The 141640-nt window shown below is 46.5% G+C and overlaps 4 protein-coding genes and 2 pseudogenes across 12 annotated transcripts; 2 read left to right on the forward strand and 4 right to left on the reverse strand.

Moving 5' to 3' along the window:
• Positions 1 to 11111: 11111 nt before the first annotated feature.
• DYNLL1 (dynein light chain LC8-type 1) lies at positions 11112 to 13577 on the forward strand. Of its 2 annotated transcripts, none has more exons than XM_003778140.4 (3): positions 11112 to 11306; positions 11509 to 11646; positions 13157 to 13577. In XM_003778140.4, exons 2-3 carry the CDS (start codon positions 11515 to 11517, stop codon positions 13292 to 13294), a joined length of 270 nt encoding a protein of 89 aa, XP_003778188.1. In that variant the 5' UTR covers positions 11112 to 11306; positions 11509 to 11514; the 3' UTR covers positions 13295 to 13577. The 2 variants fall into 2 exon arrangements, with proteins under 2 accessions (XP_003778188.1, XP_009246592.1); XM_009248317.2 differs by having other exon boundaries at positions 11126 to 11306; positions 11495 to 11646.
• Positions 13578 to 18362: 4785 nt separating this feature from the next.
• Positions 18363 to 45682, reverse strand: COQ5 (coenzyme Q5, methyltransferase). The gene is given in 7 exon segments (NM_001132016.1): positions 18363 to 18976; positions 19061 to 19172; positions 19973 to 20061; positions 25128 to 25234; positions 31671 to 31892; positions 37335 to 37484; positions 45472 to 45682. Coding segments are annotated over 7 exon segments (984 nt in total). The 5' UTR covers positions 45674 to 45682; the 3' UTR covers positions 18363 to 18874.
• On the reverse strand, positions 37491 to 39027 carry LOC100448712 (large ribosomal subunit protein eL29-like; annotated as a pseudogene).
• A 5117-nt stretch (positions 45683 to 50799) lies between the features above and the next one.
• On the forward strand, positions 50800 to 93868 carry RNF10 (ring finger protein 10). Of its 7 annotated transcripts, none has more exons than XM_024256994.3 (17): positions 50800 to 51448; positions 62888 to 63084; positions 69028 to 69227; positions 71220 to 71310; positions 73847 to 74031; positions 74111 to 74247; positions 77670 to 77830; positions 79871 to 79996; positions 80273 to 80549; positions 80736 to 80869; positions 81998 to 82115; positions 82354 to 82455; positions 83765 to 83920; positions 88198 to 88298; positions 92610 to 92667; positions 92771 to 92929; positions 93574 to 93868. In XM_024256994.3, the coding sequence occupies exons 1-17, from the start codon at positions 51292 to 51294 to the stop codon at positions 93648 to 93650; spliced, it is 2436 nt and encodes an 811-aa protein (XP_024112762.1). In that variant the 5' UTR covers positions 50800 to 51291; the 3' UTR covers positions 93651 to 93868. The 7 variants fall into 7 exon arrangements, with proteins under 7 accessions (XP_024112762.1, XP_054384297.1, XP_054384299.1 ...); XM_024256995.3 differs by lacking the exon at positions 50800 to 51448 and adding an exon at positions 55739 to 55836; XM_054528322.2 differs by lacking the exon at positions 92771 to 92929 and having other exon boundaries at positions 50807 to 51448.
• A 2156-nt stretch (positions 93869 to 96024) lies between these two features.
• On the reverse strand, positions 96025 to 98462 carry POP5 (POP5 homolog, ribonuclease P/MRP subunit). 2 transcript variants are annotated; one of them, XM_002823856.6, is made up of 5 exons: positions 98330 to 98462; positions 98102 to 98244; positions 96750 to 96899; positions 96490 to 96573; positions 96025 to 96388 (listed from the first exon to the last, which is right to left on the reverse strand). In XM_002823856.6, the coding sequence occupies exons 1-5, from the start codon at positions 98440 to 98442 to the stop codon at positions 96297 to 96299; spliced, it is 582 nt and encodes a 193-aa protein (XP_002823902.2). In that variant the 5' UTR covers positions 98443 to 98462; the 3' UTR covers positions 96025 to 96296. The 2 variants fall into 2 exon arrangements, with proteins under 2 accessions (XP_002823902.2, XP_009246593.2); XM_009248318.4 differs by lacking the exon at positions 96750 to 96899 and having other exon boundaries at positions 98330 to 98455.
• Positions 98463 to 111089: 12627 nt separating this feature from the next.
• On the reverse strand, positions 111090 to 111659 carry LOC100449907 (large ribosomal subunit protein uL5-like; annotated as a pseudogene).
• Positions 111660 to 141640: the final 29981 nt, after the last annotated feature.

Consider the following 141640-nt stretch of genomic DNA (forward strand, 5'->3'; position numbering starts at 1 on the left):
AGACTATTAAGAAGCTATTAAAATTGGGCTGGGTGCAGTAGCTCACGCTTGTAATCCCAGCACTTTGGGAGGTGAAGGCAGGATGCCTGCTTGAGCCCAGGAGTTTGAGGCTGCAGTGAGCTAGGATTGCACCACTGTACTCCAGCCTGGGTGAGAGTGGGACCCCATCTTTAAAAATACATAAGTAAATAGTTATGTTGTAGAAGGATTTTTTTTGTTTGTTTGTTTGAGATGGGGGTCTTGCTCTGTTGCCCAGGCTGGAGTGCAGTGGCACGATCTCGGCTCACTGCAACCTCCGCCTCCTGGGTTCAAGCAATTCTCTGCCTCACCCTCCCAAGTAGCTGAGATTACAGGCGCCCATCACCACACCCAGCCAATTTTTGTATTTTTAGTAGAGACGGGGTTTTAACATCTTGGCCAGGCTGGTCTTGAAATCCCGACCTCGTGATCCACCTGCCTCGGCCTCCCAAAGTGCTGGGATTAAGAAAAGCAGGTAACAAAAATGATACATTGGCCAGGTTCAGTGGCTCATGCCTATAATACCAGCACTTTTGGAGGCCAAGGTGGGAGGACTGCTTGAGCCCAGGAGTTCGAGACCAGTCTGGGCAACATAGTGATACCTCATTTTTATTAAAAATCAAAAAAATTAGCCAGGTGTGGTGGTGCGCACCTGTGATCCCAGCTACTTGGGAGGGAGGGGCAGTCGGATCCCTTGAGCCTGGGAGTTTGAGGCTGTAGTGAGGTATGATCGCACCACTACACCCTAGCCTATTTGACAGAGTAAGACCTTGTCTCAAAATTAAAAAAAAAAGATACATACAGTGTGATAGGTACTGTATGATATGAATATGTATTTATGCGTAGACTGGATGTATTTAAGACAAAATATTGACAATGGTTATCTCTGTACAGTTAACATTTATAATTTATTCCTGTGTTCTTCCGTATCTTCTACCATGTGCATTTATTATTTTTGTAATTTTTAATAAAAAATGGGTGTCAGGAAAGAAAACTGATTAAAACCCCTGTAAATATTTCACATGTGTAATGGCCGTGACATTGAGTTTGAGAACAGCTGCAGCTGGCTGCACTAATTACATTATTTTACTTTATAGCTTTGCAGTAAAGGACCCATAAATTCAGGTAGGTTGATTTATATGAGCCGAAATGGAAAATGGTCACAGAGAAAAGAGTTGCAGAGGCCCTGGCCAAAACCACCTGGCACCCTGCTAATGAAATAATACCTTTGGAGTTTCTTGGGGGAAGTGGCTCCTGGAAGAAACAGATTTTTATGTACAGCCTTAAGCTCTGGCTTTGTGATCCTCAGATGATAAGTTTGGGGGTACCAAGGGCTCTGCTCTTACAGAGAGAGAAAAACAACTTCTTTGCATTCCCCTCTTTGTCTCGAGAGAACCAGGGCTTTGCAAACAGATGTTTCCGTTTTTGTTTTTGAGTCAGGGTCTCGCTCTGTTGCCCAGGCTGGAGTGCAGTGGTGCAATCATAGCTCACTGCAGCCTTGAACTCTTGGGCTCAAGCAATCCTCCCGCTGTAGCCTCCTGAATAGCTGGAACTACCGGCACACCCCACTATACTAGCTAATTTTTTATTTTATTTTTTTGTAGAGATAGGGTCTTGCTATATTGCCCAGGCTGGTCTCCATCTCCTGGGTAAGCCATCCTCCTGCCTTAGCCTCCCAAAGCGCTAGGATTATAGGCATGAGCCACTGCACATGGAGTGCAAACAGATGTTTAAAATGGAGAAACCAAGAGCCTGAAGCAAAGAGGCAACAATCAATAACTTCCTCACTGGCGTCCTGGCTGCCCCACTAACCTGCCCACCTCAGCGGCCCTCTGATCATATGAACCCACTACCTTTCAGTGTTGTGGGATTCAGGAGGATGAGAGACCTCGGGTTAAAACAGGAGAATCTTTTTTTTTTTGTTTTTGAGACGCAGTCTCGCTCTGTCACCCAGGCAGCAGTGCAGTGGTGCCATCTCGGCTCACTGCAAGCTCCGCCTCCTGGGTTCACACCATTGTCCTGCTTCAGCCTCCCTAGTAGCTGGGACTACAGGCGCCCGCCACCACACCCGGCTAATTTTTTGTATTTTTAGTAGAGACAGGGTTTCACTGTGTTAGCCAGGATGGTCTCGATCTCCTGACCTCGTGATCCACCCACCTCAGCCTCCCAAAGTGCTGAGATTACAGGCGTAAGCCACCGGCCCGGCCTTTTTTTTTTTTTTTTCAAACGGAGTCTTGCTCTGTCACCCAGGCTGGAGTGCAGTGGCATGATCTCGGCTCACTACACATGTGCAGTATTTACTGGGTTCATGCCATTCTCCTGCCTCAGCCTCCCGAGTAGCTGGGACTACAGGTGCCCACCACCACGCCCGGCTAATTTTGTTTTTGTATTTTTAGTAGAGACGGGGTTTCACCATGTTAGCCAGGATGGTCTCGATCTCCTAACCTCATGATCCGCCCACCTTGGCCTCCCAAAGTGCTGAGATTACAGTTGCCCGCCACCACGCCTGGCTAATTTTGTTTTTGTATTTTTAGAAGAGACGGGGTTTCACTGTGTTAGTCAGGATGGTCTCAATCTAAAACAGGAGAATCATTTATTGAGTGCACTCAGGCCCAGCTGACTCAACGTCCAAAAGACTGGGCCCAGAAGAAAGACAGCACTTGACTTTTATACACACTTCACAAAAGGGGGTGGGCTAGCTTGAAGCAAGCTTACAGTGGCATGAAAGCAGGGATATAGAGGCAGGACAAACTCAGGATTGCACATGACCGTTGCCAAGCAACCCAGATGTCCGTTATCTAGGTTTGCCCAGGCACAGGCTTATCCCATAACCTTCACTATGGCGGCCAGGTGGCCGTAACTCAGGCCAGCTTAGAGGCTCATGACCTTCACTCTACTGCTTAGATAAAACAATACTTGAAGTTACTAGTTACAGAGAATAGGAACCTATAAACTCATTCCATAAAACAAAGGAAATTTTGTTTTTCTTCTCCCTATGTTGAGGGAGTACTGGGAGAATCTCCGGAGCACATTAGATAATATTATCAAGAATTTTCCTGGGTCTGGCCTGTGCCTATTGCTGCTTCTTGGACAAGTCAGCCTAATACAGAAAAACTTATTTCTCTTTCTTTTTAATTTTATTTTTCTTTAATTTCCCACCTCAACAGAGCCACTGGTGGCCGCAGAATACAGTCCACGTGTCTTAACCAGGCTTACAAGACTCCAAAGGTCTGGCTGCTCCCCACCCCTACTCCCTGTCTTGTCTCTCCCACACTCCCCCAACTGCTTCTCTGGAGCCAAGTCAGCCAGCCTCCTTCCAGCTTCAGGCCTTTGAACATGCTGTTCTTTCCACCTAAAAAGCTCCCTGCACTTCCCCCAGCCTAGTTCCCTGCTTGTATAGATTGTTCGTCTAATGTGACTCCTGGAAAAGCCTTCCTTGCCTCCCAGGCTAGAGCAGAGCCCCCATTAACAGCTCTCACACCAGCCTATCTTTCTCCTCCACTGCATCTGTCACATCCTGTGATCCTGTGTGCATCCTGTTCAATGTCTTCTCCATACATAAAATGTAAACTCCAAGAGGATAGGAACTGTGTCTAACTTGCTTCCTTTCATGTCCCTTGTGCCTAGATGGGGGCCTTGTATCAAGCAGGTGCTCAACAAATGTCTGCTGAAAAAATGATGCAGGGTGCGGTGGCTCACGCCTGTAATCCCAGCACTTTGGGAGGCCGAGGCGGGTGGATCACCTGAGGTTGGGAGTTCAAGACCAGCCTGACCAACATGGAGAAACCCCATGTCTACTAAAAACAGAAAAAATTAGCCCAGTGTGGTGGTGCATGCCGGTAATCCCACCTACTCAGGAGGCTGAGACAGGAGAATTGCTTGAACCCAGGAGGCGGAGGCTGTGGTGAGCCAAGATCATGCCATTGCACTCCAGCCTGGGCAACAAGAACGAAACTCTGTCTCAAAAAAAGAAAAAAGAGAAAAAAAAGGACTAAGTGACTAAGAGGCAGGGTAGGAACTCAAGGCTCATCCTCTACATGGCCAAAGCACTTAGGCAGGAAAATTAAGTAAGTAATAGAGCTTCTCTGGGGCAGGTGCCAAAGGAAGTCCATCTCTGTACCTAGCACCTAGCTCCGGGCCTGGCCCATAGTAAATGCTCAGAGAATATTGCTAGCTGAATAAGCATTACTTCCATCTACACGTACTCCGCCCTCAGTGGTGATCTCATCCAGTCCCATTGCTTTAAATGTCACCTATAAGCTGATGACTCTCCAAATTATAGCTCAAGGCTGGCCCTCTTCCCAGAACTCATATATCCAACTGCATATTTGACATCTCCACTTGGAATATCTAATAGGCATCTCAAACTTAACATGGCCAAAGCAGAAATTCTTGTTTCCTCTGCCAGACTTCCCCATCTCAATCTATTCTTCTCATTGTTCAGCTCACGAGTCTGGAGTCATCCTTGACTGCCTCTGGTTCCCTCCTATTCTGCATCCAGTTCCTCAGCAAATCTGTCAGCTCTACCTTCAGAATACACCTGGAATCTGGCCATCTCTGCCCCATCTCTGCTACCACCTCCTTGTCCAAGCCACCATTCCTTCTTACCTGGACTGCTGCAATAGCCTCTAACTGCTCCCACCTCTCTCACTGCTCCCATCAGCTTCCCCACATTCCATCCTCATGCAGGAGCCGGGTCATCAAGTCTTGGCTCAAATGGTACCTTCTCAGAGAGGTCTTCCTAGAAAACTCTTTAAAACAAGACCCCTCACCCAGTGATGCTTGGTTCTCTTAGTCTACTTTTTTAAATTTTTTTGAGGTGGAGTCTCACTCTGTCACCCAGACTGGAGTGCAGTGGCGCGATCTCAGCTCACTGCAACCTCTGCCTCCCACGTTCAAGCAATTCTCCTGCCTCAGTCGCCCAAGTAGCTGGGACTACAGGTGCACGCTGCCATGCCCAGCTAATTTTTTGTATTTTAGTAGAGACGGGGTTTCACTGTGTTGCCCAGGCTGGTCCCAAACTCCTGAGCTCAGGCAATGTGCCCGCCTTGGCCTCCCAAAGTGCTAGGATTACAGGCATAAGCCACCGTGCCTGGCCTATTCTACTTTATTTTTATCCATTGCCCTTATCAGGGATAAATATTTTTGCTTCTTTTTATCTTTATTCTCCTGCTATAAGTTCCATAAAGAGGGAACTTTGCCTATTTTCTTCTCTTGTGCATCTCCAGCACCTGGAACAGGGCCTGACACCTAGCTCTCGCTCAGAAATCTCCCCAGAGTCATAAATGAAGGGCTAAATGAACTCTGAAAGAGTTTTGGAGAGTCAGATTTTCTCCCAGTCAATGAATCAGGATCTTGATGCCAGAAATCAGATACCAACTACCTATTTTCTTGTTTGGAGCCCTAGAATAATTAAGAGTTAACGCAAGACCACTTTGCGTATAATTAAAGAGTGACACTGAGGTCACCTACTGAGTCACAGAGGCCTTGTTAGCTCCTAGAGCAGACTACAGATCCCGCCTCTTAGTCTACACTGGAGCTAGCTGCTTGATCTGTAATTGTTGCTCTTTCCGTTCCTTCATCTGCAAGTAGGCCTGCCTGCCTTGTGGCCTTTACATGGAGCTGTGAGCTTGGGATCTGTGACATTCAAATTCAGTCCAGATTGTTTAGGGTGGTGCTTTTCAACTGCTGGGGAGTGATTTCACCCTCCAGAAGACATTCGGCACCATCTGCAGACATTTTTGGTTGTTGAAACTGGGGGTGTGGTATGATTGGCATCTAGTGGGTAGAGGCCAGGGGTGCTGTTAAACATCCTCAAATGCATAGGACAGCTCCCCACAACAACAACAACAAAAACTTTCTGGCCCAAAAGGTGACTAGTGCCAAGGTTGAGAAGTCCTGGTCTACAGGAACACTAATGATAAGCGGTAGCTAGCATCAATGATCTTTGCCATGTGCCCAGTACTGCACTACATTCTCTATATGTATCATCTCACTTAATCCTCACATTGTCCCTGAGAAACAAGAACTCTTATAATCCTCACTTTACAGATGAGGAACCTGAGGCTCAGAGAGGTGGACTCACTTGCTTAATGTCACATGGCTTAGTAGGGACAGATGCACACCCAAGGCTGCCTGGCCTCAAAGTCTGTTCCTTTAATGTCTGTTCTGTGTTGCTCTGCCCTCTGACTGGGAGCTGAGGGGGCCTGTTAGTCCTCTCTGGATGTGTCTTCATCTGCTGCCCCTGTGGACAGGAGAGTGTTGGTCCACTCAGGCGATGCTTGACTATTAGCCAGAAGGGAGGTTTTCTTTCCCTGCGTTGTCTCAGCCTTTCTGGCCTCACTCTCCCTGCACTGCAGTACAGTCCTTGGCTCCAAAGCTCAGCTCCACTGCCAGCCCCAGGCTGGTGCCAGCCCTTCTCCATGGGGTGGAAGCTTCCGGATTCAGACCTAGGCCTTGCATTCTCTCCCACAGGGTGCCTTCTTTCTGGATGGGGTCTTCAATCAACTCTGGGACCTGCAAGGTCACCTCACACTTCCTTTCAGATAAGGGAGAGTTAGAGCTGCTAGGGTGGTCACAGGACTGATGGTTCAAGAAAGTACTCAAGGTCCCAGAAAGCTAGACAAGTGATTGCTGGACTGGGCTGGGAACAGAGTGATCCTGGGGCAGTAGTGAGGCACAGGCCACAGTCCTACTTGTGGTTGAGGTGAGGAGAGCTGCAGACCCCGCAAGGAATCCCTCAGCCTGCCTGTGAGTAAAACTCTGAAGGGCTTTCTGAGGGTCCTGGGAAAGTCTGATGACCGGAGTTGAAAGGTGATTCTGTCCAAGGAAGATCATGATGGCCAAGGACCAATGTAGGGTCAAGTTTGAGGTGTCTGTTGCGGAGGAATCAAGGCTAAAGTACTCTGAACTATCCATCCTTTCTTCCATCCATCCATCCATCCATCCATCTATCCATCCATCTATCCAACACATATTTAGGGAGCTCCCGCCAGGGGCCGAGGATGCTTAGTGTTTCCAGGGACATCACTCTGTTCGGAGGCATCAGCTTCCTTTGTTTAGGTGTTGCTCAGAGGTTCCATCTACCATGTGGGACTGTGGAGTGAGACCAGGATTCACATCCCAGCTCTGTCACTTTCTGTCACTGACTTTAGGCAAGGGACTTCATCTCTATGAACCTCATTTTCTTCATCTGTATAATAAAGAGACGAACGGTTCTTACCTTATAGAATTGTTATGAGAAGCCAATGAGATAATGTGTCTAAATGTCTGGCACATGGTAAGGTCTCAATATACAGTGGCAATAGCTACTATTTATTATACCGTGGCTAGGTCTCTAGATGCATTATTTAATATAATCCCTGCCACCAACCTATAACGAAGATGTGATCTCCATTTAAAAATCAGGAACCTACGAGGTGGGTGGATCACCTGAAGTCTGGAGTTCGAGACCAGCCTGGCCAACATGGTGAAACCCTGTCTCTACTAAAAATACAAAAATTAGCCAGGTGTAGTGGCAAATGCCTGTAATCCCAGCTACTCGGGAGGCTGAGGCAGGAGAATCGCTTGAACCTGGGAGGGGGAGGTTGCAGTGAGCTGAGATCGCACTACTGCACTCCAGCCTGGGTGACACAGCAAGAGTCCGTCTCAAAAAAATAAATAAATAAAAATAAAAAATAACAATCAGGAACCTGTACCTTGGAGAGGTTAACTAACTTGAAGGAGCTCATAGCTTAGGTTGAGTCCAAAGCCCGTGCTCTCAGAAACGTTAACCCCTAGTTATAATTTCCTGTGGCAAGAATGAAAAATGCAGGTTTTCAGGCTTAGAAGGATTTTTAAGCAAGTTTATCAGGCAGGAGTAGATATAGTAAGTTGCCAAAATGTGTGATGCTACAGAACCCCATATGGGTCACTTCAGGGGGACCTGGCGAAGGAATCTCACATTTATTCTAGGAGTTTGGGTTATTGTAGAACATTTTTTTTTTTTTTTTAATCCTCCTTAGGTTCTGAATCCCTTTGTGAATCTGATGGAAGCTAAGGATCCTCTCTTTGGAAAAATGCCTGTAAGCACTACATACGTTTTTGTGCACAATTCCAGAGGGCTTGGAAAACCTTTGCAATCCGGCCATGGACCCCATTTAAGAACCCTCCTCGAGGGTAGCATTTTCCAAGTGCAGGACACATATCACTCATAGTGTCCAAGATCAGTTTAACAATGCAAAAACAAATGTTTTATATTCTAATATTTATATTTTATAGTTACCTTCTATTTATGGCCAATGAGACTGGCTTTCCATTTATGGTACTGATATAAATTTGTCTTTTAAAAGCATACTTATTAGGCCAGGTGCGATGGCTCACGCCTGTAATCCCAAAACTTAGGGAGGCCAAGGCAGGCGGATCACTTGAGCTCAGGAGTTCAAGACCAGCCTGGCCAACATGGCAAGACCCTGTCTCTACAAAAATAGAAAAATTAGCCGGGCATGGTGGTGTGCACCTGTATCCCAGCTACTCAGGAAGCCAAGGCAGAAGAATCGCTTGAACCCAGATCGCGCCACTGCACTCCAGTCTGGGCGACAGAGTGAGACTCCATCTCAAAAAAATAAAATAAAATAAAAACTATACTTATTTAAAAAATAAAGGGAGTTCAAAGAAAATTATTAAAGAATATATTATATACAGTATTATTTTTTATTTATTTTTTTTTTTGAGAGAGTCTCGCTCTGTCTCCCAGGCTGGAGTGTAGTGGTGCGATCTTGGCTCACTGCAAGCTCAGCCTCTGGGGTTCACGCCATTCTCCTGCCTCAGCCTCCCGACTAGCTGGGACTACAGGCGCCCACCACCACGCCCAGCTAATTTTTTTTTTTTTTTTTTTTTGTATTTTTAGTAGAGACGGGGTTTCACCATGTTAGCCAGGATGGTCTTGATCTCCTGACCTCGTGATCCGCCTGCCTCGGCCTCCCAAAGTGCTGGGATTACAGGCGTGAGCCACCACGCCTGGCTATGTATGGTATTATTAATGAACAATTACATTATTATATTATAATGATAGTATTATTATAGTAAAAATTAAATAAATAATAATAGAAGTAGTGTAGTGTAGATATGGAAAAAAATCATGAGGATGATTTAGGAAATTTCCCTGGGGTCTCTACTTAGTGGAGTCACCGTGGCTTTACTTTAGTGTCATCTGCATTTCCAGGGTCCTCACTTGTTGTCAACCTATTTCTTCCTCAAGAGAGGTACTATAGTAATATTATAACTCCTCAAACCCTGAATCTCATCATTAGAAACATGGAACTGGAAAAAGCTGTTGATTTAATTGATATGCATATGTTGAACCTGAAGAGGTTCTAATTATTGACATTTTTTTCCTTTTTTTTTTTGAGACGGAGTTGCCCAGGCTGGAGTGCAATGGCGCGATCTCGGCTCACTACAGACTCTGCCTCCCGGGTTCAAGTGATTCTCCTGCCTCAGCCTCCTGAGTAGGTGGGATTATAGGCACGGGCCACCATGCCCAGCTAATTTTGTATTTTTAGTAGAGATGGGGTTTCTCCATGTTGGTCAGGCTGGTCTCAAACTCCTTACCTCAGGTCATCCACCCGCCTCAGCCTCCCAAAGTGCTGGGATTATAGGCGTGAGCCACCGCACCCGGCCTATTCCCATCTTTTTCTTTCTGGAGTTGTGTGCCTCTGCTCAAATTGTTTTATTTTTATTTTTTGAGATGGGGTTTGGCCATATTGCCCAGGCTGGTCTCCAACTACTGAGCTCAAGCGATTCCCTCGACTCGGCTTCTCAAAGTGCTGGGATTACAGGTGTGAGCCACCATGCCCAGCCACAAATTGTTTTAAGGAGTAATGAGAGTAGGTGGTCAGAGGAAAATGTAGAAATGTAAATAGGCGGCTTCCAGATACATGATTAACCTGATAACTTATTTATGGAGGTTCAAAAAATACATTATAGGCATTTCAGAGCTGGTTGTTCAAAACCTTGCTGTGGCCTTTGGGATAGTTGTATAAACTGACAATTATTGATAAGATTCATTGATCATTTACTATGTGCCTCACATTGTGCTGAGAGAACTTCAAATGTTTAATACTGCTAACAAGCATATGAACTGGTTTCCTTCTACACTTAGTACTCCTTTACTTAAAGAAGACATTCAAATAGCTAGTAAATGACAGTGCTGGGATTTAAATCCAGATCTGACTTGTCCCTCAACTCCCCAAAGATCTTGCTTTTTTAACCACTTCGTGTCTCCTCCCTAAGCCAGAGGGGACGTCATCTCTCTAACGGCCGCTTGTTCGTCCATTAGGATACCTCCTCCTCAGAGATAAATCCCAACCAAGAATCTCTCCCACACAGAAAAGACTTCTTGCTCAGCAAGAAGCCTCACCCTGGACAAAAACCCCGGGGCTCAACACTCCCAAATCCACCCGGATCCCCATCCCCACCCCCTTAAAGGATGTCCGCATTGCTTGGCAGAGACCCCACTCTTGGGGATAATCCCTTAATTCATAAGGAAACACCCTCCCTCCTTGAAGCCTTCCCTCAATCCTGAGGATGCCCTCTCCTAAATATTTCAGAGCAGAACCGACTACAAATGGGGCCCAGTGCAAAATGAAAACGTAAGGGTCCCTCCTGTGAGACTGCACTGCTGGTTTACCCACAAAGCCGGCCCTGCTTCAGAGATACCCTTTCGGTAAAGGGAGAGGCCACCTCTGTCGTAATCCTGCTAACCTGGGGTGCGAGATCATGCGACCTGTCGTGGTGGGGGGGTGGGGGCAGGGATGGCCACCAACTTCTAGAGACTGTTGTTCGAGAACACACCCTGGGACAACCTCCGTGAATTTAGAATCACTTCCCTTGGCCCCGGCAGAAGCTCCCTTCCTACCTCTCCAGACAGCTGGGTGGTCCTCGTAACCGGGCCGGGGCTCCACCTTCTGGGTGTGTGGGCCTCGCCGCGTGGGGCCCATTGCCCGGGCAACCGACGCCGTGAGCGGTGCATTGTGGTCTGCAACAAAATGCAGGAGAAAGATCCTGAGGGAACCATGGAGTCCATGGACCAATGGAAGAATGCCGTGGGCTGCGTCAAGCCAATAGGGTTGCGCAGCGAGGGGCGGGGCCGGCGGGAGCAGGGCGGGGCCTGAGCACTAGGCGGCGGCGGCTGGCGTGGGGCTGCTTAGATGCGCCACGGCTTCGGTAGCGACGGTAGCTGTAGCCGGGTTTGAGCTGTGCTAGCACCTCCCCCAGGAGACCGTTGCAGTCGGCCAGCCCCCTTCTCCACGGTGAGAAACTTGGGGGACCAGGGGGTGTCCTCGCTGCCTTATTTCGCCCCACTCCGGACTTAGCCCGCCGCGTAGCCCGCGCTTCCTGAGAAGTGGGGTGGGGGGCGTCGTCCCGTGGTGGCGCCGGCCGGGGTGGGAGCAGTTAGTGCCTGGGGGGCGCGGCCCAACTCCTCAACCCCTTACCCCAGGCCTTGCCCACTAGGTAACCATGTGCGACCGAAAGGCCGTGATCAAAAATGCGGACATGTCGGAAGAGATGCAACAGGACTCGGTGGAGTGCGCTACTCAGGCGCTGGAGAAATACAACATAGAGAAGGACATTGCGGCTCATATCAAGAAGGTGAGGATGGGCGCGGGGGCTGATACGCAGCCGGGAGCAGGGGGTTCCTTCCCCCCGATCCTGCTTTCCCAAGGGCGCCTGACAGGTCCCGGGAACACCGCTGGCGGCTTGGGGCGTAGAAGCTTCCAGAAAGGACGCAGATGCATTTTGCACTCCTGTGGAGAAGACCAGACCCCCGGCGTCCGAAGTTTTTTTTTTTTTTTAATTACCCAGCTCCGCGGGGGGAAAGCGCCACCTAGCAACGGTATCTAAGATCAGGGAGCAGCGGTTCCCCCTTCTGTGTGGTTCCTGCGCCGAGGATCCATCTGGGTGTTCCGGAGGGGGGAGCTGCGTGGGTGTTTCCAAGCCGGGCCGGGAGGAGATCTTGCCAGCCTTCCAGTGGGGAGTTGAGGGAAGGTGGGTGGTGGCGGGGCTGGGGGCTGGGGTGGGGGCTTGGTAAATGGCAGTCTAGAAAGCCGGCAGGACTGCCAACTTCTCGAGCAGTGTTTGCTGGAAGGGAAGAAAGCTGGCAGCCTAAGCCGTGGGAGGGTTCCAGTCGAGAATGGGAAGATGAAAGACTTCAGATGGAACAGAAATAAATGCCTTTTTTGACAAACGCAGCAGTCGTGCGTCTAGCTTGCAAGAGCGTTACTCCCCTTCATAGCTTTAGAAGAGGTTTTCGCACTGCGTGCAATTAGAGTAGCTAAATCTTGTGTGACGCTCCACAAATACTAGTAAGAATTTTGCAGAGAAAGATTACCGTTGCCACCCAATGCCCCCCACAGGCATTCTACTCTCCAGTACCTCTTAGGGTGGGAGAAATGGCGAAGAGTTGTTCCTACAACTTGTTAACCTAGTGGACAGGGTAGTAGATTAGCATCATCCGGATAGATGTGAAGAGGACGGCTGTTTGGATAATAATAAAGGATAAAATTTGGCCAGTTGACAGATTCTGTTTCCAGCATTTTTTACAGCAACAGTGGAGTGCTTCAGTATTGTGTCCCTGTAAATTTAATTTTGATCCGCAATCATTTGGTATACAATGCTGTTTGAAGTTTTGTCCTATTGGAAAAGTCTTGTGTTGCAGGGGTGCAGTTAAGATCTTTGTGATGAGGAATGGGATGGGCTAATTTTTTGCTGTTTTCTTGGAATTGGGGGCATGGCAAATACAGTAGGGTAGTTTAGTTCTCTACACAGAACATGATAAACTACACCTGTTGATGTCACCGTCTGTCAATATTATAGAAAGTATGAAGGTGTAATTACCATAATAACAAAGCACCCTGTCTTTAAGGCTGACCTTTCATCCTTTGACCTCCTCAGCCTCCATTCCCATCTTCGCTCAGACTGCAAGTATGTTTGTATTAATGTACTATGTAGGCGGCTTGGAGCTGGGGAACATTCTTTCATTCTAAGAATTTGCAGATGCTGACGTTCTTCCTTTCTGCCCCTACAGGCTCTGGCTTATCCAAGAGGCAAACACTGACCTCTGGTAATTAAAATTCTAGTTCTGTTCTTTTGTCTTTCCCAGGAATTTGACAAGAAGTACAATCCCACCTGGCATTGCATCGTGGGGAGGAACTTCGGTAGTTACGTGACACATGAAACCAAACACTTCATCTACTTCTACCTGGGCCAAGTGGCCATTCTTCTGTTCAAATCTGGTTAAAAGCATGGACTGTGCCACACACCCAGTGATCCATCCAAAAACAAGGACTGCAGCCTAAATTCCAAATACCAGAGACTGAAATTTTCAGCCTTGCTAAGGGAACACCTCGATGTTTGAACCTTTGTTGTGTTTTGTACAGGGCATTCTCTGTACTAGTTTGTTGTGGTTATAAAACAATTAGCAGAATAGCCTACATTTGTATTTATTTTCTATTCCATACTTCCGCCCACGTTGTTTTCTCTCAAAATCCATTCCTTTAAAAAATAAATCTGTTGCAGATGTGTATGTGTGTGAATTACAATTTGTTCAAATAACAGCGTTGAAGGCGGTCACTTGATCAGATGTCCAGGTTGGTGGGGATGAGTCCATCCTTACAGAAGTTAAGTTTCTGTGGGGTATTTCAGTACTCTTTAGTCATGTTCTCACCCATCCTGCAACTGTTGTGCATGTTGAGAAATGCAGTGCATGGTAAAGAAACATTCAAATTAAATCTTTAGTCCTAATCTGAAAAAAATCAGTGTTTAAGGATATTTGTTAAGACAGTGCTATAGAATGTTCTGGGCCTTTGGCCTCAGGTGGTGGTGATGGATGTGTAGTAGTACTTGAAGCTTTCTATGGCTATAAAATGGAAATAAGCTCAAAACAAAGTTGGGATAATGAAATGGATTCCAGGACCCTTGTCTAGCCCCCTCCCCTGCCTAGAAAGAAGGTGGCCTTAGGGGAAAGTAAATGTTTCTGAGCAGCAGTTTTCATGCTCTTCTAATAATGTGAATTCCTGCAAAGACTTCATCAGCCTGCTGTGCTGTGCTTCGCTGTGGTCAGAAACAAGTGTGAATTGATGCCTTTTCCTGAAAAGACCCAATTAAAGCTGGGGACAAGTAGCTATCAAAGGTTTCCTGCTATCAATTTTAAGAGGACTGCAGTCGTAGAAAAGCAAATATGGCAGACTTGTAGGTGGAAAGGAAATAAGATAGGCTGGAACAACCCACACCCATTTTGGGAAACTGCAAGAAGGGTCCTGACTTCTAGTTTGCCTATGTTTTCCCATGGATCTCTAAGATGCCATTGGGATTTCTAAGCAGCTAGGCGACTGCTACACAGAAGGGGGCGATAGATTGGAATTGATGGGTGATAATTCCCATTGTAAGAGTAGAATTAGGTCAGTAACATTTGGAAGTTTATTTTTCTTCAGAATGTGTGGTTTTAAGAATCCTAGCAAAGTTGTGCTACTTTAGGATTGGAAGTGTTTCAGGGTAGAGGTGCAAGATTTTGACTTTTTTGAGACAGAGTTTCGCTCTTGTTGCCCAAGCTGGAGTGCAATGGCGCGATCTCAGCTCACTGCAACCTCTGCCTCCCGGGTTCAAGCAAGTCTCCTGCCTCAGCTTCCCAAGTAGCTGGGATTACAGGCATGTGCCACCATGCCTAGCTAATTTTGTAGTCTTAGTAGAGATGGGGTTTCACCATATTGATCAGGCTAGTCTCGAACTCCTGACCTCAGGTAATCTGCCCACCTCTGCCTCCCAAAGTGCTGGGATTACAGGCGTGAGCCACCAAGCCTGGCAATTTTGACTATTGTGCCAGTTTTTTCCCTGCTGTCTGCAAAAAAGGATGAGGTACTGTGGAATAAACAGGAGACTGCAATTGGGGTAATTTTATGTTTGTATTTACATAAACAGACTGAAAATGTTCCTTTTTTCTAACTTTCTTTTTTTTTGAGACAAGGTCTCCTGTTGCCCAGGCTGGAGTGCAGTTGTGTGATCATAGCCCACTGCAGCTTCGACCTCCTGGGCCCAAGTGATCCTGCCACCTCAGCCTCCAAAGTAACTGGGACCACAAGTACATGCCACCATGCCCAGCTAACTTTTGAATTTTTTGTAGAGCTGGAGTCTTCCTGTGTTGCCCAGGCTGGTCTTGAATTCCTGGGCTCAAGCAATCCTCCCAAGGTGTTGGGATTACAGGTACGAGCCGCCACACCCGGTTTAATTCATATTTTTTCTTTTTTTTTTTTTTTTTTTTTTTGAGACAGAGTCTCGCTGTTGCCCAGGCTGGAGTGCAGTGGCGCGATCTCGGCTCACTGAAAGCTCCGCCTCCCAGGTTCACGCCATTCTTCTTCCTCAGCCTCCCGAGTAGCTGGGACTACAGGTGCCCACCACCACGCAAGGCTAATTTTTTTTGTACTTTTAGTATAGATAGGGTTTCACCGTGTTAGGATGGTCTCGATCTCCTGACCTCGTGATCTGCCCACCTCAGCCTCCCAAAGTGCTGGGATTACAGGCGTGAGCCACTGCACCTGGCCTTATTCATATTTTTTCTATCCCTTTTCCCTCTTTAGTGACCTGGCTATATTTCTATTGGAAGCCCACAAGGAATTTGGCCTCCAAAGCTTTAGCTTGTCCAGTAAGCCCTACTCCAAACGGATGATCTGTCTCTAGCTACAGACCCAAAAGCTGATTCAAGACTGATAGCTAGACATTGGGAGTTGTAGTTGAATTTGATCTGTCCCATATTTACTGTCAAGTTGGCAGCTTTTTTGTTTTTTTATTCAGATGTGAGAAAACCATGTTGCTATGGAGATAAGACTGGGTTGATGGTTTATGAAGCTCCTTCTAGTGCCTGTTCCTTCCTGTTAATTTCAAAAGCCAATAGGCTCCAGCTGGCTGAAAAGAAAATGTAAGCTAAGTTTTTCTAAGCATTTATCAAATGTTCTTAGCTGCTGTTCTTTGAGAGAGTTGTATATAGCTAGCTCTATCTGGAAGCTTTTCAGTGACAGGGCAAGATCTTGTAAGTGAAGGCACGTAAATGATCCTTACTGTGCTGGGTCAGGAAGCAGCGTATCTGAAACCTTTTCACATACCTTTGAACTATGTTATCCACAAACTGTTAGCCAAGTCACAGACTGATTTCTGCAATTTATTTTTGAGACAGGGTCTAACTCTGTCACCAAAGCTAGAGTGCAGTGGCGTGATCTCAACTCACTGCAACCTCCGCCTCCCGGGCTCAGATGATCCTCCCACCTCAGCCTTCCAAATAGCTGGGACCACAGGTATGTACCACCCCACCTGACTAATTTTTTATTTTTTGTAGAGATGGGATTTTGCCATGTTGCCCAGGCTGGTCTCGAACTCCTGGATTCAAGCAATCTGCCCTCCTTGGCCTCCCAAAGTGCTGGGATTACAGGCATAGGCCACTGTGCCGGGCCAATTTCTGCAATTCCTTAGCAAGGCCTCTTTAAAACCTTAAGATTCATCCACACTCAAAATATTTATGGCTGGGTGCAGTGCCTCATGTCCCAGCACCTTGGGAGGCCAAGGTGGGAGCCCAGGAGTACGAGAGCAGCCTGGGCAACACAGGGAGACCCTGCCTCTATTAAGAAAAAAAAATTATGGCAGCCAGGTATGGTGGCTCACACCTGTAATCCCAACACATTGGGAGGCTTGAGGTGGGCGGATCGCCTGATGTCAGGATATCGAGACCAGCCTGGCCAACATGGTGAAACCTTGTTTCTACTAAAAATACAAAAATTAGCCGGGCATGATGGTAGATACCTGTAATCCCAGCTACTTGGAAGGCTGAGGCAGGAGAATTGCTTGAACCTGGGAGGCGGAGGTTGCAGTGAGCCGAGATCACGCCACTGCACTCCAGCCTAGGTGACAGAGGGAGACTCGGTCTCCAAAAAAAAAAAAAAAAATTACAAATTAAAAAATTAACCAGGCACTATGGCGTATGCCTGTAGACCCAGCTATTTAAGAGGCTGAGGTGGGAGGACTGCTTGAGCCCAGGAGTTTAGGCTGTAGTGGGCTATGATCAGGTCACTGCACTCCAGCTCGAGTGACAGAGCGAGACCCTGTCTCTTAAAAAAATTTATGGCCTCATTTTAAGATCAAACAGTGGACTGTATTCAGGGAGAAGTTTAGAAAATGACAAGGCTGGGCGCGGTGGCTCACGCCTGTAATCCCAGCACTTTGGGAGGCCGAGGCGGGCAGGTCACGGGGTCAGGAGATCGAGACCACGGTGAAACCCCGTCTCTACTAAAAATACAAAAAAATTAGCTGGGCGCAGTGGTGGGCGCCTGTAGTCCCAGCTACTCGGGAGGCTGAGGCAGGAGAGTGGCATGAACCCGGGAGGCGGAGCTTGCAGTGAGCCGAGATCGCGCCACTGCACTCCAGCCTGGGCGACAGAGTGAGACTCTGTCTCAAAAAAAAAAAAAAAGAAAATGACAAAAAATAAAAAAGAAAGACAACAGTAGACTATAACAAGGAGACAAGAAGTCTGCTCAGCTCCATCTCTGAGTACTGAAGGTTAGCTTACATCGTTTTCAAACTTTTTTTTTTTTTGCTATAAAACAAGTGTAATCTTACAAAAAAGCTCCCTATATAAGACATGAAAGCAGGATTTTGCTGGTACATTTATTTTCCAACAAGGACTTAATGAAAAGTTTTCTTTTTTTTTTTTTTTTTTTGAGACAGAGTCTCCCTCTATAACCCAGGATGGAGTGCAGTGGCACGATCTTGGCTCACTGCAATCTCCGCCTCCTGGGTTCAAGTGATTCACCTGCCTCAGCCTCCCGAGTAGCTGGGATTACAGGTGCACACCATCATGCCCAGCTAATTTTTTGTATTTTTAGTGGAGACAGGATTTCACCATGCTGGCCAGGCTGGTCTCAAACTCCTGACCTCGTGATACGCCTGCCTCGGCCTGCGCAAGTGCTGGGATTACAGGCGTGAGCCACTGCACCCAACCTACATAGTAGCTTTTTATGGAAGAGGACTGAAAGAATGATGAAAAATATATTTTCTGGCCAGGCGCGGCCAACATGGTGAAATCTCTTACCTACTAAAAATACAAAAAAATTAGCCGGGCGTGGTGGCACACACCTGTAATCCCAGCTACTTGGGAGGCTGAGGCAGGAGAACTGCTTGAACCCAGGTGGAGTTCAAGGTGGAGGTTACAGTGAGCAGAGATTGCGCCACTGCACTCCAGCCTGGGTGACAGAGGAAAACTCCGTCTCGAAAAAAAAAAAGTAAAAGAAAAATGTATTTTCCTTACCCCTTCAAGAAAAAATGACAAGTACCATCAAAAGGTAAACTCGTTTACTGGTTCAGCACACAATTCTCATGATCATTAGTACTCTGACTTGGGCCTAGACTTCGTCCTAGGCTGAAAGGTTGATTCAGGTACAATTAAATTTTCTGGTTAAAAATCATCATTGGGTTCAAATGATCTATTATCCCTCTAGAAGGCAGCGCCAGCAGAGAAGCTATAAATACACTCACTTCAAAACTGAGCTTTAGGGGTGGTTGTACCTTAACCACACACCCTACAGCCAAGAGAAATTAGCAGTTGAGCAAAGATAACAGACCAAATGCCTCTCTGGGAGACGGACTGAAGCAGCTCCAAGGAAAGCTGTAAAAAAGTGACAAGAATTGTTCTTCCACTTTGAGACTGTTCGATTCAAACATGAGTCCAAGGCACGTATCCTTAAGAGGAGATGCTCTGCTGCTGTCTCATTTGCCAGATTCTCCTTCAGTTCCAGGCTTTCAACAGGATGTGACTGGTTCATGCTCCATGATAGGAAAGGAATTAAAGTTTGAAGCCAGAATGAATGGCCACAATGCCTGATGTTAGACTTTCGTAAGTCACCTTGTGGAAGCCTGCATCTTCTATCATCTCCTTGAACTCTTCCTAAAACACAAGGAAAGATGATACAGCCTGGGTAGCCTGGATATCACTGTAGGGCCTTTGTTTAAAGCTATAGAAATTTCATACCTGAGACGGAAACCTTCGGATACTCTCTACAAGGTACTGATAGGACTTCCAGTCTCCAGCGATGACCTCTCCCAGGACAGGGATGACCTGGAAGCTATATAGATCATAAAGCCTAAGCAAACAAAAAGGTAAAAGACGAAGATTAGAACATGCCCCTCACTTCTTCCCTAGATAAGAAGAAAGAAGGACTAAACCTGGGGTCACAAACTCAAATGCCTATAGGGATCAAGCAAGAACCTGAATTAAGTGGGTCAGGTACAAGACCAGTAGAAGTGCTGACAGGTACAGTTAGGAAATATTATGAAGTGGAGAAGGGACAGTTACTACTCAGCCCTCCCTGTGGCATGTGGGGAGATGGGCCTACCCAGGGCTTCCATGTATCTGATTTCTCAAGTGAAGCTGGAAATTCAGATTTTTATGTAAAATTTCCTGATTTAAATTTTTTTTTTTTTAGAGATAGGGTCTCACTGTGTTGCCCAGGCTGGTCTTGAACTCCTGGCCTCAAGTGATCCTCCCGCCTCAGCCTCCCAAAGTGCTGGGATTACAAGCATGAGCCACTGCACTTGGCCCAAATTTCCTGATTTTTTTTTTAAGCCAGTCAAATTTATCAATGGAGAGTTGAGTAGCAACGTTAGTGCCACTAATAAGTTCTGATAACCCACTACCATTGGACCAGGCATTTCCTGATTTTTAAATAGGGGCTTCTAAGTCAATTTCTTAATATACATATGTAAGCCAACTTGGGTCTGGTTTGAGACTCTTGTGGCCTAGGTATTGTCATTCAGAACTGGCTGACCTCTGGTACTCTGAACTACAAAGTTCATGCTTATAGCTTACGGCTATTTTCAATCCATTTCGGGGTGGGAAACCTTGGCTATACAATGAAGATAAAGCCCTACTAACAATGCCAACCTGGATATGAGGGGATTGTTCACTTGGCTAAATTCCAGACAGAGAAACCGTCCTCCTGGTTTCAGCACCCGATGAGCTTCCTGGAGTGCCTGAGCAAGACAATGAACAACAGGACACACTCCTCAGTAGACCTCACTCAATTCCATGAGGCCAAGACAGCTTTAGCTTCTGTAGGCATTAAAAAAGTTGTCATGGCCCACAAACCTCTTGTTTGTTCTCACTTGGGAAGCTGTAACAGCAGCAGTAACCCTATGTATCCCAAATGCTATAGGCATTCTGCTGCCGGTGACTAGACAAAGTTAGTTGGGGTAATCTAAACTGACTACAGATTGGTACAATTGCATGAAGGGTAAGTTTAGAGTTACCTATCAAAATCACAATGGATATCCTCTCTGTTCAATTTTACTTCAAGGAATCTATCTTACAGAAATGATTCTACTGTGGGAATGACATGTACGTGGGTTATTCACTTTTATTTATTTTATTTTTTATTTTTATTTTTATTTTTTGCAATGAAGTCTTGCTCTGTCGCCCAGACTGGAGTGCAGTGGTGTGATCTCAGCTCACTGCAACCTCTGCCTCCCAGGTTCAAGTGATTCTCCTGCCTCAGCTTCCCGAGTAGCTGAACTATAGGTGCCTGCCACCACGCCCTGCTAATTTTTTGTTTGTTTGTTTTTGAGGTGGAATTTCGCTCTTGTTGCCCAGGCTGGAGTGCAATGGCACGATCTCGGTTCACCACAACCTCCACCTCTCAGGTTGAAGCGATTTTCCTGCCTCAGCCTCCCGAGTAGCTAGGATTACAGGCATGTACCACCACGCCCGGCTAATTTTGTATTTTTAGTAGAGACAGTGTTTCTCCATGTTGGTCAGGCTGGTCTCGAACTCCCAGCATCAGGTGGTCTGCCAGCCTCGGCCTCCCAATGTGCTGGGATTACAGGCGTGAGCCACCGCACCCAGCCTATTTGTTTGTTTTTTTGAGACAGAGTTTCGCTCTTGTTGCCCAGGCTAGAGTGCAATGGCATGATCTTGGCTCACTGCAACCTCCGCCTCCTGGCTTCAAACGATTCTCTTGCCTCAGACTCCCAAGGCAGACTCTCAAGCTGGGATTACAGGCATGCACCACCACGCCCAACTAATTCTGTATTTTTAGTAGAGACAGGGTTTCACCATGTTGGCCAGGCCAGTCTCGAACTCCTGGCCTGAAGTGATCCACTCGCCTCGGCCTCACAAGGTGCTAGGATTACAGGTGTGAGCCACCATGCCTGGCCGGTTATTCACTTTTAAATAAAAAGTATAGGAAGCCATTGTTTTGGATTGTTTCTGCACTAGGTTCCAACAGACCAGACTAAGCATCAAAATGGAGTCACCCAACTTGTGACTCCATAGTTCCACGTCACCAAACCGAAACTAAGTTGCCAGCTGACCTTCTGAGAGATCAGAAGAAAGAGATACAGTCAATTTCTCCAACACTCCTGTTTAAATTTTTTTTTTTTTTTGAGACGGAGTCTCGCTCTGTCACCCAGTCTGGAGTGCACTGGCACGATCTCAGCTCACTGCAACCTCTGCCTCCTCGGTTCAAGTGATTCTCCTGCCTCAGCCTCCCATGTTGCTGGGATTACAGGCACATGCCACCACACCCGGCTAATTTTTGCATTTTTAGTAGAGATGGAGTTTCGCCATGTTGGCCAGGCTGGTCTTGAACTAGAGACTTCAGGTGATCATTCCACCTCGGCCTCCCAAAGTGCTAGGATTACAGACTTGGGCCACCACGCCCAGCCTATTTTTTTTATTATTCTGCCTCCCTATCACAGCCTTTCAAGAAAAGTAGTTTTGAAAGGATAAATAATACACTCTTTGTTCTTTGCTTCTCTGCTTTCTTCAGTCTTTCTGTGTCTATAAAGCCAATGTCTTCTGCTCAACTCATTGGGATGCATTCTATTTTTATTTATGTATTTATTTTTTTGAGACAGAGTCTTGCTCTGTCGCCCAGGCTGGAGTGCAGTGGCACAATCTCGGCTCACTGCAACCTCCACCTCCCGGGTTCGAGCAATTCTCCTGTCTCAGCCTCCCAAGTAGCTGGGATTACAGATGCCCACCACCATGCCTGGCTAATTTTTGTATTTTTAGTATAGACAGGGTTTCACCATGTTGGCCAGGCTGGTCTCAAACTCCTGACCTCAACTGATCCGCCCGCCTCGGCCTCCCAAAGTGCTGGGATTAAAGGCGTGAGCTACCATGCCCAACATGTTCTATTTTATGAAATGAAGTCATTTTAAAATTTGCTGTTCAAACACTTGTCAAAAGACAAGTGTTTGAATAGCACAAGATTAGAAGCATCTTTAACGATTAATAAGAGACTAAATTATGAAATATAAATATAAATGGAATCTATTCAACTTCTTTTTTTTTTTTTTGAGACGGAGTCTCATTCTGTTGCCCAGGCTGAAGTGCAGTGGTGCGATCTCAACTCACCGCAACCTCTGTCTCCCGGGTTCAAGTGATTCTCCTCTCTCAGCCTCCCAAGTATCTGGGACTATAGGCACACGCCACCACGCCCAGCTAATTTTTGTATTTTTAGTAGAGACGGGGTTTTCACCATGTTGGTCAGACTGGTCTCGAACTCCTGACCTCATGATCCACCCGCCTCGGCCTCCCAAAGTGCTGGGATTACAGGTGTGAGCCACCACGCCCGGCCTCTATTCAACTATTTTAAAAAGTGCCAGGTGCGGTGGCTCACACCTGTAAACCCAGCACTTTGGTAGGCTGAGGCGGGTGGATCACCTGAGGTCGGGAGTTCGAGACCAGCCTGACCAACATGGAGAAACTCTGTCTCTACTAAAAACACAAAATTAGTTGGGCATGGTGGCACATGCCTGTAACCCCAGCTACTTGGGAGGCTGAGGCAGGAGAATCACTTGAACCCAGGAGGCGGAGGTTTCAGTGAGCCCAGATCTCTCCACTGCACTCCAGCCTGGGTGACAGAGTGAGACTCTGTCTCAAAAAATAATAATAATAATAAAATAAAAAAATAAAAAGAGCCAGTGCTGTTTATGTACTTACAAGGAAAAATCTCCAAGAAATACTTGTTTACTTTTATTCTATCCATCTATCTATTTATTTATTTTTGAGGTGGAGTCTCACTCTGTCGCCCAGGCTGGAGTGCAGTGGTGCGATCTTGGCTCACTGCAGCCTCTGCCTCCTGGGTTCAAGGGATTTTCCCAACTCAGCCTCCCGAGTAGCTGGGACTACAGGTTCATGCCGCCACGCCCAGCTAATTTTTGTATTTTTAGTAGAGATGGGGTCTCACCATGTTGGCCAGGATGGTCTTGATCTCCTTACCTCGTGATCTGCCCACCTCGGCCTCCCAAAGAGTTGGGAGGCCAGCCTGGAGGCCTCCAAAGAGTTCAAGACCAGCTGAGGTTGAACTCTCAACTGGTTGCAGTGAGCCAAGATCACGTTACTGTACTCCAGCCTGGGTGACACAGTAAGAGTCCATCTCCAAACAAAAAAAAGAAAAAAGAAAGAAAATAGTATATACACCTTGGCACAAAACATCACAAACACTTGTCTAAGGTTAGTCAGTAAATAAATGATCGAATCCATGCAAAAATTACAAATAAGGATGTCACAAAGTTGTGCTACATGCAAAACATGGGAAAAAAAGAAATATCAATTGGTTATTAGTTATGTGAATCATAACCAATTCAGAAAACATCTTGACAAAGATACACAAGAAGCTGGTGACTGTCTGAAGGGAGAAGCACTGAATGGGAGAGGAGGCAAGGATGGGAGGGAGACTGTCACATATAACCTTTTGTATGTTTTGAACTTTGAACCTATTAAAAAAATTTTTTTCCCCAGGCGTGGTGGCTTACGCCTGTAATCCCAGCACTTTGGGAGGCTGAGGCGGGAGGATCATGAGGTCAAGAGATAGAGACCATCCTGGCCAACATGGTGAAACACTGTCTCTACTGATAAATACAAAAATTAGCTGGGCGTGGTGGCACACACATGTAGTCCCAGCTACTTGGGAGGCTGACGCAGGAGAATTGCTTGAACCCAGGAGACGGAGGTTGTAGTGAGCCAAGATCGTGCCATTGCACTCCAGCCTGGCAACAGAGCGAGACTCTGTCTCAAAAAAAAAAAAAAGTTTTCATTCAACGAAATAATAAACTGGCTACTGACATAGGAAAGGTGATGCAAACCAAGCTGATGAACAGCATAAAGAACTTACCACTTAACCAAAGGACCCAGGCAACCAGAAACCATGTTACTGAAATGAAACTCTTTGCTTTGCACATGGTCTTCAAGTGTTTTGAACAGAATATTAAAGTAGGAATATTGGTCAGGCATGGTGGCTCAAGCCTGTAATCCCAGCATTTTGGGAGGCTGAGGTGGGAGGATCACTTGAGCTCAGGAGTTCGAGACCAACCTGGGCAACATGGCGAAACTCCATCTCTACAAAAAATAAAGTAGGAACAAAGAAGAGCTCCATCAGATTAAGAGCTGAATGTTCCCCTTTTCCTGTAGAAAAGCCATGAATCCAGCTATCTTTTGTCAAAACAGTGTTTGAGGGCCCTTGTCTTTGTCAGCCTCTGACATGTCTCTGATTTTCTGCAAATTCACAGGGTCAGGCAGCTTCACAAGTATGAGGAAATACACAAAAGGCCAGAGCAAGACTAAATCCCAAATATGTGAATACCAATCCAAGTAAGACAGACTTCTATGGAGATCAGCTCTGTGGTTTCAGTCTTTCCCAATTTTGTGACTAGAAAATTTGTCAACTTAAAGGATCGAGGACCCTAAACTTCAAACAGGCATTCCACACAAGCGCCAGGCCCTTAAACATAATTTTTAAAATTTTTTTTAAGATTAATACATCTCTTTCTCTCTCTCTCTCTCTCTCTCTCTCTCCCCCCCCCCTCCCTCCCCCCCTCCCCCTCCCTGGGTGTGGTGGTGGGTTCCCGTAATCCCAGCTACTTGGGAGGCACATGTGGAAGGACTGCTTGAGCCCAGGAGTTTGAGACTAGCCTGGGCAACATAGCAAGTTCCCATCTCAAAAAATAAAACTCTCCTTCTTTCCTCACTCACTGTAGCTCTACAACAGAGGTAATTTCCTGAGAGTCATACAAGCTGAGGATGCAGCCATTCATACCTGATCAATGTGTGTGACATTCCGGATCCCAAAGGCAATGGTGTAAATATCAAACTTGTCATCATCAAAGGGCAGTTCTTCAGCATCTCCTAATACCCATGCAAGTCCTGAAAGAGAAAGTGAGTTCCAGGTCTCAGTCTGGGTAGCTGTTTTTCCTGCCCCCAGTGAATTCATTTCATGTAGAGCATTGAGCTGGAGAGCCCAAGTCCTGGGTGGTTAGGCTGCCTGGATTCTAATCCCAGCTTCACCATATTCCTTATATATACATATTTTTCCTTTTATATTTTTAATCAATCATTATTATTTTTTTTAGACATGGGGAGGTCTTGCTTTCTCACCCAGGCTGGAGTACAGTGGCACACAGCTCACTGCATCCTCAAACTCCTGGACTCAAAGGATCCTCCTGCCTTAGCATCCCCAGTAGTTGGGACTATAGGCACACACCACCCTGCCCAGCTAATTTTTTAAAATTTCTTCTGTAGAGACGAGGTCTCATCATCTTGCCCAGGCTGGTCTCAAACTCCTGGGCTCAAGCAATCCTCCCGCCTCGGCCTCCCAAAGTGCTGGAATTACAGATGTGAGCCACTGTGCCTGGCCTGTGTATTCTTGAATAAACTACTTTGTCTGTTTCGTCATCTGTAAAATGGAGTTAAAAACTAGTGCCTACTTTATAGGGTTACTACAAGTATTCACTGAGTTACTCTCAGTACAGAATTTAGCAGAGTTTTACTGGTTTTATTGGAATCATAGAGCATCAGCGTGTCCAGGTCTGAGATTCAGAGATCACCAGAGGCCCCTATCAGGGTGGCTGTGTCCTCCAAGAATCTTGATTGGACTTTAACATTATACAACCTACAGTGAATAAGATGTAAAATACAAAAAGAAGACTGTATAGAGGAAGGTAAATGAAAATAACCTTTCTGGAAAGCAAATTAGCAGTATCTAACAAAGGCCTTAAAAATAAGGATACCTGGCCAGGTGCGGTGGCTCACACCTGTAATCCCAGCATTTTGGGAAGCTGAGGGAGGCAGATCACGAGGTCAGGAGATCGAAACATGGTGAAATCCTGTCTCTACTAAAAATACAAAAAATTAGCCAGGCGTGGTGGCATGCACCTGTAGTCCCAGCTACTGGGGAGGCTGAGGCAGGAGAATTGCTTGAATTCGGGAGGTGGAGGTTGCAGTGAGCTGAGATTGCGCCACTGCACTCCAGCCTGGGTGACAGAGCGAGACTCCGTCTCAAAAAAAAAAAAAAAAAAAAAAAAAAAAGTATACCTTTTGACCCAGTGATTTGATTTTTAGGGAAAGGACATTGACATCATCATTACAGCTACTGCTTAGAGGGCCCTTATCAAGTGGCAGGGTCTGTGTTATTTTATGTACATCTTTAGATAGATTATCTTAATATATCCTCATACCAACTGTGAGAGAGTTACTACCATTATCCTCATGTTTCAGGTCAGCAAAGTGAACATCAGAAAGGTTTAAAGTCTGAGCTGAGCAGGTTGGCATGCACCTGTAATCCCAGAGACTCAGGAGGCTGAGGCGGGAGGAGAGCTTGAGCCCAGGAGTTCAAGACCAGCCTGGGTAACACAGCAAGACCATATCTCGAAAAAATAAAAAGCAAAAAGAGAAAGGTTGCTTGCCCAAGGTCACACAGATGGACTGGAACTCAGAGCCTATGTTTTCAATAGCTATGGCATATCACCTCCTAGTTTGAAGTAGTTATTAGAGTTTAAACACTTGACTAAGGTTATACAGTCAGTAAACGAATGAATCCATGCAAAAATTACAAATAAGAATGTCACAAAGTTGTGCTATATGCAAAACACTGGGGAAAAAAAGAATTATCAATTGTTTATTGGTTATATGAATCATGAAACATCCATATGGAAGAATAGCATAAAAAATAATGATTTCGGCCAGGTGTGGTGGCTCACGCCTGTAATCCCAGCACTTTGGGAGACCGAGGTGGGCGGACCACGAGGTCAGGAGATCAAGACCATCTGGGCTAACACGGTGAAACCCTGTCTCTACTAAAAATACAAAAAATTAGCCAGGCGTGGTGGTGGGCGCCTGTAGTCCCAGATAATCGGGAGGCTGAGGCAGGAGAATGGTGTGAACCTGGGAGGTGGAGCCTGCAGAGAGTCGAGATTGCGCCACTGCACTCCAGCCTGGGCGACAGAGCAAGACTCTGTCTCAAAAAAATAAAATAAAATAAAATAAAAATAATGATTTCAAGGAATTTCTAATGACATGGAAAAATCTTTTGATACAACAGTAAATTAAAGCAGATTACTAAATTGTAGGCTGGGCGCGGTAGCTCATGCCTGTAATCCCAGCACTTTGCGAGGCCAAGGCAGGTGGATCACGAGGTCAGGAGTTCGAGACCAGCCTGACCAAGATGGTGAAACCCCCTCTCTACTAAAAATACAAAAATTAGCTGGGCTTGGTGCAGGGTGCCTGCAATCTCAGCTACTTGGGAGGCTGAGGCAGGGGAATCGCTTGAACTGGGAGGCGGAGGTTGCAGGGAGCCGAGATCGCGCCACTGCACTCTAGCCTGGGCGACAAAGCAGGACTCCGTCTCAAAAATAAATAAATAAATAAATAAACAAATAAATAAATAAATTGTATATATAGGATGTTCTCAACTTTCTAAAAAGGGAATAATTAGGAAAAAGGAAGGAAACATTACCCTATTGACGGGCAACTCTGAATGTTGGAATTATGGTTAACATTTACTTTCTTCTTAATACTTTTCCAGGCCAGGCGCGATAGCCCACACCTGCAATCCCAGCACTTTGGGAGGCCGAAGAGGGCAGACCACTTGAGGCCAAGAGTTTGAGAGTAGCCTGGCCAGCATGGCAAAACCCTATCTCTACTAAAAATACAAAAATTAGCCAGACATGGTGGCATACACCTATAATCCTAGCTACTTACCTGGCTAATTTTTTTTGTATTTTTAGTAGAGATAGGGTTTCACCATGTTGACCAGGCTGTTCTCGAACTCCTGACCTCAGGTGATCCACCTGCCTCGGCCTCCCAAAGTGCTGGGATTACAGGTGTGAGCCATGGCACCCAGCCAAATATATATACATTTTAAAGCTCCTGCCCCTAAGATCTTCCATTTGGGAAGGAAAGTGCTACTTAAAAAATATAAATAAAACACATAACCATGCTATACATTAAAAAAAAGTAGTTAAGGGCTTGGTGCGGTGACTCACACCTGTAATCCCAGCACTTTGGGAGGCTGAGGCGGGCAGATCACAAGGTCAGGAGATCGAGACCATCCTGGCTAACACAGAGAAACCCCGTCTCTACTAAAAATACAAAAATTAGCCGGGCGTGGTGGCATGTGCCTGTAGTCCCAGCTGCTGGGGAGGCTGAGGCAAGAGAATGGCATGAACCCGGGAGGCGGAGCTTGCAGTGAGCCGAGATTGCACCACTGCACTCCAGCCTGGGCGACAGAGCGAGACTCCATCTCAAAAAAAAAAAAAAAAAAGTAGTTAAGTTACACATTAACTTTTTTTTTTTTGAGACAGAGCCTCGCTCTGTCACCCAATCTGGAGTGTAGTGGTGTGACGTCCACCTCGTGGGTTCAAGAGATTCTCATGCCTCAGCCTCCTGAGTAGCTGGGATTACAGGCGTGCACTACCACACCTGGCTAATTTTTGTATTTTTAGTAGAGACAAGGTTTCACCATGTTGACCAGGCTGTTCTCAAACTTTTGACCTCAGGTGATCTGCCTGCCTCAGCCTCCCAAAGTGTTGGGATTACAGGCGTAAGCCACTGCGCCTGACCACACATTAACTTTTATATTTATTAAATAATTTCTAGGGTCCTCCTACTCAGTTTCTACTTTTCATGATGTTTTTGCAAAGGTATGATTATTGGAGATTGATAAAACAAGGAGGAAAGATAAAACTGTACTATGGGGCACTTAATTCCTACGCAGATGCATTTGTCTTGGTGCTTAGGAGAGCTCGAAGGGCAGGCTATGCAATGGAAGAGATGATTCCAGAAATGGAACACTGCCTATCATTTCAATATCTTTGTTTTCCATTCTTTATGGCTAAGTACCAGAGAGAAGGGAAACATGTTTGTCAGTAGGAGTAAGGAAACATAGTGCCTTTGTCTAAAAACACTAGCGACTGTCTGCCTTCTGACCAGTATTGATGGTTAACAAAGGAGCCCTTCAGCTTGGGGGCCAAGTGGGCTGCAGTTCGTCTAGGCAGCTCCTTCTGACGGTGGGAGGAGGAAGAGGAGGAAGATTTGAGCTAAAATGACCATAGACACTCATGGTGGGGGAGGAGGAGAGAAATGCTGATGTTGACCTGAGGGACGTTCTTTGTTATATACCACTGCCCCTCACAGTGGCCATCTGTGGTCCCTGGCCAGCATGGAAGAGGGCAGAATAGCGGCTCTGCAAAGCTGGGCGGGGCGCAGTGGCTCACACCTGTAATCCCAACACTTTGGGGGGCAGGGGTGGGCAGATCACATGAGGCCAGGAGTTCGAGACCAGCCTGGCCAACATAGTGAAACCCTGTCTCTACTAAAAATACAAAAAAATTAGCTGGGTATGGTGCTGCGCAGCTGTAATCCCAGCTACTCGGGAGGCTGAGGCACAAGAATTGCTTGAACCTGGGAGGCAGAGGTTGTAGTGACCCGAGATCGTGCCACTGTACTCCATCCTGCCACTGTACTCCATCCTGGGCAACAGGGCAAGACTCTGTCTCAGAAACAACAACAACAACAACAATAAAAACTGGGCCAACAGGGTGCAGTTGCCAGGATGGAGTTTATCTCTTGTTGCCTAGGCCAGAGTGCAATGGCACGATCTTGGCTCACCACAACCTCCACCTTCCAGGTTCAAGCAATTCTCCTGCCTCAGCCTCCCAGATAGCTGGGATTACAGGCATGCGCCACCACACCCAGCTGGTTTTGTGTTTTTAGTAGAGACAGGGTTTCTCCATATTGGTCAGGCTGGTCTTGAACTCCAGACCTCAGGTGATCCACCCCCATCGGCCTCCCAAAGTGCTGGGATTACAGGCGTGAGCCACCACGCCTGGCCACATTTGCTTTTTTTTGAGACAAAGTCTTACTCTGTTGCCCAGGCTGGAGTGCAGTGGCATGATCATGGCTCACTGCAGTCTGGACCTTCTGGACTCAAGTGATCCTCCTGCTTCAGCCTCCCAAGTAGCTGTTACTACAGGTGTGTACCACCACACTTGGCTAACTTAAATTTTTTGTAGTGACAGAGTCTCACTATGTCGCCTAGGCTGGTCTTGAACTCCTGGCTTCAAGCGATCCTTCACCCTTGGCCTTCCAAAGTGCTGGGATTACAGGCATGAGCCACCTCGCTGCCACAATCTACATTTTTAAGCTAGCACACAAATCACCCATTTTGAGCTTGCAGTAATCTCACAGAGATACACATGCAGTCATCTGCCTATCTGCTGTTCGTATTTACCACAGTGGGAAAGCGTAAGGAGTACTGTTCACGAGTGTTTCTTTGAGTATATCAGTTGGGTCCTCTGAGAAACATGCTGAGATGGACCAAGGAGTATAATAATTTTTTGTGTGTGTGGCAGGGGAAACACAGAGAAGACAAAGGGAGAGGAAGAAAGACTGAGCAAGAAAAGCCTTTAGACCTTAATGCAGATCTGACAAAGGCTCAGCCTACCCAATAGGGACCTCTGGAACAAAGGCTGGCTGTTAAAGAGTCTTGCTTGGAAAATATCCAGGCCCTAGTAGTCCCACAGTGTTCAGCCATTGGCTAGGGGCTGCCACAAAAGAGCCTGGCCTCCCTTGGAAGCTGAGGCAGAGGCTGATGGTGCTAATAGGTGGAGTACGCTAGCTAACTGCACTCCTTGTGGCTGAAGGGCAAGTTATTTCTTTTTTTATTTTTAAAATTTCTTTAGAGACAGGGTCTCGCTCTGTCACTCAGGCTGGAGTGCAGAGATGCAATCATAGCTCATTGCAGCCTGGAACTCTTGGGCTCAAGTAATCCTCCCATCGTGGCCTCCCAAAGTTCTGAGATTATAGGTGTGAGCCATGGGCCCAGCCAGAAGTTCTTTCTTTACAGGAGATGAGAGGTCCAGTTGCACAGCAATCAAACTATCCTAGTATGGACAGGAGAATGGAATGGTTCAAGAATGGGAATGATACACCGAGTTCATCCTGAAGCTGCTGGGAAATGACAGCAAAACTTCTGTCTCAGGGTCTGAGAGCTGAGAGCTGAAGATTCAACTCCAGTTTGGGATCCGCCACTGAGAAGTTCTGTGACTTGGGTAAGATTCTTGACTTATTTGGGATCTAGTGATCCCAGTCACATAGGGCTGGGTAAGCTCATTCAATGGGCTGCTATGCATAAATAATGCATATAACAGCACACAAACTAGATTCAGCCATGCAAATCATCTTCAACCTGCCCACCTGTAAGTTTCTGAAAGCAAAAGATAAAGCATTTCAATATTTTACATATTCTACCTCATTCTATAAAGACACAAACACTTCCCCTGTGTCTGCCTTCTGCAGGACTCACCAGCTCTGTATCCTTGAGCCAAGGCTTTCTGCTTTCCAACCTTTAGCATCTCCTTGTTGATGTCACACACCACGACACGAGACCCGCCCAAGGAATCTTCTTCATTCTGGTACTCTTTGGCAATTTCTTCCCAGGATAAATTTTGTTGGGCCCTCAACTGCCTCTTCTGTTTTCTCTGATGCTGGGACTGAACATAATTAAGGAACCGGAATGCAATGTCACCTGTGGGAAGCCAACATGAGGAAAGATGCAGACTAAAACAAAAATAAAAAAGGAAGAAACAGCATTTCCTAAAACCCAAAGGGGTAACAGAGGCACAGGAGTACCTGTGTTAGCTAACTGGACACAGTGTGGCTGAAAGCCAAGTCCTTTCTTCTTTTTGTTAGAGACAGGGTCTCACTCCACCACCCTGGCTGGAGTGCAGAGGCACAATCATAGCTAAGTGTGTGAACGTGGAAGTTTCTACTCATTTCAACACTAACTTTTTTTTTAATTAAAGAAATTGGGCTGGGCTCACGCTTGCAATCTCAGTACTTTGGAAGGCTGAGACTGGTGGATCACCTGAGGTCAGGAGTCTGAGACCAGCCTGGCCAACATGGTGAAACCCCATCTCTACTAAAAATACAAAAATTAGCCAGGTGTGGTGGCAGCCGCCTGTAATCCCAGCTACTCGGGAGGCTGGGGCAGGAGAATAGCTTGAACCTGGGAAACGGATGTTGCAGTGGGCTGAGATAGCGCCATTGCACTCTAGCCTGGGTGACAAAAGCAAAATTCCGTCTCAAAATAAATAAATAAATAAATAAATAAATAAATAAAATAAAAACTGAGGCCGGGTGCGGTGGCTCACGCCTGTAATCCCAGCACTTTGGGAGGCCAAGGCAGGTGGATCACAAGGTCAGGAGATCGAGACCATCCCGGCTAACACAATGAAACCCCGTCTCTACTAAAAAATACAAAAAAAAAAAAAAAATTAGCAGGGCGTGGTGGTGGGCACCTGTAGTCCCAGCTACTTGGGAGGCTGAGGCAGGAGAATGGCATGAACCCAGGAGGCAGAGCTTGCAGTGAGCTGAGATTGCGCCATTACACTCCAACCTGGGCAACAGAGTGAGACTCCATCTCTAAAAAAAAAAAAAAAAAAAAAAAAAAAACTGAAAATCAAGTGTTTATAATCTGTGACCTGGTAAATATTGTTCAGGACAAATCCAGTGCTTTCTGGAATCCTATTTCCTTTCTTTTTTCCTCTCTTTTCTATATTTCCTTTTCTTTCTTTCTTTTTTTTTTTTTTTGAGATGGAGTTTCTGCTCTTGTTGCCCAGGCTGGAGTGCAATGGCGTGATCACAGCTCACTGCAACCTCTGCCTCCCAGGTTCAAGTGATTCTCCTGCCTCAGCCTCCCAAGTAGCTGGGATCACAGGCATGTGCCACCAAACCTGGCTAATTTTGTATTTTTAGTAGAGATGGGGTTTCATCATGTTGGTCAGGCTGGTCTCAAACTCTTGACCTCAGGTGATCCACTCGCCTAGGCCTTCCAAATTGCTGGGATTACAGGCATGAGCCATTGCGCCTGGCCCTATATTTCCTTTCTTATAATGCTGTTTCCAGCTGGGCTCGGTGGCTCACGCCTGTGATTCCAGCACTTCAGGCTTCAGGAGGCTGAGGTAGGCAGATTGCTTGAGCCCAGAGGTTTGAGACCAGCCTGGGTAACATGGTGAAACTCAGTCTCTACGAAAAAAATTACAAAAATTAGCCAGGTGTGGGGCACATGCCTGTATTCCTAGCTATTTGGGAGGCTGAGATGGGAAGATTACTTGAGCCCTGGGGGTGGAGGTTGCAGTAAGCCGAGACGACGTCTCTACACTCCAGCCTGGGCGAAAGTGCAAGACTGTTTCCAAAAAAAAAAAAAAAGCTGTTTCCTTGTCTTTGTTTTTCCTACACTATTTCCAAGAAATATATCCTTGTTTCTCCCATATGTCTAACCAATTAGGTATTCTCCAGTCATTCTGCAGTCATTTTTTATATCTTTTTTTTTTTTCCTGAGACGGAGGCTCACTCTGTTCCCAGGCTAGAGTGCAGTAGCACGATCTCAGCTCACTGCAACCTCCGCCTCCCAGATTAAAGCAATTCTCCTGCCTCAGCCTCCTGAGTAGCTGGGATTACAGGCGTGTGCCACCAGGCCCAGCTAATTTTTGTATTTTTAGTAGAGACAGGGTTTCACCACATTAGTCAGGCTAGTCTGAAACTCCTGACCTCGTGATCCACATGCCTCGGCCTCCCAAATGCTGGGATTACAGGCGTGAGCCAACGTGCTCAGCCATATATTTCAATATATTAATTATTTTGCACATCTTCTCTGTATCATTTCAAATTTAGTATATGCGCTACTGAAGCGAGCACGATATTTCAATACATTTATAGGTATGCATATAACAAAATTTAAAAACATAAACAGGGATATTGTACACATTGTTATACCACGTGTTTTCTTATTCTTCCCACTTAATATGTCCTTGCAACCTTTCCATCAATACTTGTAAGTTTTCCTTATTGTTTTAAATAGATACACAATATTTCATAGACTGAATATACCTTAATTTAAAGCCATGTCCTTATTGGGAAGAAATAGGTTATTTCCAATTTTTAATTACTATTAAATGTGATGCAATGAGCGTATTTGTGACTAAATCTTTGTGGAAGTTTTTCTTTAGGCTACATAGAATTGAAAATGTGAGGCCAGGCAGAGTGGGTCAGGCCTGTAATCTCAACACTTTGGGAGGCCAAGGTGGGTGGATCACCTTAGGTCAGGAATTTGAGGCCAGCCTGGCCAATATAGTAAAACCTTGTCTCTACTAAAAATACACAAAATCAGCCAGGCATGATTGTGGGTGCCTAGTAATCCCAGCTACTTGGGAGGCCAAGGCATGAGAATCACTTTAACCCAGGAGGCGGAGGTTGCAGTGTGCCGAGATCATGCCATTGCACTCCAGCCTGGGCAACAGAGCAAGACTCCATCTCAAAAAAAAAGAATTGAAAATGTGGGATCCGCCAGGCATGATGGCTCATGCCTATAATCCCAGCACTTTGGGAGGCTGAGGTGGGTGTATCACCTGAGGTTGGGAGTTCAAGACCAGCCTGACCAACATGGAGAAACCCCATCTCTACTAAAAATACAAAATTAGCTGGGTGTGGTGGCACATGCCTGTAGTCCCAGCTACTTAGGAGGCTGAGGCAGGAAAATCGCTTGAACCTAGGAGGCGGAGGTTGTGGTGAGCCGAAATCGCGCCACTGTACTTCAGCCTGGGCAACAAAAACGAGACTCGGACTCAAAAAAAAAAAAAAAAAAAAGTGGGATCCTAGGCTTATATGCATTTTAGATTTTGGTAGATTCTGCTAAATTACCCTCTACAGAGCAAGGTGTCTTCTTGCCCTCTGAGCTTCCATTTGGGGAGAGGATCACACCAACATAGCTACAGATAAATATGTTTCAAGTATAGAGGTTATTCTATTGTAATTTATTATTATACATTACTCTATCATTACTATCAAATTATTACATTATATTTTATATTATTCCAATGTAATTTTATGTATTTATTTATTATTATTGTTTGAGACAGAGTCTTGCTCTGTAGCCCAGGCTGGAGAGCAATGGCACAATCTCGGCTCACTGCAACCTCTGCCTCCTGGGTTCCAGTGATTCTCCTGCCTCAGCCTCCTGAATAGCTGGAATTACGGACGCCCGCCACCTCGCCGGCTATTTATTATTTTATTTTATTTTATTTTATTTTTAATTTTTTTTTTTTGAGATGGAGTCTCACTCTGTCGCCCAGGCTGGAGTGTGGTGGCTTGATCTCAGCTCACTGCAACCTCGGCCTCCTGGGTTCAAGCAATTCTCCTGCCTCAGCCTCCTGAGTATCTGGGATTACAGGCGCGTTCCACCACAACCGGCCAATTTTCGTATTTTTAGTAGAGACGGGGTTTCACCATGTTGGCCAGGATGGTCTCAATCTCTTGACCTCATGATCCGACCGCCTTGGGCTCCCAAAGTGCTGGGATTACAGGCATGAGCCACCACGCCCCACCATCGCCCAGCTGAGTTTTGTATTTTTAGTAGAGACGGGGTTTCACCATGTTAGCCAGACTGGTCTTGAACTCCTAACCTCAGGTGATCCTCCCAAAGTGCTACGATTACAGGTGTGAGCCACCACGTCCAGCCTCTAATGTAATTTAACATGTACAATGACATCACCAAGATGCATTGTGTAAAATCATGACATTTTTCTCTCCAAATGCTCAGTGTACAAGAAGTAACAAAGGACTGTGCACAAACTTTTGATATTTGATGTGATAGCAAATCAAGCAGAAAAGGCAGCCTAGAAAACTTACATAAAGTGATAAAAGGCTTCTCCCATCCCCTAAAAAAGAGGAAAAGGGGGTTAAAGGTTAAGCAGAAGATAAAACAGTCATTTAGATGGTGAAATGTCACTGGTCAAAAATTCAACTTTTTCCTTCGTAATCCTGTTTTTTTTTTTGAGACGGAATCTTGCTCTGTTGCCCAGGCTGGAGTGTAATGGTATGATCTCAGCTCACTGCAACCTTCCACCTCCCCAGTTCAAGAAATTCTCCTGCCTCAGCCTCCCAAGTAGCTGGGATTACAGGCACCAGCCACCACACTGGCGTTTTTTTTGTATTTTTAGTAGAGATGGGTTTTCACCATGTTGGCCAGGCTGGTCTTGAACTCCTGACCTTAGGCAATGCACCCACCTTGGCCTCCCAAAATGCTGGGAGTACAGGTGTGAGCCACTGCGGCCAGCCAATCTGTGTATTTTAGAAATGTGACAGGCAGCTGGGCACAGTGGCTCACACCTGTAATCCCAGCACCTTGGGAGGCCAAGGCGGGTGTATCATGAGGTCAGGAGTTCAAGACCAGCCTGGCCAAGATGGTGGAACCCTGTCTCTACTAGCAATACAAAAATTAGCCAGGCGCGGTGGCGCATGCCTGTAATCCCAGCTACTCAGGAGGCTGAGGCAGAGAATTGCTTGAACCCGGGAGGTGGAGGTTGCAGTGGAGCCGAGACTGCACCGCTGCACTGCAGTCTGGGAGAAGAGCAAGACTCTATCTCAAAAAAAAAAAAAAAAAAAAGGAAATGTGACAGGCAGACAGGCACCGGCCAGGCGCGGTGGCTCACGCCTGTAATCCTAGCACTTTGGGAGGCCGAGGCAGGCAGACTGCCTGAGCTCACGAGTTCAAGACCAGCCTGGGAAACACAGTGAAACCCCGTCTCTACTAAAATACAAAATATTAGCTGGGCTTGGTGGAGTGCGCCTGTAGTCCCAGCTACTCAGGAGGCTGAGGCAGGAGAATTGCTTGAGCCTGGGAGGCAGAGGTTGCAATGAGCTGAGATTGAGACACTGCACGCCAGCCTGGGCGACAGAGTGAGACTCCATCTCAAAAAAAAAAATAGTGACAGGCACAAAAGTGTTATTCTATGCTTTTGATTGATATTCAGTCAAAAAGATAAGTGCATGCCCTTCTCAGAAGTTACAAGTATGCTGATTTTCAATCACCATCTTCCGCCTAGTGTTAGGTGAGCTAGCTCATTACAAGAGAGACTAATTTCTGTAAAACATGCTCAATGGTAGTGAAGGATACCAAACTCGACATTACCTGTGCCTCCGGCAACATCAAGCAGCTGGGTCCCAGGAAGTGGGCGCATCTTCCAGAGCAGCAAATCCTTCCAAACACGATGGATACCAAGACTCATCATATCATTCATCACATCATACTTCTTAGCCACACTTTCAAACACCTGATAGACTGACATGGGAGAAACACACACAATAGTGCTATTAACAGTATTCCCTTAGAAAAATCCTAAACAAAAAAGGAGGAAGCTTTTTTCCCCTGAAATGGCCTGTCTTTGCAAGGTGAAACTAAGTCGTAATGCTTGATGCCCAAATCTACACCTTAACATTACCTCTTTATTGATTTATTTTTTTTCCTGCCTCAGATTTATTTGTACAAATAGCACAGGAGGACCCCAGCCCCATGCAGATGGCAGTCCAGGGGGGTCGGACCAGTCCTTCCGTCCTCACGTTGGCAGACAGAGATATCTACTCTGAAGCCTTCGTAGGTGTCTGGGCACCTTTGGGAGCCTAAGCTGGAACTGAAGCTGGAGCTGCAGCCTGGGCCTTGGTTTGATCTTTGGCCTTGGCCTTCGACCGACATAGCTTGAGCCCCTTGGCAATGCAGGCACAAGCACACTTCCCAAGCCTGGGGTGGGCAATGTAGGCAAGTGGATTGAGCTTGGGGCTGACACCCTTTGGGATCTGGGGCTTAACCTCCTTGGGCTTTACAAGGGCCTTGATAGCCTCAGCACGTGCACTCATGGCCTTGGCACTGTTGGCCTGCATCTTTTTAGGCCCTTCTTGTTGTGCTTCTTGGCAAAGCGCATGTTCCTCAGAAACTTGGGGTCCACTCCCTTAAGAGATTCTTATCAAAAAAAAAAAAAAAAAAGAAAGAAAGATTCTTATCAGCCGGGCGCGGTGGCTCATGCCTGTAATCCCAGCACTTTGGGAGGCTGAGACAGGCAGATCACGAGGTGAGGAGATCGAGACCATCCTGGCTAACATGGTGAAACCCCGTCTCTACTAAAAATACAAAAAATTAGCCGGCATGGTGGCAGGCGCCTGTGGTCCCAGCTACTCGAGAGGCTGAGGCAGGAGAATGGCGTGAACCCGGGAGGCGGAGCTTGCAGTGAGCCGAGATCGCGCTACTGCACTCCAGCCTGGGCCACAGAGCGAGACTCCGTCTCAAAGAAAAAAAAAAAAAAAAAAGATTCATATCTCTGTGATCGGGGTTTCTTGATACCATTTCTGTGCCATTTCGGGACTGGCTGTGTGTGGTGTGGTTCTTAGACTTGGCCATGTCTGCACTGGTCCTCTCCGCAGCCTGCTCCCCGCTGCTGCTCCTAAGTCGTGGATGGCATCACATTACCTCTTTAATAAGAGGCTTAAATGTACTTCATGGAAGAAATCAACCTCTTTTCTGCTGTTTTAATTATTATTACTTAGGACTACTACTTTGTAATAATGCCATCCATATACCTGGTACTAAATAGATGTTTCTGTTTCTTAAAGGATAGGGTGGGGGAAATTGGAATTTTTCTCATGGTTATTATAATAAAAGACAAGATCCATTAGAAGTATGCATACAGGGCACAGTGGCTCTTGCCTGTAATCCCAGCACTTTGGGAGTCTGAGGTGGGTGGTTCACTTGAGGCCAGGAGTTCAAGGCTAGCCTGGCCAACGTGGCAAAACCCTGTCTCTAGTAAAAACACAAAAATTAGCTGGGCATGGTTGCGCACACCTGTAATCCCAGCTACTCAGGTGGTTTGGGCAGGAGAATCACTTGAACCTGGAAGGTAGAGGTTGCAGTGAGCTGAAATTGGACCACTGCATTCCAGCCTGGGCGACGGAGAGAGACTCTGTTTCAAAATAAAGATGAAAGATGCATGATTAATGGATGGAAAGACCTCAGCTCATGTCTGCCTGTATCACTGAGAAGAACCTCAGGTACAATTTGGCGGGCACCTAGATGCCAAGCTGTGAATCAGGGCTAAGTCACAATTTAGAGGGCTCTCATGAGTCTTCTCCATAGGATCAACACAGACTGTGGAATCTGGGATAGCTAAAGAGAGAAACAGTCTACTATCCAAGACTCTCAGAAGTGTTCCCTTTAAAGTTACATTTTTTTTTTTTTTTTTTTGAGATGGAGTCTCGCTCTGTCGCCCAGGCTGGAGTGCAGTGGCCCAATCTCGGCTCACTGCAAGCTCCGCCTCCCGGGTTCACACCCTGCCTCAGCCTCCCGAGTAGCTGGGACTACAGGCGCCCGCCACCACGCCCAGCCAATTTTTTGTATTTTTAGTAGAGACGGGGTTTCACCATGCTAGCCAGGACAGTCTCGATCTCCTGAGCTCGTGATCCGCACGCCTCGGCCTCCCAAAGTGCTGGGATTACAGGCGTGAGCCACCGCGCCCAGCCTTAAAGTTACATTTAACTGTTTTTCACCTCACTTTCTCTGCCCGTAAGACAGCTATATCAGTGCCAGCTCCCTATCTCCCTGCCAGAAGGCTGAATTGGATAATGAAGAGGAGATGCTTTGAGTTCCTCAGATGAAATGTGCTGCACAGATTGAAAACATGACTCTCTTCTGCTGAATCAGACTACAGAGCCCGCCTTTAACTCAAACTTCAATGCCTATTCTCAACCTTCGGATTTCCAAGTGCGCTCTTTCCTTTTTTTTTCTTTTAATTTTCTTTGGGACGGAGTCTTGCTCTGTCACCCAGGCTGCAGTGCAGTGGCATGATCTTGGCTCACTGTAACCTCTGAACCTCAGATCTGCCCGCCTTAGCTTCCCAAAGTGTTGGGATCACAGGTGTGAACCACTGTGCCCGGACTTTTTATTTTGAGATGGAGTCTAGCTCTGTCGCCCAGGCTGGGGTACAGTGGCGCAATTTCGGCTCACTGCAACCTCCTCCTCCTAGGTTCAAGTGATTCTCCTGCCTCAGCCTCCCGAATAGCTGCGATTACAGGCACTTGCCACCATGCCTGGCTAATTTTTGTATTTTTAGTAGAGATGGGGTTTCACCATGTTGGCCAGCTGGTCTCAAACTGCTGACCTCATGATCTGCCCACCTCAGCCTCCCAAAGTACTGGGATTACAGGCGTGAGCCACCACGCCCAGCCTGCTCTTTTGAGCATCTTTTGGGGTGTCTGGGGGACACTAAGGCTAACCTCACTCAGTATAAATAGTCCTTGCTGGCATGGTGGCACACACCTGGAGTGCCAGCTACTCGGGGGGCTAATGGGAGAGGACTGCTTGAACCCAGGAGTTCAAGGCTGCAGTGTGCTATGATTGTGCCTCTGAATAGCCATTGTACCCCAGCCTGGGCAGCATAGTGAGACCTTGTCTCAAAAATAAACAAACAAGGCCGGGCGCGGTGGCTCACGCCTATAATCCCAGCACTTTGGGAGGCTGAGGCAGGGGGATCATGAGGTCAGGAGATCGAGACCATCCTGGCTAACACGGTGAAACCCCGTCTCTACTAAAAATACAAAAAAACTAGCCGGGCGTGGTGGCGGGTGCCTGTAGTCCCGGCTACTCGGGAGGCTGAGGCAGGAGAATGGCGTGAACCTGGGAGGTGGAGCTTACAGTGAGCCGAGATCGTGCCACCGCACTCCAGCCTGGGCGACAGAGTGAGACTCCGTCTCAAAAAAAATAAATACATAAAAATAAATAAATAAATAAGCAAATAGTCCTGGCTTTGCATGTTCCAATATACATGAATTTCAGTTACTGTGGTTTATCTAAACAACACCAGTCCCCCAACGCCACAATTCAAGTACAATGGTATATTAAATGTGAGTAATTACATAAAATAGATTCTTTAGTCTACAAATCACTATGTAAATAACAGATACACAGCATGATCAGCAACCAATCACGCACTTCTTTCCCAGACTTTAGGTTACTGGTCACTGCATCAGTTACTCAGTTCACGGACAGTAAAGCATGTACTTGTATTGCCTCCTTATCTTTCAGTGATAAAACACATGTGGCATTTAACTGGATAAATGAAAGAGGGAATTGAGCAACAAAAATGAAAATGCTGATAATGCTGGAAGTGAAATTCAAATTGAGTGTCAGTGGAGTTATAGGAGAAATAGATGACTGGGGGAATATTGACACTGCTGCCACTGGAGAGACTCTAGACATACAGCCAGAGGAACTGCAGGAAGATGAACTTACCAACATGAACAAGAAATGGAGCTGTGACAAAAAGGTTGAAGGTGTCCCAGAAGAAGTGATGCCAGCAAAAACTTTCACATTAAAGGAGTTCTTGGAGGTATTTCATAACATTGAAAGCACAAAGGATAAAATACTAGTAGATAAAAACTTAGAAATATGGCAATTTGCCAAGGCATAGAAAAGATATTTCATATGACAAGAAGGTGGCAAATAGTGTTCAAACTACTCTTGGCAATTTTTTTTTTTTTTTTTTTTTTTTGAGACGGAGTCTTGCTCTGTCGCCCAGGCTGGAGTGTAGTGGCAGGATCTTGGCTCACTGCAAGCTCCGCCTCTCGGGTTCACGCCATTCTCCTGCCTCAGCCTCCGGAGTAGCTGGGACTACAGGCGCCCGCCACAGTGCCTGGCTAATTTTTTTGTATTTTTAGTAGAGACGGGGTTTCACCGTGTTAGCCAGGATGGTCTCAATCTCCTCCTCATGATCCGCCCGCCTTGGCCTCCCAAAGTGCTGGGATTACAGGTGTGAGCCACTGCGCCTGGCCTACTCTTGGCAATTTTTTTACAAGGAAATAAAAGAATTTAATTCTCAAGGTTTCTAATTTTTTATTAGAAGTTTTTTTTTCTTTTTTTTTTTGAGACAGTCTCACTCTGTCGCCCAGGCTAGTGTGCAGTGGCACAATCTCAGCTCACTGCAATCTCCACCTCCCAGCTTCAAGCAATTCGCCTGCCTCAGCCTCCTGATTAGCTGTGATTACAGGCATGCACCACCATGCTTGGCTAATTTTTTTTTGTATTTTTAGTAGAGATGAGGTTTCACCATGTTGGCCAGGCTGGTCTCAAACTCCTGACTTCAAGTGCCTACCTCGGCCTCCCAAAGTGCTGGGATTACAGGTGTGAACCATCGCGCCTGGCTGTAAATAAATATCAACTTTAGTATATATTTTTCCATTTCATTATACATTTATAACTGACAGGGTTTTTGATGGTTGATAATTTTTAAAGGTCATAAAACAATTATAATTTTTCCCATTGATTAAGGTCTTTGTGTATGACTTCAGCTTGCACATTTTCACAGTCTTGCATTACTGTGCACAGCAAGGACTGTCTGTACTGCAATCTCAGTCCCCAATCTGGAATTCATATTTAGTTTAGTAGTTAACTTCTTCCTTGCTTGCCAGTGTGAAATGTTGATTATACATTGTAAAACACAAAACAGAAGTTAGGCATTATTATTATTACACTATTATTATAATTATACTAATTACTGCGTAAGAGCACACACTTTGGAAGTAACCCACCTGAATTCAAATCTCAGTTCTGCCACTTATTAGCAGAATCTTGGGCAAGTGATTTAATGTATTTGTTTCACATTTTCTTTTTTTCGAGAGGAGTTTCACTCTTGTTGCCCAGGCTGGAGTGCAATGGCGCAATCTGGGCTCACCAAAACCTCCACCTCCCAGGTTCAAGGGATTCTCCTGCTTCAGCCTCCTCAGTAGCTGGGAATACAGGCATGCACCACCATGCCGGGCTAATTTTGTATTTTCAGTAGAGACGGAGTTTCTCCATGTTGGTCAGGCTGGTCTGGAACTCTCGACCTCAGGTGATCCACCCACCTCAGCCTTCCAAAGTGCTGGGATTACAGGCGTGAGCCACCGTGCCCGGCCTCACATTTTCTTCACTTATAAAACTGGGCTATGGCAGGCGCGGTGGCTCACGCCTGTAATCCCAGCACTTTGGGAGGCCGAGGCGGGTGGATCACGAGGTCAGGAGATCCAGACCATCCTGGCTAACATGGTGAAACCCTGTCTGTACTAAAAAAAAAATACAAAAAATTAGCCGGGCGTGGTGGCGGGCGCCTGTAGTCCCAGCTACTCGGGAGGCTGAGGCAGGAGAATGGTGTGAAGCCAGGAGGCGGAGCTTGCAGTGAGCCGAGATTGCACCACTGCCTTCCAGCCTGGGTGACAGAGAGAGACTCCGTCTCAAAGGAAAAAAAAAAAAAAGAAACCCCGTCTCTACTAAAAGTACAAAAATTAGCAGGGCACAGTGGCAGACGCCTATAATCCCAGCTACTCGGGAGGCTGAGATAGGAGAATCGCTTGAACCTGGGAGGCGGTGGTTGCAGTGAGCCGAGATCAAGCCACTGGACTCCAGGCTGGGCGACAGAGAGAGACTCCCATTTCAAAGAAAACTGGGCTAATAGTTCTTATCTTACAGTTTTATTTATAAGAATTAATGTTAAGTATTTTAGAAAGTTTCAGAACCTTAATAAGTGCTTGCTACTGCACTTGACTAGTCTTAAAAGTAAAAAATAAAATAAAATGAAATACTTGGTATTATCGTACTTGGCTCCACTTATTTCAGTCCATAAGCAATTATCAAGTTCCTAATGTGTATCAAGCACTGAGGAAATAAGAATGAATGAGCCACTGTCCTGGCTTTCTGGGCATTCAATCCTGTGAAACAAATAATAATTTGAATTCGATATTCAAAGTGTTAAAATAGAGCTATGTATTAGCAAGGTTGAGGCGGGTAGACTTTAAGGGGATGGGAAATTCCACTGTGGGCACTTTTTCTTATTTCCTGGGTGACTCAGTAAAGAAACATCTCAGAGCCTCACCTTACATATCTGTAAAATGGGCCAATTCCTTCATCATTATAAATAGTACTAGTAGAGTTTTAAAACACTCCTTTTCCTTTCCTATGCCTGTGGCACAGTGCTGACAAAAAGAAACTGCTCAACAATATCTAACATTATTGAACAATTACTAAATGCCAGAGACTGTTTAAAGTGCTTTCATGTATCAAGTATTTTGATACTCACAAGAACTCCAAGAGAAGAAGGGTTACTATTAGTTCTACTTGGCCAATTTGGAAGCTGAGGCACACAGAAGATAGTTTCTCTCCTTCCTTCCCTCTTTTCTTTTCTCTTTTCTTTCTTTCTCTTCTCTCTCTCTCTCTTTTCTTTCTCTCTTTCTTTCTTTCTCAGGCTGGGGCGGTGGCTCACATCTGTAATCCAGGCACTTTGGAAGGCTAAGGCGGGTGGATCACCTGAGGTCCGGAGTTCGAGACCAGCCTGACCAACGTGGAGAAACCCCGTCTCTACTAAAAATACGAAATTAGTCAGACATGGTGACGCATGCCTTAATCCCAGCTACTCCGGAGGCTGAGGCAGGAGGATCGCTTGAACCCAGGAGGCTGAGGTTGCAGTGAGCCCAGATTGCGCCATTGCACTCCAGCCTGGGCAACAAGAGCGAAACTCCGTCTCAGAATAAACAAATGAATAAATAAAAACAAAACAAAAAACCCTATTTTTCTCTAGAGGTAAAGAACGGGGGCTTCAGACTCAGATTAAACTGGGTTTGAATACTGGTTCTGCCACTTACTAGATATGTTCAACTGGGCAACTTCTTGCTTAACCTTTAAGTCTCAATTTCCTCACGTGTAATATGGTAATAACAATACCCACTACTGGCATGTTGAAAATGAGAACTGAAAATAATATCTGTACGTTGCCTGGCACATCACAAATGCTCAGTTGATGGGATTTAGTCATCAGTATTGTGCTTTTAAAAAGGGGGCGTCTGGCTGGGCGCGGTGGCTCACACCTGTAATCCCAGCACTTTGGGAGGCCGAGGCAGGCGAATCACATGAGGTCAAGAGTTCGAGACCAGCCTGGTGAAACCCCATCTCTAGTAAGAATACAAAAAAGTTAGCCGGGCGTGGTGGCGGGGGCCTGTAATCCCAGCTACTCGGGAAGCTGAGGCAGGAGAATCGCTTGAATCCGGGAGGCGGAGGTTGCAGTGAGCCAAGATCGGACCATTGCACTCCAGCGTGGGCAACAAGAGCGAAATTCTGTCTCAAAAAAAAAAAAAAAAAAAGATAACTGCACAGACAACAACACTGGAACTAACTGGATGTTAAATCAACCCTAACTGGCCAGAAGAAACCAGACCACGGACGGTCAGATCCCTCCCATCCGCCCTCTCGCCCCTTTCACCTTTGCCTCCCTTCTCTTCTTCCGACACAGTCTCAAACCCGAAGTGCGTTTCCGTTGCCCGCTTCTCTTGGGACAAGAGCCGAGCACTTAGTGGGGCCCCGGGCCAAGAGCTACGAAGCCCGAGGAGCTGGCAGCCCCGCATCGCCCACGACCACCCACGACCGCAATAGCTCCATAGGGCGCAGCTCCTGGGGGCCGCCATCTTGGTAGTCGAGTGACAAGGGCCAGAGAGTACGCCTTGTTGCGTCACTCGACGAACGACGGCGGCTGGCCGGCAACATTATTAGCCGAACGCTCCCTGAAATCTGATACACAGTTGTGCGGGCATAATCTCTAGTATCCAAAGGGTGGTCTTTAAGTATCGGAAATCCCTTCCTCTCTCTCTTCTCAAATTGAATTTACAATTCACCAGGAATGAGGGGACCTCAGGGGAGCCCCGGGTCACCTCTTAGCGGCCATGTCTCTGAATCCGGCTAGGCAGAAGAGTACTAACTCGCAAGATATCCAGGAACTCTTGTTGTCTTGTGCAGAAGAGGGAAATTGAGACATGATGTGGTTAAAAAGCCAAAATCACGGGGCCAATTCCTGCACACTTTGTTGAGTGTAAGAATCACTTGGTTTAAGTTTTAAAATGAAGATTCCTGGGTCCCCAACTACCAGAGATTTTGATCTGAACTATATCTCTTTAATCTCTATTTAAACAAATTTCTCTGGCGATTCTCATGCAAAAGATTTGCAGACCATTCTTGAGAAACATTCTAGACTACTCTGAAAAATAAACATAGGACAGACTTCTTTGTTCTGTCCGTTTTATGAACCTAGGAAGCTCATAAATGGGAACGAAAGCTCTGGTATCCACTTAGCAAGCCAGAACCACCACTAACACTTGGTCTCCTGCTGACCCAAAGCTACATTCCTAGCTCCAGGTGGCATGTCATGGGTGTTTTACTTCAGCCCCAGATTTTCAGTCTTTTTTTAATGGCAAGGGTAATGTAGACCGTCTTGTGCAAAATAAAGAACGGACGTTGTTGAGTTTTGCTTGGATTACTGTATGTTTCTGCTTTCATTCCATTTTAAATGTATGTTTCCTGTAAATATTTCACGAGGAGAAAGCACCAATAGAAGAAACTATTTTGAAATGAAAATTCTCTTCCTGGTTTAATATAGCCTGACAGATGGACACCTAACCGCTTTCGTTTGGGAAGTACTGCGCTGGGATTTCTGTTTCTTTCTCTTTTATTTTAAGAATGGTAGAAGGTCCTTGTTGGTATAGTGATGAGAAAAAAAAAAAAGGAATGATACAAGGGCGAAATGATTCATCCATGTATTCATAATTCTCATGTCTTTGTTAAAAGAAATTAAGTGGCTGGGTGCAGTGGCTCACGCCTGTAATCCCAACACTTTGGGAGCCTGAGGCGGGCGGATTGCATGAGATCAGAAGTTCGAGACCAGCATGGCTAACACGGAGAAACCCTGTCTCTACTAAAATACAAAAATCAGCCAGGCATGGTGGTGCACACCTGTAGTCCCAGCTATTCAGGAGGTTGAAGAAGGATAATCACTTCAACCCAGGAGTCACAGGTTGCAGTGAGCTGAGATTGCACCACTGCACTCAAGCCTGGGTGACAGAGCCAGACTCCGTCTCAAAAATAAATAAATTAATTAATTAATAAAGTCTCATCAAAGAATCTTATATCTTCCATATCTAGTTATATAAAAGAATGGATCTCAGGATTTAGGGCTGTTCCTTCTGCACATCAGATTAAGTATCCAGACCAACAGTATTTCACTGTTCTCTTATTTCATATGATTTGTGGAGGAAAACCTGTAAAAAGTGAAATAGGACAAGGACTGTTGGAAGGCATTTTTTTTTTTTTTGAGGTGGCGTCTTGCTCTGTTGCCCAGACTGGAGTGCAGTGGCACGACCTCTGCTCACTGCAACCTCTGTCTCCTGGGTTCAAGCGATCCTCCTGCCTCAGCCTCCCTAGTAGCTGGGATTACAGGCATGTGCCACCATGCCAGGCTAATTTTTGTATTTTTAGTAGAGACGGGGTTTCGCTATATTGGCCAGGCTGGTCATGAACTCCTGACTTCAGGTAATCCACCTGCCTTAGCCTCCCAAAGTGCTGAGCCACCACGCCCGGCGCTAATTTTTGTATTTTTAGTAGAGATGGGGTTTCACCATTTTGGCCAGGCTGGTCTTATTTACTTATTTATTCATTCATTCTTTATTTTGAAACAGGATCTCACTTTGTCACCCAGGGTGGAGTGCAGTGGCACAATCATAGCTCACTTCTCACCCTCCCAGGCTCAAGCCATCCTCCCACCCCAACCTCCTGAATAGCTGGGACTACAGGTGTGCACCACCACACCGGGCTGATTTTTGTATTTTTTGTTGAGACAGAGTTTTGCCATGTTGCCCTGAATAGTCTTGAACTCCTGGGCTTGGGCAATCTGCCTACCTCAATCTCCAAAAGTGCTGGGATTATAGGCGTGAGCCACCGCACCTGGCCCTGGTCATTTCCTTAATAGCATGTCTGTGTGATCTTTTGAATCTCAAACTACTATGGTTGGAAGGGAATCATTTGTAATTTTCCAAAGTACAAATAGGTGTGGTATGATTCCCAAAGTCTTAGTGTCTGTATCTGTAAACCATATGTTTTTGTTTTTTGTTTTTTAATTTTTAGTAGAGAATGGGTTTCACTATGTTGTTCAAGCTGGTCTCAAACTCCTAACATCAAGTGATCCTCCTGCCTCAGCCTCCCAGAATGTTGGGATTGAGCCACCTTGCCTGGCCACATACATGATTTTCCTTTTTTTTTTTTTTGTTTGAGACAGAGTCTCGCTCTGTCACCCAAGCTGGAGTGCAGTGGCCCAATCTCAGCTCACTGCAACCTTCGCCTCTCAGGTTCAAGCGATTGTCCTCCCTCAACCTCCCAAGTAGCTGGGACTACAGGTGTGTGCCACCACGCCCGGCTAATTGTTGTATTTTTAAGAGAGACGGGGTTTCACTATATTGGTCAGGCTGGTCTCAAAATCCTGACCTTGTGATCTGCCTGCCTCAGCCTCCCAAAAAGTGCTAGGATTACAGGTATGAACCACCGCACCTGACCTATATACATGATTTTCTTTCTTTCTTTTCTTTTCTTTTTTTTTTTTTTGAGATGGAGTCTCCCTCTGTTGCCCAGGCTGGAATACAGTGGCGCAGTCTTGGCTCACTGCAACCTGTGCCTCCTGGGTTCAAGTGATTCTCCTGCCTCAGCCTCCTCAGTAGCTGGGATTACAGGCACGCACCACCACGCCTGGCTAATTTTTTTGTATTTTTAGTAGAGATGGGGTTTCACTCTGTTGGTCAGTCTGGGCTTGAACTCCTGACCTGTTGATCCACCTGGCTCGGCCTCCCAAAGTGCTGGGGTTACAGATGTGAGCCACCGCGCCCAGCCCCACATGCATGATTTTCTAAATCTCACTGTCTGTATCTGTAAAATGAGGAACTGCTTGTCTCATAGGTAAGAACATCACTTGTTAGCGATGTGATAATAGGCAAATTATCTGAACTTTTGGAGTCCATTTTCTCATCTTTAAATTGTATTTATTTAGAGACAGAGTCTCGTTGTGTTACCCAGGCTGGATTCATACTCTTGGGCTCAAGTGATCATCCTTCCTCAGCCTCCTGAGTAGCTGGGACTACAGGCACACTTAGTCTAAAATTTGTTACTGAGAAGATTACACGTGATAATGTTAACAGCTGTTAAATACAATTTATAGGAGCCCATTGGTTTGCGCTGAGCTTCAGCACAGTAGACCAAACCAAAACAGAGTTACTCAAGGTGAAGTTCTACCCAACCACGCCTAAACTAAGTTGTTTATCTGACCTTCTGAGAAATCATCAAATCCCCAAACTGGTCAGTTTTACCCCACATAACGAAGTCCATTCTGCTTAAACCTTTATAAGAAAAGTAATTTTGAAATGACTAATCTGCTTTTTGTTCTCTGTTTCTGCTTTTTAAAAAAAATTTTAGACAGGGTCTCCCTCTCTGTCACTCATACTGGAGTGCATTGGCATGATCATATCTCACTGCAACCTCCAACTGCCGGGCTCAGGTGATCCTCCCACCTCAGTTTCCTGAGTAGCTAGAACTACAGGTGTACAGCCACAGCCACTATGCTTGGCTAATTTTTTTTTTCTTTCTTTCTTTTAAATTAAAGTTAGTTTTATTCAAACTATTTTATTCAGAGCCCAGCTAATTCTTGTACTTTTAATAGGGTCGGGATTTTGCTATGTTGGCCAGGCTGGTCTTGAACTCCTGGCCTCAAGTGATCTGCCCCACTCAGACTCCCAAAGGGCTGGAATTACAGGTGTCAGCCACCACGCCCGGCTGCCCAACTAATTTTTTAAAAAATATTTTTATTCTTTAGAGACATGGATCTCGCTATATTCCCCAGGCTGGTCTGGGACTCCTGGCCTCCAAGGATCCTTCCACCTCTGCCTCCCAGTGTTGGGATTACACGCATGAACCACTGCCTGCGGCCTGTTTCCGCCTCTGTCTCCTGAGTAATGGGGACCACAGGTGCGCACCGCCACCCCAGGCTAAAGAAATAAAGTGATGTACTGTATGAAGAAGTGCCGTAAAGTGATATTAAATGTAAGGTATTGTCATTATTAACGTTATTATTATTATTCCTAATATGAGATAGACTAAGGGCCATAAATCAATTGGTATTAACGCTAGAATAAGAACCATAAATTGGCCGGGCGCGGTGGCTCACGCCTGTAATCCCAGCACTTTGGGAGGCCGAGGTGGGCGGATCACGAGGTCAGGAGATCGAGACCATCCTGGCTAACACGGTGAAACCGTGTCTCTACTAAAAATACAAAAAATTAGCCGGGCGTGGTGGCGGGCCCCTATAGTCCCAGCTACTCGGGAGGCTGAGGCAAGAGAATAGCGTGAACCCGGGAGGCGGAGCTTGCAGTCAGCCGAGATCGCGCCACTGCACTCTAGCCTGGGCGACAGACCGGGACTCCGTCTCAAAAAAAAAAAAAAAAAAACATAAATCAAAGGAGTCTATAAAGGAGTTCCACAGGTATTCCAATGTTTGGCTACATTATTATTAGTGCATATTATTATTGTTACTGTATTTTTAGTGTACTAAGTGAAAAACCTGGACTTGGAGCAACTGCAAGTCCCATTATTTTGAATGCCCTCACAGTGGGGTTGGGGCGGAGGTGGGGGAGGAAAAAAAAAACAAAAAAACAAAAAAACAAAAAAACGAGACCCGGATGTAGGCAAAAACTACATTTCCCAGAATACCTCCCCCCTCCCCCCTCCACTATATATACAGTCCATCCGGGTTCTTTGAGATGCTGTTTGGCGACTCGTCGCCATTCCCGGAGCAGCTCGGCTTCGGCCCAGGGGCGAGTGTCCGTCGCTGTGTCGGAGACACTTGTCCCCGACACCAAGATAGCCAGCCCTCTCCCCTGCCTCGCGGCAGGAGAGCGTGTCCGGCCGGCCGGCCGGCGGGGCTCGCGCACCCTCCCTCGTCTCCCCTTCCCCCGCAGCCTCCGCCCCGCCAGGCCCGGCCCGGACTCCCGAGCCCCGGCCTCCTCGTCCTCGGTCGCCGCTGCCGCCGGGCTTTACAGCCCGGTCCGCCGCTTCTCTTCCTAGTTTGAGAAGCCAAGGAAGGAAACAGGGAAAAATGTCGCCATGAAGGCCGAGAACCGCTGCCGCCGCCGACCCCCGCCGGCCCTGAACGCCATGAGCCTGGGTCCCCGCCGCGCCCGCTCCGCTCCGACCGCCGTCGCCGCCGAGGCCCCCGTTGATGCCGCTGAGCTCCCCCAACGCCGCCGCCACCGCCTCCGACATGGACAAGAACAGCGGCTCCAACAGCTCCTCCGCCTCTTCGGGCAGCAGCAAAGGGCAACAGCCGCCCCGCTCCGCCTCGGCGGGGCCAGCCGGCGAGTCTAAACCCAAGAGCGGTAAGGGCGGGCCTGCGGCAGTGGGCGGGGGCGACTGCCCCTGCTGCTGGGGAAAGTCGTTGCTCTCTTGTCGGCTGGATTACTCGGGGACAGGCTCCACTTTCTTTTATAGCTCCTACCTGCCCTTTTCCATGGCTCTCATTATTTACAGTTATATTAATGAGCGCTGTGCTGCGTGGTTTACGTGGATCATTTACATTAATACTCAAAACTGCTCGATTAAGCAGGTGCTGTTCTTATCCCCATTTTACATATGAGGAGAAAGGGTAAGGTCACCCAGCTAGTATTTGGCTCACAGCAGGCCTTAAGACCTGGTTTGTGTGACTCATCAGTCCACGCTCCTAAAACCACTAAGTTGTTCTACCCTGTAATGTTGAATTAACACTGGATAGTGTTCAAGTTTAGACGGGTGGGTGGGGCCCAAGGACCTTTCAAACTCAGATCTCTTATTTGATAACCTGGTTCCAGATCCATTCCTCTGTTGAAGAGGAACTCACCCTTCAGTGGCTATTCATTGTGGGGTTAAGAGCGCAGACTATGAATTCAGTCTTTTTGGGTCCCAGTTTGCCAGACCTTGAGTGAGTGCCCCGAGTTTACTTACTTGTAAAGGTAGGTGGAGGTAATATAATTAAATAAACTTAAAAAACAAATGAAAAACAAAACAAATGAACTAAGGTCTTAGGGTATCTGACGTCTATTTTGCACCAAATACACATAATGTCTATTGTGTGTTGGACTATAGGATTGTACTTTAACAGGGAAGGTTTTATTTCTGTAATCAAGTCTGTCAATATTATGACTATGATGATGATAATAGCTACCTTTAATTGAGGGCTTACTATGTGCCAAGTACTAGGTGAAGTTTTTACCTCCATTTTCACTGTGCCAGTCACTGACTTGTCTACCAGGGTGAAATTGTTCATATTTAAAGAAGGAATAAACTGAGCAGGTAGGATGTTAGGAGTTGGCAGAGGCCAGAGTCCAGTGTTCTTCATTTTATTTCAAAGTTTGTACTAATCTCTGCTCTCTTTTGTATTTCAGTTACATTAGCAGTAATAGGAAGGTGTTTTCAGCGACAGTGGGGATGTTGTGGCAGAGAGGGAAATATTCGAAGTCCCTACATGTGGAGGTCCAGTTTAAAACTTGTCAAGATTAAAAAAACTGTTAAGAGTGAGACCGGGCGCGGTGGCTCATGCCTGTAATCCGAACACTTTTGGAGGCTGAGGTGGGAGGATAGCTTGAGCCCAGGAGTTTCACACCAGCTTGGGCAAGATAGTAAGACCCTCGTCGTCATAAGAAAAAATAAAAATAAAAAATTAGCTGAGTGTGGTGGCACCCACCTGTAACCCTACCTACTCGGAAGGGTAAGGTGGGAGGATCGCTTAAGCTCAAGGAAGTTGAGGCTGCGGTGAGCTATATCAGGACACTGCATACCATCCAGCCTGGGTAACAGAGAGAGACCCCATCTGTAAAAAGTAAAAGAAAACTAAGGCTGACTTAAACCAAACAAAAAATTGTAAGGTCTACTAACTCACTCAGAGTTCACCTGCTGGATATGGCAAACCTGTTTACCTGCTGTGAGACCATTAGGAGTATGGGTTCTCGGGCCATGTCAGAAAATGGTAAGTGTGCAGACTGATTTTGCAGTTCTGCACATGCGGAGCTTTGCCATCGATCCCTCAAAAGATAGAAGGTAACCAGTCCTTTTGGTCAGTGTTGGAACTGGTTTAGAGTGGTCTGTTCAAAGCAATTGATAAGTAAGTTTATTTTTTGCACTCTATTCCCAGATGTATGTTAAAGATTTGGTTCTCCAACTGTCTGAATTCTCAATAATTTTTCTGGGGCTCCCTTTTAAGCCACTAACATATATTCATTAGTCGGTTGTAATAAATGCCTTAAGTTTATTTCTTAGCAGTAGGTGAAAGCTTGTGACAACTCAAAACAAACAGGTATTTAAGGAATTTTACTGCTATGTCCTTCCCTTTGAATATGTTGCTTAGTGGAATTAACTCTGATTACCCAACGAGATGATACAGAATTCTATAGTAGTTTGACCAAAGCAAATATTTGTCATTGTTAACATTTCAAATGGGCTGGGTGGCTATAATCCCAGCACTTTGGGAGGCTGAGGCAGGCTGATTGCTTGAGCCCAGGAGTTTGAGACCCTGTCCTACAAAAAAATAAATGAACCGGGCATGGTGGCACATACCTGTAGTCCCAGCTGTGAAGAGGCTGAGGCAGGGGAGGAGGAAGAGCACTTAAACCCAGAAGTTCAAGGTTGCAGTGAGCCATGATCACTCCACTGCACTCTAGCCTGGGTGGCAGAGCGAGAGACCCCGTCTCAAAACAAGAAAACTTCTGTAAAAACTCATGTAGGCCGGGTGTGGTGGCTCACGCCTGTAATCCAGCACTTTGGGAGGCCGAGGCAGGTGGATCATCTGAGATCAGGAGTTTGAGACCAGCCTGGCCAACGTGGTGAAGCCCCGTCTCTACTAAAAATACAAAAAATTAGTCCAGCGTGGTGGTGCACACCTGTAATCCCAGCTACTCAGGGGGCTGAGGCAGGAGAATCCCTTGAAACCGGGAGGCGGAGGTTGCAGTAAGCCAAGATTGCACCATTGCACCCCAGCCCGTCTAAAAAAACAAAAACTCATGTAAAGAACCTTTGTTAGATTTTTACAAATACACGTGTGCCTTGAGGCAGCGTTCGTTTTTTTGTTTAATGTGTGTGTTAGAAAGCTTGACCATGTTTGCCTGCCAGTGTCTGCTTTTCTGACTTCTGCTGCGCGTGTTCGCTTAGCAAGGAAGGATGGGCTTTGTAGCCAAATCCATGCTTCTTCACTAGCCATAATCCACTGCTAAGACCAGTGCTACTGCAGCAGATACTCAGGAACTCTGATGCAGTGACTTCACGGTGAGATGGTTGCTCTAACAAAAGGGTACACTCAAGCTCTGCATAATCCCATGAAAAGATTTCTGCAGTATCTCATAAGCTGAACACTTCAGATACTTGATTCTGCTGGGAATCATTGAAAGGACCTCTTGAATTACAGAGTACTGAGTTGAGGGGAAAGCAAGAAGCGTAAGGTGAAAAGATAGTTTGTCTATCTTTTGTCAAGCTGAAAAGAGCAAGAGTTTTCAGTATTCAAATATTTAAGTCACTTTTTTTCTCCCCCTTTTCTACCTCGTGGAAGAAAGCCCTTTGGTTTCTATTCTGTAAACTGTCATTAATGGCCATTTGCTTCCTAGCTACAATGATTAATTTCTTTGAGGTTTTGTTCCGGTGGCTGGCTTAAATTTGCCCTTCATTTGTACACAGGAAATATGTAAATTTGGCTACCAGGATTTTCTTGATCTTTCTGGCTAGAGTCACATACCACAGTTTCTTTGCCTGGGCTAATTGCCCGAACATTTATATAACATTCCTTTTCTTGATTATATTCCTACAGCTTCATTCCAGTAGTGTTAATAGGTATTTCTGAGAACATGCAGCAGTAAATATCCCGTGAATGTAGCTCAGAGGAGAGAAGGTGGGTTAGAAAGTGGGGAAAGTCATTTAGAGGGAGCAAAGAAAGAGAGGCAAGAGAGAAGGTAGGCCGTTTATGGGCAGACAGTGGACCCTGGCCAGGAACCAGGCTCTTGTCCCATCCCCCTGGACGGATAGAACTGCCAGGGAGGTTAAGGGAAGGTCAGGTATTATGAGGCAGTTATTTTGAGGTTGGTGGTATGAAGCACTGCCCTGGCATTCTTCCTGTTATTCTAGTACCAGAAACCAGATTGCTAGTGGTAATCTGCCTTGAAGAATGCCTCTGACCTGTAAATGGACCTGGAGATTTTAATGGCTTTGAAAATTGAGGTGATTTGAAGCCTTCAGTAAAACCACTTAGAGAAATTAAAAGAATTTCAGGGCCCGTTGGCTGGATTCCTTGGTTTATGTGGCTTCGTTGGAAGTCTGGTGGGTGCTCTTGACAGGAATTATTTGGATTTATTAATGATAGGCTTTCAAATCATAGTAAAACTATGTGTCAGCCACTATGGTAGGCATTTTACAGAAGTTTTCTTTCTTAATCCTCGTGATTCTATGAGGAAGTATGGTAGAATATTAGTCCTGTTTCACAGATAAGAAAATAGAGGCTTAGCAGTGTTAAGAGTGATTTGTCCAAGTAAATTTTTATGAAGTCCTAGGCGGTATTTTTCAATAAGCTTTGAATAATCACACTTAGCAAGCAGATAACTTACTGGCATGTGCATCATTCCTGATACCACCTCTCTCTTCCTTTCATTCAGAATTACTAATTTCAGCTGGATTCAATTTGTTGTCAGTTGATTCTGTAGTAAGGCCATATGTTGCCCCTCTGGAGGTGCTTGTCAACTACTCTGGATGATGGGTAAGCAACTTGCTTGTGATTACAGCATGAATCAGCAGCAGAAACTTGCTGACTGGTACTCTGACCTCTAGGCTGAGCCACCTGTTAGAACTAGAGCTAGAAATGAGGATGCCAAGTAATTTAACTGAAAAACTTGCGGCCCTTAATTTGGTAATGGGGGGAGGCTGAGATATACCTACTGCTACTTGCTGGAGACCTTTGCATTAGGGAAATGTGGAACAACTGAGAAGCTGGGTTAAGTTTTTAAGTTATTTGTTGACTCTGGATCCTGAGTTTAGTGGTCTTGTCCATTTTGGAATGTGTCTTGACAGTAGTTCTTGGCAGTTGTTCTCAGTGGTGACTGCATCAGAATCTCCTCAGGAACTTTTTTTTTTTTTTTTTTTTTCTCAAGACAGAGTCTTGCTCTGTCACCCAGGCTGGAGTTCAGTGGCACGATCTCAGCTCACTTTAAACTCTGCCTTCCAGGTTTAAGCAATTCTTCTGCCTCAGCCTCCTGAGTAGCGGGATTACAGGTGTCCACCACCACACCGGCCTAATTTTTGTATTTTTAGTAGAGATGGGGTTTCACCATGTTGGCCAGGCTGGTCTCAAACTCCTGACCTCGTGAGGAACTTTAAAAAAAAAAATTAGGGGTGTGTGAGACCCCTTCCTAGGAATTTTTTTTTTTTTTTTTTGGTAGAGATGGGGGTCTCACCATGTTGCCCAGGCTGGTCTCAAATTGCTGACTTCAAGTGACCCTCCCACACTGCTGGGGTTACAGGCATAAGCTGCTGTGCCTGGCCTTTTTCTGATTCTTTAAGCCTAGATTGGACCCATGGGTCCTGGGCATTCATAATTTAAAAAGTCTGTGCAAGTGATTCTGGTGTGCAGCCAGGATTGAGAACCACCACTCTGAGATTTAAAACTTAACCCATAGTTCCTTCTCCCAGGAACTTGAAATTTTTTCTGTTTCCAAAATCTAAAGTGGATCATCTTATCACTCCTGTTCTACCCTCGAGTTTTTCCCGTGTATATCCTGGCAAGTTGTCCACAAAACATTTCAAAAATAATGCTCTGAATTTTATCTCTGGGTCCCAGGCCTGATGGTACCTTCAACCTTTAGCGGCCTGTTGCCTGGGTCTAGAGATAACCAGTCTCTCACTTGACATGTCTGTCTTCATACCCTTAGGTAAATGGAAGATAAGAGAAGTGAGTTGATTTTGGCAACTAAAATCACTAATCATGATGTGGTCAGTTGTTATGTGTTTTGGAAATGAGCAGTTTACTGTCTATCAGTGAGCATTTCTGTAAGCATTATGAAACTGTTTCCTTGCCAGTGTGGTAATAAGTGAAGAAATGAAGACAGCCTTCTTGCTGAGTGCCAGTTTACTTTCTTTCTTTTTTTGAGACAGAGTTTTGCTCTTGTTGCCCGGGCTGGAGTGCAGTGGTGCAATCTCGGCTTCACCACAACCTCCACCTCCCGGGTTCAAGCTATTCTCCTGCCTCAGCCCCCTGAGTAGCTGGGATTACAAGCATGCGCCACCATGCCCAGCTAATTTTTTGTATTTTTAGTAAAGATGGGGTTTCTCCATGTTGGTCAGGCTGGTCTTGAACTCCCGACCTCAGGTGATCCACCCGCCTTGGCCTCCCAAAGCGTTGGGATTATAGGCATGAGCCACTGCATCTGGCCAGTTTACTTTCTTAATAAGCCCTTGCCATGTAGAATCTGGCTTTACCTAAATCTATGCAAACTGTAAGGTGCATCTTGAAAGCAGCAGTTAGGGTCAAACAGGTAGGGTCCAGGATCATCTGAAACAGTCTTGGTTAATGAGGTTGGGGGATATGTGTTTTCTTTGTATACCTATCCTCATAGAATCTCCTTTCCTTGAGGTGATGTGAAATGGAGTTAAGGAAAGCAAAGCAAGAGAATGTGGCTGAGTTAGCTGGGGTTCTGCATCCCCTGAGTTTTCCTTTTTTTTTTTTTTTTGAGACAGAGTCTCGCTCTGTCGCCCAGGCTGGAATGCAATGGCGTGATCTCTGCTCACTGCAAGCCCCGTCTTCTGGGTTCATGCCATTCTCCTGCCTCAGCCTCCCTAGCAGCTGGGACTACAGGCGCCCACCACCACGCCTGGCTAATTTTTTGTATTTTTAAATTTTTTGTATTTTTAGTAGAGATGGGGTTTCACCATGTTAAGCAGGATGGTCTCTATCTCCTGACTTTGTGATCCACCTGTCTTGGCCTCCCAAAGTGCTGGGATTACAGGCATGAGCCATCGTGCCTGGTTTTTTTTTTTTTTTTAGAGACAAGCTCTCGCTCTGTCATTTAGGCTGGCATGCAGTGGTGCAAACTTAACTGACTGAAACCTTGAACTCCTTGGCTTAAGAGATCCTTGAACTCTTGAACCACTGTGCCTGGTTTATCTTTTTCTTTTTTTTTTTTCCTGTGAGACGGAGTCTCACTCTGTCGCCCAGGCTCGAGTGCACTGGCGCAATCTTGGCTCACTGCAAGCTCCGCCTCCCAGGTTCACACCATTCTCCTGTCTCAGCCTCCTGAGTAGCTGGGACTACAGGCTCCCACCACCATGCCCGGGTAATTTTTTGTATTTTTAGTAGAGACGGAGTTTCACCATGTTAGCCAGGATGGTCTTGATCTCCTGACCTTGTGATCCGCCCGTCTCAGCCTCCCAAAGTACTGGGATTACAGGTGTGAGTCGCCGTGCCTGGCCTTTTTCTTTTTTTGAGACAGAGGCTCACTCTGTAGCCCGGGGTGGAGAGCAGTGGTGCCGTCATCCTTGAACTCTTGAACCACTATGCCTGGTTTATCTTTTTCTTTTTTTGAGACAGATGCTCACTCTGTAGCCCAGGGTGGAGAGCAGTGGTGCCATCATAGCACACTGCAGCCTCAACCTTGGCTTAAGCAGTCCTTCCAACTCAGCCTCTCAGCTAGGACTGCAGATGTGTCCCACCACATTGAGCTAATTTTTAAATTTTTTGTAGAGATGGGGTCTTGCTATGTAGCCCAGGCTGGTCTCAAACTCATGGACTCAAGTGATCCTCCTGGTTTGGCTTCCTAAAGTGTTGAGATAACCGGCATGAGCCACCAAATCCAGTGCTGAAACTTTGCTTTCTAATTGTTACTATTAGTGCCATGTTTGACACTAACTGTTGCTAACTGAAGTAATAGGTGAAAGTTTAGTTTTTAAGTTCTAACTTTGTTTTTTGAGACAGAGTCTCACTCTGCTACCCAGGCTGGAGTTCAGTGGCATGATTTCAGCTCACTGCAACTTCTGCCTCCCGGGTTTAAGTGATTCTCATGCCTTAGCTTCCCAAGTAGCTGGGATTACAGGCGTGTGGCACCACACCCGGCTAATTTTTGTATTTTTAGTAAAGATGGGGCTTCACCATGTTGGCCAGGCTGGTCTCGAACTTCTGGCCTCATGTGATCTGCCTGCCTTGGCCTCCCAAAGTGCTGGGATTACAGGCATGAGCCACCATGCCAGGCCTTAAATTGTAACTAAGGTAAGGGTCACTGTCCGTAAGCAGAATTTAAGGGTAACTGGTAGGGGTGAACCTAGCCTGTTTCTGTGACTGTTCTGTTTACATTGCTGCCATTTCACATGGTTTAGATTGACTCCCAGGTTTTAGGTGGTCAGGTTTGGAGAGAATGACATCTCATTTATTCAGTGAGGTTGACAGACTATGGGCGTGAAGTGGTTGCTTTCAAAATTTGGTCTCTGATTTATTAACTTACGTTTTCTTCTTTCTGAGGCATTGTTTAACCTTGAATTTATTTAGCCTGCTATAAAAAGCTGGTGATTATACTTACCAAGAAATAATTTTTTCTAAGTTTAAAAAATTACTCAGATAATATTACAGGTCTGCAGACAGGTACTTTTGTATACTTATATCAGAATCATAGAGGGTGAGGCCTGAGCATAGGAATTCCATAAAAGCTCATCTGTGTGATTCGTATGAACTGGCAAGATTGAGAATCATTGTAATAAGATAAAAGTGGGGCCAGACCCCATGGCTCATGCTTATAATCCCAGCACTTTGGGAGGCTGAGGTGGGAAGGTCACCTGAGCCTGGAGAATCACCTGAGCCCAGGAGTTTGAGACCAGCCTGGGCAACATAGTGAGACCCCCGTCTGCACAAAAAAATTAAAAAATTAGGCCAGGCCTGGTGGCTCACGCGTGTAATCTCAGCACCGTGGGAGGCTGAGGCTGGTGGATCGCTTGAGCTCAGGAGTATGAGACCAGTCTGGGCAACATGGCAAAACCCCGTCTCTATCAAAAATATAAAAATAAGCCAAGAATGGTGTATATGCCTGGAGTCCCAGCTACTTGGGGGGCTGAGGCAGGAAGATTGCTTGAACCCAGGAGATTGAGGCTGCAGTAAGCCGAGATCATGCCACTGCACTCCAGCCTGGGTGACAAAAGTAAGATCCTGTCTCAAAATAAATTTAAAAATTAGCTGGGTGTGGTGGTGCACACCTGCAGTCCTAGCTGGGAGGCTGAGTTGGAAAGATGCTAAGCTGAGGTTGAGGCTGCAGTGTGCTATGATGGCACCACTGCTTTCCACCCTGGGGGAAAAAAACAAGCTGGGCATGGTGGCTCATGCCTGTAATCCCAGTACTTTGGGAGGCCGAGGTGAGTGGATCACCTGAGGTCAGGAGGTCGAGACCAGCCTGGCCAATGTGGCAAAACCCCATCTCTACTAAAAATACAGAATTAGCCAGGCATGGCTCATGCCTGTAATCCTAGCTACTTGGGAGGCCAAGGCAGGAGAATTGCTGGAACCCGGGAGGTAGAGGTTGCAGTGAGCCGAGATTGCGCCACTGCACTCCAGCCTGGGCAATAGAGTGAGACTGTTTAAAACAAAAAAAAGATAAACCAGGCATGGTGGTTCATGCCTATAATCCTAACAGTTCGGAAGGCTGAGGCAGGATTTCTTGAGTCCAGGAGTTGGAAACCAATCAGGGTAACAAAGTGAGACCCCATCTCTACAAAAAAAAAAAAAAAAAAAATAGGCTGGGAGTCGTGGCTCATGCCTGTAATACCAGCACTTTGGGAGGCCAAGGAGATAAATCACTTGAGCTCTGGAGTTTGAGACCAGCCTGGGCAACAAAGGCAAACCCCGTTTCTACAAAAAACACAAAAATCAGCCGGACATGGTGGTGAGTGCCTGTAGTCTCAGCTGCTCAGGAGGCTGAAGTGGAAGGGTGGCTTGAGCCTGGGAGGTGGAGGTTGTAGTGAGCCGAGATTGTGCCACTGCACTCTAGCTTGGGTCACAGAGCAAAACCTTGTCTCTAAATAAATAAATAAAGTGCATAAATAATTATTATGTTGTTAGAGTATAAATAAATTGGCGTAACGATTCTAGAAAGCAACCTAGGAATGTGTAAATGGCTTTAATGACCATATTTTATCTGTCAATTCCACTTTTTGAGAATTTGACATAATTAATCACATATGCCTCTGTGTAAAGAGACTCCCAATGGTATTATATTAAACTAACAAAAAATTAGAAGCCACCTAAGTATACAACAATGGGGGATTGGTTACATTATTCTGTAAGTATGTGGCCAAGAAGGGTACAGCAATTAATCATGCTTTTGGAGACTAGGGATGCATAAAAATGCTCACAGAGTAGTAAGCAGAAAACAATATATCTTGTATGCTTGTCATTTTATATAAGATTTGTGGCACGTATGTAAAATGGAGATTAAAAGGAAAACAATGTTAATGGGTTAGTGCTCTGTGGGTACTGGCAACTTTAAATTATTCTACACTATTTTCAGAATTGAACATGTATTATAATTGAAGAGAAAAACAATAAACATTTTTATGTTTTATTTTTTGAGACGGAGTCTCGCTCTGTCGCCCAGGCTGGAGTGCAGTGGCGCGATCTCAGCTCACTGCAAGCTCCGCCTCCCGGGGTTCACGCCATTCTGCTGCCTCAGCCTCCCGAGTAGCTGGGACTACAGATGCCCGCCACCGTGCCTGGCTAATTTTTTTTTTTTTTTTGTATTTTTAGTAGAGACGGGGTTTCACTGTGTTAGCCAGGATGGTCTTGATCTCCCGACCTCGTGATCCGCCCACCTCGGCCTCCCAAAGTGCTGGGATTACAGACATGAGCCACCGCACCTGGCCATTTTTAAAAAGGATATAACTCAAGCTGATCCAATATGCTTTTATTTATTTAATTATTATTATTATTATTTTTTTGAGATAATCTTGCTCTTTGCACAGGCTGGAGTGCAGTGGCATGATCCCGGCTCACTGCAACGTCTGCCTCCCAGGTTCAAGCAATTCTCCTGCCTCAGCCTCCCAAGTATCTGGGATTATAGGTGCCTGCCACGATGCCCGGCTAATTTTTTGTATTTTTAATAGAGACGGGGTTTCACCATGTTGGCCAAGCTGGTCTCAAACTCCTTACCTCAGCTGATCCACCCGCCTCGGCCTCCCAAAGTGCTGGGATTACAGGCGTGAGCCATTGCGCCCAGCCCCCAGTATACTTTTAGATCTCAACTTCTTTTGTTCTGTCAATTTAACAGCTTCTGAATTTGACCTCTAGAGCTTATGTAAACACGGTTTTGCTTTTATGGCTTTTGAATATATTTGCTAAGGCCTAGGACAACCCCTTGTAGTATAGAATCTGGTTATGTTATAGTAATTTAAAAAGGAATCTCTTCTGTCCTGTTACCAGGTAAAATACTTTTCCTTAATACAGAATGGCTGTTTCATTTCCTGTAACTTTGTCTGACTGAACTTTTACAAGGACAGTGGTTAAGCTGTGTAAAGTAGAGACATTATGGATTGAGAATCCATGTGGTTTGATCTACACTGTGTTTGTTTTGAGGGAGGGGACCCATTAGGCTTCATTATTGCAAGAAAAAAACACTCTGCTATGTGTTGTCTTGCTCAAAGCACTCATGCTCTGGCCCAAACCCAGATTCCTGAAGGTGGTCAAAGGGCCTATTTACCTTTATTTTTTGCTGGGAGGTGGAGGGCAGTTGGCTAAGTGAATGTATCAACTTCTTCAGTCGTTCTTTTGTGTTTCTTGCTTTCAGATGGAAAGAACTCCAGTGGATCCAAGCGTTATAATCGCAAACGTGAACTTTCCTACCCCAAAAATGAAAGTTTTAACAACCAGTCCCGTCGCTCCAGTTCACAGAAAAGCAAGACTTTTAACAAGATGCCTCCTCAAAGGGGCGGCGGCAGCAGCAAACTCTTTAGCTCTTCTTTTAATGGTGGAAGACGAGATGAGGTATGGAATTTGAGAATGTCCTTTCTAGAGCATAAGCATGAGATTTGAACCCATCCCCCGCCCCCCAGTTTATCAGTAGTTGAGGGGAACAAGAGGTAGAGGAATAGACAATCAAAGGAGTCTTGAGTAGTTGAGAGGGGGTTAACCAGGTTTGAAACCTTGCCTCATTTTTTCCCCTGAAGGTTATGAAAATTTCTTTGGAGGAAGGAAAATTTCCTTTATGACAAATTTGGTGTTCCTTAATTTGTATGGTCTTTCTATTACCACTCTTGAATTAGAGGTACTTTTTGGAATATTTAGGTAATAAAATGACGTTAATGACATTTGCCTTTGTAACCTAGCAAAATGTAAAATGCATGTATCTATAGTCTCAAATTTTTTTAGGAGTTTCTTAGCTATGCTTTTGTAAGTGCCTAAAGACATTTATGTACAAGGGTATTATTCACTGCTTTGTTTGTAGTTGCGAAATTTGGGAAATAACCTAAATGCCTATCTACAAGAGACTGATATAGTAAATTATGTTTCATACTATGTAATTATGATAGAATAAGACAGATCCAAAAAAAATGTAGACTGAGGGAAGTAAAGGGATAGAGAGTAACAAGGAAAACAGTTTTAGAAGGTGCTTTAAGGACACCTTCTCTGAGGAGGTGGATTTTGAGAGAGACCTAAGAGAAGCAAGGTAGCACACTATATGGTTGTTTTGTTTTAAGATGGTCTTGCTCTGTTTTAAGGTGGTCTTGCTCTGGAGTACATTGGCATGATCATGGCTCACTGCAGCCTTGACCTCCTGGGCTCAAGCGATCCTCCCACCTCAGCTTTGAGTAGCTGGAAATACAGGTGCATGCCACCATGCCCAGCTATTTTTTTTCTTTTTCTTTTGTAGAGAGTGGATCTCACTATGTTGTCTAGGCTGCTCTTGAACTCCTGGCCTTAAGCGATCCTCTCATCTTGGCCTCCCAAAGTGCTGGGATTACAGGTGTGAGCCACCACACCTGGCCATGTTATATGGTTTTGAGGAATAGTGTCTTAGCCTGAGGGAATAGCACATGCAAGGGACAGGAGGTAGTATTGCTTTTATTGGTTTGAGGTGAAGCAAGTAGGCTACCATGAGTGGAGGAGGAGAGGTAGGAAATGTACCCAAAGACTAGGAAAGGGATCAGATCATGTAGGGCTTTGAAGGACTTTGGCTTTTGTTCAGAGAGATGAGAAGCCATTGAAAGGTTTAAGGGGAAAAGTAAGGTAACCTGATTTGGAGTTTTAAAGGGGAAGAGTGGAAGCAGGAAGACTAAGAGACTACAAAGATATTCTTGGTGAGAGTGATGGAAGCTTTGAAAGAGGGTGAGTGATGGAGGTGGTGAGAGACGTTAAGATTTGAGACATTACTTCCACATAGAGCCAAGGCTTTTTGTTAGATGTGGGGTCTGAGCAGAGAAAAGGATGAGTAATGTTTTTGGCAAGCCCAATTCAGGTACCTTTTGCTGGAATGGAGAACGTTCTTTCAAGAAGAGCACAAAGTTTTTTTGGGAGAGGGGAATAGGGTTGAGATAAAGAACTTCAGTTCAGAAATGTTATATGTACATTGAAATTCCTATTTGATAAACATAAGCAGAATATAAGTAGAGGTAGATAGTTAACTGTGAATCAGCAGTCAAGGAAGAGGCCCAGGTTAGAGTGCTGTCAGCATACAGTTGGTGCTTAAAGCTGTGGAACTAAGTGAGATAGATTAAGGAGGGAGTGTTCCAAAAACGGATTAGGTTCAAGAACTGAACCTCTGAGTCTGGATAAGAAACCAGCAAAAGAGAGCACGGTCAGGGCGGGAGGAAGAGAGCCGAAAGGTGTTGCAGGAAGGCGATCAGGTTTGTCAAGTGTTGCTGATAGGCTAAGAATAGGACTGAAAGTTGACCATTCGATTTGAAAATGGCATGTAGATTGGAGAGAATAGGAGGATGGGAAGAAGAAACAGCAAGTTTACACAGTACTTTTCAGTGGCTTTGCTCTAAAGGGGAGCAGAGATGTGAGGCGGTGCTTGTAGGGAATATGAGCTTGAGGGATTTTTTTTTCTTTCTTTTTTTTTTTTTTTTTGAGATGGAGTCTCGCTCTGTCCCCGCAGGCTGGAGTGCAGTGACGCGATCTTGGCTCACTGCAGCCTCCGCTCTTGGATTCACGCCATTCTCCTGCCTCAGTCTCCTGAGTAGCTGGGACTACAGGCGCCCACCACCACGCCTGGCTAATTTTTTTTGTATTTTTAGTACAGACGGGGTTTCACCGTGTTAGCCACGGTGGTCTCGATCTGCTGACCTTGTGATCCGCCCGCCTCGGCCTCCCAAAGTGCTGGGGTTATAGGCGTGAGCCACCGCTCCCGGCTGAGGGATTTTAAGATTAGGGAAATGATAGCATGTCTGTGCTTATGGGATGGTTCTGGTGAGAGGCAAAGTGATGCTGGGAAAAGGGAGAGAATTGCTGAGCAATGTCCTTGAGTCCTTGAGATCTAGTGAGAAGTGGAGCAGTTGTCTTAGGTGGGAACTCTGCCAGTTCATCCCCAGTAACAAAAGGAAGGCCTGGTGATGCAGGTGGGGTCGGAGGTAGTTGGAATTCTTTTCTGATTGTTCTAATTTTCTCAGTGGAATACATAAGGTGAACCGATTGTTCTAATTTTCTCAGTGGAATACATAAGGTGAACCAAGAGGAGGTTTGGAAGCCTGAGGAGTGAAGGAGTTGTCTGGGAAAGTGAGGGAATGAATGGACTGCAGAAGCATACTAGGATTGTAGTACTTCCAGGCACATGAGGGTCTACTGTGGTGAGGCTGGTTGCTGTGGTTGTGTTTGTTAGCCCTGTTTGTCTGCTCCAGGGCTGATGTGGAATAGGAAAAGAGTTGAATTAATCAGGGGAAGGTTTTGCCAGGTGAATACAGCAGATACATGAAGAAGTGGGTGATGGGGCCGGGCGCCGTGGCTCACAGCTCTAATCCCAGCACTTTGGGAGGCCAAGGAGGGTGGATCTCCTGAGGCCAGGAGTTTGAGACAGGCCTGGCTAACATGGCAAAACTCCGTCTCTACTAAAAATACAAAAATTAGCCGGGCGTGATGGCAGGTGCCTGTAATCCCAGTTACTTGGGAGGCTGAGGCAGGAGAATCGCTTGAACCCAGAAGGTGGAGGGTGCAGTGACCTGAGATCGCACCACTGCACTCCATCTTGGGTGACAGAGCGAGACTCCATCTCTAAATAAATAAATGAATAAATAAATAAATAAAAATTTAAAAAAGGAAGTGGGCAGTGGACCACAGGATCTAAGCCAAATCTGAGGGGTTGGATCATTGATTTGGAGGTCTTAGTGGGGGTAAAGAATTGTTGGAGTCAGTACTAAACCTGGGGAGGAGTGTATTCCTGTCTGGACAACAGAATGCTCAAAGTTAAGATAGTGGAAGAGGTTGTGGTTGTTGGTCTAGACTATAGAACACTCCTGTCTAATAGATCAAGCTACTTGTGTAATCATACATTTTCTAGCTGCCTGCACTACAGAAGTAAAAAGTCAATTTTAATACGTTTAATATATTAAATTCAATGTATCTAAAATCTAAAAGTTTACCATGTGGTACAGCCACATTTCAAGTGCTTAGTAGCTACATCTAGCTACTGGCTGCTGTATTGGACATTACAGCTGTAGAAGGGAAACCTGTAGGTGTGGTTGGCTGAGATGGGAGGGGCAAGCTAATTGGAAGAGAGGAGGTCAAGGACCTGGAGTTCAGGGTATTGCGAGGATAATCAGGAAATATGAGTGGTGTCAGAGAAAGTGACAGTGGGCCAGCTAGGACAAGCTGAAGATGATAAAAGGTTGAGAATGTGGAGGATTTTGTTGACTGAGCACAAGCTCTTAGATCTAAGTTTGGGGCATTAAGGGTGGAAGACTGTTTGATTAAAGAGATCAGAGCCATGTGGAGATGAAAAATAAGGGATGACCTGGAAGTCTTGGGCTTCCTGTGTTGCACAAACAAACAGAATGTGGCATTTTTTTGTTTTTTGTTTGCTTTTTTTTTTGGACGAAGTCTCGCTCTGTCGTCCAGGCTAGAGTGCAGTGGCGCGATCTCAGCTCACTGCCAGCTCTGCCTCCTAGATTCACGCCATTCTCCTGCCTCAGCCTCCTGAGTAGCTGGGACTACAGGCGCCCGCCACCACGCCTGGCAAGTTTCAACGTGTTAGCCAGGATGGTCTCGATCTCCTGACCTCATGATCCGCCCACCTTGGCCTCCCAAAGTACTGGGATTACAGGCATGAGCCACCGCACCCAGCCCAGAATGTGGCATTATCTTTAAGCTTGGTTGTTAATATAAAAAAGGAACTTATCTCACTGAATGGTATACCACCAGTTGTATTTAATTATTTTTAATTTATTATTTTTGAGACAGGGTCTTGCTGTGTCACCCAGGCTGGAGTGCAGTGGCATGATCGTGGCCCACTGCAGCCTTGACCTACTGGGCTCAAATTATCCTCCCACCTCAGCCTTCCAAGTAGATGGGACCACAGGCATGCATCACTAAGCCTGGCTAATTTTTAAATTTTTTGTAGAGACATGGGGTCCCTGTGTTGTCTAGGCTGGTCTCAAACTCCTGGCCTCAAATGATCCTCCCTCTTTGGCCTCCTAAAGCACTGGGATTATAGATGTGAGCCACTGCGCCCATCCTAGTGTTTTTTTGTTTTGTTTTTTTTTTTTTTTGAAATGGAGTTTTGCTCTTGATGCCCAGGTTGGAGTGCAATGGTGTGATCTTGGCTCACTGCAACCTCCGCCTCTCGGGTTCAAGCGATTCTCCTGCCTCAGCCTCCCGAGTAGCTGGTATTTCAGGCACCCGCCACTGCACCCGGCTAATTTTTTTTTATTTTCAGTAGAGATGGGGTTTCACCATATTGCCCAGGCTGGTCTCGAACTCCTGACCTGAGGTGATCCGCCTACCTCAGCCTCCCAAAGAGCTGGGATTACAGGCATGAGCCACTATTCCTGGTCACCCATCCTGATTTTATTTTTAAATTTTAGATTCTATTTTTAAATTTTAGATTTTATTTTTTAGACACAGAGTCTCACCCTGTTGCCCAGGCTGGAGTGCAGTGGCTATTCACAGGTGTATCATAGTGCACTGCAACCTTGAATTCCTGGGCTCAAGTGCCCCTCTTCAGCCTCCTGAGTGGCTGAGAGTGCAGGTGTGCATTACCGTTGCCTAGCTTTGTATTTATTTTTAAAGACTGTATTAGTCCATTCTCTCATTGCTCTTAAGAACTACCTGAGACTGGGTAATTTATGAAAAAGAGAGGGTTAATTGACTCACAGTTCTGCAGGCTATACAGGAAACATGGCTGGGGAGCCCTCAGGAAACTTACAGTGGCAGAACGGGAAGCAGGCACATCTTAGGAGGAAGACTGCATAAGAGGAAGTGCTACATACTTTTTTTTTTTTTTTTGAGCCGAGATCACACCACTGCACTCCAGCCTGGGTGACAGAGTGAGACTCTGTCTCAAAAAAAAAAAAAAAAAAAAAAAATTACTCTTCCTGGCTGGGCGAGGTGGCTCACGCCTGTAATCCCAGCATTTTGGGAGGCTGAGGTGAGTGGCTCACCTGAGGTCAAGAGCTGGAGACCATCCTGGTCAACATGGCGAAACCCTGTCTCTACTAAAAATACAAAAATTAGCTGGGTGTGGTTTAATCTCACACGCCTGTAATCCCAGCTACTCAGGAGGCTGAGGCAGGAGAGTCACTTGAGCTTGGGAGGCAGAGGTTGCAGTGAGCCAAGATCGTGCCATTGCACTCCAGCCTGGATGACAGAGTAAGACTCTATCTCAAAAAAAAAAAAAAAAAATTAAGCTGTGTAGAAGGAGGGTTTTTTTTTTTGGGTTTCTGCTATAAATCAGTGTCATCCTAATCTGAAATACTGATTCATTCTCATTCTCTCTAGGTAGCAGAGGCTCAACGGGCAGAGTTTAGCCCTGCCCAGTTCTCTGGTCCTAAGAAGATCAACCTGAACCACTTGTTGAATTTCACTTTTGAACCCCGTGGCCAGACGGGTCACTTTGAAGGCAGTGGACATGGTAGCTGGGGAAAGAGGAACAAGTGGGGACATAAGCCTTTTAACAAGGAGCTCTTTTTACAGGCCAAGTGAGTATTGCAACCCTTCAGAGGAAAGGGAAAGTAGGACTCTCCGGATAGCTGTGGTGCTGCTGTGAAGAGGCTTTTTTAAAGCTATTGTGGGAAAGAACCAGAAAGGGAATTGGTCTCGTTCTTTTTCTGTTCACCACTGCCCCGCCCTTCCTTTCTTTTACCCACTTTCCAGGTGGATGTTTTTGGTACTTAATATAATGCTTAAATAACTGTGTTAGTATCATGATAAGGTAGAAAGCATGTTTGAAATTGGACCTAGATTTGAATCTTGTTTCGGCCTTTGACCTTAAGTAACTTAACAGCTTTGAGATTCAGCCTCTCCTTTATAAGGAAGAGGAAATTTTTTTTTTTTTTTTTTGAGATGTAGTCTCGCTCTGTCACCCAGGCTAGAGTGCAGTGGCGTGATCTCGGCTCACTGCAACCTCTGCCTCCCGGGTTTAAGCGATTTTTTTGCCTCAGCCTCCTGAATAGCTGGGACTACAGGTGTGTACCACCACCCCCGTCTAATTTTTGTATTTTTTTTTGATAGAGACGGGGTTTCACCATATTGGCCATGCTGGTCTCGAACTCCTGACCTTGTGATCCACCTGTCTCGGCTTCCCAAAGTGCTGGGATTACAAGCATGAGCCACCACACCCGGCCAGGAAGAGGAATTGTTTTTTTTTTTTTTTTTGAGACAGAGTCTTGCTCTGTCTGTCTTGCTGTGTCACCCAGGCTGGAGTGCAGTGGCGCGATCTCAGCTCACTGCAAGCTCCGCCTCCTGGAGCTTCACGCCATTCTCCTGCCTCAGCCTCCCGAGTAGCTGGGACTACAGGCGCCTGCCACCTGGCTAATTTTGTTCTTGTATTTTTAGTAGAGACGGTGTTGCACCGTATTAGCCAGGCTGGTCTTGATCTCCTGACTTCATGATCCACCCGCCTCGGCCTCCCAAAGTGCTGGGATTACAGGCATGAGCCACGGCGCCCAACCAGGAAGAGAAAATTTCTTAAGGGACAATTGAATGACAAGTTGAAGTGCTTGGCATACGTTTGCTCAAATATGATCCCCTTTTGTGTCCTTTTGTGTGGCCTTAGTCATAATTTAAGATTTGACCTTGGATCTAGACTGAAGTAACCATTTTGTACTTTATATGAACTGATGAACTGGTTTCAGATAGTGATGACAGTCTTCTGTTTTTTTTTTTTTTTTGGTGACAGAGTCTCCCTCTGTCACCCAGGCTGGAGTGTAGTGGCGTGATCTCGGCTCACTGCAGCCTCCGCCTCTCAGGTTCAAGTGATTCTCCTGCCTTAGCCTCCTAAGTAGCTGGGACTGCAGGCGCGTGTCACCACCCCCAGCTAACTTTTTTTGTATTTTTAGTAGAGACGGGGTTTCACCATGTTAGCCAGGATGGTCTTGATCTCCTGACCGCATGATTCGCCTGCCTTGGCCTCCCAAAGTGCTGGGATTACAGGCGTGAGCCACCGTGCCTGGCCTAATTTTTCTATTTTTAGTAGAGATGGGGTTTCACCCTGTTGGCCAGGCTGGTCTCTAACTCCTGACCTCAAGTGATCCACCCGCCTTGGCCTCCCCATGTGCTGGGATTACAAGTGTGAGCCACTGTGCCTGGCCGAGAACAGTCTTTTCAACTGTCTTGAAGACTAGCCATTTTCTGGGGTTCTAAGGGGTGAGAGAGGAAATCTGGCTTACTGCTGTTTGATGGAGTCACAGTCTAGGTTAATTTTAATTCAAGGGATGCCTTCAGGGAATTTGGCTGGACTTGGAAGCAGAAGAAAACAGTTCATGGATTTAGACTTCTGCCTGCTGAGTCTTTGGGTTCTTTCCAGAGCCGGAGCTCAGAACTGAGGCTGAGGTCCTAGTGCAGTGCCTCATGAACCAGGGCTGCTAATGGCCTGCATTTGATTTCTAAGTGAATAGATGACAATTTCTGCTGAGGGTTTATTGGTAGATCCTGACAGTCTAGCTTTTTCCTGTCTTCTTTCCTATTTCTAGCTGCCAATTTGTGGTGTCTGAAGACCAAGACTACACAGCTCATTTTGCTGATCCTGATACATTAGTTAACTGGGACTTTGTGGAACAAGTGGTGAGTAGCTCAGCCAAGCCCATAAGCTATGAATGGGAGCACTAAATGCACTGTGGTGATGCAGCAGCTGTTGGCTGTGTTCACCGCTTGATACCCTTTTCTGCCTGGCCTTTCTATAGATGTTTCCCAGAGGTCAGTTCCTGGTTCTTCCTGGAGTCCATTTTGTGACTAATTGGCTCTGGCCTGTAGGGATGCTGTATGAAAGGCTCTGATCTGAAGATGTGTAAGCTGGGAAGTAGTAATTCCTTACCCTCCTGACCTGGGTTGGGCTCATTACAGGGCCATCGCTTCATTGGCAGCCATTCGTAGCAATCACTATCAAAGTAGGCCTCAGCCTTGTGGCAGGTAGGCACATGAATGAGCCACACAGTTATACTTTTCTTTTTTGAGACAGAGTCTCACTCTGTTGCCCAGGCCGGAGTGCAGTGGCATGATCTTGGCTCACTGCAACCTCTGCCTCCAGGGTTCAAGCAATTCTCGTGCCTCAGCCTCCTGAGTAGCTGAGATTACAGGCATGTGCCACCACACCTGGCTAATTTTTGTATTTTTAGGAGAGATGGGGTTTCACCTTGTTGGCCAGGCTGTTTTTGAACTCCTGACTGCAAGTGATCCACCCACCTTGGCCTCCCAAAGTGTTGGGGTTACAGGTGTGAGCCACTCCATCTGGTCCAGTTGTACTTTTTTTTGTTTGTTTTTTTTGAGACGGAGTTTCGCTCTTGTTGCCCGGGCTGGAGTACAGTGGTGCGATCTTGGCTCACTGCAACCTCTGCCTGCGAGGTTCAAGCGATTCTCTTGCCTCAGTCTCCTGAGTAACTGGGACTACAGGCATGCACCACCACTCCCAGCTAATTTTTTTTTGTATTTTTTTTTTTTTTTAGTAGAGATGGGGTTTCTCCATGTTGGTCAGGCTGGTCTTGAATTCCTGACCTCAGATGATCCTCCCGACTCGGCCTCCCAAAGTAGTGGGATTACAGGCATGAGCCATTGTACCTGGCCTTTTTTTTTTTTTTTTTTTTTTTTTTGAGACAGTCTTGTTCTATCGCCCCAGCTGGAGTGCAGTGGCGCAGTGTTGGCTCACTGTAACCTCCACCTCTTGGGTTCAAGCAATTCTCATGCCTCAGCCTCCTGAGTAGCTGGGATTACAGGCACGCACCACTATGCCTGGCTAATTTTTGTGTTTTCATTAGAGACGGGATTCCACCGTGTTGTCCAGGCTTGTCTCAAACTCTCAGCTTCAAGTGATCGACCTGTCTCGGCCTCCCAAAGTGTTGGGATTACAGGCGTGAGCCATCACGCCCAGCTTCAGTTGCACTTTCAAAGCCACTGATGTGTTTTCTACTGAAGTTATAAACTCTAGGTATCCACTTGTTGGTCCTAGTAGGGTATCTGTTGAAGAAGAATAATTTCAAAATGATGGGCACTTTTTCTTTATGAGCAGTGGCTTTTGACCTTAAATCTTGAACTCTCGCCGGGCGTGGTGGCTCACACCTGTAATCCCAGCACTTTGGGAGGCCGAGGCGGGTGGATCACAGGGTCAGGAGATCGAGACCATCCTGGCTAACACGGTGAAACCCCGTCTCTACTAAAAATACAAAAATTAGCCTGGCGCGGTGGCGGGTGCCTGTAGTCCCAGCTACTCGGGAGGCTGAGGCAGGAGAATGGCGTGAACCCGGGAGATGGAGCTTGCAGTGAGCCGAGATGGCGCCACTGCACTTCAGCCTGGGCGACAGAGTGAGACTCTGTCTCAAAAAAAAAAAAAAAAGCTTGAACTCTCACTACTGTGAAAATGTATAAAATCATCTGAGAATGACATAGCATAAAAACTTAAGTTTTATTTAAAAAAAAATTAGTCACATAAAGTGAAGTCTTTTTAATGTGTTCTCTGTTGGAAATTACTGGTAGATTACTTCTAGACCCTTTGTAGGCCTTTGCATACGTATTAAGTTTTTTTATAAATGGGAATATAGTGATTTGTCATTTTTTTCTATTTAATGTAGAACCCCCAAAATACCTGTTGTGTATTAGTTTTATTATATTTAACGGTTATTATGGTTTCCTTAATGCTTTGCTTAAAGAGCTATCATACAAAGCCAGGTGCGGTGGCTCACGCCTGTAATCCCAGGACTTTGGGAGGCCGAGGCGGGCGAATCACAAGGTCAGGAGATCGAGACCATCCTGGCTAACATGGTGAAACTCCGTCTCTACTAAAAAAGAAAAAAATTAGCTGGGCGTGGTGGCAGGCATCTGTAGTCCCAGCTACTCCGGAGGCTGAGGCAGGAGAATGGCGTGAACCAGGGAGGCTGAGGCAGGAGAATGGCGTGAACCAGGGAGGCGGAGCGTCTCAAAAAAAAAAAAAGAAAAAACTATCATACATGTACCTAGATTGTTAAACAATTTTAGGAAGATATGTTGAGTATAAGGATGTACAGGGATAGAGATGAGAGAGATGGGGTTGAGAGAGTAGAGAGGCCTAAAACTTTGACAGTCCCTAATCAATTCTTAAAGCAGTGAACCTTCTGGTGGCATTTTGTTTCAGCGCATTTGTAGCCATGAAGTGCCATCTTGCCCCATATGCCTCTATCCACCTACTGCAGCCAAGATAACCCGTTGTGGACACATCTTCTGCTGGGCATGCATCCTGCACTATCTTTCACTGAGTGAGAAGACGTGGAGTAAATGTCCCATCTGTTACAGTTCTGTGCATAAGAAGGATCTCAAGAGGTGAGATTGAGACATTTACTCAGTTAGATCCCAGTCTGTTCACTCCTTGCCCTGCTACATATAAATGTCCATGTTTCAGTGTTGTTGCCACAGAGTCACATCAGTATGTTGTTGGTGATACCATTACGATGCAGCTGATGAAGAGGGAGAAAGGGGTGTTGGTGGCTTTGCCCAAATCCAAATGGATGAATGTAGACCATCCCATTCATCTAGGAGGTGAGTTCTTTAAATTTTGGGGACAAATAGTCCTGGGTACATTCTTTAAGGTGATTGAATATATCTAAGCGTCAGAAAGTTAAGTTTTTGAGCAGGGCACATCTAGCATGTTCAAATTAGTCATAGGATTCCAGTAGGTTAGGGTGGGGTTTGTAGAGAGAGTAAATTAATTATTGGTGTCAAGTTTGTTTAATATATACATCCTAATTTTTCATTTTACAAGGTTTTATTGCATAGTGTCTTTCACTGTGCCCAGTCTTAGGGGTTCTGTAGTCAGCCAGTCTTGATGCCTGTCGTCAAGAAACTCAGTAGTCCGATAGAAGAGACAGACTGGTAGACTGGCCATTAGGATAAAAAGAGTGTGATAAGTGCTCACAATGAATGCCAGAGATGTATTCCCTGTGTTTCATGCAGAAATGAGCATTTAATTAAAATAGCATTTCAGTCTCTGGGGAAAAGATAGATTTCTCAATAAATGGTATTGAAACAATTGATTCTCCCTAAGGAAAAAATAAAATTAGATTCCTATTTCATACCATTCATGAAATTAATTCCAGATAGATTGAAGAAGTAAATGTAAAAAATCCAAAAGTTTTAACCCTTTTATTTAAAAGAAAATATAGGATAATTTCTTTATAAATTCTCAGATGTGCATCTGTCTGAAGGATTATGTGTTCTCATTTGGGTGGTAAATATGTGTGTGTAATATTTTTTTCCTAGTGATTTTGACTGTTTAAATGTTTAACAACTTAAAACGTTAAAAATGTGTATTAATTAAAAAAAAATCCTCAGGTATGGGTGGATTTTTGAACCAGGCTGAAATGATAGATGTTATAAAAGATGGATAAATTTTATTTTTATTTTATTTTACATATATATATATATATATATATATATATATATATACTTTTTTTTTTTTTTTTTTTTTTTTTTTTGAGACAGAGTCTGGCTCTGTCACCCAGGCTGGAGTGCAGTGGCATGATCTTGGCTCACTGCAACCTCCGCCTCCCGGGTTCAAGCGATTCTCGTGCCTCAGCCTCCCGAGTAGCTGGGACTACAGGCGCCTGCCACCATGCCCGACTAATTTTTTTTGTATTTTTTAGTAGAGACGGGGTTTCACCATATTGGCAGGCTAGTCTCGAACTCCAGAGCTCAAGTGATCCGCCCGCCTTACCTCCCAAAGTGCTGGGATTACAGGCGTGAGCCACTGTGCCCAGCCAAGAAAACCACTGTTAGTGTCCACAGAATTTTCATTAATGAACATACCATCATGTCATTAACCCTTTATTTGAGATGGAATCTCACTTTGTCACCCGGGCTGGAGTACAGTGGCAATAATTACTTTTAATTAATTAAACTCATTAAAATAATTAAAATTACTTTTAATTAATTAATTTAAATTTTAATTTAAAATTATATATTTTTAATTTTAAAAAATTAACTGGGCATGGTGGTATAGTTAATTTTTTATTTTGATTTTTAGCAGAGATGAGGTCTTGCTATGTTGATAGGCTGTTCTTGAACTACTCTTTTTTTTTTTTTTTTTTCCTTTTTTTGAGACGGAGTCTTGCTCTGTTGCCCAGGCTGGAGTGCAATGGTGTGATCTCGGCTCACTGCAACCTCCACCTCCTGGGTTCAAATGATTTTCCTTCCTCAGCTTCCAGAGTAGCTGGCATTACAGGCACCTGCCACCACTCCTGGCTAATTTTTGTTTTTGTTTTTTTTTGTGTTTGCATTTTTTGTTTTTGTTTTTGTTTTGAGATGGAGTCTCACTCTGTTGCCAGGCTGGAGTGCAGTGGTGCAATCCCAGCTCACTGCAATCTCCGCCTCCCAGGAAGAGATTCTCCTGCCTCAGCCTCCTGAGTAGCTGAGATTTCAGGCATGCGCCACCACACCCGGCTAATTTTTGTATTTTTAGTAGAGACGGGGTTTCACCATGTTGGCCAGCATGGTCTCAATCTCTTGATTTTGTGATCCGCCCACCTCAGCCTCCTAAAGTGCTGGGATTACAGAAGTGAGCCACCATGCTCCGCCTGGTCTTATGTTTTTTAATTTTAATTTTATTTTTTGAGGCAGAGTTTTGCGCTTGTTGCCCAGGCTGGAGTGCAATGGTGCGATCTTGGCTCACTGAAACCTCTGCTTCCTGGGTTCAAGCGATTTTCTTACTCCAGCCTCCCTAGTAGCTGGGATTACAGGCACCCGTCACCATGCCCAGCTAATTTTTTGTATTTTTAGTAGATACGGGGTGTCTCTGTGTTGGCCAGGCTGGTCTCGAACTCCCAACTTCAGGCGATCCACCTGCCTAAGCCTCCCAAAGTGCTGGGATTACAGGCGTGAGCCACCACACCCAGCTGGCTTGGTCTTAAACTTCTAAACTCAAGCAGTCTTCCTGTCTTGGCCTCCCAAAGTACTGGGATTACAGGTGTGAGCCACTGCGCTGGTCTACCATTTCTTTATTCTTTATTGTTGGTTTTCCTGGTTGGTTTGAGCTTTTCTTTTTCTGTTTTTTTTTGTTTGTTTGTTTGTTTGTTTTTTTGAGACAGAGTTTCACTTTTGTCGCCCAAGCTGGAATGCAGTGGCATGATCTTGGCTTACTGCGACCTCTGCCTCTTGGGTTCAAGCAATTCTCCTGCCTCAGCCTTCCGAGTAGCTGGGATTACAGGCATGCCCCACCATGCCCAACTAATTTTTTTGTATCTTTAGTAGAGACGGGGTTTCACTATGTTGGTCAGGCTGGTCTCGAACTCGTGATCTCAAGTGATCCACTCGCCTCGACCTCCCAAAGTGCTGGGATTACAGGTGTGAGCCACGCTGCCTGGCTGGTTTGAGCTTTTCTGATATTACATACAATGTTGTAATAATAAACGCGTGACTAGGCCGGGCGCGGTGGCTCACGCCTGTAATCCCAGCACTTTGGGAGGCTGAGGCGGGCGGATCACGAGGTCAGAGGATCGAGACCGTCCTGGCTAACACGATGAAACCCTGTCTCTACTAAAAAATACAAAAAATTAGCTGGGCGTGGTGGCGGGTGCCTGTAGTCCCAGCTACTCCAGAGGCTGAGGCAGGAGAATGGCGCGAACCCGGGACGTGGAGCTTGCAGTGAGCCGAGATCGCGCCACTGCACTCCAGTCTGGGCAACAGAGTGAGACTCTATCTCAAAAAAAAAAAAAATTAAATTAAATTTTTAAAAAAAATGCATGACTAAAGTTTTGACTACATCTCTGGGTTTCTTAGGTTTCTTATATCAAAAGCAGAGCTACAGACCTTATTTTAAGACCATTGTTAAATTATTTTCTAGGAACTCATGCTAAATTACCCCATTTTCACCCCAGAGAAAAGGCTGTATTTGAAAATTCCTAGTTAGCTACACTGTCATGAGCTTTGAGTGTTGCATTTCTTTGATCTTGCTGGCATTCTTATAGATGAACAGCACAGCCAGTACTCCAAGTTGCTGCTGGCCTCTAAGGAGCAGGTGCTGCACCGGGTAGTTCTGGAGGAGAAAGTAGCACTAGAGCAGCAGCTGGCAGAGGAGAAGCACACTCCCGAGTCCTGCTTTATTGAGGCAGCTATCCAGGAGCTCAAGGTGAGAGGATGCACTGGAGATGCTAAACCTTTTCACTCTCTCGGTGGTCTCTGGTGAAAACCAGAAATGCTAAACCTTTTCACTCTGTCGGGGGTGAGTTGATGGACGCTGGGGGTTAAGTTAGTTCCATTCCACATTTAAGACAATAAGCAGAGAATGGCTAAAAAAGCCAATTTGTTTTGGGCTTTGTTTGATGACAGTAGAGAAGGTTTAACCTAGGGCTTTTAAAGCTCTTTCTAGAGCTGAAAGGAGCAAGTCAAAATGATTTTATAACTAATTGTGACAGTGGAGTTTTTTAGATTAGCTATGTTCTTAAAGCAAGTTAGAGTTGTTTTCTGGGAAAATACTTAAGATTCTATTCTAGAGGTGTTTTGAGAGACATTGTGGAGAAAGTATTATGGCCTGCCCAGTATGCCTTAGGAGTACCTGAAACGGCAAGAATTACCCAAGAATAGAATTCCCTGGGTCTTTCATCTTCCACAACAGGGATTCTTGAAGCATCACAACCACTGGTTGTTAGGCCCCACCTTGAGATATTGATTGCGTAGGTTAAGCTCAGTAGGCTCAGTAATTTGCATATAACAAGTTCTAGGGTGATTCTGATGGCTGCTCATCCCCAGCCCACACTCCTGGAACCACTGATCTAGCTTAGAGCAATAGAAGCCCATATTTATTGAGTGATCAGCATTTGATAGGACCTGTGCTATACACATTTATCTCACTGAAGCTTCTAGTGTTGTAGAACTATCCCCTTTCATGGATGAGGAAACTGAATCCTGGGTTGGGTCATTTGCTAGTAAGGGATGCAGCTGGTATTTGAATTCCCTTCTCCCTGACTCCCAAGGGCTCCTTGGGTAGAGTCCTGTATATTTAACTTTTGCTTTCTTTCTGTAATACATTGCAGCCGTATTTGTTCAAATGCCATTACAAGCATAAGAAGGGCTACACAGAATAGAGCTGTCCAGGCTGAGGTGGAGTTAGCTAAACCCTTCCTAGTACTCTGGACCTCTGTCTAAGCATAGTTTGTAAAAACTAGGTTAGTTTCATGTTCTTAGATTTCTGTTCTGGAAGTTTTTTGTATAATGTTGTTAGTGTCAGATTCTCTTTATTTTTTTTTAACTTTTAAGTTCAGGGGTAAAAATGCAGGTTGTTACACGGTAAACCTGTGTCATGGGGGTTTGTTATACAGATTTTCACCCAGGTATTAAGCTTAGTACCCATTAGTTATTTTTCATGATCCCCTCCCTCCTCCCACCCTCCACCCTCTGATAGGCCTCAGTGTGTGTTCCCCTCTATGTGTCCATGTTTTCTCATCATTTAGCTCCCACTTAAAAGTGAGAACATGCGTGCGATATTTGGTTTTTCTTTTTCTTTTTTTTTTTTTTTGAGACAGAGTTTTGCTCTCGTTGCCCAGGCTGGAGTGCAGTGGCGTGATCTCGGCTCATCACAACCTCTGCCTCCAAGGTTCAAGTGATTCTCCTGCCTCAGCCTCCTGAGTAGCAGGAATGACAGGCATGCCCCACCATGCCTGGGTTATGTTGTATTTTTAGTAGAGATGGGGTTTCTCCATGTTGGTTAGGGTGGTCTTGAACTCCCAACCTCAGGTGATCCACCCACCTCAGTCTCCCAAAGTGCTGGGATTACAGGCATGAGCCACCACACCCGGCCGTATGTGTCTTTACTGTAGAATGATTTATATTTCTTTGGCTATATACCCAGTAATGGGATTGCTGGGTGAAATTGTATTTCTGTCTTTAGGTCTTTGAGGAATCACCACACTGTTTTCCACAATGGTTGAACTAATTTACACTCCCCAGTGTCAGATTCTAAGCAGATTCCAATCCTTTAGTGGGTATTGCATGCTTTTTGCTTCCTGTTTCCCTCAAAGTTGAGATATTTAAGCACCTAACTCCTTCCCATTGGGTCTCATTGCCTTTTAACTTTTGGTCCTGTTGAGAGGCCATTCTAAGCCCTTGCCCTTCAAGCTAAGTGTGTTTCTGGAAACTTAACCTTCTCTGGTGTTCTCTCTGGCTGCGTTAGACTCGGGAAGAGGCTCTGTCGGGATTGGCTGGAAGCAGAGGGGAGGTCACTGGTGTTGTGGCTGCTCTGGAACAACTGGTGCTGATGGCTCCCTTGGCGAAGGAGTCTGTTTTTCAACCCAGGAAGGTTAGTGTGTTCCTGTTACTAAGTGGCTGCCATTCCTCAAATGCTGCCATTGAGCTGGTAGGCATTACTGTGAGATCTAAACCTTCTCAAGAGAAGAGGGGACAATGAGTATTTTCTGTATGCTTGTTATTAGTTCTTTCCCCAGGGGTGTTAAATCAGTGAACATGACAGCTAAGATAAACATCTAGGGAGCTTGGCTCTTAGGCCTACATTTGCCACATTGCTTTCGGAAAGCAGGAGATATACTTTCGGTTGACCTAGAGTTTGCTGCAACAGGGTGTGCTGGAGTATCTGTCTGCCTTCGATGAAGAAACCACGGAAGTTTGTTCTCTGGACACTCCTTCTAGACCTCTTGCTCTCCCTCTGGTAGAAGAGGAGGAAGCAGTGTCTGAACCAGAGCCTGAGGGGTTGCCAGAGGCCTGTGATGACTTGGAGTTAGCAGATGACAATCTTAAAGAGGGGACCATTTGCACTGAGTCCAGCCAGCAGGAACCCATCACCAAGTCAGGCTTCACACGCCTCAGCAGCTCTCCTTGTTACTACTTTTACCAAGGTGAGGGTGCCTGAAGAGAGGACTGGGTTGCCGCATAGGTGTTTCAGAGGTGACCCGGTGCTCTAAGCAGAGGAGCGCCACTAGATCCTGTGGCTTGGGTGGCTTGAGCCCTTGGGCATGGGGAGGGGTGGGGAGCCTTCTCGGGACTGGCCAAGACTGGTGTGTGATAGAGCCCCTTGTCCTCAGCGGAAGATGGACAGCACATGTTCCTGCACCCCGTGAATGTGCGCTGCCTCGTGCGGGAGTACGGCAGCCTGGAGAGGAGCCCCGAGAAGATCTCAGCAACTGTGGTGGAGATTGCTGGCTACACCATGTCTGAGGTGAGGCCTTCCTGTAGAAATGGAGGGTCAGGCAACCTAATCTCTTTGAGGTAGGCCTAGCCATCCTAAGTTCACAAACCTTCAAGGCCTTTAGTTTTTGTATTTTTAGTCCTTCTGTCAATGATGGTGCTGTGAATTCTTTGTAAGTGAAGTGTCCCCTCAGCATGCCAGGGTTCTGTTAAATCAGTTAGTGCTGCTCCCTGCTTCTCTGGTTCATTGATTGTAGTTTGGGGATGTAGATATTTCTTCCTTTTATTCAAGATGCAGTTTATTTTTGTTTCTTTTCTTCCTTATTGCTTGGGAGAAATGTCATAAATTTGTTGTAAGATTTAAAATTAGACTCTTTGAGTACTATAAATTTTTCATCAAACATGTGCAGAAAAAAAATAGAAATGAAAATAAATGGGTTGGATGTGGTAGCTCACACCTGTAATCCCAGCACTTTTGGGAGGCCTACTCAGGCAGATTGCTTGAGGCTAGGAGTTTCAGACCAGACAGGGTATTTCTACAAAAAATACAGAAAAAATTAGCTGGGTGTGATGATGTGCACCTGTTGTCCCAGCTCTTCAGGAGGCTGAGGCAGAAGGATCACCTGAGCTGAGGAGATCAAGTCTGCAGTGAGCCGGCCTGGGCGACAGAGCAAGACCATGTCTCAGAAAAAAAAAAAAAAATTGGGCTTCATTTTCTACTATTTCAGGCCAAGTGTCTTTCAACAGGGAGATCTGCTTTATCTTCCTTCCCAGTTATTAATTCTGTCAGTGGTTCCCAGGTTTTTTTCTGTTCTGTTTTTCTGCCAACAAATAACTTTTTATCGTCTCTGTTCGTCCCCCTCAGCTGTGGGCCCTTGAAAAATCAGAAACAGCTGATGGGCTTTAGATTATTTGTTGCCGGACTCAGTTCACTCCTTTGTAGTACAAACCAAAAATAACTGGATTTGGTTGCTTATTCCACCTTGCTGTAGGTTGACAGTTTCTCTTTGGCTTTTCAAAATGAGGATAATTGAGCACTACTGTTTCCAACCCCAGTGCTGGCTGTGTTATGTATATATTGTTGGATATCGGGGTTAGGACCCCCTTCTTTCAGAGTTAGGCTTGCTTTTGTTGAGTATTGGTCCTTTTTCCAATGTAGGATGTTCGACAGCGTCACAGATATCTCTCTCACTTGCCACTCACCTGTGAGTTCAGCATCTGTGAACTGGCTTTGCAACCTCCTGTGGTCTCTAAGGAAACCCTAGAGATGTTCTCAGGTGAGAACGCCCCTGCTCTGCTTCTCTTTATAGTAGGGTTCAGGGATTCTTGTGGCTAGAAACCCAGTGTGGGAGGAAACTTATGGAACTGTATCATGAGTCTTAGTACCTCCTAAACACTTCATCTGTTCATCTAGTCCAGCTGGGCCTACTGGTGTGGGCTTAGCTGCTAATACTGGGAGGAGGTAATGACCAGGTTGTCCTGGGTCTACCTCTTTACAACCTGACCAATCCGCAGATGACATTGAGAAGAGGAAACGTCAGCGCCAAAAGAAGGCTCGGGAGGAACGCCGCCGAGAGCGCAGGATTGAGATAGAGGAGAACAAGAAACAGGGCAAGTGTAAGTTCAGGAACTTTCATCTTTGACTAGTACTGCTGTACATCATTGTATGGAACTCTGTGTCTGGGACCTGGGAGCCAGACCGTAGCCACTTGTTTTCTTCAACTTTTGAATGTGAATCATGAGCGCACCTCCTTAATAGGCTTGCTTGCAAATATAATGAGTTAATATGGGTCAAAGTGCCTAGCACATAGTAAAGATTAAGATGAAATTCAGCCTTGGTAATAGTGGGTGATATAAACGTGTTCCAGAGATGGGAATTGGGGCTTCGCTAAGAATGCTGGGGGCCATCGTTCCCCCATGCCCTCTGGATCACTGACCTTACCTCTGACTCTTTATTAAAGGGGACAGCTGTACGCAGCAAGTCTGCCAGGTGGGTCTGATAAGATGGAAACTTAGATAGACTAGGAAGTGCAGGAAGTTGGATTTAAGAGATCTTTCATAGCAGTAAGCACAGCCTTTTGATCTGGTTCTCCAAAATAAGTTTCATTGAATCCAGGGGATTAGTGTGACATGAGGTCCCATTATCCACTAGAACACAAGGAACTGAGTCCTTGGCCCAGAAAAGGACTTCGGTGTTTTGACTCCATATGGGATGGAAACATACATTTTATATCTCAAGTGGAGTTAAGTGTATACTTGGAGTCCCAACACTGTGTAGGTGTTTGGCACATGTCCTGAACTTTGAGAAAACTGATATTTCAGGAAGAGGATTTTTTGTTTTAACCTTTTTATTATGGAAATATCAAGACAAGTAGAACAGTATAATTAACCCGCATGTTTGTTACCCAGCCTCAATTATGAATAGTTAGAACAAGGTTAACTATATTAAACAAAGACATTATAGAAGGACAGTTATTGTAAATTTGGGTTTTAGCTTCTGTCTGCATCCTCTAGACCTTTGGGGGTACACATGTATGATGTCCTCAACTGTTGGAAGCTATTTGAAAAATTCAGGCCAGGTGTGGTGGCTCACGTCTGTAATCCCAACACTTTGGGAGGCCAAGGTAGGCAGATCACTTGAGCTCAGGAGTTCAAGACCAGGCTGGGCAACATGGTGAAACCCCATCACTTTAAAAATTCAGAAAATTAGCTGTGCGTTGTGGCACGTGCCTGTGGTCCCGGCTACTCGGGAGGCTGAGGTGGGAGGATTGCTTGAGCCTGGGAGGCAGAGGATGCGGTTAGCAGAGATCGTACCACTACCCTCCAGCCTGGGTGACAGAGTGAGACCCCATCTCAAAAAAAAAAAAAAAAAAAAAAATTGAAGAATTCTGTGAATGGGTTTACAAGGGTTATCTTTCCTTTGCAGACCCAGAAGTCCACATTCCCCTCGAGAATCTACAGCAGTTTCCTGCCTTCAATTCTTATACCTGCTCCTCTGATTCTGCTTTGGGTCCCACCAGCACCGAGGGCCATGGGGCCCTCTCCCTTTCTCCTCTCAGCAGAAGTCCAGGTTCCCATGCAGGTAAACAGGTGAAATTTAATGAGTTCACCCATCAGCTAGACCTTATGCAAAGCTTTGGTGTCTGAGTTTACAACCCCAGCCCACTCAGCATGGTGTGGACTTCAGGGGCATAACCTTACTTTGGTAGTCCTGAAGTACATCAAATTCTTAATGTTTATTCATCCTTCCCACTTGCTATACTGACTGCTTTACCCTGCCAGCTTCTAAGCACCTCAAGGAGCTCTTTAGGCAGGATGGTTGAACCTGGATTCTTCCCTTGGACCCACCTGTTTTTGTTTCTAGTTTTTGTTTGAGTTACTCCCCTGTGTGCCTAAACATCTTTGTACATGTCTCTTTATTGTAGCATCGTTTTCATAGCTCAGAAAAAAAAAAAACAGTTTAGAAAGCCTACCAATAAGAAAATGACTAAATTATAGTATTTATACTGTAAAATATTTCACACCAGAAGGCCGGGCGCGGTGGCTTATGCCTGTAATCCCAGCACTTTGAGAGGCCAAGGCAGGTGGATCACGAGGTCAGGAATTCAAGACCAGCCTGACCAACACGGTGAAACCCTGTCTCTACTGAAAATACAAAAATTATCAGGGCATGGTGGCAGGCGCCTGTAGTCCCAGCTACTTGGGAGGCTGAGGCAACAGAATTGCTTGAACCTGGGAGGCGGAGGTCGCAGTGAGACAAGGTTGCGCCACTGCACTCCAGCCTGGGCGACAGAGCGAGACTGTCTCAAAAGAAAAAAAAAAAAATTCACACCTGTTAAAGAAGGGAATATAGGGAATATAGTTCTTCTATTCACGTACTAATAGGAAGATAAAAGTAATTTGTAGAACAAGAATAAATGTTTGTGGGTTTAAATAAAACACCACCACCACAAAACTAAAGCATTTCATTATGAGTGTGTGTGTGTGTGTGTGTGTGTGTGTGTGTGTGTGTGTGTGTGTGTATGTAAATGTATAGAAAAACTTCTGTTAGAAGGCAGGGGAGGAAATAAAAAAATATTAAATGTATAGAAAAGAATCGAAGGCCAGGCATGGTGGCTCACACCTGTAATCTCAGCACTTTGGGAGGCCAAGGTGTGCAGATTCCCTTGAGCTCAGGAGTTCAAGACCAACCAAATTTTGTCTCTACAAAAAATACGAAATTTAGCCGGGTGTGGTAGTGTGTACCTGTAGTCCCAGCTACTTGGGAGGCTGAGGTGGGGGGATGGCTTGAGCCTAGGAGGCAAAGGTTGCAGTGAGCCCAGATTGGGCCACTGCACTCTAGCCTGGGCAACACAGCTAGACCCTCTCAAAAAAAAAAAAAAATACTGAGACAGATGTGTTCCAAATTGGTAGTAGTGTTACATTCTAAGGAATGAGACTGGATTGAAATGTTCAAATGGGCCTTTAGCCTTAAAAAAGTTTGTCTTATATATAAAGAGTGTTTAAAGTGTTATGAAATTGAACACTTATTAAAGAGTTACTATAATTTCAGAGAGTATCTTTTGTGATCTTCATCTGCCTGGCACATTTTCTTTCTTTCTTTTTTTTTTTTTTTTTTTTTGAGATGGAGTCTTGCTCTGTCACCCAGGCTGGAGTGCACTGGTGCAATCTCAGCTAACTGCAACCTCTGCCTCCCGGGTTCAAGCGATTCTCCTGCCTCAGCCTCATGAGTAGCTGGGATTACAGGTGTGCGTCACCATGCCTGGCTAATTTTTGTGTTTTTAATAGAGACAAGGTCTCTCCGTGTTGGCCAGGCTGGTCTCGAACTCCTGGCCTCAAGTGTTCTGCCTGCCTCAACCTCCCAAAGTGCTGGGATTGCAGGTGGGAGCTGCTGTGCCCAGCCTGTTTGTTTTTAAGAGATAGGGTCTTGCTCAGTGCTGTGGTGCATTCATAGCTCACTGCAGTCTTGAACTCCTGGGCTCAAGTGATCCTCCTGCCTGAGCCTCCCAGAGTGCTGGGATTACAGGTGTGAGCCACTGCACCTGGCCAAGAGAGATACTTTTTGATGCTTATGTCTGATTTCTCAGGCATTCTTGTTTTGTTTTGTTTTGTTTTAGACGGAGTTTCGCTCTTGTTGCCCAGGCTGGAGTGCAATGGTGCAATCTCGGCTCACTGCAACCTCTGCCTCCTGGGTTCAAGCGATTCTTCTGCCTCAGCCTCCAAGTAGTTGGGATTACAGGCATGCGCCACCACGCCTGGCTAATTTTGTATTTTTAGTAGAGACAGGGTTTCTCCATGTTGGTCAGGCTAGTCTCGAACTCCCGACTTCAGGTGATCTGCCAGCCGACCTCAGGTAATCCACCTGCCTTGGCTTCCCAAAGTCCTGGGATTACAGGCATGAGCCACTGTGCCTGGCCTCTGTCGGGCATTCTTAACAAAGTGTCCATCATTGGAATATTTAAAACTTTTGGTGACCATTTTGTTCATATGCATATCATTTTGCAGATTAGGAACCTGTGGCTGAGGCAGGTACTTAGTGGCAAGAACTGGGATTAGAACCTGGTTCTTGAGAACTGCACTACTGTGACGCTCTTCTGCTTAACTGAAAAAGGAGCATACAAAGGACTATGGCAGATCATTAAATACATTATTTGTGATATGCATCCTTTTTTATTTTTATTTTTTTTTTATTTATTTTTTGAGACAGGGTCTCGCTCTGTCACCCAAGCTGGAGGGCAGTGGCACAAAGCACAATCTCGGCTTACTGCAACCTCTGCATCCCAGGTTGAAGCAATTCTTGTGCCTCAGCCTCCCGAGTAGCTGGGATTACAGGCAGCACCACCATACCCTGCTAATTTTTGTATTTTTAGTAGAGATGGGGTTTCGCCATGTTGGCCAGGTTGGTCTCAAACTCATGGCCTCAAGTGATCTGCCTGCCTCGGCCTCCTAATGTGCTGGGATTACAGGCCTGAGCCACTGTGCCCAGCCTATCTGTGATACCAAGATTGTGTTTTCACATACTGTCTTTTCTGAAAGCTGCTTTTTGTTTTGTTTTGTTTTGTTTTGGACAGAGTCTCTCTCTCTGTCGCCCAGGCTAGAGTGCAGTGGTGCGATTTTGGCCCACTGTAACCTCCCCCTCGTGGGTTCAAGTGATTCTCCTGCCCCAGCCTCCCGAGTAGCTGGGACTACAGCGCGTGCCACCATGCCTGGCTAATTTTTGTATTTTTAGTAGAGAGGGGGTTTCACCGTGTTAGCCAGGATGGTCTCGATCTCCTGACCTCATGATCTGCCTGCCTCAGCCTCCCAAAGTGCTGGGATTACAGGTGTGAGCCACCATACCCAGCTTTTTTTTTTTTTTTTTTTTTTTTTTTTTAAGATGGAGTTTTGCTCTATCACCCAGGCTGGAGCACAATGGCACGATCTCGGTTCACTGCAGCCTCCACTTCCCAGGTTCAAGTGATTCTCCTGCCTCAGCTTCCCAAGTAGCTGAGATTACGGGTGCCTGCCACCATGCCCAGCTAATTTTGTGTTTTTAGTAGGGATGGGGTTTTGCCATGTTGGCCAGCCTGGTCTCGAACTCCTGACCTCAGGTGATCCACCCACCTCAGCTTCCCAAAGTGCTGGGATTACAGCGTGAGCCACCGCACCCGGCTTTTCTGAAAGTTCAAGCTTTTAATGTATTTAAGCAAGAGCAACTGGTTGGTCCTAGTAATAAGAGTACTGAGCATGTTGAGGGCCTGCTGCTGGGGAAGAGAATAGGGCCCCTCTCCTCCAGCACTGTTCAGGGCAGTGGATAGACTCATCTCTGGGAAGTGTTCAGCTCTAGTCAGAAAGGATAGAGAAGTGTATTACCTAGGGAGTATCAGGGAAAAGTTTGCATCCTCGTGCTGGATCTTGTTGATGTGTCTTGGATTCTAATTGGTTACTCCCAGGTCATAGTATCTACTATCGGGAATGTAAAGGCTGAGCTGATTAAATTTTATCTTTTTCTTGGAGCTATTTTATCCTTGTAAAACCAGTCCCTGACAGTACCTATCCTTGAGAGCCAGCCTTTGTGGAAAGTATAGCATTTCAAAAGCAAAGACTTTTTCTTACACTAGGAGTAGATTCTACCATGACTTCTAGAGTTACTGTAACGATGAAGCTTTTCCCTCTTCCTATACCGGTCACTGATTTCACTGGTGATATTGTTGGCTTTTTAAGAACATGGGAGAGTTGAAAGTTGGATCAATGTTTGCTTTTTTTTTTGAGGGGATGATTTGTAATTTTCCAGACCTGACTCAGGGCTCACTCATCTTTCTTGTTAAGGAGACTCCTTGGAACGTGACGAATATAATCAGGTCTCTGGTTCCCTTTCAGACTTTCTGCTGACCCCTCTGTCACCCACTGCCAGTCAGGGCAGTCCCTCATTCTGCGTTGGGAGTCTGGAAGAAGACTCTCCCTTCCCTTCCTTTGCCCAGGTAAATCCTTTGCTTGTGAAGCAGCCCAGGGGTATTTAACATGAACTCTGCTGCTTATTACTATGGGACCCTCCTCCAGGGATTGTTACCTCTCATTCTAATGCGGCTGGACAGATGGAGTCAGCTGATGGGTAGGAGGGAAGTTAACTGCCTGTCGGAGCTTTATGCAGCGTGGAGTTGGCTGAGGGCAGATTATGTCATGGACGTCCCCTCTGTTGGAAAAGGAGAGACTTAACAGGCTAATGTTGCACTGACTCTAATAATCATGGGAGGCATTCTTAAGAGGAAAGCTCATGGATTTAGTCCTCAGATGTTACTGCAGACATACCCAGGAAAGAGGCCAAGAATAGCTGAGGCAGAATCAGAGTTTAGAATATTTTAAAAATCATTTGATAACTTGTGTACTGGATACTATTGTAGGGTTTGGGGATACAGCATCAGTTTTAACTGGTCTCTGGTTCTAGGACCTCTGATTCAGGTGGTATTTATCTGTTACATAAAATAAGCCATTTCTCTTCACTTTGAGAGGGGAAGATTGTCTTGGTTATACTGCACCTAGCCAAAGCAGCTTCCTTGGAGCTGGGTGGGGGAACGATAGGCTAGTGAAGCTTGCTGTGAAACCACTTTGTTAATCTCTAAGATAACAAGCTAATACTCAGCATTCCTGCATTCAGATAAGTGAGGAAGATGGATGGACAGCTTGATATGTGCCCTTGTAAGAAGTCCGTATAAACTTCTTTAAGGCTAGTGCAGAATCATTATCTTGACTTTTTTTTTTTTTTGAGACGGAGTCTCGCTCTGTCCCCAGGCTGGAGTTCCGTGGTGCGATCTTGGCTTACTGCAAGCTCCGCCTCCCGGGTTCATGCCATTCTCCTGCCTCAGCCTCCCAAGTAGCTGGGACTACAGGCGCCTGCCACCACACCTGGCTAATTTTTTGTATTTTTAGTAAAGACAGGGTTTCACCTTATTAGCCAGTATGGTCTCAATCTCCTGACCTCATGATCCGCCCGCCTCGGCCTCCCAAAGAGCTGGGATTACAGGCGTGAGCCACCACGCCCGGCCATTGACAGTTCTTTAGAGCAGTTGATACGGATCTTTCTTATGTAATTATAGCAGTTTGTACTGAGAAATAAGCAAGAATTGGGCTTTGGTAAGGAGGGTTCCGAAGTCAAGGAACATGAAATAATTGTGGAGGTGAGGTGAGAAGAGAGGGGGATCCTGAAAATTAACTGCTGGACTTCAGAGGTGATTAACAAGTGGCTCCCAGGAGTTATGCCAAATACTTGTTTTGTTTTGTTTTGTTTTGAGATGAAGTCTTGCTCCTGTCCCCAAGGCTGGAGTGCAGTGGTGTGATCTCGGCTCACTGCAACCACCGCCTCCCGGGTTCAAGTGATTCTCCTGCCTCAGCCTCACGGGTAGCTGGGATTGGGTTACAGGCACCTGCCACCATGCTCGGCTAATTTTTGTATTTTTAGTAGAGATGGGGTTTTACAATGTTGGCCAGGCTGGTCTAGAACTCTTGACCTCAGGCGATCCACCTGCCTCGGCCTCCCAAAGTGCTGGGATTACAGGCATGAACCACTGTGCCTGGCCTTTTTTTTTTAAACTGGGCTTTATTGCTATTTTCTTTCAACTTTATTTTGGAAAACACACTTAGAGTTGAAAGAATAGTATTATGAATACTTACACTTTTGACCTAGATTCACTAGTTATTATTTTGCTGTTATATATTTGCTTTCTCTTTTTTCTGTGTTGAAAAGAAGTTGCAGATATCATGAATGATACTTTACCACTAAGTACTTAGGAGATACATGCCGAAGAAAGTGGGATACTCACCTGTAGAACTGCAGTGATCACATGAGAGAAATTCCACTGCCACAGTAATATCTAATATGCTGCATATTTCTATCTCCCCATTTGTCTCAATGTCCTTTATTTTCAACTCAGGGCAGAATCCCATTACTCCCTTCATTTAGTTGTCAGGTCTCTTTAGTCTCCTTTGATCTATAACCATTCCTTTGCCCATATCCCCTCTTTTTTTTTTTTCCCTTCTGTGGCCAGTTGTTTTATAGACTATCCTACAGTTTGGACTCGTATGATTTCTAATGAATGGATTCAGGTTAAACACTTAAACATTTTGGTAAGAATAAAACATAGGTGACGTTTTGATTACCTTTTAAGAGTAAAACAATTCACATGTCAAACTATTTGGATACTGTCTCAGTCCATTTGTGTGGGTGTAAAAGATTACCCGAGACCGAGTCATTTATCAAAAAAAAAAAAAAAAAAGTTTATTTGGCTCATGACTCTGCTGGCTGGAGGACTGGGCATCTGGTGATTGCCTCAGGCTGCTTCCACTCATGGTACACGAAGTGAAGGGGTCCCTGCTTGTGAAGAGATCACATGGCAAGAGAGGAAGCAAGGAGGGGAGGAGGTGCTAGGCTGTTTTAAACAACCGTGTTCCTGTGCCCAGTTTCAAAATAGCCTTCAGCCAAGCTATTGAAGCAGCCTTTGTGAAACTGGACACACCAGCTACTTCAGATCCCTTCTGTGGTAAGGGCAGAGGTTGGAGTGCCCAGGCTGTCAAACACACATGTACTGCCATTCCCACTTGGATCCAGTGGCAGACATCACTCACCAGCTCTTTCAGGAATGAATGCGAGAATAGGTCTCCCATCCCCCAGGGAGGGCATTAATCTGTTCATGAGGGGTCCACCCCCATGACCCAAACACCTCCCATTAGGTCCCCACTTCCAACACTGAGGATCAGATTTTAACATGAGGCTTGGGAGGGTCAAATGTCTAAACCATAGGAGACCCAAACTCCTAGAGACAAAGGGAGAAGTTCATCAAAGTGGAACATAATGAAGAAAGGTTATTTAATGAAATCGGCATCTGCCAGCACAAACTTATCTTGAGTAATAGGCATTCCTCACTTTGGAATATATGATTTAAGGACAAGGCATCCCTGCTTGAACCCCATTGGGTTTGTCTTTTGATATTTTTCCAGGAATAAAATGTTCCCTGCCTTTTAAGTGGCATATTTGCAGTTGGGGCTCATAGTAGCCTTCAGCAGTTACAAAGCTGGCCTTGGCCAAGTGGAATGAAAATTCCTCAGGGGCATGAGGATTGTTCTGATTTTATTGCAGGAATTTTACTGGCCTGTGGTTGGATCTGAAAGTTAATGATTAAGGAGCTATTGGAAAAGCACACTAAAAGGTAGTGAGGGGCTGTTGAAGCGGTGTCAGGAGAGAGTTTAGTTAGTTTTCATGGCTTTAGGTAACTGAAGTTTAGTAGCCGTGTGGTTTAAAACTGGAGGGTACTTGGCTGGGCACAGTGTCTCATGCCTGTAATCCCAGCACTTTGGGAGGCCAAGGCGGGTGGATCACCTGAGGTCAGGAGTTCAAGACCAGCCTGACCAACATGGAGAAACTCCATCTTTACTAAAAATACAAAAATTAGCCAGGCGTGGTGGTGCATGCCTATAATCCCAGCTACTCAGGAGGATGAGGCAGGAGAATCACTTGAAGCTGGGAGGCGGAGGTTGCGGTAAGCCAGGATTTGCGCCATTGCACTCCAGCCTGGGCAACAAGAGCGAAACTCCATCTCAAACAAAACAGAAAAAACTGGAGGGTACTAGGCCGGGCACAGTGGCTCACGCCTATAATCCTAGCACTTTGGGAGGCCAAGGTGAGTGGATTAACTGAGGTCAAGAGTTCAGGACCAGCCTGGCCAACATGGTGAAACCCCGTCTCTACTAAAAAAAAAAAAAATCCAAAAATTAGCCAGGTGGGTGCCTGTAATCCCAGCTACTTGGGAGGCTGGGACAGAATTGCTTGAACCCGGGAGGCACAGGTCGCAGTGAGCCAATATTGTGCCATTGCATGCCAGCCTGGGCGACGAGCTAAACTGTCTAAGAAACAAAAACTGGAGGGTACTACCCACTGCTTCCTCCGACAGCTCGATGTTTTTAGGGGTCCCAGGAAGGGCAGAAAAACTTACCAGAAAGTCGGAATTCCCAATGTGAGGGTCTCAGTAAGAATCTCTTGTGCCTTCTGTGCAGTGTTCTTTACCCATTTGCTAAGGAACAAACAGCTTATGGTTTACTACCTTGTGGGTTTCATTGCCATTTCCATTAGCCAGGATATAGGGAACATGACTAGAACAGTGTGTTAAGGAGAGAAGTACCTGGAAAATCTTTTCAAAGGTGATAGTTGGTTCTGTGCCTCTCCAGTCAGTCAAGGTAGGTCTGAAAAAGAAGCTGGACCAGCTACTTAAATTCTCTCCCCCACTTCTTTCCCACTTTGGCAGATGCTGAGGGTTGGAAAAGCAAAAGCAGATGTGTGGCCCAAAACTGCTCCAAAGAAAGGTGAGGATGGTCCACTGGTGAAGGGGGAGTTTGGCTCCTTTCCATAAAAGGCTGTTTCTAGAAAAAGAGTTGTTTCTATAGTTTTAACACTGGTATTTTTTAGATGAGAACAGCTTAGTTCCTCCTGCCCCTGTGGACAGCGATGGGGAGAGTGATAGTTCAGACCGTGTTCCTGTGCCCAGTTTTCAAAATTCCTTCAGCCAAGCTATTGAAGCAGCCTTCATGAAACTGGACACACCAGCTACTTCAGATCCCCTCTCTGGTAAGGGCAGAGGCTGGAGTGCCCAGGGTTGTCAAACTTACTACACATGTACCGCCATTCCCACCTGGATTCAGTGGCAGACATCACTAATTAGGCTCTTTCCCTTCTGAACCCTTCAGCACACTCTAGTGTCATTTAAATAATACTCCATTTGGTATGTCAGATAGGACCTATTTGCCACCCCAGAGTAATTGATGACGCCTGAAAGTGAAATTCTGAGGAACTCTTCCAAGATACAGTGGGTTGTACAACCTGTATCCTTTAGAATCTTGAGTTGGTACAGGGTGGCTAATTAGATGGAGAAGTCAGTCTCGAAGCCTGTCGCACTCTGTTCGTGACTAGACAAGAATCACATATGTATGGTGTGCTACGTGCCTAGCACTGTGCTAATTTTATCCTCCCAACAACCACGTTAAATGGGTGTACCTCACGTTACAGATGGGGAAACTGAGGTCCAGGGGGTTAAAAGTGACTTGCCCAAAGACACGCACTTGGTGTATACCAAGACTGGTGTTGGCATCTAGGCAGTCTAATTCCAGAGCCTCCACTCTTAGCTCTCACTCTGTGACTCTCAGTAATGAAAACTGGCCAGGGGACAAGGGATGGCATTTTAAGTTAAGCTCTCTTTCTGTGTCTCCCTTTAGAAGAGAAAGGAGGAAAGAAAAGAAAAAAACAGAAACAGAAGCTCCTGTTCAGCACCTCAGTCGTCCACACCAAGTGACACTACTGGCCCAGGCTACCTTCTCCATCTGGTTTTTTTGTTTTTTTTTCCCCCATGCTTTTGTTTGGCTGCTGTAATTTTTAAGTATTTGAGTTTGAACAGATTAGCTCTGGGGGGAGGGGGTTTCCACAATGTGAGGGGGAACCAAGAAAATTTTAAATACAGTGTATTTTCCAGCTTCCTGTCTTTACACCAAAATAAAGTATTCACACTCACAAGAGATCTCTTCCTGTCAAGGTTTTTAGTTCATTGCCAGTTTAGTCTTTTTGACCCATGTGTAATTATTTTTCTCAACCCAAAATAAGATTGAGTCCCCTTTGAGATGCATTAGAGCAGTCTAACCCAGAATGGCACACACTGCTCTGCTGTAGCATCGTATCAGGGCTTCCTGGGCTCAGCACACCTCTCAGTTTGTCTTTTAAAAAACAGCTGAATCTTTACTATCTATTTAGTTCTTGTTAAAGAAACAGGGGTGGGAATAAAATGGATTTAGGACACCCAGTTTGAATTGCAGTTTTTTTTTTTTTTTTTTTTTTTTTTTTTTTCTGACACATGGCCAGGCTGTGGTGCCAGCTTAATGGAGTAGGCTGTCTTTGGCACTTGCATGTGTGAAAGGAGGGTTTTGCCTCTTCTTGAGCATGGCTTGAGTTGGTAAGGAAAGCTGTAACTCACGAAGCCCTGAGACCTGCTACCCCTAAGATCGAGCTTGTTTTCAGTGACTGGCTTGAGTCATAGGAGGAGGAGTCTGGTACAGCTGCAGGAGAGCAGGGCCATCTGAAAGCGGTAGCATTGCCACCATCTCCCTCTCATCTAGAGCAGTTTTCTTATGCCTTGGTTTGAGCTGAATTTGATGTGAATTCTTTTGCTGCTTAATAAAGTGACCTCTAGGTGCATTAGAATGCAAAGGCAAATAGTTATAATAAATCACCTGCACAAGCAATGTGAGCTTTTTGTTAAGTTCATTACAGGTAAGCTAGACAAGTTATTTCTTGAATAGGTTAACGTGACAGCTACTATGATATTGTGGGCTGTCTTTTCTGGTGTCAGGTTTAAATGGTTCTAGAGCTGGGCTTAGCTTTAACCTGCCATTTTAAAAGAAATACTATCAGGAAATTTCCTGGATGGATGAGGGTGTTCTGGCCTCCAGATGAGGGGGCATGTTGAAGCCAGAATCACCAGTATTTCTGTAAAATGTGTATGGTACCTTCAGTCTCATCCATTGTATTATGGAGAAAACAGATCCCAGAAATGTCAGTAGGTAGCAGATCAAACCTGGATCACAAGTCTCCCGCCGTTCCTACTTCTGTGAGTATGGCAGTCTGACTTCTCTTCAGGGTAAGGCGCAATAAAGAAGAGTGGAACTACAAAAACTACCTTAAGTTCCTTAAGTGGGCAGCTGCTACATGACCATGCAGTAATGATGTCAGATGAGGCCAGTCCCCCCCCCACCCAACTGCAAAAGTTTTATTTTTTGTTTGAGACAGAGTCTCGCTCTAGCCCAGGCTGGAGTGCAGTGGCAGGATCGCGACTCACTGCAAGCTCCGCCTCCCGGGTTCACGCCATTCTCCTGCTTCAGACTCCTGAGTAGCTGAGATTACAGGCACCCGCCACCATGCCCGGCTAATTTTTTGTATTTTTAGTGGAGACAGGGTTTCACTGTGTTAGGATGGTCTTGATCTCCTGACTTTGTGATCTGCCCGCCTCAGCCTCCCAAAGTGCTGGGATTACAGGTGTGAGCCACCGCGCCTGGCTCAAAGTTGTATTCTTTAAGTTACCTGATTAACTATTGGCAAGGAATCTGGTATCTGTAAGACCCTGTGGTTCAGTACTGAGATGGGCTATAGATCTCTGCCAGTTCAGTTGCTGTGTCTCAACTAATATTTCTATTCCAAATGACTTGGCTTGCTTAGGGCCCATCATGGGGCCGGGGGTACAAAGCTTCAGGTAGACGGCTAAGTATTGAAAATTTAGGCCAGGCACAGTGGCTCACCCTTTAATCCTAGCACTTTGGGAGGCCGAGGCAGGCCGATCACTTGAGGCCAGGAGTTCAACAGCAGCCTGGCCAACATGGCAAAACCCCATCTCTACTAAAAACACAAAAATTAGCCAGACGTAGTGGTGCACGTCTGTAATCCCAGCTACGTAGAAGGCTGAGGTGGGAGAATTGCTTGAACCCCGGAGCCGGAGGTTGCAGTGAGCCGATACTGGGCCACTACGCTCCAGCCTGGGTGATAGAGTGAGACTGTCTCAAAAAAAAAAAGTTTAACTAGTACCACATAGGGAGTCAGTCTTCCCACCAAGGCTAGGGATAGAGAGAGAACAGAGATTTGGCCAAGGATGGACTCCATAAGCCCTTTTTGTAATATAAGTATGCTAAATGCCACGGGAACCAGATACATTTATTAAGTCTACTCTTAGCCAAGCAATAAAGATGTCTACAGAGTTCACAACCTGCAACACTTCACCAGGGAATGCTAGGTAAAGGCAACTTTAGTTTAACTGAGTACTCCAAGTGGGTAATGTGCGCTGGTTGGCAGCTATCCAGTTTGGAAAACTGTGGAAGATGCTGTTGCTACCCAAATTGTTCTGTTCAACAAGTGGGCCTGAAGCCTGAGCAGTGTAGCCAGCTGTGTGGGGAGCAGAGGTTCACTCCATTGCTTCTGCAGCCTCCTCACCTGACTCCTCCTCCTCTAGTAAGCAGCTTCTTGTCACAGATTTCTGGATAGCTTCCCGCTCTCCTGGAGAAGGCAGATAACAGGGATGAAAGATGTCTTTGGGAGTGATTTCTTCAGCTTAAGGTCAGTCACTGCTCAGTGGGCACTGGGCTAGTGTTGCTTACCTTCATCAGTGCAGTTCTGCAACAAGATCAACAGCTGTCTCCTGTTGTACCGAATTAGGAACTTCTGACATGTTCTTATTGTACCTGGCATATGAGTTACTGTGGTCAACAGCTTGTGAAAGGTCTCGACCTTACAGACTTTCAGAGGTAGGGGGAAGTGTCTTGTTAGCGGGACAGCAGGAAGACCCACCCACCAGTCTAGACTGAACTGTGAACGTGTCACCAATTGAAAATCAGTAGCCATACCACATCACTCCTACCTCCCACATGTAACGTGTTGAAAAAGCATGGGTAACGGTGTCCTTTGTTCTCCAAGTATGTGATGAAGGGAAGAGCTGACCACACAAGCTGATAGAATTCTTTTCTGCATCGAAGTAGCACTATTCCAGTATAGGCATTGAGGTATCGAACTACAACAGGAAAAAAAAAATCATTTTGGAAAACTTTCGCTGTGTGTGGTGGCTCACGCCTGTAATCCCAGCACTTTGGGAGGCTGAGGCGGGCGGATCACTTTAAGTCAGGAGTTCGAGGCCAGCCTGGCCAACATGATGAAACCCCGTCTCTACTAAAAATACAAAAATTAGCCGGGTATGGTGGTGCACGCCTGTAATTCCAGCCACTCAGGAGGCTGAGGCATGAGAATCGCCTGAACCCAGGAGGCAGAGGGCAGCAGTGACCCGTGATCTCGCTGCTGCACTCCAGCAGCCTGGGCAACAGTGAGACTGTCTCGAAAAAAGGAAAACTTTGAAAACTTTGGAGTAACAGAGCCTACTATGTGCCAAAAGTATGTTGTAGGCAAGTGGCACGTAGGATCTATCAGCGAGTAAAAGAGAAAAGCCAAAACACCCACTGTGTTGCATACCACTCAGAACTGGTGAATGAATTTAGAATTTAAAATGCTTTCTAATTCACTAGTTAATTCAATAAATAGGAGCAGGTAGGAGGCGATCCATTTTAATTTAGGAAAAACCCCCACAAAACCCTTGCCTGAAAAACAGGCTGTTTTACTGCATTTGGGCTCTGTAATTCTTGTAGCAGTCAGCTCTGAGTCTCACCTGACTTAGGAGAGTTAAGCCTATCTGCATTTAACTGTACAGAAGTCAATCTCAAGCAAAGTAAAAGAGGGAACTAATTTAAGTGGTGTGAAAGAAGGGCCCCTCTGTCCTAGCTCATCCTGTATTTACATATATTGACAATCATGTGTTCTGTACTTTACCAACTATTTAAGGGCTTTCCCAGGGGTACTTTTGACATTTTTTTTTCCATGTGATGTTAATGTAATCGGTCATATAATAGCTCTTACTAGGAACTATACACAGCTTCCCTCATTTAATTCCCTACCCTATCAAATTCAATCACAACCAATTACAGAAATTACCTGTCAAGCAGGTAAAAAGAGGCCTCTAGCTCAAAGCCCCACTGCCTTCGGGCCCCTTTTAGCGCTCTGCTAATTTCGGACTCTCGCTTGGGGCCCCAGGCGCTTAAAGAGATACCTTACAAAAAACGGTGCACGGGCTTGGCCACTCGTGCCCTTTCTTTCTTCCTCCGGCGCCTGCCCCCTCCACGTCCCGCCATCCTCCCGGGTTCCCCTCTTCCCCCAGCGCCCTTGCACCCGCGAAGCCGATGGAGCAGGCGGCTGCGCCGAAAGTTCCGTGCACCCTGGCGATCGTGTCCCGTACGAGGCTGCTCAGAACTCGGTCATCGAGGCTTAGGCGGCAGCGGGGGTCGTCAGACACCAGTTCGCAGAGCAGGTACCTGCGGCAGGCGAGAGGAAGGTGGACACTAGCGGGGCCGCGAGGACCCAAAAAGGCACTGGGTGGGTCTGGAAGGGAATGCTTACCTGTGCTTGAACCGCACCATGGCTGCCTCCGCGCTCTCCGGTCCGGCGTGCAAACCGGATGTGAGTTCTGTTCGCGGCCAATGGGAAGCTTGCTTCCGCAGCCTTTCAGCCATTCAGAGAAGGAGACAGGATATTAGGGCGGAGCTAGAAAGTTGAGAGGACGAAGTCTGTCAGCTCCCTCAAGCCCCGCCCAAATGCGTTTGTAAGCGCGCATGCGTCCTGCGGAGGATCACTGACTCGTTTGAGGGCTGAACCCCAGAATGGGGAGCGGCTTGCAGCTGTAATGGGTGGTTCTGCTGCACACCGAAGTTACAATACCGTGTAGGATGCAGCCGCTGCCCTTGGGGCCCTGGGAACCTTGCAGCACAGTTATGTATGCGAGTATATTCTCTCCCCAGGGTGAACGGTGGAGCTTTTGAGGGCAAGACCCTGCACCTCACAGCCCAGGGATTGACAAACGGGAAATCGGACCTTTATTTTCAGGTTTGAGCTCAGTTTAATTCTTCCATACAGCTAAAGATGCTATTGCTGTTTGGGCCTTTCAATAATCTTAGGGAGGCGAGTGTGCCGTCTCGTTTTTGCTCGCAGAAACTACGTGGTCATTGTATTTTCCATTTCCGTTTACCTTTTTTTTTTTTTAACAGAAAAGCACAAAGAAGCAAATAAATTATAATCCCAGCACTGAGGGAGAATAACTGTTGTCGTGTAGTGTGTTTTCTTCTGTCATTTTCCCCCTGGGCCAGCGGTTCTCAAAGTGTCGTCTGGGGACCACTGAGATTTACTAAACTCACTCAATTTAGGAGTCCCCGAAGTCAAAATTACTTTCATAATAATGCTAAGATGTTACTTGTCTTTTTCATTCTCTCAGAGTGAACAGTCAAGTTTTCCAGAGGCTGCTTGACGTGATGACATCACTGCTCTAGGAATTGTGTATTGTTTTTTAAACATTTCTCAACTTTAATGTCCATAGTAAATATAACCCACAAAACTAAAAGCGCTTGGGCATCGTCAGTAACGTGTGTAAAGGGGTCCTGAGACAGAGAAAACAGTTTGAGAACTATGCCCTCTGTTAAATTATGTTTTTTCTTTTATTTTCTTTTTAAGTATTTTTTTAAAAATGTCTTATGGGGTATTACATAAAGTACATATTCTTAAGTGTACATCTCAATGAATTTTTACATATGGATAGACTTCTATAACCACCTCCAAGATTAAAATAAAGAGCATTTCCAGTATCCCAGAAGGTTCCCTGAGCCCTCTTCAGTCAAATTCCTTACTGCTATCAGCCACTATTAACCACTTCTACCCTGCTAGATTAATTTTGCCTGTTCTTAAACTTTATATAAATGTTCTTCAGCATGTTTTCTTTTGTGTCTGGCTTCTTTTGCTCAACATGATTGTAAGATTGATTCCTGTTGTTTGGCTATATTTTCTTTTTTTTTGTTTGTTTTTAAGAGAAAGTCTTGGTCTTGTTGCCCAGGCTGGAGTGAAATGGCACGATTTTGGCTGGCTGCAACCTCCGCCTCCTGAGGTCAAGCGATTCTCCTGCCTCAGCCTCCTGAGTAGCTGGGATTACAGGCACCTGCCACCATGACCAGCTAATTTTTGTATTTTTTTTTTTTTTTTTGAGATGGAGTCTCACTCTGTTGCCCAAGCTGGAGCACGATCTCAGCTCACTGCAACCTCCGCCTCCTGGATTCAGGCGATTCTCCTGCCTCAGCCTCCCGAGTAGCTGGGACTACAGGTGTGTGCCACCACAACTGGCTAATTTTTGTATTTTTAGTAGGGACAGGGTTTCACCATGTTGGCCAGAGGCTGGTCTCGAACTCCTGACCTCAGGTGATCCACCCACCTCGGCCTCCCAAAGTGCTGGGATTACAGGCGTGAGCTACCACGCCTGGCCGTTTGGCTATATTTTCATGTCAACTATTCAGCTACAATACTGTTATTTCAGCTGTGCAGTATTGCATTGTTTGGACGTACCACTGTGAAGTTGGTCAGTATCCCCTTGGTAGACGTTTACATTATTTCTAGGTTTTCTTGTTATACCCAATACTTTAATGTATGGCTTTGTAGCTTAGTCTTTATGCCCATCCCTGATTATTTGTAGAAGTGTCTTGGCCTTGGCTGGTCCTGTGAGGTCTGTAATGGAGGCAGATTTCACAACTGATTTTTGCAAGATCTGGAATGAGTTCTCAATTTTCCCATCTCCCACTCTTCTTGGCCACCTTAAAGGAGGGATGTAGGGGAAGGTAGGGAAGAGAAGAGTAGGAAGAGGGAACTCCGTGGCCCTGCCGAGGGACCAGTGACAGTGACGGCACTCCCCACCCAAGAACAACCTTTCACCAGAAAGTGTCTGCGACATCCTTCTTTGGCCAACAGGGGGCGCCAGAGGCCCGCAGTGCGCGGAGGTAGCAAGACACCCCCAACCCCTGAGCGCTCCACCCCTCCTAGAAATTTCACTCCTAACACTTCCCAGCCTTCATTTCAACGGCAATGCTTCGCCCATTTTATAAATGCAGTTGGGGCTCAGACCAAAGCCTCGTATCCAGTTAGGAGCAGGATCAGAATTCGAACCCAAAGCCAGCTGACTCCTTGTTCTGGTCAACACGGTTGGTGCTCTCCTGTGCAGGGTTTCACTCGTCCATTTAGTGTAATAAGATGGAGAGACGACAGATGGAGGTTCGATTCCCCACTCCGTCATTTACCGGCCCGGCCAGGTGCTGTCAGGAGGGTTAATTCATGTCTCAGATCTTAGTTTCCTCATCTGTGCAATGGGATAACAATGGTTCCTCCCTCGTGGGTGGATATGAAGTTTAAGCGGGTCATGCAGACAAAATGCCTGTCACAGCGAGTGCATAGTAAGCCCTTTTGTTTTTGTTTTTGTTTTGTTTTTTTGAGACTGATTTTTAAGACTGTCTTAAAAACAAAAAAAGAAAATATAGCCAAACAACAGGAATTTTTTGAGACAGTTTTTTGCTCTGTCGCCCAGGCTGGAGTGCAGTGACGCGATGTCGGCTCACTGCAGCCTCTGCCTCCCGGGTTCAAGCAATTCTCCTGCCTCAGCCTCCAGAGTAGCTGGGATTACAGGCGCCTGCCACGACGCCCGGCTAATTTTGTATTTTTAGTAGAGATTTCACCATGTTGGCCAGGCTGGTCTCAAACTCCTGACTTCAAGTGATCCGCCCGCCTCGGCCTCCCAAAGTGTTGGGATTACAGGCGTGAGCCACCGCCCTCGGCAAGTAAACGCTGTTCTGAACAAATGATTTACTTCTCCCCCACAGGCACAGCCCCGGGAGGAAGCACATTGGCACGGCCCGCGGCCTCCCAGTCTTGGACCAGGCCCGGCCCCTTCTGGCCCCGGAGGGTGCAGACGCCGGCGGTGGCCGGGCGAGCGGGCTGGCGCGTTGGCGGCGCGGCGGGCTCCCCGCGGTAATTAGCCCGCGCGGGCTCGGGCTGCGCCAGCCGCTAATTACAAGTCTCCTAATGAGGCCGGCGGCTTTTTGCAATCACCCGGGTCCCCGCTGCGCGGCGCGTGAGGCCGCGGGGGAATCCGCCCGCGGAGGCATGGAGGAGGAGCGGCCGCCTTCCCCGGGGCCCGGAGATCCGCTGGACGGCGACAGGGGTGTGCCCCGTCCGTGCCCGACCCCGGAATGCCGGCCGCGAAGGGGCAGCGGCAGGGGCTCACACCCCAACCCCTCCTCGGTTCTCTCCCCAGCCGGGCCGCAGAGCCATTATCCTCCCCGTCTCACAGGTGAGGAAGCCGATGAGGCTCTGAGAGGTGAGCTCACCCAGGTGCACAATAGAGCCCAATCCACGTCTGTCTGACCCCAGCCTGTGCCCTTAGCTGAGTCAGGTATCCCCTGGATCAATGGGGTGGTCGCTGTTGTCATTACTGTTAGCATTATTACAGTCGTCCTGGGGACTTCTCAGATTTTTTTTTTTTTTTTTTTTTGAGATGGAGTCTCGCTCTGTCGCCCAGGCTGGAGTGCAGTGGCGCGATCTCGGCTCACTGCAACCTCTGCCTCCCGGGTTCAAGCGATTCTCCTGGCTCAGCCTCCCCAGTTGCTGGGACTACGGGCACGTGCCACCTCGCCTGGGTAATTTTTTGTATTTTTAGTAGAGACAGGGTTTCACCGTGTTAGCCAGGATGCTCTCCATATCCTGACCTCGCGTTCCACCCACCTCGGCCTCCCAAAGTGCTGGGATTACAGGCGTGAGCCACCGCGACTGGCCTGTCTTTTTTTTTTTTTTTCTGAGACAGGATCTCACTCTGTCCCACAGGCTTGAGGGCAGTAGCTCCATCTTGGCTCACCGCAACCTCTGCCTCCTAGGTTCAAGCGATTCTCCTGCCTCAGCCTCCTGAGTAGCTGGAACTACAGGTGCCTACCACTATACCTGGCTACTTTTTGTATTTTTAGTAGAGACGGGGTTTTGCCATGTTGGCCGGGCTGGTCTCGAACTCCTGGCCTCATGTGATCTGCCTGCCTTGGCCTCCCAAAGTGCTGAGCCACCGTGTCCAGCCAGGGTCACTGTCTTTATTCTTCATCCATGTCTCCTGGGTGATCATTAATTGGGCTGTCCCAGTGTGCTGGCCACTGTCCTTTCTGGGTTTGATTGATTGAGTCCCCACATCAGCCTCATGAAGGTAGGGCCCATTATCCTCTGAGACACAAGGAGGAAAATGGCTTGCCCAAGTTGACAGTGAATTTGGGTGGACATCTGTCTTACCCTAAAACCCGTGCTTTTAACCCCGTGCTCTCTACTCTGTATTCTGGGACCTAGAAGGATGCTGAGGAAGGAGAGCGCAACTGGGGGTACCATTCTGAGGTGACTTTGGCATCCGAGGGGTTTCTGTCAGAGCCCAGACGCTGCTGTTGTGGATGGTGGCAAAGGGAAACTGTCTCTGCTCCAGCATTTTATTAAGCAGCCACTGTTCATAAGAGGTTCCTACTCCTCGAATCTTAACCAATTTTCTGTAAAACCCTTATGGGGACAATCTAGATGAAATTAAACCCTCCATCTGCTTAGCCAGGGGCTTGGGGAGCCGCCGCATCCTCCAGGTTGCTGGGACAGATGCAGCCCTCCCTGGACTTCAGACAAAACATTGCATCTTGCTCCTCCTTTGTCCTCGCTGCCCCGTGAACCTCTTTCCCTGTCCCTGCCTGCTGTGAGAATTCGCTCATGCAAAAATTAATTGAAATTACAAGGGCTCTACTGTTTGACCCAGCAATTTCTCCACCAGCAATTTCTCCCACAGAGATTGTCGCATTTGTGCCAAATGACAGGTGAACGAGGATGTGTCTTGCTTGCAGCATCGTTGGTTATAGCAAAAGGCCACTTCAGTGTTTACCAGAAGGGGTCCACTGTATGTGTGTATTTATCGGACAACTATGGGCCAGGGAATGTTCATTCTAAACACTGCCTAGGCTGGGCACAGTGGCTCACATCTGCAATCCCAGCACTTTGGGAGGCCAAGGTGGGCGGATCACTTGAGGTCAGGAGTTTGAGACCAGCCTGGCCAATATGGTGAAACCCCATCTCTACTAAAAATACAAAAAACTAGCTGGGCATGGTGGCAGTTGCCTGTAAATCCCAGCTACTCTGGAGGCTGAGGCAGGAGGATCGCTTGAACCCAGGAGGCAGAGGTTGCAGTGAGCTGAGACTGTGCCACTGCACTCCGGCCTGGGCAACAGCAAAAAACTGTCTCAAAAAATAAATAAATAAACAAATAAACACTGCCTAGACTGACTCATTTAATCCTCACAACTACCCTATAAAACAGGTACTTAGTTTTATTAACCCCATTTTACAGATGAAACTGAGGCTCAGGAAGAACAAACTGTTGGCCTAAGCTTCACGTAGCTTGTCCACAGCAGGGCCAGAATTTGGATCAGGCAGTCCATGTTCTTAACCACTGTTCTATATGGCTTCTCTGCCTTTATTTACATGGAAAATTTCCAAAGGGTGACCCAAGAAGCTGTTGATGGTGGTTACCTCTGGGGAGAGGAATTCAGGTGTGAAGTAGGAGGGCCTTAGTTTCTACCATGTCCTGTTTTATTCCATTTTATTTTGCCATATGTTTGTGTGCTGAATGTTTATGTTCCCTCAAATTAATATGCTGAAATCCTAACTTTTAAGATGATGGTATTAGGAGGTGGGGCCTTTGGGAGGTGATTAGGTCATAAGAGTTGAACCCTCATGAATAGTATTAGTGCCCTTATAAAAGGGACCCCAGGCTGGGGACTGTGGCCCATGCCTGTAATCCGAGTACTTTGGGAGGCCGAGTTTAAGACCAGCGTGGGCAACATTGTGAAACCTGTCTGTCCTAAAAATACAAAAATTAGCTGGGCATGGTGGTGCATGCCTGTAATCCCAGCTACTCAGGAGGCTGAGGCAGGAGAATCACTTGAGCTTGAGCCTGGGAGGCAGAGGTTGCAGTGAGCTGAGATCACACCGCTGCACTCCAGCCTGGGTGACAGAGCAAGGTCCTGTCTCCAAAAAAAAAAAAAAAAAAAAGAGGGACCCCGGAGAGTGCTGTCTCCCTCTCCTGCCACATGAGGACACAGAATCTCCTGGCATCTTAATCTTGGACTTCCCAGCCTCCAGAACTGTGAGCAATAAAAGCAATAAATATTTGTTGTTTAAGCCAACCAGTCTGTGGTATTTTTGTTGTAGCATCCTGAAAAGACAAATGGAGATGTGCATATGTTAGTTTCATAATTTAAAGAAGTTACTGGCCACGCACAGTGGCTCATGCCTGTAATCCCAGTACTTTGAGAGGCTGAGGCAGGAGGATTGCTTGAGCCCAGGAGTTCAAGACCAGCCTGGGCAACAAAGTGAGACCCTGTCTCTACAAAAAAGTACAAATTAGCCAGGCATGGTGGCACGCGGCTGTAGTCCCAGCTACTTGGGAGTGTGAGGTGGGAGGATTGCTTGAGCCCAGGAGGTTGAGGCTGCAGTGAGCCATGAGTGCACCACTGCACTCCAGCCTGGGTGACAGAGTGAGGCTTTGTCTCAAAAAAAAAAAAAAGTAAAAAAAAGTTACTGAGCCCCAGTGCCCAAGGTATGTTAACACCAGTCCTTACCTTAGCTCTGGAAGTGGGTACTATCATTATTCCCATCTCATAGATGAGAGAGCTGAGCTCACAGAAGTAGTCTGCCTGGCCCAATTATAAAGAGGGATGGACTCTTCAAGCTAGTGGTCTTTCTCCTAATTCATATTAGCCCCTGGGCTTGGAGGGTTCAGAGGGGAGAAAAGTGATTAAAAGCATGAACTGGAGCCAGCTGACCTGGGTTCAAGTCTTGATTCAGCCATTACTGGCTGTGTGACCTTGGGCAAGTCACTTTCCCTCTCTGAACCTGTTACCCTTCTGTGAGGATTAAACACTTTACCTTCATGTCACATGTTTAGAACAAGGCCTGTTTAATCGTGAGCACTCAAGAAATGTCAGGTATTTTTAAAAAATATACATTAAAATGTAATAGAGACAGGGTCTCGCTATGTTGCCCAGGCTGGTCTTGAAGGCCTGGGCTCAAGCAATCTTCCCACCTTGGCCTCCCAAAGTGCTGGGATTACAGGCATGAGCCACTGCGGCTGGCCAGGTATTTTTATAGTACCGTTCTCAATGTTGTCCCCAATTTCAAGCTCAGAGTGGTTCCTTCTCCCAGCTAGTGGGTCCAGTCCTCCCCCCAGGGACAAAGCCCAGCCACCCTGTGCTCCCATCTCCAGCAGAAGCCCCTTGCAATCAGTTCTCCTGGGTTATCCCAGGGCGGTGGCTGTGATCAGAGCTGATCACATTGCCAGAGCTGATCTTAGGAGAAGAGGCAGAGCCACAGGACTGGTGTGGCCCGGATCCAAGGCAAGGCTGTGGCGGGCGGGCGGCCTCCCAGTTCGGGATGTTCCCAGCGCGTTCCCACCGCTCACACTTGGAGGGAGAAGGACCTCAAAATAGCTGCTGCTTCCCCAGCACGGCGCTAGGCCAGGGACAGGAATAGACATCTGGGGGTGGCCGCTGCAGCCTCCCTCAAGGACCCTGGGGGGCTGGAAATAGGCAGAGGCCAGAACCCCACCAATGTGGAGGGGATAGTACAGCTGTCAATGTGCGGTGACCCGCCTGTGACAGTCCAGCCCATGGAGTGTGTTGCCCCAGCTGGGGCTAGCTGGTCAGTGGGTCACCAGCTCCAGCCCGATGCTGGCCATGGCCTGGATGGTTAAACCAAAAGGGAGTGTCCTTCAGCACTGGCTCCTGTGACCTCTCTGGGAAGGTGGGAAAACTAAGGCCCAGAGAGAGGTTCACATGCCTGAGATCATGCAGCTGATCTGTTTGGTGAGCAGCAGCCAGACTTACAGGAAAGGTAGGCCTTGGGGCTTTGAGAGCAGTGTAGGGCGGTGGTTAAAGGGTTAGAGGACTCAGACTGGGAGGACGCAGACTGCCTGATTTAAATCCAGCCTCGGCTACCTGTGTCCTGCATACCCTCAGGCCTCAATTTCATCATCTATAAAATGGGCACAAGGAGAGAGTACCCACCTCCTTTAATGGTTGTAAAGACTCAGTGAATTATTCTTTGTACTATTATGATTGTTATTGTGTTTTCCCCAGATTCCTTTTTTTGTTGAGACAGGGTCTTGCTCTGTCTTGCAGGCTTTGGTGCAGTGGCATGATCATAGCTCACTGCAACCTTGAACTCCTGGGGCTCAAGCGATCCTCCCATCTTGGCCTCCCACATAGCTGGGACTATAGGTGCATGCCACCATGCCTGGCTAATTTTTATTTCTACTTTTAGTAGAGATGAGGTCTCACTATGTTGCCCAGGCTGGTCTTGAACTCCTGGCCTCAAGTGATCTTCCCGCCTCAGCCTCCCAAAGTGCTGGGATTACAGGCGTGAGCCACCATGCCCGGCCGTATTATGCTCAGTTTTACAGATGAGCAGAGCGAACACCAGAGAGGTGAAGTCACTCCTCCAGGGTCACATAACTGGGAGGTAACAGAGCTAGGACTTGAAACCCAGTCTGCCTGCCTGCATAGCCCATGGAAGTAACCACTGCATGACATTCTTTATCGGGACACTTTTTTAGACGGAGTCTCACACTGTCGCCCAGGCTGGAGTGGAGTGAGGCGATCCCTGCTCACTGCAACCTCTGCCTCCCGTGTTCAAGCGATTCTCCTGCCTCTGCCTCTCGAGTAGCTGGGATGACAAGCACATGCCACCACACTCAGCTAATATTTTTGTATTTTTAGTAGAGATGGCGTTTCACCATGTTGGTCAGGCTGGTCTCGAACTCCTGACCTCATGAGCTGCCCACCTCGGCCTCCCAAAGTGTTGGGATTACAGGTGTCAGCCACCGCGCCTGGCCGGGATACTTTTTTTTTTTTTGAGTCAGAATCTCACTCTGTCACCCAGGCTGGAGTGCAGTGGTGCAATCATGGCTCACTGCAGCCTTCACTTCCCTGGGCTCAGGTGATCCTCCCACCTCAGCCTCCCAAGTAGCTGGGACTACAGGCGTGCACCACCATGCCTGGCTAATTTTTGTGTGTGTGTGTGTGTGTAGAGATGGGGTTTTTCCATGTTTCCCAGGCTGATTTCAAACTTCTAAGCTTGGGTGATCTGCCTCCTTAGCCTCCCAAAGTGCTGGAATTACAGGCATGAGCGACTGTGCCTGGCCTGGGACACTCTTTATTGGGGAGACAGACATGTCGTTCACTTGTTACTGCCCAGGCGTTTGGCACTTGGAAGAGGACTCCACTCCCTCGGCCTGGACATTTATGACCTCAGCCCCCAGTGGTCCCTCCGTGACCTCTGCTCCAGGCCTCTCCAAGTGGCCAGGGCCTTCTTGGGAGAAGGGAGGCTCGGGGAAGCCCACAGCCCAACCTCACTCATGTACCAGTCTCATGTGAGATGTGAGGTCCCCAGCCTGCATTACAGAATTCCTACCTCCCTTCCACTGGGTTTCCCTGAGTACCTACTGTGCCAGGCCTGCACTAGGCTCTGAGAACACAAGAGGACTTTGTCCCTGCCCTGATATTGCTCACTAGGTGGTGAGAAAGGTTGTTAAAAAGGTAGGCCGGGCGCAGTGGCTCACGCCTGTAATCCCAACACTTTGGGAGGCAGAAGTGGGTGGATCACCTGAGGTCAGGAGTTCAAGACCAGACCGACCAGCATGGTGAAACCCTGTCTCTACTAAATACAAAAGATCAGTCAGGCATGGTGGTGGGCACCTGTAATCCCAGCTACTCAGGAGGCTGAGGCAGGAGAATCGCTGGAACCCAGGAGGCAGAGGTTGCAGTGAGCTGAGATCGCGCCACTGCACTCCAGCCTGGGCAACAAGAGTGAAACGCCATCTCAAAAAAAAAAAAAAAGACAAGAGGAGCTACTGCTCTTGTAAGAACGCGGGTAAACAGGTGCCTGGAGGAGGAGGAGGAACTTAACTCAGCCCAGGTGGTCAGAGAAGGCTTCCTGGAGCCGGTGGTGTCTGAGCTGAGGCCTGAAGGAGAAAAAGAGCTAGGGGAAGAGAGAGGAGGTAGGAAAGAGTGTTGTAGGAAGAGGGAACTGCTTGTGCTAAGGAAGCAACGTGCTGCGTTCCAGGAACTGTGAGTTGTAGGCGATAGAGGTGTGGGTGAGGGGGACTGGGACTACAGAGATGGGCAGGGACAGGTCCCTCAGGGCCTTGTTGGGCACACTGAATGCTTGGATACTGAGTGGGGAGGGCTGAGAGAATGAGATCGGGAGCTAGAAGTTTCCCTTTGGCCACAGGGAAGGATGGACCTCAGGCGGCTGAACTGGAGGTGGGGACCCTGGGGAGGAAGCTGCTGCCTGGAGGGAGAAGGGGGACTTGGATGAGGGTGGTGGGGATAGAGAGAAACGGGTGGCTTTGTAAAGTGTTTACAGGTAGAACTGGTTACCTGTTGCTGCACGATAAATCACCCCAAAACTGTGTGCCTTAAAACAACAACACTATTATTTCTCACGATTCTGTGGGGTGAGAGGGCAGTTCTGCATCACGTGGGGTTGCTGGGATGGCAGGAAGGTCCCAAGTGGCCTCACCCACGTGGCTGGCAGTCGTTGTTGGCTGCCGGCTGGGTGCTCAGTTAGGGCTGTTGGTTGGGGGGAGCCTCAGCTTAGTGCATTCACAATGTTGAGCAACCACCACCTCTTCCTAGTTTCACACTTTCCTATCACTCCATACCCATATGGCAATCTCTCCCCATCCTCCCTCCCCACAGCCGCTGACAACCATGAATCTGCTTTCTGTCTCTGTGGGTTTACCTATTCCGGACATTTCAGATACATGCAATCATACAATATGTGACCTCTGGTGTCTGGCTTCTGTCAGTTAGCATGATGTTGTCAGGGTTCACCCATGTTGTAGCATGCGCCAGCACTTCATTCCTTTTTATGGCTGAATAATATTCCATTGTATGGCTAGACCACAATTTGTTTATCCATTAATCTGTTGATGGACATTTGGCTTGTTTCCACCTTTTGGCTCTTGGGAATAATGCTGCTATGAGCATTGGTGAACAAGGATCTGTTTGAGTCTCTGCTTTCAGTTCTTTAGGAATGGAATTTCTGTGTCATATGGTAACTCTATGTTTAACTTCTTGAGGAACTGCCAAACTGTTTCCCACAGCAGCTGCACCATTTTCCACTCCCAGCCGCAATGGATGAGTGCAATGGACTGAATGTTCATGTCCTCCCCAAAATCTTATGTTGAGATCCTCACCCGTGAAGTAATGGCATTAGGAGGTGGGGCCTTCGGGAAGTAAACAGGCCATGCGAGTGGAGCCCTCCTCAGTGGGATGAATGTACTTAGAAAAGGGACCCCGGAGAACACTCTTGCCTTCTCTCCACCATGTGAGGGGACGATGAGAAGTCCACAGTCTTCAACCCAGAAGAAGGCCCTCACCAGAACCCAGCCATGCTGGCCACCATGACCTCACACTTCCAGGGTCCAAAACTACAAGAAATACATTTCTGGTTTTTGTTGTTGTTGTTTTTTCTTTTTGAAACAGGGTCTCACTCTGTCGCCCAGGCTGGAGTGCAGTGGCAGAGTCTCGGCTCACTGCAACCTCTGTCTCCCGGGTTCAAGCGATTCTCCTTCCTTAGTCTTCTGAGGAGCTGGGATTACAGGCCCCTGCCATCAAGCCTGGCTAATTTTTGTATTTTTAGTAGAGATGGAGTTTTCCCATGTTGGCTAGGCTGGTATCAAACTCCTGTCCTCAAAAGATCCACCCTCCTCAGCCTCCCAAAGTGCTGGGATTACAAGCATTAGCCCCTGCGCCTGGCTGAATTTCTGTTGTTTATGAGCCATCCAGTCTACAGTACTTTGTTATAGCAGCCTGGATGGAATCACACAACAAAAGTGTCTATTTTTCCACATCCTTACCAACACTTGTTATTTCTTTTTGTTTGTTTGTTTGAGATGGAGTCTTGCTCTGTTGCCCAGGCTGGAGTGCAGTGGCACGATCTTGGTTCACTGCAACCTTCACCTCCCAGGTTCAAGCGATTCTCCAGCCTCAGCCTCCCCAGTAGCTGGGACTACAGGCATGCGCCACTATGCCTGGCTAATTTTTGTATTTTTAGTAGAGATGGGGTTTCGCCATGTTGGCCAGGCTGGTCTCGAACTCCTGACCTTAGGCGATCAGCCTGCCTTGGCCTCCCAAAGTGCTGGGATTACAGGCACGAGCCACTGTACCCAGCCAGCACTTGTTATTTCTCTCCCCACTTATTTTATTTCATTTTACATTTCCCTGAAAACTTTTTATTGGCTTTTTGGATAGAAACGGGAATTTATTTGCGAGGAAGCATGATCCCATCACACTTCTGCTGGAACCAGCGCATGGCCTCCTCTTTGCTGATTCTGTGTTTGGCCCCAGTGCAGCCTGTCCTGCGCTTCTTGTCTGTGATGCTGAAACCCGGCCTACTCAGCATCACATAGAAGTCCAGGCCGTAGAGACCCACAAATTGGGCTATATTTGATACCCAGATTGATGTGTTCCTGGATCCCAAGATCAAAGTTTCCAGTATCTGAGAAGTTATTTTTTCTCAACTCATACTCCCATACCTCTAGACCCTTCTCCAGGATTTCTTCTGCTTTGATCTCTTGAACTATGCAGCGGACAGCATTTTCAGCTTTTCATTTTTCCGGATGTCAAATGATATGACAGTGTATCTGGCTTTGGAAAACACAGGGTCTGGGCTGCAAGCCGCTCCAACGCTTTGGCTGCAGGGATCAGTCTCTACTCTCCCCAACACAGATGTTGAGGCAGAGCTTGTGAATGCAAAGTTCCCATGTGGGGTTCTCCTTTTCACCTTCATCCTGTGCCATGATGGAAAACGGGAAGAGCTCTGCCCCCTTTTTTAAAATTAAGGCCATCCTAGTGGGCGATATCTTACTGTGGTTTTGATTTACATTTACTTAATGGCCAATGATGTTGAACATCTTTTTCATATGCTTTCTGGCCATTTGTATATCTTCTTTGGAGAAATGTCTGTTTGCTTACTTGGCTCTTTTTTTTTTTTTTTGGTTGAGACAGAGTCTTGTCCTTGTTGTCCAGGCTGGAGTGCAGTGGCACGATCTCAGCTCACTGCATCCTCTGCCTCCCGGGTTCAAGCGATTCTCCTGCCTCAGTCTCCTGAGTAGCTTGGATTACAGGCACCCACCACTACGCCTGGCTAATTTTTGTATTTTTAGTAGAGACAGGGTTTCACCATGTTGGCCAGGCTGGTCTCAAACGCCTGAGCTCGTGACCTGCCCACCTCGGCCTCCCAAAGTGCTGGGGTTACAGGCGTGAGCCACCGCGCCTGGCCCACTTGGCCCATTTTTTAGAAGGGTTGTTTGTCTTTTTGTTGTTGAGTTCTCTATATATTCTGGATACTAAATTCTTATCAGATATACGATGTGTAAATATTGCCTCCCATTCTGCAGGTTGCCTGTTTACTTTCTTGATAGTGTTCTTTGATGCAGAAAAGTTTTTACTTTTCGTGAAATCCAATTTGTCTCTTTTTTCTTTTGTTTCTTGTGATTTCAGTGTCAAATTGAAAAATCTATTGCTAAATCCTAGATCATGAAGATTTATCCCTGTGGTTTATTTTATTTTATTTATTTTATTTTTTCTGAGATGGAGTTTCACTCTTATTGCCCGAGCTGAAGTGCAATAGCACAATCTCGGCTCACGGCAACCTCCACCTCCCAGGTTCAAGTGATTCTCCTGCCTCAGCCTCCCGAGTAGCTGGGACTACAGGCGTGAGCCACCACACCTGGCCTTATGGTTTCTTTTAATTGTTCTATGGTATTAGCTCCTACCTTTATGTCATTGATCTATTTTTTGTGGTTGTGTGTTTGTTTTTGAGACAGGGTCTCACTCTGTCACCCAGGCTGGAGTACAGTGGTGCCATCTCGGCTCACTGCAACCTCCGCCTCCCAGGCTCAAGCCGTCTTCTCTCAGCCTCTCAAGTAGCTGGGATTAGAGGCACAAGCTGCTTCACCCAGCTTAAGCTCTACCTTTTTTTTTTTTTTTTTTTTTTTTAATAGCTATGGGTTCTCTCTATCTCTCCCAGGCTGGAACTCCTGGCCTCAAGCACTTCTCCCGCTTCAGTCTCCCAAAGTGCTGGGATTACAGATGTGAACTGCTGCACCTGGCCAATCTCTACTTCTTTTTTTTGGGGGGGGACAGAGTCTCGCTCTGTCGCCCAGGCTGGAGTGCAGTGGTACAATCTTGACTCACTGCAGTCTCCACTCCCAGTATAAGTGACTCTTGTGCCTCAGCCCCCCAAGTAGCTGGGACCACAGGCGTGTGCCACCACGCCTGGGCAGTTTTTGTACTTTTAGTAGAGACGGAGTTTCACCGTATTGGCCAGGCTGGTCTCAAATTCCTAACCTCAGGTGATCTGCCCGTCTCGGTCTCCCAAAGTGCTGGGATTATGGGCGTGAGCCACCGTGCCCAGCCTCAATCTCTACCTCTTGATGGGAGGTCAGCATGCCCTTATAGGGTGGCGGGGGAATGGCTGGGGGCCGTCTTTGGAGAGAGTCTACTACAGTAAGTCTTGGTAATAAGTTGGCTGTAGGGGGTTGGAGAGAAGAAGAGCAGAAAAAGGCAGGCAGGGTGTCATCCACATTTCTGGGTTGAGTCACTGGGCAGTTAGAGAAGCCTCAGGAGGAGCAAGAATGAGGTGAAGGAAATCATTCAGTCATGGACATATTGAGTTTGAGCTCCCATAGGCATCCAGGCCCCAGGAGCCCTGGGAATCAAATAAGTGATAAACAAAACATGGAAGGGTACTTACAAGGGCTTATTTAACAAATACATTCAATAAACATTTATGGAACACTTTATGCTAATATTACCTAACATTTATGTGGTGCTAGCCATGGGTCAGGTACTTTGCATTTAAAAAAAAATTGAGTTATGGCCGGGCGCAGTGGCTCCCGCCTGTAATCCCAGCATTTGGGGAGGCTGAGGCGGGCGGATCACGAGGTCAGGAGATCGAGACCATCCTGGCTAACACAGTGAAACCCCATCTCTACTAAAAATACAAAAAATTAGCTGGGCGCGTTGCGGGTGCCTGTAGTCCCAGCTACTCCGGAGGCTGAGGCAGGAGAATGGCGTGAATCCAGGAGGCAGAGCTTGCAGTGAGCCGAGAGAGTGCCACAGCAGTCCGGCCTGGGCGAAAGAGCGAGACTCCGTCTCAAAAAAAAAAAAAAATTGAGTTATAACATACATACAGTAAAATGCACAAATCTACAGTGGTGGTGGTGTTATTTTTGAGATGGAATCTCAAGAATGAGATTCCAACAGAGTTGCCCAGGCTGGAGTGCAGTGGCGTGATCTCGGCTCACTGCAATCTCTGCCTCCCAGGCTCAAGCGAATCTCCTGCCTCAGTCTCCCGAGTAGGTAGGATTACAGTCACCTGCCACCACGCCTGGCTAATTTTTGTATTTTTAGTAGAGATGGGGTTTTGCCATGTTGGCCAGGCTGGTCTCGAACTCCTGAGCTCAAGTCATCCACCCACCTCGGCCTCCCAAAGTGCTAAGATTATAGGCATGAGCCCACCCTACAATATACATTGCATTGAATTTTATATATCACCTTACAGGTAAAGATATCGAACATTTCCAGCCCCAGAAAGCCCCCTCTCAGCCATGTTATATTTAATTTTCACAGTGACCCTATGAGGTAGGTAGTATGATTATTCCCATTTTTCAGATGATGAAACTGAGACTTAGGTGAAGCCACTTTCCCAAAACCACATGGGGGTAGAGTCTGGACTAATTTAGGTCTATATAACTAGGAACGTGGATCCCTTTCCAGCCCCCCAAGATTTCTCCCTAAGGCCAGACTCTTGACTCTCAGACCCTCTGAGACCAAGCTGGGGAACACCCCATTCCCTCACTGAGCTGGGACTGGACTCAGGCCTCTGGGGGGCACCCTGAGGGCAGGAGCTAGGTGGTCCAGCCTCCACTGGAGAATGGGAGCCCCTCATTTGTGGCTCTGTGGGAGGTACAGGGCCAGGGAGGATGTGGATTTAGGGTGAAGAGGGAAGAATGAGACGGGCCCTTCCATGTCCCCATCAGTCAGGGAGGGGCCACCTGTGGGTGGTGCTGGCCGAAGATACACAGCAGGTTCCAGCTGCACTCATTTCCCAGCAATGGGCCCCGGGGAAGATCAGCTTTGCCCGCGCCTCATTGGCCTGATAGGGGAGAGGAGGGGAGCCACACCTGTCAGAACGACTTTAGGCCCTGCTTCCCAGAGATCCCTCAGACCTGCCGGGAGGCTCCTGGGAACGTCTCCTGGGCCTCCTTGAGGAGGACAGAGGAGGCTCCTCCCCAACCCCACATGTCTGCCCTGTGCACTGCTCTGACCTCTTCTATCCTCTCCTCAAGCTAAAACTGACCTCCTCGCTCTTCTCCCAACCTGTGAAGCCCCTACTTGCCTCAGGGCCTTTGCACTCAATGTTCCCTCCATCTGGAACCTTCTGCTTCCTGGATTTTGCATGGCGGATGTCTTCTCATGTGTCCTGGCTCAAATGTCACCTCTTTAGAGGGCTATTCCCTGGACAAGTTGCCCTATTTAGTGCTCTTCTCACCAGCCGGCACAATGGTGCCAGATGGCCTGGATTTGAATCACAGCTCCACCTGCTCCAATGCTGTGTGGCAGTGGGCAGGTTACTTAACTTCTCTGTTAAGCCACAATTTCCTCAGCTGTAAAGTGGGGGTGGTGATTACAGCCTCATCGTGTGGTAGCAAGGATCAAATTATTTAACATCTGTTGGCAATGCCTGACCCATAGCAGATGCTTTACACGTATTAGCTTTTATTCACGTAAATGCTTATCCCATGCTGAAATGATCCTGGGTATTGATTTGTTTACTTGGTTTTTCCATCTCCCCCAATTAAAATGAGCCCCATGAGGCTGAGTGGGGTGACGCACGCCTGTAATCCCAGTACTTTGGGAGGCCAAGGTGGGTGGATCACTTGAGGTCAGAAGTTTGAGACCAGCCTGGTCAACACGGTGAAACCCTGTCTCTACTAAAAATAGAAAAAAATTATCCGGGCATGGTGGCAGGCACCTGAATCCCAGCTACTCAGGAGGCTGAGGCAGGAGAATCACTTGAACCCAGGAGGTGGAGGCTGCAGTGAGCCAAGATCACACCATTGCACTCCAGCCTGGGCGACAGAGCAAGATCCTATCTCAAAAAAAAAAAAAAAAAAGGAAAGAAAAAAGAATGAGCCCCGTGAAGATGGTGGTTTTCTGTTTTGTTCACCGCTGTATCAACACTGCCTGGCACACTGCGATAAATGCTGGTTGAATAATCAAATGAGTAAACCGGGTTACTAAACGTTGATTAAATAATTGAATAAATGAATAAACCGGGTGACAGGATTCTTCTACCTGCAGCTCCCCAAACGTGCCATGCTCGCTCTCATTTCCCAACCTTTGCTTTTGCTGTTCCCTCTGCCTGGAACTATTCACCAGGAGAAGGGAGGGAAGTGACAAAGGGGAGACCGCCTGGCAGTGGCCCAGGTCCCTCTCTTGTCCTCTTTTCACTGCTGCCTGCACCGGACACTCACCAGAGAACCAGGGAGCAAGAATCTAGACTCTCCAGGACTCGAGCCACCTGTTACCACCCCTTTTTCTGCAACTGGGGAAACTGAGGCCCAGTGAGAGGAAAGAACTCAGCCAAGTTTCCACTCTCAAGGGCAGTGCTCTTCCCTCTCCACTGTACATGTCTCACCCAGAGGCTGTTTCCCACGTGCATGCTGTATCTGCTCCCAGCATGGGGCCCAGAGAGAGGCAGCGAGTGAGGGGCTGCGCCCTGCCTGTGGGCCACTGCCCTCCTCCCTGCACAATGAGGAGCGAGCAGGGTGGCCCGGGCTAGTGAATACACATGCTTCTGACTTAGACTCACATGGGTCACCATCCTGACACTTTCACTTATTAGCCATGTGACCTTGGGCTCTCTGAGCCTTGGTTCACTACCCTGTAGAATGAGGAGACAAAACCTAACCCTCTTTCCCCAGCATTGCTGGAAAGATTTGTTTTGTTTTGTTTTGTTTCTTGAGACAGAGTCTCTCTGTCACCCAGGCTGGAGTCACAGTGAATCTCAGCTCACTGCAACCTCCGTCTCCCGGGTACAAGCAATTCTCATGTCTCAGCCTCCCAAGTAGCTGGGACTACCGGCACCTGCCACCACACCTGGCTGATTTTTGTATTTTTAGTGGAGATGGGGTTTTGCCATGTTGGCCAGGCTGGTCTCCAACTCCTGACCTCAGGTGATCCACTCACCTCGGCCTCCCAAAGTGCTGGGATTATAGGTATGAGCCACCAGTAATCCCAGGAAATGAGCCCCTGGAAATATTTCTATTATAATAAAAGTTCACATGTATCGAGCACTTACCCTCAGCTTCCCTGTGGGGCAGGTATGAATTTTATCCCCATTTTCCAGATAAGAAAACTGAAGCTCAGAATGGGGAAATAACTCTTCAGAGGTCACACAGCTAGCAGGAAGTAGAGCAGGAATTCCAATCCAGGCAGGCTGACGTCAGAGCTCACATGCTTAGCCATATGTATGCATCAGGCATACAATAGTAGGCGCTCAATAGATATTAGCTACTGGTGGTCCTCTGACCAAGGCCCTAGGAAGACCTTGCTTTCATGTTGGCACCGTTTTCCAGGACAAACCCCATCTTTTGTTTATTTTCTTCCTCTCTAATCCCTGCTTGGAAACACAAGGCCTCTTAGCAGCCCCTCTCTGAGGGATTTTCGGATTATTCCCACCTTGATTATTTCCAGTTTCTTCTGCAGGAGCAGGAGTTATTTTGGGGCCTTGATGGCTCCCTCTGGCTGCCTGCGACCTCCACCCCATTGCAGACACCTCTCCCTTCACCTGCATGGCTCATTAGCCGCGTTCTGCTGCTCGGCTGCTGCTTTCCGTGCCCGCAGTTCCCAGCCCTCCCTTGAGGGCCAGCACCTGCTCCCCTGCTCCCCTCCTCCCAGACCCCACAGCCACTCCTGCCACCCCACTATTTTGCAGGGATAGAGGCTGTTACCTGTTTCTTTTTTTTAATTACCATTTTAATTTTTTATTTTTTGAAACGGAGTCTCGCTCTGTTGCTCAGGCTAGAGTGCAGTGGCGCAATCTCTGCTCACTGCAACTGCCACCCCCCAGGTTCAAGCGATTCTCCTGCCTCAGCCTCCCGAATAGCTGGGACTATAGGCATGCACCACCATGCACCGCTAATATTAATTTTGTCACCTGTGTCCTAATCCTCAGACCCCAACTTTGCCTCAGAGAAATGACCCTCCCTCCAGTTCCAGGATTTTCCCAGACTTGAGCAAAAGCTCACACACCATTTGGATGCAAATGTGTTTGGCTGGTGTTCCCACTCCCTGTTCCTGTGGGAACCCAGTCCTCAATGTCATTCAGCCTGGGGCGGGAGCAGTAAAAACTCCCAAGGATGCATTTTATGTGATGTATATTTTACCACAATTAAAATAAAATTCCCAAGGGGTCACAGGACGCCTCCCCGCCTCTGCCACCATGTTATGTCGCCGTGCGTGGGGCCCACGTCACAGGCGTGGGGCGTGGGTTCTGTGGTAGCTGTCTGTTCTCTCTGCGTTCTGCCTCTGCCAGGGCCGCCTGCAGGCCTTGCTTGCTTTTCAAAAATAACTCTTGAGTCTCTCACTGAGCTTGGGGGCTGCTTCCTGGGTGTCCCGGGCTGTGTGTTAATCCTTCCAATGCAAAACTTCCTGAAGCTTAAGACTCTGGGCTGGGCGAGGGAACTGGTCACCAGTGTCGGGCCGAAGTAGTTCAGATACTGACCTGCTGTCCCAGAACCTATGGTAAGGTCAGGTGGGTCCTTCCCAGTGACACCAAGTCATTCATTCACTCATTAATTCAGATATTTATCAAGCATCCACTAGTGCCTATTGGCTGCTGTGCACACCCCCAGGTGGCCCCTGTTGCTTTCCCATTTGCTCCTCTTTGAATTTCCATTTCCTTCTCTAAAGTGGGGGTTCTCCTTTTTTTTTTTTTTTTTTTGTTAGCTCACTGCAGCCTCTACCTCCTGGGCTCCATCAATCCTCTTACTTCAGCCTCCAGAGTAGATGAGACTACAGGCAGTTGCCACCACGCCCAACTAATTTTGTTTATGTTTTGTAGAGATGAGGTCTCGCTGTATTGCCCAGGCTGGTCTCAAACCCCTGGGCTCAAGGGATCCTCCTGCTTCAGCCTCTCAAAGTGCTGGGATTACAGGCATGAGCCACTGCGCCTGGCCAAATAGGGGTTCCTAAATTGGGGTGGCCATTAGTCCCAGTGGGAAACAGATGGCATGCTCAAATTGGGTGACTTAAGGAAGGCTGACTAAAGGGATCATTTAGATGTGGACAGGGTGTACAGAAATCACAGGAGACAGTGCAGTGCCGAGACTGGTTACAATGGGAGGGCCGTTACCTCCTTAGGCATGGCAGGAGCAGTTCACACTAGCCAGAAAGTTATGTGGAGAGGGTCACTTTAAGAGAAGCTGTTGGCCAGACAAGATGGCTCATGCCTGTAATCCCAGCACTCTGGGAGGCCGAGGTGGGCTGATCATTCGACCAGCCTGGCCAACATGGTGAAACCTTGTCTCTACTGAAAATACAAAATTAGCCGGGCGTGGTGGCATGCGCCTGTAGTCCAAGCTATTCAGGAGGCTGAGGCAGGAGAATCACTTGAACCTAGGAGGTGGAGGTTGCAATGAGCCGAGGTTGCAATGAGCCAATGTTGCACCGCTGCACTCCAGCCTGGGTGACAGAACAAGACTCTGTCTAAAAAAAAAAAAAAGAAAAAAGAGAAGCTGTGACCTTCTGTTAACCAGCCTGAGGTGCCCTTCAGGAGGAAGCAGATGCATAAATATCCTGAGTCACTCCACCTTCTCCCTTCAGTCTCCTCCTGGGGAGTCCTCCTTGGCCAAACCAGATTAGAAGCCAGAGTGATATGGAAGCCTGTTGAGTCTGAACAGCTGAGTCTCCTTGGGCACACGGCAGGCTGGGGAAGTGCCCCAGATGGGCAAATGGAGGATATCGGACCTCTTCCCTGCTAGTAGTAATGGGGGTAGGACTAGTAAGTGATAGAATATATGCTTCATAAATATTAGCTATTATAATGGTAGTGTTCATATTAGTTTATTGACTCCTGTGTAACAAATTACCCCAAAACTTAATGGCTTTAAACAATAATATTTATTACCCTACATGGTTTCTGTGGGCCAGGAATTGGGAGCAGCTGAACTGAGCGGTTCTAGCTCATGAAGTTGTGGTCGTGGATACAAAAAAAAAAAAAGCTAGAAAAAAAGAATAACAGCCTGGGCAACATGGCAAAATCCCGTCTCTACCCCCTACCACACACAAAAATTAGCCAGGATTAGCCAGGTATGGTGGCGCATGTCTATAGTCCCAGCTACTTGGGAGGCTGAGGTGGGAGGATGGCTTGAGCCTGGAGATCGAGGCTGCAGTGAGCTGAGATCGTGCCACTGCACTCCAGCCCGGGTGACAGAGTGAGACCCTGTCTCAAAAAAAAAAAAAAAAGAATGAATGAATGAATAAGACCTAGTATTTGATGGCACAACAGGGTGTGACTATGGTCAATTTTATATAATATATATATATAATTATATATATATTATATAATATATATATAATATAAAATATATATATTATATTATATATAATATAATATATATATTATATTATATATAATATAAAATATATATATTATATAAAATTGTTACATTTCAGCTTTTTAATTTTTTTAAATTTTTAATTTTTTAAATTAAATTAAATTAAATTAAATTTTTTTTTTGAGTTGGAGTCTTGCTATGTCACCCAGGCTGGAGAGCAGTGGTGCGATCTCACCTGCAACCTCCACCTCCCGGGTTCAAATGATGTTCCTGCCTCAGCCTCCCGAGTAGCTGGGACTACAGGCACCCACCACCACACCCAGCTAATTTTTTTTTATTTTTAGTAGAGACGGGGTTTCACCATGTTGGCTAGGCTGGTCTGAAACTCCTGACCTCAGATGATCAGCCCGCCTCAGCCTCCCAAAGTGCTGGGATTACAGGCGTGAGACACCGCGCCTGGCCTAATAATTTAATAGTACATTTTAAAATAACTCAGGGAGTGTAATTGGATTGTTTGCAACACAAAGGATAAATGCTTGAAGGGATGGGTACCCCATTTTCCATGATGTGATTATTTCACATTGCATGCCTGCATCCAGACATCTCACATACCCCATAAATATATATACGTACTATGTATCCACAAAAATAAAAAAATTAAATAAAATAGTTAAGTTAAAAAAAATGTCAGCCAGTCACCCAAAGGCTTGCCGGGGATTGAAGGACGTACCCGGCTCACCCACATGGCTGGCAGGCTGGTGCTGGCTTCTGGCGGAGGATTTAGTTCCTTGCCATCCAGACCTTTCCATAGGGCTGCTTGAGTGTCCTCATGACATGGTGGTTGGCTTCCCCATGAAACAGTGATCAGGCCAGGAGTGGTGGCTCACGCCTGTCATCCCAACAATTTGGGAGGTTGAGGCAGGCAGATCACTTGAGGTCAGGAGTTCAGACCAGCCTGGCCAAAATGATGAGACCCCGTCTCTACTAAAAATACAAAAATTAGCCAGGCGTGGTGGTGCATGCCTGTAATCCCAGCTGCTTGGGAGGTTGAGGCTGGAGCATCTCTTGAACCTGGGAGGGAGAGGTTGCAGCGAGTCAACATCACACCACTGCACTCCAGGCTGGGCGACAGAGCATCTAAAAAAAAAAAAAAAAAAAAAAAAGGTCAGGCGTGGTGGCTCACACTTGTAATCCCAGCACTTTGGGAGGTCGAGGCAGGCGGATCACAGGGTCAAGAGATTGAGACCATCCTGGCCAACATGATGAAACCCCGTCTCTACTAAAAATACAAAAATTAGCTGAGCGTGGCTGCATGCGCCTGTAATCCCAGCTACTCGGGAGGCTGAGGAAGGAGAATTACTTGAACCCGGAAGGCGGAGTGGCCCAATCTCGGCTCACTGCACTCCAGACTGGTGACAGAGTGAGACTCTGTCTCAAAAAAAAAAAAAAAAAAGAAAAAAAAAAGGGTGGTCAGTGTGTTTTATGGCCTCTCTCATCTCAAAAATCATAGGCTGTCATTTCCACAATCTCCTATTGGTGACAGTGGTCAGACCTATTTAACGTGGAGGTGCTTGAATCCCGAGAAGCAGAAACCACTGGAGGCCTTCGTGGAGGTTGGCTGCCATGGTTCTCAATAAATTAGCTAATTTAAATTCCATTTAAGCTGGGTGCAGTGGCTCACGCCTGTAATCCCAGCACTTTGGGAGGCTGAGGTGGGAGGATCACTTGAGGTCAGGAGTTCAAGACCAGTCTGGCCAACATGATGAAACCCCATCTCTACTAAAAATACAAAAATTAGCTGGGTGTGGTGGCAGGCACCGGTAATCCCAGCTACTCGGGAGGCCGAGGCAGGAGAATCACTTGAACCAGGGAGGCAGAGGTTGCAGTGAACCGAGATTGCACCACTGCACTCCAGCCTGGGCGACAGAGTGAGACTCCATCTCAAAACAAAACGAAACAAAACAAAACAAAAAAATTCCATTTAAGTCTCAAAAACCCTATGGGGCTATCTAAAAAAACAAAAACAAAGATCCTATAAGAGAATGATGATTATTATTACTTTACCGTGAAAGAAAGTATTATTTTCCTTTCAGATGAGAAGATAGAGTCACAGAAAAGTGAAGTAGCTTGCCCAAGATTGTAAACTAGGAAGTGGCAGAGCCAAGAATTGAACCCAGGTGAAGTTTTTTCTGCAACCTCCACCTCCCTGGTTCAAGTGATTCTCCTGCCTCAGCCTCTCGAGTAGCTGGGATTACAGGCATGCACCACCACACCCAGCAATTTTTGTATTTTTAGTAGAGACGGGATTTCACCATGTTGGTCAGGATGGTCTTGATCTCGATCTCATGATCTGCCCACCTTGGCCTCCCAAACTGCTGAGATTACAGGCGTGAGCCACCGTACCTGGCCGTGAAGTTTTTTTTTTTGAGATGGAGTCTCATTCTGTTGCCCAGGCTGGAGTGCAGTGGCACGATCTCAGCTCTCTGCAACCTCCAACTCCCAGGTTCAGGCGATTCTTTGGCCTCATCCTCCCAAATAGCTGGGATTACAGGCACGCGCCACCACCCCCAGCTAATTTTTGTATTTTTAGTAGAGACGGAGTTTTCACCATGTTGGCCAGGCTGGTCTTGAACTTTTGACCTCAGGTGATCTGCCTGAGGTCAGATCATCTCAGGACTCCTGAGATGGAGTGACGCGATCTCAGCTCACTGAAGCCTCCACCTCCTGGGTTCAAGCGATTCTACTGCCTCAGCCTCCCGAATAGCTGGGATTACAGGCGCCTACCACCACGTCCAGCTAATTTTTGTATTTTTAGTAGAGATGGGGTTTTACCACGTTGGCCAGGCTGGTCTCGAACTCCTGACCTCAGGTGATCCACCCACCTCGGGCTCCCAAAGTGCTGGGATTACAGGTGTTTTTGCAGTCCATCCTCCTGGCCCTGTTCTAGGTAATCACCCATCTGCTATCTGTCACTACATAATCTCAGCACTTTGGGAGGCTGAGACGGGCAGATAACCTGAGGTCAGAAGTTTGAGACCAACCTGGTTCAAACGATCCTCTTGTCTTAGCCTCCTGAGTAGCTGGGACTATACAGGTGCGTGCCACCATGCCCAGCTAATTTCCTTTTCCTTTTTTTTTTTTTTTTTTTGTAGATATGGGGGTCTCACTATGTTGCCCAGGCTGGCCTCAAACTCCTGGCCTCAAGCGATTCTCCTGTCTCAGCCTCCCAAAGTGCTGGGATTACAGGTGTGAGCCGCCGTGCCTGGCCTGATAATTACTTATTTTTTATTGCTCAATACTATTCCACCATATCAATATAACACAAGTCATTTATTCAGTTCTCTTGTTGAGCGACATTTGGGTTGTCTCCGGTTTGGGGCTCTTCTGAATAAAGCTGCTATGAAGTTCATGTATGCCTTTTGTGTGGACAGATAGTTTCATTTGTCTCAGGCAAATAGCTAGGAGAATTACTAGATCATATGGGAAGTGTATATTTAACTTTATAAGAAACTGCCAAACTTTTCCAATGTAATTGTGCCATTTTACACTCCCACCAGCAGCTTATGAGAGCTCCAGTTGCTCCATGTCCTCACCAACACTTTGTATCATCAGTCTTGTTAATTTTAGCCATTCTAATCTCTGTGTAGTGGTGACTTATTATGGTTTTAATTTGTACTCCCCTGCCAACTGAAGATATTGAGCATCTTTTCATCATGCTTATTTGCCATTTGTATGTCTTCTTCTGTAAAGTATTTGTTCAATTATTTAGCCTTTTTTTTTTTTTTTAACTGGGCGTGATGGTTAATATTCAGTGTCGACTTCATTGGATTGAAGGATGCAAATTATCGTTCCTGGGTGTTTCTGTGAGGGTGTTGCTGAAGGAGATTAACATTTGAGTCAGTGGACTGCGAGAGGCAGACCCACCCTCAATCTGGGTGGGCATTATCTAATCAGATGCCAGTGCGGCTAGGATAAAGGAGGCAGAAGAATGTAGAATGAGCAGACTCCCTGAATCTTCCGGCTTTCATCTTTCTTCCATGCTGGATGCTTCCTGCCCTCGAACGTCAGACTCCAAGTTCTTCAGCTTTTGGACTCTTGGACTTACACCAGTGATTTGCCAGGGGCTCTTGGGCCTTTGGCCACAGACTGAAGGCTGCCACTGGGAGCTTCCCTACTTTTGAGGTTTTGGGACTCAGACTGGCTTCCTTGCTCCTCAACTTGCAGATGGCCTATTGCGGGATTTCACTTTGTGATCGTGTGAGTCAAAACTCCTTAATAAACTCCCTTTCATATATACATCTATCCGGTTAGTTCTGTCCCTCTAGAGAACCCTGACTAATACAGATTTTCGTACTGAAAATGGGGTGGTTCTAGAGGAACAGAATTTCTTTTTTTTTTTTTTTGAGACAGAGTTTTGCTCTTGTTGCCCAGGCTGGAGTGCAATGGCACAATCTTGGCTCACTGCAGCCTCCACCTCCCGGGTTCAAGTGATTCTCCTGCCTCAGCCTCCCGAGTAGCTGGGAATATAGGCTCCTGTCACCATGCCCAGCTATATATATATATTTTTTGGTATTTTTAGTAGAGCTGGAGTTTCACCATGTTGGCCAGGCTGATCTCGAACTCCTGACTCCAGGTTATCCACGCGCCTCAGCCTCCCAAAGTGCTAGGATTACATGCATGAGCCACTGCGCCCAGCCGAGGAACAGAATTTTAAGGATGGATTTCTTTAGTTGGTTTTGGGGTTTCTGGAGTTGGCTGCTTAATCTGATTAGACCCCAAAATGCTAAGGACTTTACTTCTAATAGTATGGAGAAGACTAATAGTCCTTGGCATGAACTATTTAGAAAGTTATGCAAAATAGGGCCGGGCGCGGTGGCTCACGCCTGTAATCCCAGTACTTTGGGAGGCCAAGGCGGGTGGATCACGAGGTCAAGAGATGGAGACCATCCTGGCCAACATGGTGAAACCCCGTCTCTACTAAAAATACAGAAATCAGCTGGGCGTGGTGGCACTTGCCTGTGGTCCCAGCTACTCGGGAGGCTGAGGCAGGAGAATCACTTGAACCCGGGAGGCAGAGGTGCAGTGAGCAGAGACCCCGCCATTGCACTCCAGCCTGGTGACAGAGCGAGACTCTGTCTCAAAAAATAAAAATAAAAAAAGAAAGTTATGCAAAATAAATGCTTTTGATACTCCTGATCCACCACTCATGAGAGGTGAGAGGCAAGGAGTTTAGTGACTCTATACATAATACTTTTGGCCGTTTGTGGAGAACCAAGGAATAAAATGAAGTTGGTTGATTGCTCCTAAGTTTGCTGGACAAAGTGACGAAAGAAAAGAATGAGCTCAGGGGTTCTAACTCCCGGCTCCGGAAGCACATACTGAGCCTCAAGTCTTCTACGATTACCTTGAGTGAGAGTCTTATCTCCTGTAGACAAAGGGCTGAAATTGTGGAAAATCAGACACACGCTCTTATCATGAGAGTGGGTGACCTGCAAGGAAAGGTGCACGCTCAGTCTCGCCAGGTGTCTACTGTTAAAGTTAGGGCATTGATTGGAAAGGAATGGGGTCTGCAACTTGGAATGGGGACGTTTGGGATGAATCTGATGAAGCCAGGGACGCTGAGCATGTAAACTCTGATGAGCCTTTTTTTGCCAGAGGAAACAGCCTCCCCACCCTTAGTGGTGACAACATCCCCTCCCCACCTATGCTGTCATCAGCCTTTCCACCTTTGTCTGAGGAGATTAACCATGCACTGCCTGAGGCAATAGTGATGGCCTCCCCTGAGGCAGTTGCCAGGCAAGACAATGCTGATTCTCTTCAGGACCCACCACCAACATCCCTGTTTGCTTCTAGACCTGTAACTAGACTCAAGTCCCAGCAGGCCCCTAGAGATGAGGTTCAGAGTGTGACCCTCAAGGAGGTGTGCTACACCCCAAAACAACTGCTTGAGTTTTCTAACTTATATAAGCAAAAATCTGGAGAACAGGCATGGGAATGGATATTAAGGGTGTGGGATAATGGTGGAAGGAACATAAAGTTGGATCAGGCTGAATTTACTGATATGGGCCCACTAAGCAGGGATCCTGCATTTAATGTTGCAGCTTGGGGAGTTAAAAAAAATATTCTGTTTATTTGCTTGGTTAGCTGAAATAGGGATCAAAAGATGGCCCACTGTGAGCGAGCTGGAAATGCCTGATCTCCCTTGGTTTAATATAGAGGAAGGGATCCAAAGGCTTAGGGAGATTGGGATGCTGGAGTGGATTAGTCACTTTAGACCTACTCTTTCCAGCTGGGAGGGTCCAGAAGACATACCCTCCACCAATACTTTGCGAAATAGATTTGAGAGGGGAGCACCTGCATCCTTGAGGAGCTCTGTGATTGCTCTTCTCTGTATGCCAGATCTTACAGTGGGAATTGCAGTCACTCAATTAGAAAATGTAAATGCAACAGGAATAATTGGATCCCGAGGTGTCAGGGGCCAAGTGGCGGCACCCAACTGTCAGAGGCAAGGTGGGTATACTTACCATAATGGACAGCAGAGGCAAAGCAGCAATCAGAATAGTCTGACTTATGTAGAGCTCTGGCATTGGCTAATTAATCACGGTATTCCTAGAAATGAAATTGATAGGAAGCCTACTGCATTCTTACTTAATTTGTATAAGCAGAAAACTTCCAGGTCAAGTGGACAAAAGACTAATTTGAATTATAAAAACAGAGAATCGCGGCCCCTCAATCAATTTCCAGACTTGAACCAGTTTACAGACCCAGAATCCCTTGAATAAAGGGGAGGCCAAGTCCCTTTGAGGAAGAACCCCACTACCTTTCTGACAATTTATACCATTAATCTTTCTTCCATCCTTCCCCAGGCAGACCTCCCCACGGTAACTGTGCACTGGGGAAAGGGGAATGATCAGACTTTTTGGGGACTATGGGACACTGGCTCTGAGCTGACATTGATTCCAGGGAACTCAAAACACTGCGGTCTTCCAGTTAAAGTAGGGGCTTATGGAGGTCAGGTAATTCATGGAGTTTTAGCTCAGGTCCAACTTACAGTGGGTCCAGTGGGTCTCCGGAGTCATCCTGTGGTCATTTCCCCAGTGCCAGAATGCATGATTGGCAGAGACATACTTAGCAGCGGGCAGAACCCCCGCATAGGCTCCCTGACTGGTAGGATGAGGACTACTATAGTGGGAAAGGCCAAATGGAAGTCATTAGAGCTGCCTCTACCTAGAAAAATGGTAAACCAAATACAACATTGCATCCCTGGAGGGACTGCAGAGATTTGTGCCACCAACAAGCACTTGAAAGATGCAGGGGTGGTGATTCCCACCACATCCCCATTTAACTGTCCTATTTGGCCTATGCAGAAGACAGATGGATCTTGGAGGATGACAGTGGATTACTGTAAGCTTAACTAAGTGATGACTCCAACTGTAGCTGCTGCATCTGTACCAGATGTGGTTCCATTGCTTGAACAAATTAACACATCTCCTGGTACCTGGTATGCAGCCATTGATTTGGCAAGTGCCTTTGTCTCCATTCCTGTCCATAAGGCCCAAGAGAAGCAATTTGCCTTCAGCTGGCAAGGCCAGCAATATACCTTCACTGTCCTACCTCAGGGGTATATCAGCTCTCCAGCTTTGTGTCATTATCTTGTTCGCAGAGATCTTGGTCATTTTTCCCTTCCACAAGATATCATACTGATCCATTACATTGATTACATTATGCTGATTGGATCCAGTGAGCGACAAATAACAAACACACTCAACTTATTGATGAGACATTTGCGTGCCAAGGGATGGGAAATAAATCCGACTAAAATTCAGGGACCTTCTAACTCAGTCAAATTTCTAGGGGTCCAGTGGTGTGGGGCCCGTTGAGATATCCCTTCTAAGGTGAAGGATAAGTTGCTGCATTTGGCCCCTCCTACAACCAAGAAAGAGGCACAACGCCTAGTGGCTATTTGGATTTTGGAAGCAAGACATTCCTCATTCGAGTTTGTTATTCTGGCCCATTTATTGAGTGACCCGAAAGGCTGCCAGTTTTGAGTGGGGTTCAGAACAGGAGAAGGCTCTGCAACAGGTCCAGGCTTCTGTGCAAGCTGCTCTGCCACTTGGGCCGTATGACCCAGCAGATCCCGTGGCGCTTGAGGTGTCAGTGGCAGACAGGGATGCTGTTTGGAGCCTTTGGCAGGCTCCCATAGGTGAATAACAGCGGAGGCCTCTAGGATTTTGGAGCAAGGTCCTGACATGTTCTGCAGTTAACTACTCTCCTTTTGAGAGACAGCTCTTGACCTGTTACTGGGCTTTGGTAGAAACTGAACGTTTGACGATGGGTCATCAAGTCACCAAGTGTCCTGAACTGCCTGTCAAGAACTGGGTGCTCTCTGACGCATCTAGCCATAAAGTCGGGCATGCACAGCCGCATTCCATCATCAAATGGAAGTGGTGTGTACATGACGGGGCTCGAGCAGGTCCTGAAGGCACAAGTAAGTTACATGAAGAAGTGGCTCAAATGCCCGTGGTCTCCACTCCTGCCATCCTGCCTTCTCTTCCCCAGCCTGCACCGATGACCTCGTGGGGAGCTCCCTATGATCTGTTGACAGAGGAAGAGAACACTAGCGCCTGGTTTTACAGATGGTTCTGCATGATATGCGGGCACCACCCCAAAGTGGACAGCTGCAGCACTATAGGCCGTTTCTAGGACATCCCTGAAGGACAGTGGTGAAGGGAAATCTTCCCAGTGGGCAGAACTTCAAGTGGTGCACCTGGTTGTGCACTTTGCCTGGAAGGAGAAATGGCCAGATGTGCGATTATATACTGATTCATGGGCTGTGGCCAATGGTTTGGCTGGATGGTCAGGGACTTGGAAAAAGCATGATTCAAAAATTGGTGATAAAGAAATTTGGGGAAGAGATATGTGGATGGACCTCTCTGAGTGGTCAAAAACTGTGAAGATATTTGTATCCCAGGTGAATGCTTACCAAAGGGTGACCTCAGCAGAGTAGGACTTTAATAATCAAGTAGATAGGATGACTCATTTTGTGGACACCACTCAGCATCTTTCCCCAGCCACCCCTGTCATCACCTAATGGGCCCATGAAAAAAGTGGCCATGGTGGCAGGAATGGAGGTTATGCATGGGCTCAGCAACATGGACATCCACTCACCAAGGCTGACCTGGCTACAGCTACTGCTGAGTGCCCAGTTTGCCAGCAGCAGAGATCAACACTGAGCCCTCGATATGGCACCATTCCTCGGGGTGATCAGCCAGCTACCTGGTGGCAGGTTGACTTATTGAACCTCTTCTATCATGGAAAGGGCAGCGGTTTGTCCTTACCAGAATAGACACTCTGGATTCGGTTTTGCCTATCCTACATGCAATGCTTCTGCCAAGACTACCATCCATGGACTCACAGAGTGCCTTATCCACCGCCATGGTATTCCACACAGCATTGCCTCTGACCAAGGCACTCACTTTACAGCTAAAGAAGTGTGGTAGTGGGCTCATGCTCATGGAATTCACTGGTCTTACCATGTTCCTCATTATCCCGAAGCAGCTGGATTGATAGAACAGTGGAATGGCCTTTTGAGGTCACAATTACAGTGCCAACTAGGTGACAATAGTTTGCAGGCCTGGGGCAAAGTTCTCCGGAAGACCACATATGCTCTGAATCAGTGTCCAATATATGGTACTGTTTCCCCCATAGCCAGGATTAACGGGTCCAGGGATGGAAGTGGAAGTGGAAGTGGTACCACTCACTGACACCCCTAGTGACCCACTAGCAAAATTTTTGCTTCCTGTTCCTGCAACATTATGTTCTGCTGGCCTAGAGGTCTTAGTTCCAGAGGGAGGAACACTGCCACCAGGAGACACAACAATGATTCCATTAAAGTGGAAGTTAAGATTGTCACCTGGACACTTTGGGCTCCTCCTGCCTCTAAGTCAACGGGCTAAGAAGAAATTACAGTATTGGCTGGGGTGACTGACCCAGACTATCAAGATGAAATCAGTCTACTACTCCACAATGGAGGTAAGGAAGAGTATGCGTGAAATACAGAAGATCCCACAGGGCATCTCTTAGTATTCCCGTGCCCTGTGATTAAGGTCAATGGGAAACTACAACAACCCAATCCAGGCAGGACTGCAAATGACCCGGACCCTACAGGAATGAAGGTGTGGGTCACTCCACCAGGTAAAAAAAACCACAACCCACTGAGGTGCTTCCTGAAGGCAAAGGGAATACAGTCTGGGTAGTAGAAGAAGGTAGTCATAATACAACTACCACCACGTGACTGGTGGCAGAAACAAGGACTGTAATTGCATTGCATATTGAATATCCTCCTCATTTTGTTAAGAATATGTTTGTGCCTGTATACACTTGTACTAAGAAAATGTCTTCATTTTATTTCCTTTCTTTTTCCTTTATCATGTGATGTAAGATTTATTGACTTCATGTCAGCATTTAAGTGTTGTTAACTTTATGTGATAGCATTTAGGTTAAGGATTAGCGTGCTTCCAGTTGTACAAAGGATAGCCATATTATGTTGGGTGTAATTACGACCTTATTATTGTCTTTATTTGAAGGTTATGTATGATTTCAGGAGATGGGTATGGGTTCAAGTTGACAAGGAGTGGACTTGTGTTGGTTAATATTGAGTGTCAACTTGATTGGATTGAAGTATGCAAAGTTTTGTTCCTGGGTGTGTCTGAGAGTTTGTTGCCAAAGGAGATTAACATTTGAGTCAGTGGACTGCGACAGGCAGACCCACCCTCAATCCGGGTGGTCGCCATCTAATCAGCTGCCAGTCTGGCTAGAATAAAGCAGGCAGAAGAAGGTGGAAGGAGCCCACTTGCTGAGTCTTCCAGCCTTCATCTTTCTCCCATGCTGGATGCTTCCTGCCCTCGAACATCAGACTCTAAGTTCTTCAGCTTTTGGACTCTTGGACTTACACCAGTGATTTGCCAGGGGCTCTTGGGCCTTTGGCCACAGACTGAAGGCTGCACTGTGGGCTTCTCTACTTTTGAAGATTTGGGACTCGGACTGGCTTCCTTGCTCCTCAGCTTGCAGACGGCCTATTGTGGGACTGCCCTTTGTGATCGTGTGAATCAATACTCCTTAATAAACTCCCCTTCATATATACATCTATCCTATTAGTCCTCTCCCTCTAGAGAACCCTGACTAATACACTGGATTACCTGCCTTCTCCTTATTTAGTTGTAAGAATTATTTATATATTCTGGATACTGAGTATTTATATATTCAGTCTTTTGTCATATTTATATAATGCATATTTTCTTTTGATCTGTGGCTTACAGTTTCATTTTTAAAACAATGTCTTTGGAAGAAGAAATTAAGATTTTAATGAAGTGCTGTCTGACAATTGTTTTTATTATTTGTGCTTTTTTTGTGTCCTAAGAAATCTCTGCCTACCCCTAGGCCACCAAGTTTTTTCTTGCTTCTTCTAGAAGTTTGTTTGTTTGTTTTAGAGATAGAGTCTCGCTTTGTCACCTAGGCTGGAGTGCAGTGGTGTGACCATAACTCACTGCAGTCTTGAACTCCTGGGCTCAAGCAATCTTCCCACTTTAGTCTCCTAAGTAACTGGGACTATAGGTGCACACCACCACACCTGGCTAATTAAATTCTTTTTTTTTTTTGGTAGAGCCAAGGTTTCACTATGTTGCTCAGGCTGGTCTTGAACTCCTGGGCTCAAGTGATCCTCCTGCCTCAGCCTCTGAAAGCAATGGAATTACAGGCATGAGCCACTGAGCCTGGCCTTCTAGAAGTTTTGTAGGTTTAGTTTTTCCATTTAGGTCTCTGATTCATTTTAAGTTAAATTTTTGCTTATGATGTGAGGTAGGGGTCATGATTCATTTGTTCCTTCCATACAGATATGTTTCAGTTCCAGCTTCCTTTCCTCATTGAATCACCCTGGCACCTTTGTCAAAAATTAATTGATGGTATGTATGTGGATCTATTTTTGAGCTCTCTATTCTGTTTCATGATATACAGCATCATTATGCTACTTCCCACACTGTCTTGATTAATGCAGATTTACAATTCTTCTTGAAATCAAGTCGCTCCAACTTTGTTCTGTTTTTCAAAATTGTTTTGGCTACTCTATAATACCTACAGCTAATATATTTAATGCTGAAAGTCTAAACACTTAAACACTTTTCTCCCTAAGGTTGGGAACAAGGCAAGAATATCTGTTCTCACTACTTCTAGATATTAATAACGTTGTACTGGAGGTCCTAGCCAGGACAATAAGGCAAGAAAAAGAGTGAGAAAAGACAAAGTTAAATTGTCTTTATTTGCAAATGACATGATTATGCATGTAGAAAATCCTAAGGAATTTACAATACAGCAAAACTATTAGAACCAATAATTTTATTTAGCAAGGTCAAAGGATACAAGGTCAACATATAAAAATGTATTTCTCTACACTAGCAATGAACAATTGGGAAGTTAAATGTATAGAAACGTTTATGATAGCATCGAAAAATGTGAAATACTTAGGGATATGACCAGGTACAGTGGCTCACGCCTGTAATCCCAACACTTTGGGAGGCTGAGGTGGGAAGATCGCTTGGGCCCAGGGGTTCAAGACCAGCTTGGACAGCATAGTGAGAACCCATCTCTAAAATAAAAAAAAATACCAACAGGCTTTTTTTTTTGTAGAAATTATCAAATAGATTCTAAATTGTATACGAAAATGCAAACAATTAACATTTTGAAGCAGCCTTTAACAAGTTGAAGAAGTTTCCTTCTATTCTAAACTCTACATTGTCAGAGTTTGTTTTTGTTTTTAACCCACGAATAGGTGTTAATTTTAATTTTTTTTTTTTGAGATGGACTCTCACTCTGTCGCCCAGGCTGGAGTGCAATGGCATGATCTCAGCTTACTGCAACCTCCGCCTCTCGGGTTCAAGCGATTCTCCTGCCTCAGCCTCCTGAGTAGCTGAGATTACAGATGCGCACCACCACGCCCAGCTAATTTTGTATTTTTAGTAGGATGGGGTTTCACCATATCGGCCAGGCTGGTCTCGAACTCCTGACCTCGTGATCCACCCGCCTTGGCCTCCCAAACAAAGTGCTGGGATTACAGGTGTGAGCCACTGCACCTGGCGAGAAGGTGTTAATTTTATCAAGTGTTTTTTCTCATTGATTGACGTGACCATGGAGTGAACCCAGATATATATTCTTTTTTTTTTTTTCCTGTGCCTATGTTTACTCAGTTAACCCAGATGTATTCTTTTTTAAAAAAAGAAACCTGAGATAAGATTCACATAACATACAATTATTTAAAAGTGAACAGCCAGGCGTGGTGGCTCACGCCTGTAATCTAATCCCAGCACTTTGGGAGGCTGAGGCAGGGGGATCACTTGAGGTCAGGAGTTCGAGACCAGCCTGACTAACAGGGTGAAACCCCATCTCCACTAAAAATACAAAAATTAGCCAAGAGTGGTGGTGAGCACTTGTAGTCCCAGCTACTCGGGAGGCTGAGGCAGGAAGATCGCTTGAACCTGGGAGGTGGAGGTTGCAGTGAGCTGAGATTGTACCACTGCACTCCAGTCTGGGCAATAGAGCAAGACTCTGTCTCTAAATAAATAAATATATAAATAAAATAAAAGTGAATGATTCAGCAACCACCACCTCTACCTAGTTCGAAAACATCTTTGTCACCCCAAAAGAAACCTCACACACATTAAACAGTCACTCCCCATTTCCCTCTCCTCCCAGCCTCTGGCAACCTCTGATCTGCATTCTGCCTCTATGGATTTGCCTATTCTGGACTCCTCATATAAATGGGATAATTTCATATGTGGCCTTTCGTGTCTGGCTTCTTTCATTTAGCATCATGTTTTTGAGGTTCATCTGTGTTGTAGCATGTGTCAACACTTAGTTCATTTTCTTTCTTTTCTTTTTTTTTTTTTTTTTGAGATGGAATTCTTACTCTGGCACCCATGCTGGAGTGCAGTGGTGCGATCTCAGCTCACTGCAACCTCTGCCTCCTGGGTTCAAGAGATTCTCCTGCCTCAGCCTCCTGAGTAGCTGGGATTACAGGTGTGTGTCACCATGCCTGGCTAATTTTTGTATTTTTAGTAGAGACAGGGTTTCACTATGTTGGCTAGGCTGGTCTTGAACTCCTGACCTCAGGTGATCTGCCCACCTTGGCCTCCCAAAGTGCTGGGATTACGGGTGTGAGCCACTGTGCCTGGGCTACTTAGTTCATTTTCATGGCTGAATACTATTCCATCACTGTAGGGGTATACCAGGTGATATGGTTTGGCTGTGTCCTCACCCAAATCTCATCTCAAAGTGTAATCCCCACATGTAGAGGGAGGGTCCTGGCGGGAGGTGATTGGATCATGCGGATGGTTCCCCCCATGCTGTTCTCGTGATAGTGGGTGAATTCTCATGCGATCTGTTTTATTTTATTTTAATTTTTGAGGCAGGGTCTCACTTTGTCATCCAGGCTGGAGGGCAGTGGTGTGATCTCAGCTCACTGCAGCCTCAACCTGCTGGGCTCAAGCAATCCTCCTGCCTCAGCCTCACAAGTAGCTGGGACTACAGGCACACACCACCATGCCCGGTAATTTTTTTGTATTTTTTGAAGAGACAGGGTCTTGCCATGTTGCCCAGGCTGGTCTCAAACTCCTGAGCTCAAGAAATCCTCTCACCCTGCCCTCAGCCTCCCAAAGTGCTGGGATCACAGGCACGAGCCACCATGCCTGGCAGAGATCTGGTTGTTTGATAAGTGTCTGGCGCTTCCCTCTTCTTGCCCTCTCTAGCCTGCCACCATGTAAGACATGCCTTGCTTCCACTTCACCTCCCGCCATGATTGTAAGTTTCCTGAGGCCTCCCCAGCCACAGTGGAACTGTGAGTCAATTAAACCTCTTTTCTTTACAAATTACCCAATCCCAGGTAGTATCTTTATAGCAGTGCAAGAACAGATTAATACACCAGGCTAGAGTGCAGTGGTATGGACACAGTTCACTGCAGCCTTGACCTCCTGGGCTCAAGTGATCCTCCTGCCTCAGCCTCCTGAGTAGCTGGGACTACAAGCAAATGCCATCATGCCCAGCTAATTTGTTTTAAATTTTTTGTACAGATGGTGTTTCACTATGTTGCCTAGGTTGGTCTTGAACTTCTGGGCTCAAATGATCCTCTTGCCTTAGCCTCTCGAAGTATTGGGATTACAGGTGTGAGCCCCCTCGCTCAGCCCTAGGTATATTCTTAACCACTCTTCTGTGCTGTCTCCCTATATGCCAGGTGCTGTGTTTTGTTCTGCACATACAGTGGAGAAGAACAGAGAACTGGTTTTGCTCAAACTGAACCCAAGTCTCTTCTGGAACTTAGTACTCTCTGTGGCGATTATGTATGTCCATCTCAGATCACACAGGGTCTTGTGAGGTCCTGCTCATTCATCTCCATAGCTCCAGTGTCTAACCCAGTGCTGTTAGCTGAATAGATGAGTTTAATCTGAGAAGGCTTCATGGAGGAAGCAGCTTTGAGTAGCACCTCAGAGCTAGAGGAGTTGAGCAGTTTCCTTCAGCCCACAGTGATTGCTAACAACAGCCACCGTATATCAAGCACCTTCCTGTGCCACACGGTACGATGAGCATGTTAACCTCCCAGGGGCGTCCAGCCAGTGAGGGGCAGAGGACAACCTGAATTTGAACCCAGATCCACAGCCCTAATGACTACCTTATACGACCCCTCCAAATTAGGGGTTGGGTCTTGCTACTCTGTATTCTTAATCCCCTGTTTCTCTTTTGCTAGGGACATTTGGATGGGACTAGAGAGTGACAAAATGATGGTCAATGTAGCAAAGCCCGGACTTGGGACAGCTTGATGTCTTGGGAAAGACTTTTCACTGCCTCCCCTGCCAGGTCCTTCAGACTCTGGGGGACAGTGCCTTCCTCTCTGTCCTTCGAATCCTCCTTTCCTCCTTCAGCCCCCTCTCCCCCTCCTCCTTCCTTAGCCCCTCTAGTTCATCGGGCTGTGCCGGAATCTGTGGGGAAAGGAGCAGGATTTCAGCTAAATATAAACCAGGCTGTTCCAGTTTCCAAATAGAACAAAGGAGCAGGGTGTTAAGTTGATTTTTATAAATAAAGAGAGAGGGAGTGAGAGAATATTTTTTCGAGATGTTTAATAAAATCGCCTTGGGAGAGGCAGGAAAATCACTGGGCTGCGGTGGGAGGGTTTGCAGGAGGAAGGGGAGGGGGAGGAGGGAGAGTGGGGGATGCTTCCTTCTTTCTGCAGGGATTCTTTTCCTTGGACCAGGGAGAGAAGGTGGTGCAGAGAGGGGTGGAGGAGAACGGGGAGGGGCATGAGTGTCCCTGGGAGGAAGAGGAGGAGGACAGAGAAGGCTTGTCATCATAATAGTTACTGCGCATTATAGAATAGTTCCTGCATATTGAGCACTTACTGTATGCCAAGTTTTATGCCAGATTACTGCATCATCTCACCAAACGCGGTCAGGATTCTCGTCACTTGGAGCTCTGTGATCTAGCACCTGCCTACCTGTCTGACCTCATCTCCTCCCTCTCTCTCCCTAGCTCACTCTCATCCCACTACTGAGGCTCCACACATCAAACTCATCCCTTCCTCAAGGTCTGTGTACCCCTAGGTCCTTCCTCAAGGTCTGTGTACCCCCTAGGTCTCACAGCCAGCTCCTTGTCATCATTCAGGTCTCAGAATAAATGTCACTTCCTTTCTGACCACCTTATGGAAAAGAGAGCCCACACCCAGGCCAGTCAGGATTACATTCCCTTGTTTCATTTTCTTCATCAAGATATCATTTCCAAAACTATTTGCTTGCTTTTTTATGTCTCCCTGCTTCCCCCGCCAAAATGAAAGCAGAGACTTTGGCTGGATGTGGCAGCTCATGCCTGTGGTCCCAGCTCCTTAGGATCGCTTGAGCCCGGGAGGTTGAGGCTGCAGTGAGCTGTGATCACACCACTGTACTCCAGCCTGGGTGACAGAGCAAGACGCTGTCTCAAAAAACAAAAAAACAAACAAACCCAGAGACTTTGTCTCTCTCCTTCACTGAGGTAAGGCCAGGACCTAGACCAGTACCTGGCACATGGTAGACACTGCTTAGTATGTATTTGCTAGAAGAACGGATAAGTGAATGAAGCTCAGAGAGGTGAAGGGACTTGCCTAAGGTCACACAACTAGGAAATGACAGAATTCAGGAGGAAACCCAAATTTGTCTGATCTCCAAATGCATGCCCCCCCTTTTTTTTTTCTATTTTGTAAGGCTTCCAGCATGATGGAGGAGAGGATTGAAGGGGATCACTATTGAACCTTGGAATTTTGGGGGATGATCAGGCACAACCCCGGTAGTGGGTCAGTGAAGCCAAATGTTACCATCACCCTCATCCTTAAGCAATGTGTGTATCATATAAAAATGGTTCCACAGACAGATCTCCTTTGTGGGGGCTATTCCATAGTGAGAGTTTTACCCAGTGCTACCCAAGGGAGAGCTAGTCTAGGTTTTGGAGAGGTGGCAGAGGGCTTCTCACCTTAGGAACTGGAAGGGATGGCTGGAGGACGCACATATTGTACACCTCTACCTGCCCCGCCTTGCCACTCCTTGAATCTTTACTCTTTTACCTCTGCACACAGTGGGGAGTCAGGAGTTCGTTGGGCTAAGTGGCTGCACAGGTGTCTGGGGCACCCAGTGATGTGATTATGTCTTCTGCTGACACCAGGTCCTGCCTCAACAGGGATGTCCAAGGCATAACCTTGGACAAGTCATGTGGCTCCCTCGGTGTCTCATTGTCTTCCTGTGTAAGACAGGGCTGTTGAAGCTTGCTTGGCTATGAAGATCAGAAATCCTGTATTAGGCCAGGCACGGTGGCTCACACCTGTAATCCCAGCACTTTGGGAGGATTGCTCAAAGCCAGGGGTTTGAGACCCAGTCTGGGTATCACAGTGAGACCCTGTCTCTACAAAAAATTTTTAAAAATTAGCTGCGCATAGTGGTGCATGCCTGTAGTTCCACCTACTTGGGAGGCTGAGGCAGGAGGATCGCTTGAGCCCACGGGTTTGAGGCTGCAGTGACTTATGATTGTGCCTTTGCATTCCAGCCTGGGTGATGGAGTGAGACTTAGTCCCAAAAAAAAAAAAAAAAAAATTGGGAACTCAAAAAAACTTCCAAGCACATGACACGGTAGATGCTCGGCAGAACAGATGAAAACTGTTCTTCTCTTACTTATTATCACCTCTCTTTGGATTATAATCTAATTGAGCACAGGGACCATCACACCATTAATTGAGCAGCTACTGTACGCCAAACTCTAGGCAATGCATTTTATGTGAGTTATCTCATTGAATCCTCATACTAATTCCATGAAGTAGGTACTATTATTATTGTTATCCCCATCGTATGAATGAGGAAAATTGAGCTCTCAGGGGTGAAGTGTCTGGCCCAAGGTCACACAGCCAAGATGCAATAGAACTGGGCCTGAAATCCAGGCAAACCCAACTGCAGATCCTGAGCTTTCAAATATTATCCAATCCTGGCTGGGTGCAGTGGCTCATGCCTGTAATCCCAGCACTTTGGGAGGCCTAGGTGGACGGATCACTTGAGGCCAGGAGTTCCAGACCAGCCTGGCCAACATGGCGAAACCCCGTCTCTACCAAAAATACAAAAAAGCCAGGCATGGTGGCACATGCCTGTAGTCCCAGCTACTTGGGAGACTGAGGCAGGAGAATCGCTTGAACTCAGGAGACAGAGGCTGCAGTGAGCTGAGATCACGCCACTGCACTCCAGCCTAGGTGACAGAGCGAGACTCCATCTCAAAATATATATATATATATATATATATATATATATATATATATATATATATATATAATCCAGTCCTGTGTCTCAGAACTAAGGAAGTAGTGGGGCTGTCTGGTGCTCCAGGAGTTAGAGCCTGGCATAAGCGGGGAGTAAAGAGGTCAGAAAGGGTCACGGTGAGAAGAGAAGCGGAGGCCTGGCCTTAGTGAAGAGGACAAAGAGGGAGCCCAAGGTGGGGTGGGGGAGGGATGCTGCAATTCGGGGGGCTGTGGCTCTGCGCCTCTGACTCATTGGGACAGAGCAGCTTGATTCCCTGCGGCAGGAGATGCTATTTATAACCTGCAGGTTCTAGCATCCTGTTGAGCACAGAGCCCTGCAGCTACCTGGGGCCCTTCTTCCTGGACTGCAGGGCGAGGGGAGTAAGGAGCAGGATGTCGGGATGGAGGGTGTCTGGCGGCCAAGGAGAAGGCCGTGGCTGACCCTCCTTTCTCTTTGCTGTGGACTCTCCAGTGAGCACAAAATGCACATCAAGGGCCCTGTGGGTCATTCTGGGGCTGTCTAGCTTGTCATCAGCAGAGTGTCTGGCACCCAAGAGGAATGAATGAATGAATGCATAGAAGTAGCTTTATCTGGTCAGATCATGTCATGTCTCTGCCCGAAGCTCTTCAATGCTTCCCCATCTCCCCATCTCATTTGGAGTAAAAGTCAAAGCTCTTACAGTGACCTACGAGGCTCCTATACGACCTGGTTCCTGTTGCTCCTTTTGTGTGTGTGTGAGACAGAGTCTCACTCTATCACCCAGGCTAGAGTGCAATGGCACGATCTTGGCTCACTGCAATCCTCACTTCCCAGGTTCGAGCGATTCTCCTGCCTCAGAATCCCGAGAAGTTGGCATTATAGGCGTGCGCCACCACACCGGCTAATTTTTGTATTTTTAGTAGAGACAGGGTTTCACCATGTTGGCCAGGCTGGTATCGAACTCCTGACCTCAGGTGATCCACCCACCTCGGCCTCCTAAAGTCCTTGGGATAACAGGCGTGAGCCACTGCGCCCGCTCCCTGCCCCTTTCTTCGTCCTATCTTCCTGTTCACCCACTTCACTCCCGCAGTCTCCTTGCTGCCCCTGGGAACGCACTGGGTCCATTCCTGCCTTGTGGCTCTGCTCTGCTTTCTTCTCCTGGGACACTCTTCCCCCAGATACTGGCATGTTTTCGTCCCTCACCTCCTTCAGGTCTTTGCTCAAATGCTAACTTCTCAGGGAGGCCTTCCCTGACCACCCTACTTAAAATCACACCCATGCAATATACACTCCTTATTCCCTTTCCCAGCTTCATTTTTCTCCATCGCATTTATTGTCATCCAGCATAGTATGTATCTTACTAACTCATCTTTTTATTGTCTGGCTCCTTCTACCAGAACGTGAGCTCCAAGAGGATAGGAGTTTTTGTCTGTTTTGACTCTGCTCCCTCCGTAAGGGCTAGAATAGTGCCTGGTGCATAGCTGGCACTCAAAAAAATATGTGTTGGCTCCATGAATTCGCTGGGATTTTCACGGCCTTGCTGTGTGGCCCTGGGTAGTGAATCTCATCTCCTGGGCCTCAGTCTGTTGAACTCACTGGCCTTCCAGTTTAGACATCCTGGGGCTCTGTCCCTTCATTCTAGCACTCAAAGGTTTTTGTTTATTTGTTTTGTTTTGTTTCTCCGCACAATATCTGCTGAAAGGAGAACTGGCCAAGACCTGGCTTGATATTTTTCTCCTAGGCTAGACTTTGAGCCAGGCACATGCCAGCACTCTTGTATCTGAGTAAGGGGCTTTGACAAGATGCATTTGTGTGACCGAACTTCTATGTATGTTTGAGAACCTGGGTGAGACGGGACATTCCAGCAAAATGTCAGCATAGGCCCAAATTCTGTCTTTCTGTTTCTTTTTATTTGCAGTGAAGCAAAGAGTAGAAATCTCCAAGGGCACCGCAGACCCTTCTTTAACGAATCAATGGAAACGCCCACTGATCTGGAGATGTAAGGGACAAGCCTGCTGGCTGTGATTCCCCACACCTGTAACAGGCTGTTTCCACTTCCTCAGGAGCCAGCTGTGAGAAACCCACAGCCGAACTGCCTACCTTCCAACAAGGGAAGCCTGCAGGAGAACTGCAGGCTTCAATGGGGATGCCAAGCCCATTTTTAGATCTCATCTGTTCTTAATGAGAAATGGGTCCAACCTTGCCCAGGTTTCTAGAACAATCCCTGACAGGGCTTTGGAGTTTATTAGCATGTTCAGACACTATCTGGCTTAATTGCCAGATGATCTCTTGTTTTCTTTTTATGGTGCACTCCCTGGGACTAGCATACTACCT

The sequence above is a fragment of the Pongo abelii genome, chromosome 10 (genome assembly GCF_028885655.2).
Source record: "Pongo abelii isolate AG06213 chromosome 10, NHGRI_mPonAbe1-v2.0_pri, whole genome shotgun sequence".
Lineage (NCBI taxonomy): Eukaryota > Metazoa > Chordata > Mammalia > Primates > Hominidae > Pongo > Pongo abelii.

Excerpts from the sequence above, each read along its gene's own strand:
- DYNLL1 (XM_003778140.4), top strand. The coding sequence starts at position 11,515 with ATGTGCGACCGAAAGGCCGTGATCAAAAATGCGGACATGTCGGAAGAG. Across the intron at positions 11,647-13,156 it reads TTGCGGCTCATATCAAGAAG|GAATTTGACAAGAAGTACAA; the intron begins GTGAGGATGGGC and ends TGTCTTTCCCAG.
- RNF10 (XM_024256994.3), top strand. The coding sequence starts at position 51,292 with ATGCCGCTGAGCTCCCCCAACGCCGCCGCCACCGCCTCCGACATGGAC. Across the intron at positions 80,870-81,997 it reads CTGGCTACACCATGTCTGAG|GATGTTCGACAGCGTCACAG; the intron begins GTGAGGCCTTCC and ends TTTCCAATGTAG. Across the intron at positions 92,668-92,770 it reads CAAAACTGCTCCAAAGAAAG|ATGAGAACAGCTTAGTTCCT; the intron begins GTGAGGATGGTC and ends GGTATTTTTTAG.
- POP5 (XM_002823856.6), bottom strand. The coding sequence starts at position 98,442 with ATGGCTGAAAGGCTGCGGAAGCAAGCTTCCCATTGGCCGCGAACAGAA. Across the intron at positions 98,245-98,329 it reads ATGGTGCGGTTCAAGCACAG|GTACCTGCTCTGCGAACTGG; the intron begins GTAAGCATTCCC and ends CGCCTGCCGCAG. Across the intron at positions 96,574-96,749 it reads CAACACGTTACATGTGGGAG|GTACAATAAGAACATGTCAG; the intron begins GTAGGAGTGATG and ends CTCATATGCCAG.